Genomic DNA, 103,711 nt, shown 5'->3' with positions numbered 1-103,711 from the left:
CCGAAATCCTGTGCCCTCTGTTGTTGCATCTGTTAAGTTCTCATGGAGACCAGCTGGAACCCAAAGGGACGTGGAAGGGGAATAAACTGAGAGATACGGAGATTGAGAGTTTCTTAGGAGAGTTTTCTCGGATAAGAGGCCTTCAGCATCTTAAAACTCCACGCTACTCCAGTCCCAGTCATGCGCAAAGGCTGCTTCCCCATAGGCGCGAGGGTTCTTTTCGCAAACCTCCTGAACATTCAGCCAAACTCCCACCGACATTTGTTTGAATGGAACAATGTTTGAATTGACAGCAACGCAGGGCTGCTCCCAAACAGCCTCCGAGATTTGCGAGGCCTGGGCCTTGCACATGCGCACGGAGCACCCTGGGGGCCACTGGGTCTTCCAGCGCACGCGCATGGACCTTGCAGTCCGAGGCGCGCATGCGCACTTGTGTCTAGCGGTTTCGCTTGCTTGGTAACCCGGAGGGAAAGATTGGAAACCGCGGAGTTTCCTCTGGGAGGCCGCGGCCAGCCGGGGCTGACTTGCTATGTTGGGCTCCGGGGGCCGTTAAAAGGCGAGAGAGACATGAGGTGTCTCTGAAGCCCTGTCGCCTGGGCCATGAAGAAGATTTTTAGCAAGAAGGGCGAATCGCCCTTGGGCTCCTTCGCGCGGCGGCGGAGGAGCAGCGCGGGCGGCGGGGGCGAGCTCGGGGAGGGCGCCTACTCGCAGCCTGGCTACCACGTCCGAGACCGAGATCTCGGCAAGATTCACAAAGCTGCCAGCGCGGGTAATGTGGCGAAAGTGCAGCAGATCCTTTTGCTCAGGAAGAATGGCTTGAACGATAGAGACAAGATGAACAGGTAATAGTCGCAAGCCTGGACTGAATGCCACGGGGGTAGGCGGGCAGGAAGAGGGGCCTCGTTTGTGGAAGCCACCTGGGGCCTGGATCAGCCTCCCACGGGCTTCGCAGCCCCTGGGACGGTGACCACCTTGCGGGTCTCCAGCTCCCAGGCCGCCTTTCTGAGCAGAAAAAAAAAAAAACCAGAACTCTAGCTGGTTTCCGATCCCCCCGAAATCCCCTTAGAACTTAAGTGACAATTTTAAAGTGAGTTAACGAACAAAAGCACGTACAGCGTTTTATTTTTAATGTACACATTTAAGACATAATGTCATATACTTTATGGAAAGGTGCATAATGAGATAAGCAGTTTCCATAATATAGCAACTTCTGGGTTAAAAATTATTTCTATAAAATCTTTTATTTGTCAGGCGCGGTGGCTCGCGCCTGTAATCACAGCACTTTGGGAGGCTGAGGCGGGAGGATTGCTTGAGGCCAGGAGTTCAAGGCCAGCCTGGGCATTATAGCGAGGCCCTCCCTCACCCCCCGCCCATCTCTAATAGTCTCAGTTACTTGGAAGGCTGAGGCAGGGGCATCACTTGAGCCCAGGAGTTCTAGGCTGCAGTGAGGTATGTGAGTGACAACAGAGCAAGACCCTATCTTTCAAAAAGAAAAAGAAATAAAATGCCTTTAGGAAACAGACATGTAATTTGTTTTTGTTGGCATTGCTTAAGCAATCCATAGAATGGATTTTATGAATAAATGTCAGTGCATGATAATATGTGACCATTGAAAGTGGCAGTGGAGGCCAGGCGTGGTGGCTCACGCCTGTAAACCCAGCACTTTGGGAGACCAAGGCAGGCGGATATCCTGAGATCAGAAGTTCAAGACCAGCTTAGGCAACATGGTGAAACCCCGTCTCTGCTAAAAATACAAAAATTAGCCAGGCGTGGTGGCGGGAGCCTATAATCCCAGCTACTCAGAAGACTGAGGCAGGAGAATCGCTTGAACCTGGGAGGCAGAGGTTGCAGTGAGCCAAGATCATGCCACTGCACTCCATCCAGCCTGGGCAACAAGAGCAAAACTCCATCTCAAAAAAAAAAAAAAAAAATGAAAAGAAAGTGGCAATAGATACAGAAGTATATTGGCATGTGAGGATACACTTTGGTATCTCAAGTGAGAAAAAAATCAGTTTGATTGTACAATATCAGTTTGATATGTATATACAGACTGGTCTTGTGTTAGCTGAAAATATGTACAAAACGTGGCAAAATTTGTTATTTCTGGGCATTTGTATAATAAGTCAAACTCCTTTTTCTTTATGATTTCTGCAATGAGTATGTATAAAAGTTCTACTGAGAATTTGTTGATGAAGTAATCCTTGGGAAAAGAGCAGGAATATGAATCTTGCACACATAAAAATAATTCCCCCCCCCCTTTTTTTTGGTGGATTGCTGTCGTCTGACAACTTTTATCCTTTTCAGAAGTAAAGGGGATCTTGGCACGGTGGCTCATGACTGGAATCCCAGCACTTTGGGAGGCCCAGGCAGGAGGATTGCTTGACCCAGGAGTTCGAAACTAGCCTGGGCAACATAGCAAGACCCTGTCTCTATTAAAAATGTAAGGTAAATCTGATCTTTTTTCTTGCCACCAAAAAATAAGAAGATAAAAAGTAAAAAGAAAAGAAAAAGGGTATCTTTCTATCTGTATTTATAGATTTTATGTATGTATTTTACCATATACGTTTTTATTATAGATTTATTATATATGCAAACAGGTACAATCATTTTATTTTAGTTGTGTCCTCATGACAATAAAAATACCGAATATAAATGATAATTAGGCCAGATTCAATGGCTTACGCCTGTAATTCCAGCACTTTGGGAGGCTGAAGAGGGCGGATCACTTGAGTCCAGGAGTTGGAGACCAGCCTGGCCAACATGGTGAAACCCTTCTGTACTAAAAGTACAAATATTAGCCAGGTGCGGTGGTACGCACCTGTAGTCTCAGCTACTTGAGAGACTGAGGCAGGCAGTAGAATAGGGTGAACCTGGGAGGCGGAGGGTACAGTGAGCCGAGATTGCACTCTGCAATCCACCCTAGGCGACAGAGCGAGACTGCATCTCAAAAAATAAATAAATAAATAAATATTATTGCAAAAGAATAAAAGAATTGCTCTACTTTATAAGAATTTTATTTAAAAATATTGAACTCCCTAACGATTTTTCCATTCTTTCAATCCATTTATTCATCAAACATAACCTGAATACCTGTTATGTAGCAGACATAGTCTACTATCTCTCTTTTTTTTTTTTTTTTTTTTTTGAGACAGAGTCTCCCTCTGTCACCGAGGCTGGAGTGCAATGGCCAGATCTCAGCTCACTGCAACCTCTGCCTCCCGGGTTCAAACGATTCTCCTGCCTCAGTCTCCCAAGTAGCTGGGATGGCTAAATTTTTTTTTTTTTTTTTGTATTTTTAGTAGAGACAGGGTTTCACCGTGTTAGCCAGGATGGTCTCGATCTCCTGACCTCGTGATCTACCCGCCTCGGCCTCCCAAAGTGCTGAGATTACAGGTGTGGGCCACCGCGCCTGGCCTATTTTGTTGTTGTGTTTTGTTTTTGTTGTTGAGATGGAGTCTCGCTTCTTCGCCCAGGCTGGAGTGCAATGGTGTGATCTCGGCTCAGTGCAACTTCCACCTCCTGGATTCAAGCAGTTCTCCTACCTCAGCCTCCCCAGTAGCTGGGATTACAGGCACGTGCCACCATGCCTGGCTAATTTTTATATTTTTAGTAGAGATGAGGTTCTGCCATGTTGGCCAGGCTAGTCTTGAACTCCTGACCTCAAGTGATCTGCCTGCCTTGGCCTCCCAAAGTGTTGGGATTACAGGCATGAGCCACCGCACCCAGCAACATAGTCTACTTTAATCTCTCAGGACCTTTCCATCCTTAAAACCTTTATGTTTACATACCTGCCCAGCCTGAGCAAGTTGAGAGATTTAAAATTAGACTATTAGGGCGATCTCAGTTGAAACTTTTCCTCCCTCCTCTTATTTATTTATTTTTTTGAGAAGAAATCATGCTCTGACACCCAGGCTGGAGTAAAGTGGTGTGATCTTGGCTCACTGCAACTTCACCACCGGGATTCAAGTGATTCTTCTACCTCAGCCCCCCGAATAGCTGGGATTACAGGCACGTGCCACCATGTCCGGCTAATTTTTGTATTTTTAGCAGAGATGGGGTTTTACCATGTTGGTCAGGCTGATCTTGAACTCCTGACCTCAAGTGATCTGCCTGCCTCGTCCTCCCAAAGTGTTGGGATTACAGGCGTGAGCCACTGCGCCCAGCCCCTCTTTTTTTTTTTTTAATTTTTTTTTTTTTTTTTTTTTTTTTTTTTTTTTTTGAGACGGAGTCTCGCTCTGTCGCCCAGACTGGAGTGCAGTGGCGCGATCTCGGCTCACTGCAAGCTCCGCCTCCCGGGTTCACGCCATTCTCCTGCCTCAGCCTCCGGAGTAGCTGGGACTACAGGCGCCCGCCACCACGCCCGGCTAATTTCTTTTTGTATTTTTAGTAGAGACGGGGTTTCACCGTGTTAGCCAGGATGGTCTCGATCTCCTGACCTCGTGATCCGCCCGCCTCGGCCTCCCAAAGTGCTGGGATTACAGGCTTGAGCCACCGCGCCCGGCTTCAGCCCCTCTTTTTAAACAAAAGTGTTTCTGAAGGTAGGAAATTATAAGAGATAACCTTTAACTGTCCTTTTGAAAATGTATGTCTTAAACACTAATATTAGTCATTGGAAATACCTGCATATATTCTATAAATCTAAATATTCAATAAAATGAGCCAACCTATTCATTTGAATCCTGAGTTTCTTTGTGTTGAAGTTTCTTGAAAACACAGTAAGAATTACTTTGTTTTAAAAGTTTGTTTTTCAATTTTAAAAATGCTTCCAATTATAGTTGTAATAAATCATGAATTGCAAGTGGCATTCCAATGTCAGAGATGTTGAAATGTGAGAAAATGAGCCTCGTAGAATCACTGAAATACAGTGTTATCTCTAATTTTATTTATTTATTTTTTTTGTAGACAGGGTCTCTCTCTGTTGCCCAGGCTAGATTATAGTGGCATGATCACAGCTCACTGCAGCCTCAACCTCCTGGGCTCAAGCGATTCTTTGGCCTTAACCTCCTGAGTAGCTGGGACCACAGGTGTGGACCATCATGCCTGGCTACTTTTTAAATTTTTTTGTAGAGATGGGGTCTCACTGTGTTGCCCAGGCTGGTCTCAAACTCTTGGACTCAAGCAGTCATCCTACCTCAGCCTCCCAAAGTTCTGGGATTCAGGCATGAGCCACCATGCCTGGCCTTATCTCTGGTCTTTTTTTTTTTTTTTTTTTTTTTTTTTTTTTTTTTTGAGACGGAGTCTTGCTCTGTCACCCAGGCTGGAGTGCAGTGGCCGGATCTCAGCTCACTGCAAGCTCCTCCTCTCGGGTTCACGCCATTCTCCTGCCTCAGCCTCCCGAGTAGCTGGGACTACAGGCACCCGCCACTTCGCCCGGCTAGTTTTTTGTATTTTTTAGTAGAGACGGGGTTTCACCGTATTAGCCAGGATGGTCTCGATCTCCCGACCTCATGATCCGCCCGTCTCGGCCTCCCAAAGTGCTGGGATTACAGGCTTGAGCCACCGCGCCCGGCCATCTCTGGTCTTTAAAACATACTGTCAACTAGGTATAATTGTATCATTTCATTTAATTAAACATTTTTGTCAAACAGTAGTAATGGTAATTATATCTAAGAATTATTGAGCTCTTATTTGTGCTAGGAACTGTTCTAAACATTTTGCATAGATTCTCATTTAAGCATCCCAGTGGTGTCCTATGAGATAGCTACTATTTTGATCCCCATTTTATTGATGAGGAAACTGAGGCACTTACTAAGCCGTAATGAGTAAATGACAGAGCTTAAAGTAGGATTCAACCCCAAGTTGAACTGAATCCAAAGGTCAAGCCTTTTCTATTCAAATAGGTTGCTCTTTCATTAATGTGGTGAGTAGTAATAGCTAATCAGTATTGTACTTTTTTCAGAAGAAAATTAAATACTTGTTTTGAAGGCAGAGGATTAACATATGTATTAGTCTGTTCTCATGCTGCTAATAAAGCCAAACCCTTTATTATATGGGTAATTTATGAAGGAAAGAGGTTTAATTAACTCACAGTTCAACCTGGTTGGGGAGGCCTCAGGAAACTACGATCATGGTGGAAGGAGAAGCAAACATGTCCTTAACATGGTGTCAGCAAGGAGAAGTGCCAAGCAGAAGGGGGAAAAGCCCCTTATGAAACCGTCAAATATTGTGAAACCTCACTATCACAAGAGCAGCAGCATAGGGGAACCACCCCCACATGATTCAGTTACCTCCCACTGAGTCCCCCTCACCACACGTAGGGATCATGGGAACTGCAGTTTAGGATTTGGTTGGGGACACAGCCAAACCGTATCAACATGCTATTTAATGTTTATAGTTTTATGAATCATTGTGTGTTTTGAGACAGTGCACTACAGTTTATAAAAAGTCCTGTTGCTCTCCTAGGACGGCTCTACATTTGGCCTGTGCCAATGGTCATCCAGAAGTAGTAACTCTCCTGGTGGACAGAAAATGCCAGCTCAATGTCTGTGACAACGAAAACAGGACAGCTCTGATGAAGGTATATAGGAGCCAGCTCTTTCAGCATGAGATGGATTTGACTTAAATACATAGAATGAAAATGAATTTATCTCATTAAAATATAACTAATTGGTGAAACCTGTGGTGTGTTTACTTTGCATTCCTAGAATTTATGATCTGTTTCTTGGTCTAATACTGGCAGGCTGTACAATGCCAGGAAGAGGAATGTGCAACTATTCTACTAGAACATGGTGCTGATCCAAATCTTGCCGATGTCCATGGCAACACTGCTCTCCACTATGCTATCTATAATGAGGACATACCAGTAGCAACAAAGCTGCTTTTGTATGATGCAAATATTGAAGCAAAAAACAAGGTATAGATCAACCAACTTTATTTTTACAATATTTGAAATGCATTTGTTTCAACAGCAACATATGTAAGGGTTAGTTTTCCATATTTGGAAGCGCAAGCATTCCCTGAGTGAAAGTATTTTAAAATAACTTGTCTAAGATTTTACTTTAAATGTTTATACTTATTAGGCAGTGCACCTTTTTTTATGTATTTATTGTAAATACTTGTGAAAACACAACTTGTTACAGGCAAATCTTACTTTTTTTTTTTTTTTTTTTTTTTTTGAGACAGAGTCTTACTCTGTCTCCCAGGCTGAAGTGCAGAGGCACGATCTCGGCTCATTGCAACCTCTGCCTCTGCCTCTGCCTCTGCCTCCTGGGTTCAAGCAATTCTCCTGCCTCAGCCTCCTGAGTAGCTGGGATTACAGGCACCCACCACCATGCCCGGCTAATTTTTGTATTTTTAGTAGAGATGGGGTTTTGCCATGTTGGCCAGGCTGGTCTCGAACTCCTGACCTCAGGTCATCCGCCCACCTCAACCTCCCAAACTGCTGGTATTACAGGCATAAGCCACTGTGCCCAGCCTAGAAGCTCTTGGTTTTGATGGGAAACAATACAATAAATACAATATGCCATGCCAAATGGTGTGATAGAAGCAAATATTCTTGAAACCGGTAAACGTTTGAAGTGAGTTTTGGAGATGACTGGAGTTCATGTGGTGAGGCAGAGGAGGGGTGTTTCAAGGGAAGCAAGTGTTTTTTTATTTGTTTTCTGTTTTATATGTTTCAATTCATAGGATCTGACATAGGGTTTTCAGTTCAGCCAAGAAATATGTCATTTTATGCATTTTAAATTGTTTTTGCTGTCTCACAGGATGACCTCACACCACTTCTAGTTGCAGTAAATGGAAAAAAGCAGCAAATGGTGGAATTTTTAATAAAGAAAAAAGCAAATGTAAATGCAGTGGATAAGTTGGAAAGGTACAGTAGCTGGTTTTGTTTTGTTTTTTTAAACCTGTGTGTTTAGAAGGTTTTTTAGATCTGCGTTTTGCATGTTACAGATTTTTTAAACCTGCTGGTTGTTCTTGAGGGGCAACAGTGATTCTGTTGCTGTTTCTCACTCAAGTCAGAAATATTAATAAGAAGATTAACACAATTATGGGGATATAGTGACAAATAGCAACACAAATCAGGTAGAAAAGCAGTTGCTTGGAGTGGGCAATATAAAAGACTATACAGTAGGATTCCTCTTCTCATAATATTGACTGATGTTTGTTATTTGTAAACCCATGTTTTTGGCCATGTGATCTGTTAGCTAATGAGGTTTCTTACCAGTTCTATAAGTTTTATAAAATGTAGACTTTAACTTTTAGTTTACTTTGTTTTTTTTTGTTTGACATCTAGTCTCCCTGTGTCACCCAGGCTGGAGCGCAGTGGCGCAATCTAGGCTCACTGCAACCTCCGCCTCCCAGGTTCAAGTGAGTCTCATGTCCCAACCTCCTGAGTAGCTGGGATTACAGGCATGCACCACCGCGCCTGGCTAATTTTCGTATTTTTTTTTTTTTTCAGTTGAGACAGGGTTTCACGATGTTGGTCAGGCTGGTTTCGAACTCCTGACCTCGTGATCCGCCCGCCTTGGCCTCCCAAAGTGTTGGGATTACAGGTGTAAGCTACTGCGCCCGGCAACTTTTTAACTCAATATTGAACTTCTTAACCCTTTTATGGTGATGTTCTAACCTCTGTTTATGCGCTTTTCCTTCAGAAATGCTGTATTAAACATCAATAGCAGTTTGAAATCATTTTTTTGGGTGCCTCTTGGCTTTAAGTTGCTGTGTTCTTTGAAGAATACTTAGGTTATCCCTAGGTGACTATTGATTGCTATTACCAGATACTGTAGTTTCATTATTTTTTTCCTTTTCTATTTTTAGTATATTTTGATGTTTTTATTTTTAATTGGTATGGGCAAAGGGAAGAAAGACAGTTTTAATTGGATAAACTTTTCCTTTAAGACAAGCTATAGATGGGTGATAAAGAGAAAAGAGGCTTTAAATTCACACAAGAGTGGATTTCATTCCTTGCTCTCCCACTTGTTAAGTGTGTAAGCTTGGGGAACTTACTTATCACCAAATGTTTTCTGATATGAAAAGGGGGATACTAAATATATCTCAAGGTGGTTGTATTTAAGTAAGATTATATAACATTTAATTCGGTGCCTAGCCCACGCTTATTGGCATCATTAGCTGAAACTACTGTGACTCCTATTATTACCATTATTGTTATTATTATTTGAGACAAGGTCTGGCTCTGTCACCGAGGCTGGAGTGCAGTGGTGCCATCTTGGCTCACTACAATGTCCGCCTCTCAGGCTCAAGCAATCCTCCTGCCTCAGTCTCCCGACTAGCTGGGACTATAGGCATGTGCCACCACACCCAGCTAAGTTTTGTATTTTTTGTAGAGATGGGATTTCGCCATATTACCCAGGCTGGCCTCGAACTCCTGGGCTGTAGAGATCTACCCATCTCGGCCTCCCGAAGTGCTTGGATGAGCTGCCGCACCTGGCCACCATTATTAGTAATATTGTTTTAAGCCTGCGGGTGGCTCTTACCTGACCCTTAGCTGACTTGCAATTGTAATATATTATATCAGACTAGAGAAGAAATGGAGAATTCTTCATTTAAATCTTTGCCTACTTTAGATAAGTAAACTCAGCATAGGCTTTTGCCATCAAAGGACTTCTATATAATACCCCAGTGAGACTAGAGGCCTCTTTTTTGTCCCTTCCTTTTAGCCTTGGTGGTAATTTACAAAGATGAGCATGCAAGATGCTTATGTCTGTTAGTAGATGTAGTTAATTCTACACAGACAGGCAAGATACTAAATTGGTAAAGTATATCAAATTATCTGTGTACGTAACTTTGTTAAAGTTCCTGGGATGAAATTATATCTCTTATTTTATTTATTTTTATTTATCTTTTCTGCCCTTGCTGTGATCAGTTAGTTCAGTAATAAGGGACAATTCTGTTATCTAGTTTAATGAGATGCTATATTTATAAGTGAATTCAGTTACAAATTATGAAATTTACTCAGATTGGAAACCACAAAGAATAGAATAACTAATAACCAAAATTAGGACTTAGTAATATTTTCTGAAAGTGGCAACATTTGAATATTAGAACCCTTGGAGAAATGTTTAATCGGGTTTTGTTTGGGATTCCAAAATAGTTTTAGCAAGAAGATTCAGGAACAAATTATTCCATTTCTTTACTATTTCTCTGAGCATTTAAAAAGTGTTACCTTGTTAAATCTTTATAACCGTAGTGAAATAAGGCAGTAAAATCCTTATTTTTTAGAAGATGTTGAGCCTAAGAGAAACATCTTGTCCAAAAACAAATAGCTGTTGGTTACAGAGCTAGGACTTCTTCTGGGTTCAGAACACTTTCCATTATGTCAAGCTAACTCTAGTTAATTTGCTGAGCTATACTGCCCTTACTTCATAACTATTTTACCTTACTGTTTTTCTTCTTTAATTTGAAGCTTAATAAGAAGTTTGGGCCAGGTACAGTGGCTCACACCTGTAATCCCAGCACTTTGGGAGGCCGAGGCAGGCGAATCACGAGGTCAGGAGTTCAAGACTAGCCTGTCTAACATGGTGAAACCCTGTCTCTACTAAAAATACAAAAAATTAGCTGAAATTAGTGAGGGGCGCCTGTAATCCCAGCTACTCGGGAGGCTGAGGCAGGAGAATCACTTGAACCTGGGAGGCGGAGGTTGCAGTAAGCCGAGATCATACCACTGCATTCCCGCCTGAGCAACAGAGTAAGACTCTGTCTCAAAAAAAAAAAAAAAGAAAGTTTGTAGAGCTCACATATTTGAAGTGTATGTGATAATTAAAGTTCTACTATTAGCTCTGATGTTGGCTGAAATACTCTAAGATTTTGAGATATTTGGTAAATATTTTTTTGTATCCGTATTAAAATAATTTTATATATTACATTTTTCTATACATAGCAGTCACCAACTAATTCCAGAGTATAAAGAAGAAAGGATACCTAAAAATTCTTCTCAAAATAGTAATTCAGGTAAGACTTCCGATAGTGGATTACTCTTGGTAAATACCATGGATAAAAAAGTAGAAGTAAGGAAGTGTTGATCACAGAAAAGCAGTTAAAAAAATCAGTGTATAAAGTGCATGTGTATTTTTTCTTAATTTCTCTTGGTAATTTAGAATTCAGAATTATTTAAGAAGTTACTTGTAGTTATTTATTATGTCAAATGGTACTATCTGAAAAAAATTCATTTACTTAGTTATCATCCCTAAATTCCTATATGAAATTTTTGTATAAATAGGAAAAAAGGTTTTTAAGTTAGTATGTTGTGTATTTCCTTTATAATCACATTATAATGAACTAGACTTGTAAAAAAAGGATATTCTATTTAATTTTTATAATAAATGATTTGTGTTTATTAAATGAATATTAATTACAGTTGACCCTTGAGCAATGTGCATGTTAGGACTGGTAATCCCTGTGCAGCTGAAAATCTGCATTAACTTTCGACTCCCCCAAAACTTAACTACTAATTGCCTACTGTTGACTGCAAGCCTTATGATAATATAGTCAATTAACATGTATTACATATACATATTATATAATGTATTATAGTAAAGTAAGCTACAAGAAAGAAATTATGATTAAGAAAATCATTAAAGAAGAAAAAATGTATTTACTACTCATTGAGTGGAAGCTGATTATCATAGAGATCTTCATCCTGCTTGTCAACATGTTGAGTAGACTGAGAAGTAGGAGGAAGAGGAGAGGTTGGTCCTGCTGTCTTGGGGTGGCAGAGGTGAAGAAGTCCATATATAGGTGGACTTGTGCAGTTCAAACCTGTATTGTTCAAGTGTCATTACATAGTGATTTGTGTCACTAAAAATTAACTATCTTTAAAAGTGGGAACTCAACAGTATCTTTCTGGTACCATAAACAAATGGCAGTAAGAACTGCAGAACTTAGCCAGTGTGCACCAATACCAATAGGAAATTATTTTTTAAAGATACTGAATACAGAAGTCAGAAAAGCAATTCCTTGTTGAGAAGCACAAGTCATATTACTTATTCTTAAACCAACAAAATCTCATTATTACTGATTTTATTCAACCTAAGTTGAAATAGGATGCTTCTGGCCAGGTGCGATGGCTCACACCTATAATCCCAGCACTTTCAGAGGCCTAGGCAGGCGGATTATGAGGTCAGGAGTTCAAGACCAGCCTGGCCAATATGGTGAAACCTTGTCTCTACTAAAAATACAAAACTTAGCTGGGTGTGGTGACACGCATCTGTAATCCCAGCTACTCAGGAGGCAGAGGCAGGAGAATGGCTTGAACCAGGAGGCAGAGGTTGCAGTGAGCCAAGATTGTGTCACTGCACTCCAGCCTGGGTGACAGAATGAGACTCCATCTCAAAAAAAAAAAAAAAAAAAAAAGGTGTGTTCTTCTGTCTGCTGGATAATTGTGATGATAACAGTAATTTTATTAGAATAAAACACTCCATTATCATTAGCTAAAAGATTATCATGATGAATATTCAAATATCTCAACTCTGGGCTCAATGAATTATAATGGAAGTACAAAAATATCCAATGGGAGACTCTAAAAAAAAAAAAAGTACAGAAAGGTTGTTTTTTTTTTTCCCAAGATGGAGTTTCACTCTTGTTGCCCAGGCTGGAGTGCAATGGTGCGATCTCGGCTCACTGCAGCCTCCGCCTCCCAGGTTCAAGCGGTTCTCCTGCCTCAGCCTCAGCCTCCCGAGTAGCCGAGATTACAGGCACCTGCCACCACGACCGGCCAATTTTTGTATTTTTAGTAGAGACGCAGATTCACCATGTTGGTCTCGAACTCCTGACCTTAGGTGATCTGCCCACCTTGGCCTCCCAAAGTGTTAGGGTTACAGGCTTGAGACACTGTGCCCAGTCAGAAATGTTTCACCATGACAAAAATGCTACTATGCTACCTGGATGTGACATTGAATGCACTGTATAATCTGAACTGCATGAAGACACATTTAATTTAGTACATATTTATCAAATAACTTTTATAGGTTAGGTTTTGCAAGTTGCAAGAAACATGACTATGGAACAGATATAGTTTTGGTCTTTAAAGTTTTCATAATAGAATGGAGCTGTTCTATTTCATTTGTGGTTTTTCAATGAAAACGTAACTGATTTCTATAATTGTTTACTTAGCAAATAACTGTCAAGTATCTTTTAGGTACTAAGCATTTTTCTAGTGTTACACAATGCAAACATTTTATTTCTTTTCTTTGCTCTTGTTGCCCAGGCTGGAGTGCAGTGGTGTGATCTTGGCTTGGCTCACTGCAACCTCCGCCTCCCAGGTTCAAGCGATTCTCCTCCCTCAGCCTCTCAGGTAGCTGGGATTACAGGCATGTACCACCACACCCGGCTACTTTTGTATTTTTAGTAGAGATGGGGTTTCACCAAGTTGGTCAGGCTGGTCTCGAACTCCTGATCTCAGGTGATCCACCCATCTTGGCCTCCCAAAATGCTGGGATTACAGGTGTAAGCCACCATGCCCAGCTTCCTTTTTTTTTTTTTTCAAATCCACATCAGCTAACCACAAAATACAAACATTTAAAAAATAGAGTCAGGTGCTTATTATGATCATTGTAATTTTTATTGTTTACTACTTTATTCAGTGCTTTTTGTGTGCCAGATGCCCTCTGGGAGCTTCTAATTATCATTTATTCTGTATTTATTATGTATTATTATGTGCCAGACACTTTATAGTAAAGAATTAAAGTTTTAAAACAGTGGGTGGGATATAAGGTAAGCATGCAGAGTGAGTAGAAGTTTGCCAGGTACAAAGTCAGAAGAATGATCCTTAACAGAAGGAACAACTGACAAGATTCCATGCTTGGCAGAAGGAACAGCAAATCTAAAGCTAAGACACTTGAGTGAACTTCACAAGGGTTTATGGGTGTTCAGTTTTGCTAGTGCAAAAAGTGTAATATGGAAGTGGTTGGGAATGTGGTGAATACCTAGCTAAGGCAAACTTATGAAAGACTTTTTTAATAGTTCAGCGTAGATCTTAGCCTGTAGGCCATGGGAAATTTATCAGTTAAAATGCTTTTGGCTGCAAATAATGGGTGACCTAACTAGAAGTGCTAAAATAATAAGAACCATAGTTGTTTTGGTGGTTCAATGATGTCATTGGACGCCACTTGTTGTCCCTCTTTTAGCTATGCCCTTGGCAGTGTTTTTGTTCATATCTCCCTTCATGGTTGGCTAAGAAGCAGCAGCTCCAAACATCATGTTCTCACAAAAGTATAGATCTAACAGCTAGAAGTACTGCTTTTCTTTGTTTTTTTTGTTTTTTTTTTTGTTTTTTAAGACGGAGTCTTGCTCTGTCACCCAGGCTGGAGTGCAGTGGTACGATCTCAGCTCACTGAAAGCTCCACCTCCCGGGTTCACGTCATTCTCCTGCTTCAGCTTCCCGAGTAACTGGGACCACAGGCGCCCACCACCTCGCCTGGCTAGTTTTTTGTACTTTTTAGTAGAGACGGGGTTTCACCGTGTTAGCTAGGATGGTCTCGATCTCCTGACCTCGTGATCCGCCCATCTCGGCCTCCCAAAGTGCAGGGATTACAGGCTTGAGCCACCGCGCCTGGCCCACGTTTCTTTTAAATAGGAAGAAAACTTAGAAGCTTGCAGTGGACTTCCTATTTTATTATTATTTTTTTCAAGACAGGGTCTCACTCTGTCTCCCAGGCTGGAGTATAGTGGTGCAATCACAGCTCACTGCAGCCTTGACTACCGGGTTCAGGTGATCCTCCCACCTCAGCCTCCTGGATACCTGGGACTGTGGGTGCGCACCATCACACCTGGCTGATTTTTTATAGAGACGTTTCATCACATTGCCCAGACTTGTGTCAAACTCAAGAGCTCAAGCCATCTGCCTGCTTTAGTCTCCCCAAGTGCTGGGATTATAGGCACGAGCCACCATTCCCGGCCTCATCACATTTTATTAGCTGGTTACATCACATGCTCATTTTTAAACCAGTCACTGGGAAAGCAAATGTAATTACTGTGATTTGCTTAAAATAATAATTTCTCTTTTGGAGCTGGGGAGGGTATTGGGATGCTAAATATCCAAGTAGACTTGTGTTTTTCCAGCACAAAAGATTAAAGAATTGGATAGGGAGTCAGCAATGTTCGCTGCGGGGATTCATTGGAGAATTTTAAGCATGGGAGTCACAAGATTAGATCTGAGTATTAGGGCATTCTGGCTATGGTGTAAAGCAGAGATTGGCAGCTTTTCTGTAAAGGGCCAGTTGAAAAATATTTTAGGCCATGTAGTCTTTTTTTTTTTTTTTTTTTTTTGAGACAGAGTCTCACTCTGTCGCCCAGGCTGGAGTGCAGTGGCCAGATCTTGGCTCATTGCAAGCTCTGCCTCCCGGGTTTACGCCATTCTCCTGCCTCAGCCTCCCGAGTAGCTGGGACTACAGGTGCCCGCCACCTCGCCTGGCTAGTTTTTTTTTTTGTATTTTTTAGTAGAGACGGGGTTTCACTGTGTTAGCCAGAATGGTCTCGATCTGACCTCGTGATCTGCCCGCCTCGGCCTCCCAAAGTGCTAGGATTACAGGCTTCAGCCACCGTGCCCGGCCTTTTTTTTTTTTTTTTTTTTTTAAGTTGGAGTTTCACTCTTGTTGCCCAGGCTGGAGTGCAATGGCGTGATCTTGGCTCGCTGCAACCTCCGCTTTCTGGGTTCAAGCGATTCTCCTGCCTCAGCCTCCTGAGTAGCTGGGATTACAGGTGCATTCCACCATGCCTAGCTAATTTTTGTATTTTTAGTAGAGGTGGGTTTTCTCCATGTTGGTCAGGCTGGTTTTGAACTCCTGGCCTCATGATCTGCCTGCCTCGGCCTCCCAAAGTGCTGGGATTACAGGTGTGAGCCACTGCGCCCGGCCTAGGCCATGTAGTCTGTCATAGCTATGCAACCCTGCCATTGTAAGGTGAAAGCAGTCATAGATTATATGTAAGTTAATAACATGACTGTGCTTTAGTAAACCTTTATTTACAAAACCATATGGCTGGCTGGAATTGGCTTGTGGCCTCTAGTTTGCTGGTCCCTCATATATACAGGACAGATGGAAGGTACGCACGTAAAGAGATTGGGAAACAAAGGAAGCTTTTGCAGCAGTCAGTCATAGTTTCCTTGTCACTAATCCTTGGACTGGTATTCATCCATTATGAGGTTTTCACCATCCATGGTGAAATACATACAGTTAGGAAGCTCAGTTTATTTATTTTATTTTGTTTATTCTTTTAGAGATGAGGTCTCACTATGTTAGGCCAGGCCGGTCTCAAACTCCTGGCCTCAAGTGATCCTCCTGCCTTGGCCTCCCAAAGTGCTGGGATTATATGCATGAGGCACCATACCTGGCCGGTTTATTCATTTTAAAATGTTGGTCTTTTTCTTCATGTTATGACTTTTTAATTAGTTTTGCTTAGATTTTTTTTTTTTTCATTTAAGAAATAACATTTAAAGTGCATGGGTTTTTTTTTTTTTTTCTTTGTGAAAGCCATCAGTTCGGAGTCCATGTTTAACTAGGAAATATAAACATATTAAGTAAATAACACATTAAGTAAATGTGTTTATATTTCCAGGGGTAGTGGAAATGTAAGGCAGAGGCAGAAAAGCGGTACAGTTAAAAGGATTTAGTGATTATTGAGTGTAAAAAGTTAGGGGGCAGGGAGGAATCTCAGGTGATTCGTAGGTTTCCAGGTTGTGCACAAGCATTTAAACTGGACACCAGAAGTAGGAAATTGTCAGGTGAGTAGAGAAGACTGGCAGGTCTTCAGGGAAGATTAACTTTTTTCTATAATGTGAGTTTAATGGAATATTTATGTAGGATAGTAATTATAGTCTCCAGATATGGTCCCAGAGGGATACTTTGTAACAAAGCATCAGTCTTATGCTTTAAATTATATATATTTTTCTATTGTTGATTTAAAATGTGTTTTACTTTTCTCTTTAATAGTGGATGAGAGCTCTGAAGACTCCTTAAGCAGGTAGTATTTTACAGATTTTTAAAAATACATTTAAAGGAATACAGGAAAAGAAACTGTTGAGTGCTCTACTCTGGACTAGATACCATATTATGTGCTTCTCCATATAGTCATCCCAACAGCTTTGCAAAGTATCTGTGCTATTATAACCCAACTGTGTGGTTCAGAGAGGTTGATTAATTGGCCCATGACATCACAGTTAGCAAGCAACCGACCCATGATTTGACTCAGCCTGCTTGGCTCCCAAATCCTTTCTCTTGCCCCTCAACATAGATTGATAGAGACCTGTGCAGCACCGGATCAAGGTACAGGTCCAAATCAGATCAATTCAGAGACCTTCATTTAGTTATGTGTTAACTCTCAGAGTTTTTCTTAGGAGCCTGGTTAATCCAACAATTTGTCCTAATATGTTTGATAATTGCAGTGGTAACTACTTTGATTTTATCATCAAATGTTTTAGGCCATATCTCACTTAGCTGTGGCCACAGGGCCATACATTTTACATAAGCAGACCACGCAAGTCCTAGGAAGGAATTATTTTACTGTAAGTGAGGGCTATCTACCTGTAGACCATATTGTGTTAATTGTATTTAGCATGTAGTTAGACGATATTTCAGATTTATTTCTCTACCTACTGACTTCACAGTTTGGTTTTCCCTTTAGGCTAGTACTCCAGCTCCATCTGAGTTGCTAGAAAAGATATGATTTTGTTTCTCTCTCTCTTTTTTTTTAAATAACTGCATAGGGCGAGGCGCGGTGGCTCATGCCTGTAATCCCAGCACTTTGGGAGGCTGAGGCAGGCAGATCACGAGGTCAGGAGTTTGAGACCAGCCTGGCTAACATGGTGAAACCCTGTCTCTACTAAAAATACAAAAAAATTAGCCGGGCGTGGTGGCACGTGCCTGTTGTCCCAGCTACTCAGGAGGCTGAGACAGGAGAACTGCTTGAACCTGGGACGCAGAGGTTACAGTGAGCCAAGATTGTACCACTGCACTTCAGCCTTGGTGACCGCGCGGGACTGCATCTCAAAAAAACGAAAAAAAAAAATCAAAAAAAAAAAAAAAAATGCATAGTATTCTATGGTATATTTATACCACATATTCTTTATCCAGCCAACTGGGTTCTATTATTTTTTTCCATTTCTGCCAACTGTATTCCCCATTTTCCTATCAACAGAATCAAAGCACCTAGAATTTCAAGATTTTAAGGAATCAGACTAATCAGAATGTTTTGTAGTACTTCAGTCTGTGTTTAACATTTTGGTCAAATGGTTCCGATGGAGAACCTGAAACTCAGATTGAGGGGATTTATTTGGATATGATATTCGAACTCATTTCAGAGCCTAGTACTCTTCCTTCTTTATCATCCTACAGGTTAATATTTTAATAACAGAAAGGGTGAGTGGATCTAGTGAACATAGTGCAAGAGGAAAGAATGAAATTAGAGGGAGGCCAAGTTTGAAGAGAAACAATACTGGGTTGGATAGGAACAGGGCTTTTGGAAAAGAGATCAGAATATTGGGGTTTCTGACAAGTTCGATAATGATAAATTATAGGAATGAAGGATACAGGATGTTGGGAATTATCTAGAAAGGCATATTAAAATAGGGGGTTCAGGGGAGTCCTGAACAGGTTGTTGCTTTTCTTATATAATTGGAAGAACCAACAAACTCTCAGGGTTTCTACTGAAAAATGTTAAAATAATATGAGCCACTGGGAAGAGTCTCTACAGCCAATAGGAATGTGCTGTGACTACTTCTGCCTCAACTTATAGAGCGATGGCTTTGAGCCCCTCAAGTACTTTGGAGCTGGAGGCTGCTGAACTACGTAGATCTGTGGCCCAGGGCAGGTGTCCCCTCACCTCTGCCTCTTTTCCCAATTCTCTGATGTCCTTCTCATGGACATGTAGGGTAGGGCAGGAGTAAGATTGGCTGGCAAGTCAGTCACAGAGTTACCCAACTCACAGAGTTGGGTAGTTGGTAACATGCCTGTGCTGGTGGCAGATGACGGAGACTCCATTTAGCTTGTTTTCCAGGAGCGGAGAAATAGAGAGCTCCTACTCTTGGGCATTTGAGACCATCCTTTCAGGAATTTGTGCTTTCATAGGCTGAAGACTTAAAGGTTGGAGATGCTATGGAGCCCTGCAAAAGAGGGATCTGTAAGTGGGAGCTCATAGGAAGGAAGGTGTTTAGATAGTACTTAGGGAAATACAGGTACAACTACCAGGACTCTTTCTCCAGCAGTCTTTCTCTTTGGGTATCTGAGTGCCTATAAATATTTTTAAGGGCTTGCTAGTTTAAGGCAGGACCTCTATAGGGAAAATAATTGGATTTTATAACCTTTACTGTTCTGGTATTTCTGGTGTGAGTAGTCCCAACAACAGCATATACATTTGTGTTTTGACTTTTGCCCATCTAGCTTTCAAACATTTCAGACATTGCAGGGGACTCCCTATACTGTTTTAGGGTGAAGGGAAACAGTGAGGCCTTAAGTGGTTTTCATGTTGAAGAACCAAGACTGCCATTTTTGAGTGACACAGATTAGTCTTTGAACTGGAGATAGATATGTGGAGAAGGGACAGTGTATCTTTCTACCTTGTTTTATTTATTTATTTTATTATTATTATTATTATTGTTTTTTTTTTTTTTTTTTTTTGAGACAAAGTCTTGCACTGTTGCCCAGGCTGGAGTGCAACGGCATGATCTCAGCTCACTGCAACCTCCACTTCCCGGGTTCACACAATTCTCCTGCCTCTGCCTCCCAAGTAGCTGCGACCACAGGTGCACACCACCAAACCTAGCTAATTCTTTGTATTTTTAGTAGAGATGGGGTTTCACTATCTTGGCCAGACTGGCCTTGAACTCCTGACCTCATGATCTGCCCGCCTTGGCCTCCCAAAGTGCTGAGATTATACGGATGAGCCACTGCGCCCAGCCTATTTATTTATTTTTATTTTTTGAGACAGTGTGTCACCCAGGCTGGAGTGCAGTGGCATGATCTTGGCTCACTGCAATCTCTGCCTCCCAGGTTAAAGCGATTCTCTTGCCCCAGCCTCCTTAGTAGCTGGGATTACAGACATGTGCCACCAGGCCTGGTTAATTTTTGTATTTTAGTAGAGACAGGGTTTTGCCATGTTGGCCAGGCTGGTCTCAAATTCCTGGGCTCCAGTTATCTGCCTGCCTCCACCTCCCAAAGTTCTGGGATTACAGGCACAAGCCACTGCATCTGGTCTCCACTTGTTTTAGATTATCAGATTTGTGCTGGTTCAGGTAACCAAAGTTAAATCAGCTATTAATTGGATTATCAGTTCAACCTTCAGGACAATTTGTGAAGACAAAGTATTCCCAGGCTCTGCCAATGTCTTGGCTGTCACTATTAGTTATAGAACTAAGGTTGAGTCTTTTTTTTTTTTTTTTTTTTTTTTGAGACGGAGTCTCGCTCTGTCACCCAGGCTGGAGTGCAGTGGCGCGATTTCGGCTCACTGCAAGCTCCGCCTCCCGGGTTCATGCCATTCTCCTGCCTCAGCCTCCCGAGTAGCTGGGACTACAGGCGCCGCCACCAAGCCCGGCTAGTTTTTCGTATTTTTTAGTAGAGACGGGGTTTCACCGTGTTAGCCAGGATGGTCTTGATCTCCTGACCTCGTGATCCGCCCGTCTCGGCCTCCCAAAGTGCTGGGATTACAGGGTTGAGCCACCGCGCCTGGCCTGGTTGAGTCTTTACTGAATGTTTTATAGTTTCAGAGAGGTAGAGGTAGCAATAGGTAACTAAAATAGTTTTCAAAAACAAGGTCAAATTTTAATTAGATCAAGAAGCATCATTTAATATACAGACAATTGACCTTTCACCAAGGTTTTGTTTTTTTGGAGGGGGCATCCAGATTGAAAACTGTAAGCTGTTTTTTGTTTTGTTTTGTTTTTAAAGAAATGAATTCACTCATTTTTATATATTTTTGTTCTAAAGGCTTTCTGGCAAACCAGGTGTTGATGATTCATGGCCTACCTCAGATGATGAAGACCTCAATTTTGATACCAAGGTAAAGTGCTCTCTCATGAACTTAATTTTCTTACGCTGAATCTAGTTTCGTATAGTATTCTCTTAAAATTTAGCAGTGGTCTACTTATTATTGTTTTCTGTTTGTAATGGAAAGGTGGTCAGAGGAAGCCATTTTATAGAAATATGGCCAGTTGAATTCTTTTTTTTTTTTTTTTTTTTACTTTGGTAAATAACAAAGGATTGATAAATAATTTGAGGGAGTGGGGATTGCAAAAAAAGAATATTCTGGAAAATACATAGTGACAGGAAAATTATATTGGGAAAAGTTTTCCTATAATAGAGGAAATATGAAATTTGGTCAAAGTTTATATGGATAAGCATTCCTACTATGATTTTAAAATCTTTTTCCATTTTTCTGTCTCTGTAGTAAGAATGTTACAGCTTTCAGGAAGTATTAGATAATCATTTTTAATTGGATGACTTAAAATTAAACTCTTCACTACAGAAGTATTTTTTTAAAAACTGGTTGTAAATACTGATCAGTATTATCAGGGGTATTCTATGAACAAAAGCCTGTGTTACAGGTGTGTGTTTCTCCATGTGCCTTATTATACTTAAAGCTTTTCCTTTTCTTCCTTGACTTAAGCTCACACTTGATTGATAGTCATGCCTCTATTTTTTTTCTCCCTACACTTTCATCTTTTAAAAATGATTTATCTCAGCCTAAATGTTTCCTTACAGAATACGTTTCTTCAGTGTCTGTTTTTTCAGTCCATGTTTGTCTCCATTTGCAGCATATTTAGGTGCAGCTTTCTATTTAGTAGTTATGTGTGGCTTTTGTTCAGCAATCATCGCCCCACAAGGATTATTTTTGTTTTTTCCTCTCTTTCTTGTAAGGAGCTGAATTTATACAATCATTTATTTTTAGCTTTTTGACAGAATAGAAGCAGCCTATACTATTTGCAATGCCAACCCACTTAAATAAGATACACTAAGAATAAAATGCTCACAGTTTTTATCACAAGAGGTAATTCATGCAAATATAAATCATGCATACACATTTCAGAAAATAATATGTAATTAATTTAAATGTCTTAATGTTTGACTTTTATACTATTCTACCTAGGAATAAATTTTCATTCTAGGCTACTGTGGTTAAGAAAATAATCGAATAGATATCATAGTATTTATAAAATAATCAACTAGGGGTAAGGGGAGTAACCTTTGCAGGATATCTGTATCATCTCTCATAATCCTTACCCCATGAGAAGATGTAGTAAATGGCAGAACTGAGGTTTAAATCTACATCTGAGTGACTCCAAAATCTGTGTTCTTTGTGTTAGATCATGTAGTAATTTGTCACTGTCTATTACAGTTATTTGATCAAATTTGATACTTATTATTTTTAAAGCTTGTTATTCTTATTTTTGTTTTCTAGAATGTCCCAAAACCAAGCTTAGCAAAGCTAATGACTGCTTCTCAGCAATCCAGGAAAAATTGTAAGCTGTTTGAAAACTGATTATTCTTGTGTTATTCACTGATTCTTAATTACAAATATTTTCATTTACTCTTTATTTTGTTTTTACTGTAGTAGAAGCAACATATGGCATTGTGAGAACAGGAAGCAGAACTTTGTTTGAGGATAGAGATTCTGATAGTCAAGATGAAGTTGTGGTTGAAAGCCTTCCTACAACATCAGTCAAAGCCCAGGGCTTTTCTCATCCTACCTGTCAATCACCTGACCCCCTTCCAAAACCTTCCCACAAGTCGTTAGCAAACCCTGGTCTTATAAAGGTAAGTTTTTTTAAAAAAACTTTTTTCGCGTACCCTTCCCCTGCCCCCACAATCTTCATAATGATGTGTCTATTGAGATGATCATACGGTTTTTGTTTCTAATTCTGTGTATATGATGAATCACATTTATTGACTTGCATATGTTGAACCATCCCTGCATCCTTGAAATGAAACCCACTTAATCATGGTGAATTATTACTTTGTGATGTGCTGTTGGATTCGGTTTGCTAGTATTTTCTTGAGGAATTTTGTATCTATATTCATCAGAGATATTGGTCTGCAGTTTTCTTTTTTTTTGTTGTGTCCTTTTCTGGCTTTGGTATAGTGTGACACTGGCTTCATAGAATGAGTTAGGGAGGATTCCCCCCTTCTCAATCTTTTGGAATAGTTTCAGTAGAATTGTTACCAGTTCTCTTTTGAATGTCTGGTAGAATTTAGCTATGAATCCGTGTGGCCCTGAGCTTTTTTCTTGTTGGCAGTTTTAAAATTACTGATTCAGTCTCACGCTTATTACTGGTCTGTTCAGGATTTCTGTTTCTTCCTGATTCAAGCTAGAGGAGTTATATGTTTCCAGGAATGTAGCTGTTTCCTCTAGATTTTCTAGTTTGTGTGCATAGAGGTGTTTATAGTAGTCTTGAATGATCTTTTGTATTTCTGTGGTATCAGTTGTAATGTCTCCACATTCATTCCTACTTGAGCTTATTTGTATCATCTCTCTTTTCTTATTGTAGCTAGTGATCTATCAACTGTGTTACCTTTTAAAAAAAATCGTCTTGCACGGTGGCTCACTCCTGTAATCCCAGCACTTTGGGAGGCCTAGGCGGGCAGATCACCTGAGGTCAGGAGTTCGAGACCAGCCTGGCCCACATGGTAAAACTCTGTCTTTACTAAAAATACAAAAAAAATTAGCTGAGCGTGGTCTTGGGTGCCTGTAATCCCAGCTTCTTGGGAGGCTGAGGCAGGAGAATCACTTGAACCCAGGAGGTGGCGGTTGTAGTGAGCCAAGATCGTGCCATTGTACTCCAGCCTGGGTGACAAGAGTGAAACTCTGTCTAAAAAAAAAACCAAACAAACGAAAAACAAACTTTTTGTTTCATTGATCTTTTGTATTGTGTTTTTGGTTATAAATACATTTAGCTCTGCTCTGATCTTTGTTATTTCATTTCTTCTGCTAGCTTTGGGTTTGGTTTGTCCTTGTTTCTCTAATTTCCTAAGGTGTGATGTTAGTACTGATTGGCTATAACAGGTTTTGATAATTTGTAGCACTGTTACTTATTTCAAAACATTTTAAAATTTCCTTCTTGATTTTATTACTAACTCCGAAATCAGGAGCAGATCATTAAATGAAATGGAAATTACCATATGTTTGTATAATTTTGAGAGTTCCTTTTGGAATTGATTTCTATGTATTCTGCTGTGGTCTGAGAAGATACTTCATATGATTTCAGTTTTTTAAAAGTTATTAAGACTTATTGTATGGCCTGTCATATGGTCTGTCTTGGAGAACGTTCCATGTGCTTATTAAAAGAATGTATATTCTGCAGTTCTCAGGTAGAATGTTTGGTAAATATCTGTTAGATTCATTTGTTCTTGAGTGCAGTTTAAGTCCAGTATTTTTTTGTTGGCTTTCTGCCTTGATGACCTGTCTAGTGCTGTCAGTGGAGTGTTGAAGTCCTGTACTGTTATTGTGTTGCTATATCTTTTCTTAGGTTTTCTTAGGTCTAGTAGTAATAGTTTTATGAATCTGGGAGCTCTGAAGATAGGTGCGTATATATTTAGAATTTTTAGATCTTATTGAATCGATCCTTTCATCGTTATATATGTGACCATTTTTATTTATTTTTACTGTCGTTGCTTTAAACTCTGTTTTATCTGATATAGGAATAGTTTCTCCTGCTCACTTTTGGTTTCTCTTTGTGTGAAATATCTGTTTCCACCCCTTTATCTTGAGAGTACAGGAATCCTTACATGATAGGTGTGTCTCCTGAAAACAGTAGAGAAATTTGGTTTGTGATTTTTAAAAATCCATTCTGCCAACCTGCATCTTTTAAGTGGAGCATTTAGACCATTTACATTCAAAGGTAATTTGAGATGTGAGGTGCTATTCCAGTCATTGTGTTGATTGTTATTTAGTGACTTTGTTTCCTCTATTATGTTTTGTTTTATAAACCTTGTGAATTGTATGCTTTCAGAAATTTCTAATCTGTTTTGTATCAACCTTTTATTTCAATATTGAGAACTTTTATATCTATTTCTTGTAGGGCTTGTCTAGTATTGACAGATTCCCTCAGCATTTGCTTCTTCAAGAAAGACTTTATTTTTCCTTCATTTATGAAACTTAGTTTTGTTTGATACACAATTCTTGGCTGACAATTTTTTTCCTATTTAAGGAGGCTGTAGATAGGACTGCATTCCCTCCTGGCTTGTGAAGGTTTCTGCTGAGAAGTCTGCTGTCAGTCTGATAGGTTTTCCTTTACAGGTTATTTTTAAAAATTATTTTTTTTAAATTTAATTTTATTCTTTTTATTTTTGTCTGATTGGATTAATTTGAAAGCCTTGTCTTCAAACTTTAAAGTTCTTACTTCTATTTGGCATAGCCTACTGTTAAAACTTCCCACTACTTTTTTTTTCCCCCTTGAGACAGAGTCTCTCTCTGTCACCCAGGCTGGAGTAGCATGATCTCAGCTCACTGCAACCTCCACCCACTGGATTCAAGCACTTCTCCTGCTTCAGCTTCCCTAGTAGCTGGGATTATAGGTATCCACTACCACGCCCGGCTAATTTTTGTGTTTTTAGTAGAGGCAGGGTTTTGCCATGTTGGCCAGGGTGGTCTCAAACTCCTGACCTCAAGCGATCCACCCACCTTGGTCTCCCAAATGCTGGGATTACAGGCGTGAGTCACCACACCCGGCCCCCCACTACATTTTGTAGTTTCTTAAATGTGTCTTTCATTTCCGGAAGTTCTGATTGTTTTTTCTTTAAAATATCTTTCTCTTTGGAAAATTTTTCATTAAGATCCTGAATTGTTTTTAAAAATTTCTTTATGTTGGTTTTTACCTTTCCTTTATATATTCTTGAGTAATAGTCAATCTTTTGAATTCTTTATCTGGTATTTCAAAGATTTCATCTTGTTTTGGATCAATTGCTGGAGAGTTAGTGTGATCTTTTAGGGGGATTATAGAATGCTGTTTTTTTATATTGCCAGAATTATTTTTCTGGTTCCTTCTAATTTGGGTGGAATATTTCTTCTAATTATTTTTGAATTTACTTTTGATTTGACTGGGTTTTTTTTAATTTACTTTTCCCCCTTTGAGGATGTGACTTTAATGTCTATAATTTGTTGTCACCTAGTTTCAGCTCTGGGTGCTTTCAGTAGTGAAGACCTTGTAGTAGTGAGTTCCTTGGTTACAGAGAATCTTTGTGTGATGATTTTCTCAGATGTTGGTAGTAATAGCGATGTACTGGGTGTGTGAGCAGGTTCACTGTTTCCTGTGGGACTGGAGTGGCAGAAGTCTCACAAATCTTATCTCATTCTCCAGTGTTGTGCACTTAAAAATTCAGCTGCCTATTCTGTTTCCTAAAACATTTTTTTCCCAGTATTTTATTTACTGGATCGAACATTTCAGGCCTCAGACTGAAGGTACTCATGGGTAAAAACTGGTTGTAGCTAAAGCAGGTGGATAAATGCAGTACCCCAAGGGTGACCTTGACAGAGGTGACTGGGGGAGCTCTCAGTGATATGCACTAAGGTGTTTTCAGGGGGAAGGGAGGGAGCCACCACAGCTCCCCTTCCAGGCCAGCAGGAAAGCAGTCTGCCTCCCAGTCACACTCCTGACCTGGTGTTCCAGCTAGTCAGATCAGATAGGACCTTTTTTTAATCTGCAGGAATACTGGTGTTCCATGTAGAGAGGGATTGTGATCCTCATGCAAGCCTGAACATGGAGGGCACTCCTGTGGGATGCAGTCACCCTGAAGTGCTTCAGGAAGGCTGTCTACAGATGCACCCACGTCATGCTCTCATGGGAAAAGCCCCAGCTGTGTCTGCAGTGGTGGGCGAGAGGGAGAAGTTCTCTTCTCCAAGACTCTTCACATGCCCCAGGGCTACCTGTTAAGGGAAAGCCCTAGATTTTCTCCACTGAGGCCAGCACTGCACCTGTCGCTCTGCTGAAAAAAACTTCCCCCAAGCAGAAGGCCTGCAGTCTGGTTTCTTTTTTTCCCTCGGGGTGCCCTCTCAATGTGGTGCATTCCTTCCCCTGGGAGTAGCAGCCCTTGAGGACCTGGCTGCTGTGACTCCTGCTGCTCCTCTGGTTCTAGCCACCCAGTGGGCTGCCATACTCCAGGGTGGTGCTGGGGAATGTCTGCAAGGGATCCAGTGAGATGACCTGTCCTCGAGTCTCCCAGCAGTGGGTACCAGCACCTGCTCCGATAGGGTGGGAAGGGGAATGACGTAGACCCTGTGAGATTTCCTTCATTACAAATAGCCTTCGTGTGTTTTCTCAAATGCCAGCTGTAGTATTAATGTGCTGGGCTCATAGACAGACGCAGGACCTCCTGGTTAGCCAGAATGGTGCAGGCCGTGGTGATAACTGAGGATGCACAGACGTTTCCTACTTCCTTGGTACTGTGACATTGTGCTTGCAGATGCTGTGCTGGTTGACTTTTAGCCAGGAGGTGGCGCTTGCAAAAGAGCGCCAGTTGCGGAGGTAGTGGTAGGATTTGTTTGCCTTAGGTTACCCAAGGGAAATACTCTGGAGTCTCAGACAATGGTTGGGGCCATCAAGCTCTCAGAAGTCCCTGTCCGTTGTGTTATGTTAGCATGGCAGGTGGAGGGGCAAAGCCGGGTCGGGGCTGGGTGAGGCCAGTCCACACTCTGGCTCCCCACATGTGGGCCCTCTGATCCACTGGGGATCAGAGGGCAGTTCCCTGGCTGCTAGAGTAATGTTCCAGGGAGGAGCTCAGCTGCCGCTGCTGCACAAAAGAATCCACAGAAGGAGCCGGGGGTGTCAGGCAGCAGTAAGTCTCACTCAGCTCTCATGGGCTTGGCAAGGCAGGTCTCATACCTATAGGGTTCTGCTAGCAGCAGCTAGTTGGGTTCCAGTCAGCCTGTGCTTGGAACTCAAAATTGCCCCAGGCCATAAGCCTCCCTGAGGTACAGGAACCTTACTTTCAAGCCACGCCCCTCCTGATCCGCCTGTGGAACAAGGGGCATCCAGCTCCTGCAGCCTGGACTGTAGCACACTGCTTGTTCACCCCGTGGTTCTGGCCAACGGGGTCATCCCCACTCAAGATAATATGGCAGCTTTCATTGGGGAGCTCCTCTCCACCTGTGACGGCAGCCTGCGTTAGCTGACTGACTTCTGGGAGGATGCCTGTGAGGTAGGGTCAGGAATGGTTTCCCTCTGTCCCTGCTAGAGTCAGGGAATGCATGCAAAGTGTGTGGGGATGCCACTCCTCTCGTGCGCTCCCCACTGCTCACTCAGCTCCAGCGCGTGGGGAGTTAGGGCTTCCCTGTGACCTGGATTGCCGGGCTTCCCAGTGGAAGTGTGTGTCCTAGAGACCGTCTCTCCCGTTCACACTCTGGAGACTCACGATTTTCTACCTGGTTCATTGTGTACATTGCTGCCTGCCTGTTCTTTCACAGGGTCTCTGGTTTCTTTAAATTTTTCTGTTAAGGTCCTGTGTTGCTTCTTGGAAAAAAGTTTGCAGCGCAAATCCCTCCACACTATTTTGTCTTTCCAGATGGGAGAGGCTTGGTCACAGTGCCTCCCATCTGTCATCTTGGGAAAAAAATTAGAGAAAATTAATTTTAGTATAAGCATTCTTAGAGAAATGAATGTATCAATTATTTATTTCTGCAGATACTCTGATTTATCTTGTGCTAATAATTAATATCTGTGTGTAATGGACATATATGCACACACCAAATGAAAGCGATCAAAATTTGTTATTGCTTTCTAAAATAAACTGCGTATTATAGAATCATAAGGAAGGAAAGATTGTCAAGGGGGTTTACAAAATTATCTCTGGGCTGGGCGTGGTGGCTCACACCTGTAATCCCAGCACTTTGGGAGGCCAAGACGGGCAGATCATGAGGTTAGGAGTTGGAGACCAGCCTGGCCAACATGGTGAAACCCTGTCTCTTCTGAAGATACAAAAAATTAGCTGGGTGTGGTGGCGCATGCCTATAATCCCAGCTACTGGGAGCTGAGCCAGGAGAATTGCTTGAACCCGGGAGGTGGAGGTTGCAGTGAGGCTAGGTCACGCCATTGCACTCCATTCTGGGCAACAGGGCGAGACTCTGTCTCAAAAAAAAAAAATTCTGGAAGATGATTTTTCACTTTTAAAAGTATCTACAGCAATGAGGATATTTTATATTCTCATCAGGAAGCTTTGTTAACTTTAGTATTCATAGTTGTTAAACCTTGCTCATAAATTCATTCATCTCTAAAACTCAGAATCCTGTTGACTTGATTTTTTAGTCCTTTTCTCTATGTGAATACTGGTCTTGCTTGATAATCATAGATATATTTGAAGACTATTTGAAATCTTCAACTTGGATAGTCATAGCTTTCTTTTCTTTTCTTTTCTTTTCTTTTTTGAGACGGAGTCTTGCTCTGTTACCCAGGCTGGAGTACAGTGGCAGGATCTCAGCTCACTGCAACCTCTGCTTCCTGGGTTCAAGCAGTTCTTGTGCCTCAGCCTTCTGAGTAGCTGGGACTACAAGTGTGCACCACCACACGTGGATAATTTTTATATTTTTAGTAGAGATGGGGTTTTGCTATGTTGGCTGGTCTTGAACACCTGGCCTCAAGTGATCTACCCACCTCAGCCTCCCAAAGTGCTGGGATTACAGGTGTGAACCGCCACGCCCGGCCTTTTTTGTTTTGTTTTGTTTTGTTTTGTTTTTAAATACGGAGTCTCTGTTACCCAGGCTGGAGTGCAGTGGCATGATCAAGGCTCACTGAAGCTTAAATCTTCTGGATCTGGCTTCAGCCTCCCAAGCAGCTGGGACCATGCGCATGCACCATCATGCCCAGCTATTTATTTTTTTTTGTAGAGATGGGGTCTGGCTATATTATCTAGGCCGATTTTGAACTCCTGGGCTTAAGTGATCCTCCCACCTTGGCCTCCCAAAGTGCTAAGATTGCAGGTGGGGCCCACCGCACCCATCCTCAAATGTTGAAATATGTAATTGAAACCTTAAATCCCGTGTTTTTTTTTCCCTCTTTGTCTTTTCATTTTCAAAATTTCAGAGTTCTGTGTAGGTTCATATTATTTAACACTACCAGTTTAGTGTATTTTACAAATATGTATATACTTAATTCCTATGCTTTTCCTGAGGTCATCTACTTCTACTCTAAATGTATTTATCCAAATCTGTCTTCTAAATCCCCTGGGTAGGCTGGGTCCAGTGGTTCATGCCTATAATTCCAGCACTTGGGAAGGCGAAGACTGGCGGATCACTTGAGCTCAGGAGTTGGTGACCAGCCTGGGCAACACGGTGAAACCTTGTCTCTGAAAAAAAACCACCAAAAACCTAAGTTCCCCGGGTGCCTCAAATTTTATAGTAATATGTCCCAAACTGAAGACATTGTTCCTGACTCTTTCCTGACTCTTTGTAATTTACTCTGTCCTCTGGTTTCCTCATCCCAGTAAATAACACCTAGGAAGTAGCACTGAAACATAGAAATCTTGCACTCCAGTTTTCCCTCAAATTACGAATCCAGTCACTCACCAAGTTCTTTATTTTCTACCTGCTTATCCTTTCTCATAACTTTTTTTTTTTTTTTTTTGAGACGACGTCTCTCTCTGTTGCCCAAGCTGGAGTGCAATGGCATGACCTCTGCTCACCGCAAGCTCTGCCTCCCGGGTTTAAGCAGTTCTCCTGCATCAGCCTCCCAAGTAGCCGGGATTACAGGCATGTGCCACCACACCCAACTAATTTTTGTATTTTTAGTAGAGACGGGGTTTCACCATGTTGAACAGGCTGGTCTTGAACTCCTGACCTCATGATCTGCGCACTTCTCGGCCTCCCAAAGTGCCGGGATTATAGGTGTGAGCCACCACGCTGCGCCCGGCCTCATTTCTCATATCTTATTATTGCAAATCACTTTTTTTTTTTTTTTTCTTTTTAGGATGTCCAAAGAAAATGTGACAGTTCACTTTCTGACCTGTAATTTTGGAATAATCTTTTCTATTTTTGTGCTGACCACTCCCCCCACCCCCATGTCTATCTGTCTTTACATTGCTGCCAGGGTGACCTTTCTGAAATGTATTTGTGATGCTCTAACTCACCTGCTTACTGACTAGATCCCCAGTACATGAAAGGGAAAGTTCACATTCTAACCTAAATCAGGTCCTTGGTGGTTTGGCCTGATTTTCCTGTTTTATCTCTTCATCCTATTCCCTCTGACTGTGTTCCAGTTTTACCACATTACTTTGGTACCCTCATTTGTCATGTTGTTTCATGCCTCATCTTTTTGTTTATGGTGCCCTTTCTAGAAACCTTTTACATTCCCACTCTGCATGTATTACTCCATTGTCACACTGCTAAAAAGAAATACCCCAGACTGGGTAATGTATAACAGAAAGAGGTTTAATTGACTCACAGTTCCACATGGCTGGGGAGGCCTCAGGAAACTTACAATCATGGCAGAAGGCAAAAGGGAAGCAGGCACCTTCTTCACAAGGCCGTAGGAGAGTGAATTAATGCAGGAGGAACTACCAAACACTTGTAAAACCATCAGATTTCATGAGAACTCACTATCATGAGAGCAGCATGGTGGAAACCACCTCATGATCCAGTTATCTCCTCTGGTCTGTCCCTTGACACATGAAGATTGCAATTCGAGATGAGATTTGGGTGGGGACACAGAGCCAAACCATATCACTGCACTGGGTCTGCCTCATAGTATGGCCCTATCTTTGCATCATTTCCTGAGCTTCCCAGGTGGAACGGACTGTTCTCTTTTGTGCCCTTACTGTCCTTTATTCACTTCAGTTGTAGAACTAGTGAATTATACTTTTCTGTTCTTATTTGTTTTTATTTATCTCTACCCACACTTGATGAATATAGGACAGAGTCTGTCTTCTGTTTATATTTTTAGTTTTTCCCAGGATAGTACCTATGATGTGATAGACACATAAGTGTTTATTGTCTTACTGACTGGTATAGTTTGGATGTATGTCCTGCCCCAAATCTCATATTGAAATGTAATCCCCAATGTTGGAGGTGGGACCTGGTAGGAGGTGATTGGATCATAGGGTCAGATTTCTAGTGAATGGTTTAGCACCATCCCCGTTGGTCTTGTCCTTGAGATAGCAAGTGAGTTCTCTTGGGATCTGCTTCTTTAAAAGTGTGCAGCACCTCCCCACCTTGCTCTCTTGCCCTGGCTCTGCCATGTGAGACATCTGCTCCCTCTTTGCCTTCTGCCATGATTATAAGCTTCCTGAGGCCTCCCCAGAAGCAGAAGCTGCTATGCCTCCTATACAGCCTGCAGAACCATGAGCCAATGAAACCTCTTTTCTTCATAAATTACCCAGTCAGGTGTTTCTTTAAAAAAAAAAAAAAAAACTGTGACCCCATCTTGGATGACCAGGTATTTCTTTATGGTAGTGCAAGAACAGACTAATACAGTGTCTGATTGAATAAGTGAATAAATACAGTGTTTTCTGAATTTTTTTTTTTTAATAGGAAGGACCAACAAAGCCAGCCGTTGGAAAAAAAGAAAATGGTATTGATATTATTGAAAGTGCACCACTAGAGCAAACAAACAGTGACAATTTGACTTATGTTGATGAAGTGCACAAAAATAATAGAAGTGGTAAGTTAGTGGATATCTCTGAATATTTTTCTATCCTTAAATTCTATTCTGAGGGCCAGATGTGGTGGCTCACACCTGTAATCCTAGCACTTTGGGAGGCTGAAGTGGGCGGATCACCTGAGGTCAGGAGTTAGAGACCAGCCTAGCCAACATGGTGAAACCCTGTCTCTACTAAAATACAAACATTGACCTGTGGACGCCGCCGAAGAAGCATCGTTAAAGTCTTTTTTCTCCCTGCCATCATGTCTAAATCAGAGTCTCCTAAAGAGCCCGAACAGCTGAGGAAGCTCTTCATTGGAGGGTTGAGCTTTGAAATAACCGGTGAGAGCCTGAGGAGCCATTCTGAGCAATGGAGAATGCTCATGGACTGTGTGGTAATGAGAGATCCAAACACCAAGCACTCCAGGGGCTTTGAGTTTGTCACATGTGCCATTGTGGAGGAGATGGATGCAGCCATAAATGCAAGGCCACACAAGGTAGATGGAAGAGTTGTGGAACCAAAGAGAGCTGTCTCAAGAGAAGATTCTCAAAGACCAGGTGCCCACTTAGCTGTGAAAAAGATATTTGTTGGTGGCATTAAAGAAGACACTGAAGAACATCACCTAAGAGATAATTTTGAACAGTATGGGAAAATGGAAGTGATTGAAATCATGACTGACCGAGGCAGTGGCAAGAAAAGGGGCTTTGCCTTTGTAACCTTTGACGACCATGACTCCGTGGATAAGATTGTCATTCGGAAATACCATACTGTGAATGGCCACAACTGTGAAGTTAGGAAAGCCCTGTCAAAGCAAGAGATGGCTAGTGCTTCATCCAGCCATAGAGGTCGAAGTGGTTCTGGAAACTTTGGTGGTGGTCATGGAGGTGGTTTCGGTGGGAATGACAACTTCGGTTGTGAAGGAAACTTCAGTGGTCATGGTGGCTTTGGTGGCAGCCATGGTGATGGTGGATATGGTGGCAGTGGGGATGGCTATAATGGATTTGGTAATGATGGAAGCAATTTTGGAGGTGGTGAAAGCTACAATGATTTTGGCAATTACAACAGTTAGTCTTCAAATTTTGGACCCATGAAGGGAGGAAATTTTGGAGGCAAAAGCTCTGGCCCCTATGGTGGTGGAGGCCAATACTTTGCAAAACCACGAAACCAAGGTGGCTATGGCGGTTCCAGCAGCAGCAGTAGCTTTGGCAATGGGAGAAGATTTTAATTAGGAAACAAAGCTTAGCAGGAGAGGAGAGCCAGAGAAGTGACAGGGAAGCTACAGGTTGCAACAGGTTTGTGAACTCAGCCAAGCACAGTGGTGGCAGGGCCTAGCTGCTACAAAGAAGACATGTTTTAGACAAATACTCATGTGTATGGGCAAAAAATCGAGGACTGTATTTGTGACTAATTGTATAACAGGTTATTTTAGTTTCTGTTCTGTGGAAAGTGTAAAGCATTCCAACAAAGGGTTTTAATGTAGATTTTGTTTTTTTTGCACCCATGCTATTATAGTCTGATCATGATGCTGAATAAATGTCTTTTTTAAAATGTGCTGTGTGAAGTTAGTCTACTCTGAAGCTATCTTGGTAAATTTCCCCAACAATGTGAAGTTAGAATTCCTTCAGGGTGATGCCAGGTTCTATTTGGAATTTATATACAACCAGCTTGGATGGAGAAGCCATTGTCTTCGGAAACCTTGGTATAGTTGAACTGATAGTTACTGTTGTGACCTGAAGTTCACCATTAAAAGGGATTACCCAAGCAAAATCATGGAATTATTGGTTATAAAAGTGATTGTTGGCACATTCTATGCAATATATCTAAATTGAATAATGGTACCAGATAAAATTACAGATGGGAGTTAAGCTTGTGTATCATCCATTATCATGTGTAATTAATAAACAATTCTCTTGAAAAAAAAAATACAAACATTAGCTGGGTGTGGTGGTGCATTCCTATAATCCCAGGTACCTGGGAGGCTGAGGCAAAGAATTGCTTGAACCCAGGAGATGGAAGTTGCAGTGGGCTGAGATTGTGCCACTGCACTCCAGCCTGGGTAACAGAGTGAGACTCTGTCTCAAAAACAAACAAACAAACAAAAACCCTCTATTCTAAGACAACCAATTAACATATGCAGACCCAAGTATTATATTCATTTTAAAAATATTTTCCTTTTGCTGTCTTTCTTCATATTACCAATTTTTTCCTGAGACTGCATCAACCTTGTAAAATTCTTTTTTTGCTATTATTTTTATTTTATTGAAATATTCATGAATGGAGATAGACTTGTATATGTATTTAATTTTTTTATATTTTTTATTTTTGTAGATATATGTATTTAAAATTTACAATAGTAAATGTTCTCATGCATATATATGTGTATCACATTTGATAGATATGATGTCCGCATTAGGATTAGGACAAGAGGAAGATATAGAATCACCTTGGGATTCTGAGGTACTGTCTATGGTTGTTACTGTTATTTTAAAATATAAGCATTGAGTGATGTTTAAAACTAAAGCGATGCCCTGACTTGACTTTTTTACCTCTGCATACGTCCATAAGGAACTACTTTCTTATATTTTTCAGTGTATAATTAATAAAGTATGTGCTAAGTATATTATTGCTACATAGAATAATTCTGCTAATTTGCAGGATTCATTTAAGAATCTAGTGTAGGATAGTGCAAAAAATAAAATAAAATAAGAACAAAAAAGGCTTAGAAGTCACAAGGAATTAGTATGGGTTCTGAAGTTAAGTTTATCTAAAAACTAAAGAATTATTTCAAGTCAGCTGGGCGAGGTGGCTCACGCCTGTAATCCAAGCACTTTGGGAGGCCGAGGCGGGCGGATCATGAGGTCAGGAGATGGAGATCATCCTGGCCAACATGGTAAAACCCCGTCTCTACAAAAATACAAAAAATTAGCTGGGTGTGGTGGCGTGTGCCTGTAGTCACTATTCGGGAGGCTGGGGCAGGGGAATCGCTTGAACCTGGGAGGCAGAGGTTGTAGTGAGCTGAGATCGCGCCACTGCACTCCATCCTGGCAACAGAGCAAGACTCCGCCTCAAAAAAAAGAATTATTTCAGGTTAACCTATGGCCATGTATATGATTCTGTGTTACGTATGGATGAGTAAAAGTCCTAATGAGATTCAGAGAGAAACAGTTTGGAATGTAGTTTTTTTTCTTGACAACTTAGAACTTGAAAAGATAATGTCTGGGACTTTAAAGTATTAATATATATTTGTATAGATCTGCAGGGAACTTTCAGGAGAAGGAAGAATATGGAGAATAATAACGATTTGGTTGAGTGGTATTGTAATAAGTACAAATGATTTTCAAAATCATTTCCAGTGACTTAATAAATATTCAGGGTACTTTTTGTAAATGTGAAGGCAGTAGTGTCAAGAAAAGAATGGGAAAGTTGGAATAGAAATGTGGATTTCTAATTTGGGGTATAAGTTTCACTAGACAGTTACTGGAGATATCTTATAGGAATATAGTGAGTTGACACTTGAGACCTTCCCAATGAGATTTTAAATGTTTGAGCTTGAATAAATTGAGTACCAACCACGTGCTAGACTATTAGACACTGCATGTACAAGGTGAGGGCTTATGCTCTAGTAGTGGGAACTGAAAAACAAGTAAATCACAAACACTTATAAGTCACTATAAGTGCTTCATGTGAAGAAAACAGAGAGTATTAGGTTAAAGAAAATTGAGGGAGTTTGTAGTTAGGATGGGAATCGGAGTGGGAGTGAAATTCTGTAGTCAGAGAAGATCTTTCTGAGTGTGACCTTAGAGTGCCAACCAAAGGAAGAGAAGGAGCACCCATCAGAAAGGCTAGGAGGAGGGCATTCTGGGCAGAGGACACAATCATCAGATCTGTTCATCATTTTACTCTTAACATCTTAGAATGACCAAGAAGCAGGAAGCCGGATAACCATCATCATCATCATTTTTATTATTATAGTGCATAGAAAAGAAAATGTGCAAATAAATGCCTGGCACATTTCACATGCTTAATACATAAATGTTCTTACTCTTCTGTTTTTATAAAGGCTTGCTATACTTCTTTGAAATTATTTCTTAATTGGGAAAGAGTTTATATTCTGTATCTTACATTTCCTTGCTTTTCTTTAGACATAACATAAAGCAAAGTTTTTCTTACTGCTTTGTCATTTTAGTCAACCATTTTCCTATCAGTAAAAGTTTTATCAAAAAGTATTTAGATTTTTCTAAGCCATTGTTTACTTAAATGAAGCAGCTTCTGCAGTGTTCTGTTTATACTTAACAGGACATACTCCAGTTTCTTATCATGCCACATATCTTAACACTAAAAATTTCTATAATTAGAAATATTTTAAATATTTAATGCTGTACTATAGGGAGTGTATTCTATTTTTTAAAATACACTTTTTTTTCCCTCTTAATCAGGCAGCCCCCAAACCAGAATAGGTTCAGAGAAGCTCCCCTCTTATTTTTGGTGAGGAATACAAAGTAGAGTTAGGTCTTTTGATATTAATTCCTCATTGAACTGTGCACATAAGTGAATATTTTGTCTGTTAATATGTGTCCTTAGGCCTTCTGTGTTTGGTTTGCAGAGTCAGTAGTCATCTGAAGATGAAAGATAAGCTTAATCTAGTGAGCATATGTGAGGTTCTTTATTGAAATGTTTTGGTTTTCAATACATACTTATCTTATTTTTAAGCCTAATTGCTTTTAAAATAGGAAATTCATATTATATTTGAAAGTGATTAGAAAATCTTTAGCAATTCATTCTTTTTGTAAAATTGAAACTCATTATTGATATTAATTTTAACAGAGTATCTCTGAGAATTTTCCACAGAAGTATGTTGATCCTTTAGCTGGGGCTGCATATCAAAAAGAAAAAAATATAGGAAATGAACAAGCAGAAGGTAAGAGCTATATTTTATTTTAAAAAAGCCATTGGACAGAGTGTTTATTTAAAAACATGACCGTTGCTATATTCTAATAGCCAAAGAAAATCACCTATTAAATACATAGTAAGAATAAAAAGAGGTGAAATTGTGATAAGTTATATATCTTATGTGTCAGCAACAGATTAAATTGCTAGTGCCAGTAAGGGAACTGAATTATTAGATCCATTTCAAAATACATTAAGACCTGAGGGAGCCAGGAAATAAGGAAGAGGAGAGGAGTAAAAGAGGACATGAGAATGAGGAAGGCAGAGAATACAGGGAGCGAATGAAGGACAAAGAAGCAAGTGTATGTAATGGAGAGTGGCAAAATAAAATAATTCTAGGGCCAGGCGCGGTGGCTCACGCCTTTAATCCCAGCACTTTGGGAGGCCAAAGCAGGCAGATCACTTGAGGTCAGGAGTTCGAGACCAGCCTGGTCAACATGGTGAAACCCTAGCTCTACTAAAAATACAAAAATTAGCTGAGTATGGTGGCAAGCACCTGTAATTCCAGCTACTTGGGAGGCTGAGGCAAGAGATTTGTTTGAACCTGGGAGGTGGAGGTGACAGTGAGCTGAGATCGTGTCACTGCACTGCAGCCTGGGCGGCAGAGCAAGACTTCATCTCAAAAATATAAAAATTTAAAAATAAAATAATTCTTTAGAAAATGGAAAAGCAGGGTATTAGAAAGGTAGGAAGAGTTTAAAATGAGCTTCAAGTACCAAAACTTGTTGGAGAAGTAGACCAAAATTTACCCACTCTTCCTATCCTCCTCACTGTTGGGAAGGCAAGGATGGAAGTACTGGACCATCTATGGCACGTTTCATTTGCCATAGATGAATACAGGCATATGTGGTCAGCCATACATATCAATAATTTAATGTCATAGAAAATGTTACATCAGGCTGAGCATGATGGCTTACACCTGTAATCCCAGCACTTTGGAAGGTAGATCACCTGAGGTCAGGAGTTTGAGACCAGCCTGGCCAAAATGGTGAAACCCTGTCTCTACTAAAAATACAAACATTAGCCAGGCACGGTGGTGCGTGCCTGTAATCCTAGCTACTTGGGAGGCTCAGGTAGGAGAATCACTTGAACCTGGAGATGGAAGTTGCAGTGAGCCAAGATTGCACCACTGCACTCCAGCCTGGACAACAGAGCGAGATTCTGTCTCTCAAAAAAAAAAAAAGAAAGAAAGAAAGAAAATGTTACTTCATAGGATAGTATCTCAAAGGCCAAAAGAAGAGAACTGGAAAGAAGAGAGTAGGGTTGGTTATGGGGAGCTCAAGGAAGACATACTCTGATAAAAAGCCCACTAGCAACTTCGTGACTTGTAATACAGTTTCAGTTTCGGGGACATAGTAGGGAGGAACTTGATGCCAGATTCCAAAAGGGCAATCTAACATAAAAGAATGTGGAAGCACACTAAGTATGGACCAGAGCTTCTTAAAATTTAGTAAATCAGCTGGGAATCTTGTTAAAAATGTACATTTTGATTCAGCAGGCCTGGAGTTCTGTATTTCTAATAAGTTCCCACATAATGCTGATGCTTCTGGTCCTTGGACCACACTCTGAGTAACAAGAGTGTAGGCTTCCTTTTTGAGACATCTGAAAGAAGAGTTGTTCGACAACAATTCGAGGCATAACAGGATCAAGATAAAGCATTATTTTTCTTTTATTTCTGAGCATGTTTCTAGCCAGAGGAGAAGGAACAAAGAGATGGAGGAATAGAAATTGTAGATATAAGATAACTATTGTTAAATGAAGAGGAAAGAAGTGCTGAGAATATTCCATAAAAAGGATGTAGAATGGGAAGAATCAAGACCACAGATCTAGAGATTACTTTTGCAAAGGAAGAGATTGTGAATGGAGAAAGAGAGGAAAGAAAGAAGTTAGTTGAGTCATTTTGGAGTTACTGATGAGGAAACAAGAGAACTCATTTCCAGATGGATTCAGTATATTTACACTCAAACAGACGATTAGATCATTTCTGCTCCAGAGATTATTACAAGCAGGAGGGCATGCTAGAATGGGGGTAAACTACAGTGATTCATATCTCCTCTCTGTAACTATCAGACATCGAACAGATATGTTGCTTTGGATAGATCGTGGTGGTTCGCCTGTCACTCAGCACTTTGGGAGGCCAAGGTGGGTGGGTTGCTGGAGCCCAGGAGTTTGAGACCAGCCTGGGCAATATGGCGAGACTACATCTCTACAAAAACATACAAAAATTAGGCATGGTGGTGCATGGGCCTGTAGTTCGGCTATTCAGGAGGCTAAGGCAGGAGGATTGCTTGAGCCTGTGAGGTTGAGGTTGTAGGGAGCAATGACCCGTGATTGTGCCACTGTACTACAGTCTGGGTGACAGAGTGAGACTCTATCAAAAAAAAAAAAAAAAAAAGGATACATGTTACATTGGTATTAGTTAATCAGATGAGTTTTATTTGAATACAGAAGCACTGGCTTTTTTCTTAAAGAAAGTTGCTTTTTGGTAATGATAGCTGTTTCCTAAAATCCTTTAGAGGCTAACATGATATTTTAGAAATGAAAAAATTACAGTTAATTCCTTGAATACTAAAATTGTTGTTTTCAATAAACACTGCATTGATTTAAAAAACTGCACTAATTTTGAAATATAAAATGTTATTAATATCTAATTCTGTGGCAATTAAATTTTTTCCTTTTGATAAATATTTCAATATTAAAAGCTTATTATGTGTTATTCCTTAGATATGTTTTATATACCTTCTTGCATGAGTGGATCAAGAAACTTTAAGATGGCTAAACTAGAGGATACAAGAAATGTAGGCATGCCAGTAGCCCACATGGGTATGGAAAAAAATGAGTATTTTTGTTAACTGTTACTCTACAAGTGTATATCCAAGCTGATCAATTCAGAACATTTTCTCTGATGAGAAATGAGTTATATATCCAAATCAAGTGGCATCACAGCTGTGTGCTTCCTAAATTACAGGACAAGTTGAAGAACATGATAAATACTTGTAGTGTAATGGTATAAATGATTCTGATGTGTTGCATTAAAGATATGCTGTCTCATTTTACCATCAGCCTTGACATTTCTCCTCTCAGGGTCATGATTTGCTCCTCTAATTAAAGATTACCTTTCTCTGCATTGACGAGCATGCTCACGTTGGTATATGCGCACCTTTCTATTTTAGTTATAGTCACTTGGAACATAATCTTACATTCAAATCATAACTGCATGTTTTATTAAACCTGTGTTCCTGTTTTTTTCTCCAGTATACTTCTGTCATGTTGCTGTCCTAACCAAAATAAAAAACATCCCAACAATTAACATAATCATTTTCAAACCAAGCATGATGATTCAGGTCATACTAACACTGCATGAATTTATAATTTGCTTTGTCATATTTACATGTAATTGATTATATGTCCCTTTTGCTTTTTAGAGTCTCCTGAAAGATATCTTCACTTGAAGGTAATAAGTTTTGTATTTTTATCTTGAATTATTAAGTGCATATTGTATAAAGTATACATTATCTATTAATCATTTTGTTTCAAAACCCATTCAGCCTGCCATTGAAATGAAAGATTCTGTTCCAAATAAAGCAGGAGGAATGAAGGATGTACAAACATCCAAAGCAGGTAAATGCTACAATACGTATTTAACTCTGGAAGGAAGTACATTAAAATTTTTGAAATATTTGAAATGCTCACAGTTTTCTTATTCCTAATTCTTTTTTTTCCCCAAATTTGATGGGAGGATTTTTTTAAAAATTTTTAAAAATTAAGACTGAGTCTCACTTTGTCACCCAGACTGGAATGCAGTGGCATGATCTCAGCTCAGTGCAACCTCCGCCTCCCAGGTTCAAGTGATTCTCCTGCCTCAGCCTCCTGAAAAATAACTGGGATTACAGGTGTGCATCACCATGCCTGGCAAATTTTTCTATTTTTAGTAGTGACAGGGTTTCACCACGTTGGCCAGACTGGTCTCAAACTCCTGACCTCAGGTGATCCACCCGCCTCAGCCTCCCAAAGTTCTGGGATTACAGGCATGAGCCACTGTGCCCGGCATTTTTTTTTTTTTTTTTTTTTTTTTTTGATACAGAGTCTCACTCTGTTGCCCAGGCTTAGTGCAGTGGTATGATCTTGGTTCACTGCAGCCTCCGCCTCCTGGGTTCCAGCAATTCTCCTGCCTCAGGCTTCCTGGTAGCTGGGATTACAGGCACACACCTCCATGCCCGGCTAATTTTTGTATTTTTTAGAGACAGGGCTTTACCATGTTGGCCAGGCTGGTCTCGAACTCCTGATCTCAGGAGTTCTCCTCCCACCTTAGCCTCCCATAGTGCTAGGTTTACAGGCTTAAGCCACCATGCCCGGGCAGTAATTTTTAATTACTATGTGGTAGACATAGTCTTTTAAAACAGCAATTCTGAAACTTTTTGGCTTTAGGGTCCTTTTATACTATTAAAAATTACTGCATAGAGGTAACCAACACGCTGAATTAGTTAGTCCCATTCCCATGCTCTTTTAAAACATTTTACTGTATATGTATACGTCTATAAATAATACATAGAATTTGTTTTCATGTCCTAAAATTGTGTATAAATGGTTGTACACTGTACATATCATTCTTCAACTTTCTTTTGTTTGTCTAGCATTATATTTTTCAAATCTACCCATATCAACACAAGTAGTTCTGGTTCAAGCTCTTTATACTATTCCATTTTATCACTGTACATTTAATTAAACTCTCTTCATTCGGATAAACAATAATTAAATAAACATAAAAATCAGGCCAGTCGTGGTGACTCACGCCTGTAATCCCAGCACTTTGGGAAGGCCGAGGTGGGTGGATCACGAGGTCAGAAGATTGAGACCATCCTGGCTAACATTGTGAAACTCCGTCTTTACCAAAAATCCAAAAAATTAGTCAGGCATGGTGGTGGGAGTTACTTGGGAGGCTGAGGCAGGAGAATGGCATGAACCCGGAGGCGGAGTTTGCAGTGAGCCAAGATTGTGCCACTGCACTCCAGCCTGGGTGACAGAGCGAGATGACGTCTCAAAACAAACAAACAAACAAAAAACCATAAAAATTATTGTGGGCCAGGCGCGGTGCCTCACGCCTATAATCCCAGCACTTTAGGAGGCTGAGGCAGGCAGATCATGCAGTCAGGAGATCAAGACCATCCTGGCCAACATGGTGAAACCCTATCTCTACTAAAAAATACAAAAATTAGCTGGGTGTGGTGGCACATGCCTGTAATCCCAGCTACTCGGGAGGCTGAGGCAGGAGAATTGCTTGAACCAGGGAGTCAGAGGTTGCAGTGAGCCGAGATGGCACCACTGGACTTCAGCCTGGTGACAGAGTGAGACTGGTCTGAAAAAAAAAATAAATCATTGTGGATTTCATTTTTGAAATGAAAATCATGCTTACCAATGAGGAGAAAAGTGATCTTTGTTTAAGTGGTTTTTAGCTGTTGATAAGTACTATATTAGAAATTAAAACTGAAAAATATAAAATACATGCATGTACCGCCATGCATTTGAATAGGCTTTAGAGCTATGACCCATGAACCATTAGCCTGTGATGTTATGATACATCCTAGCTTCGAAAAAGTCTACTGTACACTTCTCAGAAAATTAGAGTGAAAATGTCAAATATATTATGCATTATGCAACCTCTTGTACCCTTGAATAGATATTGAATTCTAGGGATTCTTAGATCAAAATACAGAACCACAGTTTTAAACCATATGTATGGTTTGTAGATGTCAAATGGTAAATGGTCCTTTGATGAGGAAATGGCCTTTAAAGTTTCACTTTTGTGGTTTTTACTTTTTTCTTTTGCTTGTCTTAAAAAGTTTAAATCCAACAATTTTGTTTATAAAGAAAAAAGGAAAACATTGTTGTTGTATATTCACTTCTTGTTTCATGGCACCGTGTACTCTCTGGATCAAGTGTGAACCTAGATTTATTTTCAGGTGGGAACAATTAGGTCACTTAAAGACATCATTTTTTCTTTCTTTTTTTTTTTGTTTGAGACGGAGTCTCGCTCTGTCGCCAGGCTGGAGTGCAGTGGCACAATCTCGGCTCACTGCAACCTCTGCCTCTTGGGTTCAAGCGATTCTACTGCCTCAGCCTCCCAAGTGGCTGGGACTACAGGCGTGTGCCAACACACCCAGCTAATTTTTGTATTTTTAGGAGAGATGGGGTTTTGCCATGTTGGCCAGGATGGTCTCAATCTCTTGACCTCGTGATCCGCCTGCCTTGGCCTCCCAAAGTGCTGGGATTACAGGCGTGAGCCTCCACGCCCGGCCAAGTCCATCATTTTGTCTATAAATTTCTGATGTTTATCCAAGGTTAAACAGTAAATTCTGAAGATACTGGTGCATTGAGGAAAGAGCATTTCATTGTAATAAGTTTTTATTTGAAGTTTATTTATTAAATGTTTTTGTCTTCAGAACACACCCCCCCCCACACACACACACACACAAATACTTCTATCCGTATTTAAACCTAAAACGGTTAGACATAAAGTTTGTTCATAAAAAAATTCATATCCCTGAAGAATCTTTAATTATTAATAAATCTCTTACGGAGAACAAAATAGTTAACAGAGGTTGCTGAGTGAATCAAAGTAAATAAGTAATACTAAAATATGAAAACAGAAAAAAATCTGAGAGATGACAGTCAATTAAACTTCTGTGAGCAAGTGGCAAGTAAAGGACATGTAAAATACAGGTCACCATGGAGGAGTAGTGTGTTTGTAGGATAGAGGTTGACATAGGACTGCTTCTATGAAGAAAGTTAGTCCGATTTATATTATTTACATTCTAATAAGTAAAAACTTTATTTTCAGAGTTTTCAGATTGGGACTTTACTACCTTGACCCTCAGTAATAAGACTTGCCAAAGACCTAGGAATTTGAAAATCAGTGATAAATATCTATCTGCATCACAGTCAGTGACCAAAAATCAGTCAGCATCCACAGAACTGGAAGAAATAGCTAAAGAAATGATTACTATTGGAGCTGAGTTTCTATTAGAGAATGATACTCTCCATGACCTGTGTGAATCACAGCTACCAGCAAACAAAAAGCAAAGAAGGTAACACAGAAGCACAGAGAATTCAGTCCTAGAGTACTTGGCTTCATAATATCATAGTTATGACTTTTATTTTTTATTTTATGTTTTGAGACGGAATTTTGCTCTTGTTGCCCAAGCTGGAGTGCAATGGCATGATCTCAGCTCACTGCAACCTCTGCCTCCCGGGTTCAAGTGATTCTCCTTCCTCAGCCTCCCGAGCAGCTGGGATTACAGGCACGCACCATCATGCCTGGCTAATTTTGTATTTTTAGTACAGACAGGGTTTCACCATGTTGGTCAGGCTGGTCTTGAACTCCTGACCTCAGGTAATCCACCCACCTCAGCCTCCCAAGTTGTGGGGATTTCAGGCGTGAGCCACCTTGCCCAGCCTAGTTATAACTTAAAAATAAATTATTTTTGGCTGGGTCATGCCTGTAATTCCAGCACTTTGGAAGGCCAAAGTGGCTGGATCACCTGAGGTCAGGAGTTCAAGACCAGCCTGGTCCACATGGTGAAACCCCATCTCTACTGAAAATATGAAAATTAGCTGGGCGTGGTGGAGGGCGCCTGTAATCCCAGCTGCTCAAGAGGCTGAGGCAGGAGAATCACTTGAGCCCAGGAGGCGGAGCTTGCAGTGAGCCAAGATCACACCATTGCACTCCAACCTGGGCGACAGAGCAAGACTCCATCTCAAAAAAAAAAAAAAAAGAAGGAAAAGAATCATTTTTAGCAAAAGTACTTTGTGTTTACTCTCCTTATATAACCTACAACCAAACAAAATACCTTTTAGCAGGGCATTTGTATTCTTCCTCTAATCAAAACAATCTATGAACAACAAAGAGAATTAGGAGAGAGAGTAATTTTGTTTAGGCTAATATGAAACATAAACTTGAGAGTCAGGACCAGGATTATATTTAGAGTTTTGGGACTGGATGGGAAACTAGGTAGAGATTAAATATTGCCTACTCAAGCACAATGTGGTTTTTTTTGTTTTTGTTTTTGTTTTTTGAGACGGAGTCTTGCTCTGTCGCCCAGGCTGGAATGCAGTGGCCGGATCTCAGCTCACTGCAAGCTCCGCCTCCCGGGTTCACGCCATTCTCCTGCCTCAGCCTCCCAAGTAGCTGGGACTACAGGCGCCCGCCACCTCGTCCGGCTAATTTTTTTTGTATTTTTTTTAGTAGAGACGGGGTTTCACCGTGTTAGCCAGAATGGTCTCGATCTCCTGACCTCGTGATCCGCCCGTCTCAGCCTCCCAAAGTGCTGGGATTACAGGCTTGAGCCACCGCGCCCGGCCGCACAATGTGGTTTTTATGCTTTATTTTTACAGCTCTGAATTCACAAGTATTAGTTATAACTACATGTAATGTAACAAAGAAGCACCATCCAAATCAAATATTATTTCTTACAATTTCTATGGCTTTAGATATTATAGAATGGACTGCCCCAGTATTAGTGGGAATCGTTGAGAATTTCTCTATAGTGTATCCCCAGCTGTGTACCCATAGTCTGTCACCTTATTTTAATGAATAGTTGTTCACTAGTAATATTTGTTTTAAGGAGTGCTCTATCATTTAAAAAAGATATATGAAGTTCAATTTTACTAATAATACTTTTAGGACACCCAGTCTATTGATTAATTGCATCTAATGTGTTTTACTTTATGTACCAGTTTAACTCAGTGCCCTTAATCATATGATCTGGTCTACAGTAATAAATTATATAATTTTTTTATCCCAATAGTTTTGTTTTCTTTTCTCCCTTGTAAAATTAACGTATTTTACAGAAGATGATCAGCTGTCTCCTAGAGTAGTGACTGCAAGCTATAAATCCAGAGTTACTTACCTATACACTATATATGCTTGTTTGCTCTTATTTCTTCATGAGCTTGGTAGATCCAAGAAGCAGGACTTTTAAAACAAAATAACTAAATGAAATCCCTCAACACAGGAAGACATGAAACAGAAAAAGCGTGAAGTAAACAACTTAAACAGTGCCTGTAGATTGTTTCACTTCTCATTTAATACCTTTTATAAAGTAATGAAGAGTCTAGTTCTCCAGGGACCCAGATATATACATGTATCCATTTAATAAAAATTCACTCTATATTGGGTACTGATATTCTATATCCTAAATATTTTTGGAAACATTCCCTCAGTTTAGGCCTACAGTATTCTTGTTTTGCAATATTTTCTAATTCAGTTCCCTTTATTTATTCATATGCCCTTGAAATTCATCCTCCCATCAGTATTTAGGGTGATCTGTCTCCAATGCAAAACAGGACCTTGAGTCCCTCTTGAAAACATAAATGTTCAAACATCTTAAGATTACATATAAGGCTTTCATCATCTGACTTCTGCTTAACTCTCCATCTTTAGCCCTTTCCCCTTTCTGCCCTTTTCTCTGGGATTACTCAACTGCTGTTGATGCTCTCCTCGGGTGCTTGTATTTTAGACAAATACGCTATCTGAGGCTTCTTTCCCTCTCTTGTTGCTGCCTTGCATGCTGTTACCCTTTCCTGCCCTTTACCCCTTTTAGTCTGGCTAACCTCACTTTTTAAGTCTCAACTCAGGCATGATCTCTAGAAAAGCCATCTTTGACACCTTTTATTTACTTTCTTTTTTTTTTTTTTTTTTTTTTGTGGTGGAGTCTCACTGGAGTACAGCAGCATGATCTTGGCTCTCCGCAAACCTCCGCCTCCCAGGTTCAAGCGATTTTCCTAACTCAGCCTTCCAAGTAGCTGGGATCACAGGCACCCATCGCCAAGCCCAGCCCATTTTTGTATTTTTAGTAGACAGGGCGTTTCATCATGTTGGCCAGGCTGGTCTGGAACTCCTGGCCTCAAGTGATCCACCCACCTTGGCCTCCCAGAGTGCTGGGATTACAGATGTGAGCCATCCGTGCTGTTCTTATTTACATTCTTTAAACCCCAGTGTTTAGCACTTAGCAGGAACTCAGTAAATAATTGTCAAGTAAAATAGATAAAGACTGTTTATACAAAGATAACTTGAAAGATTGTCCCCTACCGTCTGGGGAGCAAGGGCATAAACATATAAATAAAAAATTTACAGTTCAGATGGAAGAGATACAGTACAAAGATAAGGTACTAAGGTAGCCCCAAGGAAGGAGACACCTGTTTATCAGGGGGAAGATAGCTCTAATCAAGGAAGACTTCACATAACTCTCTTAGTCTTAAAAGATGAAAAGAAATTTGTCAAAATAGAAAACGTTTCAGATGTAAGGAGCGTGATGTACAATGATAAAGATGTAAAAAGTAACAGTAATTTTGGAACTCATTAATAATGAACAACACTCTTTGTGCCTTGTTGAAAAGATACCGTTATAGAGAACATTTACAGTGTTACTTTATATATTCCTACTGTATCATAAAATTTTGTTTTGTTTCTGACAGTTTAGCTCATTTACGTTGGGTGAATGAATCTGTGAGTGAATCTTTAAGACCTTTGTATGGGTTGAACCTATTGTGTAGTGTTAGTAGTCTCCCCAAGTGGTTTGTTGAAGTTTTGGATAATAGTTGAAGTTTTAATTAGATACTTCATTAAGCTGATACTTAGAAGTATCTTACTGAGAAGTAAATGTTCCACTAAAGATTAGGCTTCATTCAAACTTTTTGTGATTGCGCCACTGTACTCCAGCTAGGGTGACAGAGTAAGGCCCTGTCTCAAAAACAAATAGAAGAAAACCCTCTCAATTTATAAAATAAAAATAAATGTTATTTTCTATTTCTATAAAGACTATACCTTTTACCTAACTGTTCTAAGTAGTTCGTTTAACTAAATATTTGGATTTTTTTCAGCTGAACGTGACTTAGAAGTGGCATCAGAAGAAGAGCAAGAAAGGGAAGAAAGTGAAAATAACCAGCCACAGGTATTATATATATTGTTTTAAATTTCTGTTTTAATTTTGTTTTCTTTGCTTTAATGATATAACATCGTTCAAATAAAATTACCTTTCAGACTAGCCTTTTAGAATCAATAGATCATTATTTAATATTTAGTATTAAAAACATTTAGGCTAGTTAAAATATTCTTAGTTAAAATATCGTAACCTATAGCTAATCTTTTGTTTTTGTCATAGTTAATCTTTACGCTTGGAATTGAAGCCAGAAATTTCCTGAATGTTGTTTCCTCTTTCATTTTTATAACTTCCTTACATGATAAAGATGGTAACATCAAATATTGAATCATATTATTAAACAATAGAAATTATGAACATTTTAACACTGATGGCCACTGAGTTGAATTCATCTTAAAGGAGTAATCATTCCCAGTGGTTCAGGATTTACATTCTTATATTCCTGGTCACTAATTCCAAGGTTAAAGATTTATTCTGCCTTGTGATCTCTATCAACTTCAGTGTCTACATTCAGAGAAAGAATGAGGTCAGAAAATCAACCCAGTTATTAAGAAAATCATTCCTTTCAGAATGGGATCTTTCCACTGTTAGGATATAAACCATAACTTTCTGATTATTTCAGTCTAGGAAATCAGTAAATATTACAGAATTTTTTTATCCACTATTAATGAACCTTAGAATATATAAGAATTGGACTTAAGCTGATAGCCTATACAGATGCATAACACCATATTATGGTATATAATTTCAATCAAAATGTAAAGATTTGCTTTTCTTTCTGATTGTTGTTTATTTTGGCTCCAAATAGGCTCCAAATAATTTAAAGTTTCCCTACTCTCCAGTTATAAATCTTTGGAAAAAGTACTTAAATGTATTGTAGGGGCTCAGTATTTGAGATATGGTAAGGTAAAATCTTTTTAAGTGAAGATGCCTTTGTAATGCTACAGATCATCTGCTAATTTATTTTTGGTGGATTTAACACGTAATGAATTAAGTTTAATCCAAAGGAACAGTGAAACACTTAACTTTGCTAGTTCATGCTTTTCTTCTATTTTAGGCTAAGACAAATTAGTTTTTACTTCTTAGTTACTATTCCAGTGATTTGGGAGTAACTAAACGTAGATTAAGTTTAACAGTTAAATTTTAATTATTTCCTAATTGTTCTTTGTCCGTACTTGATTACTCAAGGATAAAGTTATTTTAAAAACATGCACCCTGACAGAAAAGACGTCTGAAAAACAAAACAAGCAAATTAATCTTTCACTTTCACGTCTGCAAAAAATGTCTCAAGAACCAGAACTGAATAAGGAGTGTGATAGAGAGGATGTATCTGTATATTCAGGACTTCCTGGTGTGCAAAACGGTGAAGAAATGTCAACCAAACAAGGCAAATTAGAGTGGAAAAATAACTTGAAACTCATCACAAATGAGTTAAAGCAGAGCTGTGGTGAAACTTGTGAAAAATACAAAATTACTGCTTATCCTGGGGAAGAGCCACTACATGATAACTCTAAAGGAGGTGCAAACTTAAAGGAAGTACCCTCTTCTTTGACAAATAATATAGTTGATTGTGATGGAAAAGATTCTCCTGTCTCTGTACTATACCAGGCATTGCCTGAACAAAAAGAACCCAGTCTCGAAAATGGCTTTTCATCTCCTTCATACTCTGGGTCCCCAGACTATGTCTGCCAGTCATATTCTAAGACTTATTTAAATGAAAATAAATTAGGCCATGGAAATGTTAACAAACCAGACACTGAGCATGTTTTTAACACAGATGAGAATTTTTATAATGATAGAGAAAATAAAAAAGTAAGGAACCCAGAAGTAGTTACAGGTGAAATGAAAGAAGAATTTGATATGCAAATGACAAAAAATATGAACCAAAGTACCACTAATTGGAAATTAGACATCAGACGTGTGCCTCAGTCTAGTGATCCAAAAAGACCTTTTGATTTGATCTGCTCCAAAGAAATGAAGCATATGATTCAAATAAAAAGGCACAGGATTTCTGCTGGTACAGACGCTTATAAGAAAACAAAACCAATACAGAACTTGTTCCAGAAGCCATTATATGATCATTGCAGTGCTCATAACTATAAAAGCATGGAACCTGAATTAGAAAATGTGAGGTCTTCTCTACCACATAGTGAGAGAACATCAAAAGTATCTCTAAAAGAAGAATTACAGCAAGATATGCAAAGGTTTAAAAATGAGATAGGCATGTTAAAAGTAGAGTTCCAGACTTTGGAGAAAGAAAAAGTCCAACTTCAGAAAGAGGTAGAGGTTTGCTTGCTGCTACTCTTTGTTTTTTCTCTATCAATTATTTGATCCATTCTGATTTTCTGCTTATGAAGAGCTCAAGTATAAAATGGTGTTACCTAAATATGTAATTGTGTGTAGAAATAGATTATTTCTTCTAAGTAACAGGAGTTAAGGAAAATGTTCTCAAAATCTTTGTTCCTTAATCAACTTAAGAAGTCTATGAATCTTCGCTCTTCTAAGTGACATATGGACTGGGAAACTAATTTAGCCATATACCATGTGACCTTGTGAACCAGTTTAAGTGTAAAGGAAATTGCTTTATGAAAGGTAATAAGTGCTAGGGTTTTTTTCCCTATTGACTTAAAAATTAATTCCTTTTATTTAAACAACAACATGGCAATACAGTGGGAAAGAAGCAGTGACTAAAAGAGATATAAAAATGTTTCTAGCCCTGAGTATTGTAACAAATATTCCCAGCCAAAGGGATCTTTTTAATGCGAGCTTATCTGTTTGACTCAAGCTGTTGGAGTTTATAATTCCATTCTGATCACTTTAAAGATTTTTGACAACAAATACATACACTTTTACATGTTTCTTAAATCACCAGTCAAACATTTCTGTAGAACCAGACCTTTACATTACGTTGTTTAATAAAATATGATAAGTTTGGGCATGTATACCATATAAGTAGCATAAATCCTCAGCCAGCAATTTAGTATTTAACTCCAAAGTAGAAAGCTGAGTTCTGTACATTGAGTTTTAAAGATAAACAATAATCTGCAGATATTCTTTTTTTTCTTTCTTTATTTCTTTTTTTTTTTTTTTTTTTGAGACAGAATATCACTCTATTGCCCAGACTGGAGTGCAATGGCATGATCTTGGCTCACTGCAACCTCCGCCTCCCGAGTTCAAGCCATTCTCCTGCCTCAGCCTCCTGAGTAGCTGAGATTACAGGCGTGCACCACCACACCCGGCTAAGTTTTGTATTTTAGTAGAGACCGGGTTTCACCATGTTGGCCAGGCTGGTCTTAAACTCCTGACCTCATGATCTGCCTTCCTTGGCCTCCCAAAGTGCTGGGATTACAGCGTGAGCCACATTCTTCTTTAAAAGTAAAAGTAGATGAGGTTACCCACACCCTGCTATGGCTTTAAATTACTTTGCCAGTGTCACGCTTTTAATTCATCTGATTAATTTGATGAATTTATCTGGTAATTTATCTGATTCAGCATTATGGAGTTATATCATCTCTTTTGGTGCCATAAAATGCTAGATAATGCCACTTTAGGAGCTCTGGATGGATCATTTAATCTTTCTTGTTTTACTCCCATTATCAGTAGATAATGGGGCTAACTTAGATAATTAATACTTATACTGTGTATCCTCCAACTATAAAATTTTATGGTTATTGAATGTGAAATTTGGGAAGCATCTCATTCTCCAGAATTCCACACCAGCAACTCAGCACTTTCACTCTGTTCCTTATGTTGTGGCAAACTTTGGTTTCTGTGTTTCAGTGAGCACCTTCGCCTTGTTGATATCCCAGGATCCAAATGAAAAAAAGACACTGGGGAAAAGAATAGCTTAGTGCAGAAAGGGGAAAGATTCCTTTCTCTTCCTAGAGCAATGTCACATCCTCTACATCTGGCTGCATAGTGTAAAATCCAGGTGGTAAAGGCAGAAGAAGATGCATCTTGTGTCTTTGTCTTTTTATTTCTCTGTTTCTGCCAGTAAAATGGAGTGAAAATTCATAGTAGATAGTGAAGATTGGATGGGAATAAAAGCACAAAATTAAGAAGAGTCCTTGAAATTTTGGAAAATTCTGTTTTACCCAAACAGAAATGAAGCAGACTTTACAAAAATTTCATTAATAAAATTATAATAATAGCTGATAATTATATAACAATTATATATACAATGATCCCATTAAAGTAAGCAGGAAATGTTTTTATTGGCTAAAGTTACCATAGTTAAACTGAGACAAATGATAAACTCAGTGAAAACAGAGAAATTCTTTTTGTTGAATAAAGTAATAGCAATTCCTTAGTATCAAACTTTCATCGAAGGTTGAAGAAGAAAGGAAAAAACACAGAAATAGTGAAATGGAAGTATCAGCAAACATACATGATGGTGCTACTGATAATGATGAAGATGATGGATTAATTCAAGAAAGAAGGAGTGGAGAAACTGATCATCAGCAATTTCCCAGGAAGGAAAATAAAGAGTATGCTAGGTAAGCCGATAGCATATTTAACAGCAGATAATTGTTATTGTGCTATAAAACTAATTCTAATTTGGACTAATATTCATGATTAATGAATATTATACTTTTATTATACAAGGGATATGCAACCTTGTCTTGTAATTAGAAAAAGGCAAATTAACAAACAATGAGATACCAGTTGTTTCAGTCATATTGATATTTTATTTAAAAAATAATACCCAGTGATGGCAAATGCGAGAAAAAAGGCATTCTCGTACACTGTTGGTAAATGAAATTGTAAATCCTTTCTGAGGGATAATTTAGTATGTATTAGAATTTCAAATATTTCCTATCTTTAACCTAACAGCTTCACTTCTGGGACTAGATTCTACAGGAAAATATGACTTATGTAAAAATGTACACACACAAGGACATTTATTATATATTATGTATAGTATACAGTAAGCCTATATGTAATATATATAACATGTTAAAGATAAATAATATGTATTTTAAGGATATTTATATAAAACACATTACATATATACATATGTATGTTAAGGATATTTATTATAGTATCCCAAATGTTGGGCTCTCAAATTAATCTGAATTACAATCTGTGAATTCACCAGTGTTTGAGAAAGCCCTGCACAGAGGCATCTGTAGTCCATGTAAACATTTCAGTATATTGGGTATTTTTAGGGGCTCACGCTCAACTCTTAACACAGTGGGAAATTTCAGTCTCTGTAAATTATGTAGGTATAGATAGTGATATCCTTGTGCATGTTTTTAGACCATCAAAAAGTAGTTATGACTGGGCGCGGTGGCTCATGCCTGTAATCCCAGCACTTTGGGAGGCTGAGGCAGGTGGATCACTTGAGGTCAGAGTTCCGGACGAGCCTGGAAAACATGGTAAAACCCCATCTCTACTAAAAATACAAAATTAGGCAGGCGTGGTGGCAGGCGCCTGTAAACCCAACTACTGGGGAAGCTGAGGCAGGAGAATCGCTTGAACCTGGGAGGCAGAAGTTGCAGTGAGCCAAGATTGTGCCACTGTACTCCAAACTGGACTCCATCTTTTGGAGACTCCATCTCCAAAAGTAATAATAATAATACTTACAGATTTTCTGGTGGTAAATTTAACTAGGCTAAAAGTCTATAAAAGTTACCAAATTCTTTTCTTTTCTTTTTTTGAGATGGAGTTTTGCTCTTGTTGCCCAGGCTGGAGTACAGTGGCGCGATCTCAGCTCACTACAACCTCTGTCTCCCGTGCTCAAGCAATTCACCTGCCTCAGCCACCCAAGCAGCTGGGATTACAGGCCCGTGCCATCACACCAGACTAATTTTTTTGTATTTTTAGTAGAGATGGGGTTTCACCATCTTGGCCAGCTGGTCTTGAACTCCTGACCTCGTGATTCACCCGCCTCAGCCTCCCAAAGTGCTGGGATTACAGGCATGAGCCTCCGTGCCCCACCCATTATTTTATTTTCAAACAAAATCATAACTAATCAGAATATTGCTATTTTGGAGCTGCATATAATGACATACAGGTATTCTAAAAGTAAGGGTTTTTTCCCCCATCCAGATATTTTCCTGATTTCTTCTTTCATGTTATATGTGTATCATTCTATTTTTAAAACTTTGTTTAAAAAAAAACTTCATTTAAGTGAAACGTTATATTTAAAAACAAAACCAAAAATATAGCCCAAATCTAATTGCTACTTCCATGTCTAAAGATCATTGCTTGTGAGCTCTAGCCTTTTACTGTAGCATTCAAGTTTAGTGTAGCATTCACCTCTCTCTAGTTTCTTTTTTTTCTTTCAAGTTCCTAGGAAACATCTAGACGCTGTGGGCCTAATCTCTGCTCACCTTCTATCTCTAAGTAGAATGGTTTTCTCTCACTTTTTTGTCTTGTGAACTCCTCTATTTTGTCTCTTCTGTTTTAAAATTGTCCTTATGCTTAGATGTACCTTTTCATATATTAGTTCTTACATATCACATTTTATCATAATGGTATGATAAAATTATGGTTTTTGAAGCAGGGGATATACATTTCCTCTTATGTTGTTAGTAATTTGTGTTTTTTCAATTAGTGAATGAATTGAGGTGGAGGAAATGTTGGAATTTTATAAAAATTTTTTGTTTGTCAGAATTATTAGAAAACATTGGCTTTTTAATGGATTTTAAAATTTTTTTTATTCTTTTTTGTTCGTTAACTCTCTTTCTGCATTTTGTTTCTTTTTTTCTTTTTTCTTATGTAACTGTCACTTCCCATGGATTTTTTAAAGTAGTGGTCCTGCCTTGCAAATGAAGGCAGTAAAGAGAACCTCGAAAGAATCTGTGAATTCACCAGTGTTTGAGAAACCCGGTTTACTAACTGGTGGCCTGCTACAAGTGGATGATGACAGCAGTTTAAGTGAAATAGATGAGGACGAAGAAAGGTAAAATCTGTGATTTCTTTATTTCTCTATGGAGGAAGGTTAGTAATAATTTTTTTTCTGAAAATAGAATGATGTAGTCTCCCAAAGCTAGAGAATATCGACTGTTTCCATGCTGCCGAAAGATTAAGATGAGGACAACTTTGACAAGCAGCAGTTTCAATAAATGGTCACCATGGAGCCCTGACTGTAGTGGATGGGCTTTGACAGTGTTTGAGAGAACTTGGATTGAGAGGCAGTAGGTAAACGGGTGGTAACTGAAGAAGAATGTGGGATTCAAGGGAGCCTTCTTTCTTTTTTATTTTAAAACGTAAGCTTTTAGAGTATATTTACATGCTTTTGGGAGTGACCCAGTAGAGAAGGAAATGCTTATGAAATTTAGTTTTGTTTGCATGTCTAAGCCTCAAAAAGCTTGATCCTTTATCTTTTAAAGATTTATAATAAACTAACTGTTCTTAGAACTTCTATTTATGTAGTTTTTTGCTGTATAAAAAGAGATTGTTCATTTAGAATTGTTTCAGAAATGGAATATTCTTATATAATTGAATGTGTTGATGACGATCTAAAAGTTAAACTATCGTATATGGATTTTTAAAAATTATCTAATAATAAACATGCAAACCATGTAGGTCATACTGAATTGAATTTAAATAATTCTTGGTAATTGAAGATATCAGAGTACTTTTGACAATAGCATCATGAACAGCTATGATTTTGTAAGATCAGGTGTATTAACTTAATAGTTGTTTAGATTCTGGGGAGAAGGGGAGGATTTTGTTTATGTACCGTAGAAAATTAAACCATTGACAATCTATCACAGACTTATTTTTAGGTTATAAAGTTCTAAAATATTAAAAACCATGTTGCCTTATGCTAATAGTGTCATTGACATATATTGTATGCTCAATAAGGATTTTTTTTCTTTTCTTTTTTTTTTTTTTGTCAGAGTCTTGTTCTGTTGCCCAGGCTGGAGTACAGTGACATGATCTCAGCTCACTGCAACCTCCGTCTCTTGGGTTCAAGCAATTCTCATGCCTCAGCCTCCCAAGTAGCTGGGACTACAGGTGCACACCACCATGCCTGGCTATTTTTTGTATTTTTAGTAGAGACAGGATTTTGCCATGTTGGCCAGGCTGGTCTTGAACTCCTGACCTCAAGTGATCTGCCCACCTTGGCCTCCCAAAGTGCTGGGATTACAGGCGTGAGGCACCATGCCCAGCTTCAGTAAGGATTTTTGAATGCATGAATAAAGAGTTGAGTAGATGAATGAATGAACGTTGATGAATTTCTTTAGAAAAAATAAATGTTGAGCTTATTGAAAGTAGGTTTCCAAATTGGCTAGATATAAGGTCTTTTTATTTTAAAAATATTTACAAGATTAAAAAATTATTATTTATAATTATAACCAGAAATAGAATGAAAATATAGATTCATCTGCTATCATATCACTTAAAACACTTGAAAATAAATATTACTTTCACAGCACAGCAAAATATGTTTCAGAGCTAGAATTTTTGGGTTTGAATTTTGGGTCTGCTACTGACCAGCAATATGTGCTTGGGCAAATTACTTGGCTTTTCTGTGCCTAGTTTCTTCCTTTATAAAATATCTAATATTTTATCAACCTCACAGAATTATTGTTAGGATTAAAATGAGTTTAACGTACAGTGCTTAGAATAATGCATAGTACCTGCATTGTAACTCCTGAAAAAAGCTAATATCGTCATTCAAAAAGGGTTTCCCTCGTGTAAGGGTGTTAAGTAATACATTCCAAATAGGTTTTAGTGCCAGTAAAAGCTCGTTTTTATTGAAAAGGTCAATACCAAAAAAAACCTGGTATATTTCTTTCTATTGAGTAACGCAAGTAACACTGTGTTTTCCTTTTGCTTTGACTGTCAGGAAGCTTGATCTAAATTTGTTTGTTATGATATTAGTATATTTTTGTTGTCCCTTACTTTTACTTTTTCTGTTTATGGTTCAATACCCCTTGTAGAAAATTATTATCTTTTATATTACCTGTAAAAAATATTCCTGTGAACTTTATGAATAGGGTAAATAAATTACAAATGCAGAGCTTTTATTTAAAAAAACAATAATTTTAGATATTCCTTACATTTTACATATTTACTATTTGCCTGAAAGGTTTTTTTTTTTTTTTTTTTTAGGCCTAGTAAGAAAACATCTAATGAAAAGAACAAGGTACTGTAAAAAATAAATTATCAAAATTATTGTTTAAAAAAATTATTATAAAAGATAAAGTGGGCTGGGACAGTGGCTCACACCTTAATCCCAGCACTTTGGAAGGCTAAAGCAGGAGGATTGCTTGACTCCAGGAATTTGAGACCAGCCTAGGTAACATAGTGAGAGCCTTGTCTTTACAAAAATTAAGAAAAAATTAACCAGGCATGGTGAGCATGCCTGTAGTCCCAGCTCCTTGGGAGGCTGAGGTGAGAGGATTGGTTGAGCCCAGGAATTTGAAGCTGCAGTGAGCTATGATCACGATGCTACACTCCAGCCTGGGTGATAGAACAAGACCCGATGTCAAAAAAAAAAAAAAAAAAAAGAAATGAAAAAAAAAACAGAGAATCTTTTGTTGTAAAGACATTTACTTTGAAAAACTGATTAAGAAGCACTAGCCGTTGATAATATATCCTTTTAACTAAAATCAGTTCTTTTAAAGAAATACCTGTGTTTTTGCTCATATAGAAAGATGGATAATTACCACTTCTGTATGTGCTATAAATATTTGGGGGACATTTTGAAACAGTGTTATTTATTTCAACCCCATAGGTCAAAAACCAAATACAGTCTATGGATGATGTTGATGACTTAACTCAGTCATCTGAAACAGCCTCAGAGGATTGTGAGCTGCCCCGCTCTAGTTACAAGAATTTTATGTTGCTCATTGAACAACTTGGAATGGAGTGTAAAGGTAGGCCCATTGCAGAAATTTAAGGCCTTTTTATGTATCCCACTGTAATGTATGCAAAGTAATAAAGTGAAATGTATGCACACTTAGCATACATTATGCTGTGTTTAATTGGTGGCTACAGTGCTGCCACTGTGCAAAGCTGAAGAGATCTTTATATAATATATTCTTGATATTATTCCTTTGTTAGCTATGTTTTTTGCAGAGATTTTTTTCTCCCAGTTTGTGGCTTGACTTTTCATTCTCTCTTTTTTTTTTTAATTTTATTTTTTAATTGTTTTGTTGACTTTTCATTCTCTTAATGGTATCTTTTGAAGAGAAGAAGTTTTTAATTTTGATTAAGTCCAATTTATCTGTTTAATTATGGATTTTGCTTTTTGTATCGCATTTAAGAAGTCTTTGCTTAACACAGGGTCACAAAGATTTCCTCCTATGCTTTTTTTCTAGAAGTTTTATAGCTTTAGGTCTTTCTTTGGACAAAATCTCACTCTGTCACTCAGGCTGGAGTGCACTGTAACTGCAACCTCCACCTCCCAGGTTCAAGCGATTTTTGTGTCTCAGCCTCCTGAGTAACTGGGATTATAGGCGTGTGCCACCGTACCCAGGTTTTTTTGTTTGTTTTGGGGTTTTTTTTGTGTTTTTTTGTTTGTTTATTGTGTTTGTTTATTTTCTTGTTTTTTGGGATGGAGTCTCGCTCTGTCTCCCAGGCTGGAGTGCAGTGGCGCGATCTCGGCTCACTGCAAGCTCTGCCTCCTGGGTTCACTTTATTCTGCTGCCTCAGCCTCCCAAGTAGCTGGAACTACAGGCGCCCGCCACCAGGCCTGGCAAATTTTTTGTATTTTTAGTAGAGACGGGGTTTCACCATGTTAGCCAGGATGTTCTTGATTTCCTGACCTTGTGATCTGCCCGCCTTGGTCTCCCAAAGTGCTGGGATTACAGGCGTGAGCCACCCACTGTGCCCTGCCGGCTTTTTTGTATTTTTAATAGAGGCGGGATTTCATCATGTTGGCCACGCTAGTGTCAAATTCCCGACCTCAAGTGATCCGCCCACCTTGGCCTCCCAGAGTGCTGGGATTACGGGCATGAGCCACCGTGTCCAGCCAGTTCTGGGTCTTATATTTAGGTCTGTGATCCATTTTGAGTTCCTATTTTTGTATGGATTGAAGTATGGATTCAAGTTCATCTTTCTGGATATGGACATGCAATTGTTTCAGCATCATACGTCAGAAAGGCTAGCCTTTTCCTACTGCATTTGCCATTGTGCCTTTGTCAAAAATAAGTTGACTGCATACATGTGGGTCTACTTCTCAACTCTATTGTGTTCCATTGATCTACAGATGCTCCTGAGTTTTATCTCAGGTTTTTGGTTTTTTGTTTTTTGGCTTATAAGCTATGACTCTTTGTTTTGCTATCTTAGTGGTTGCTTTAGGATTTATAGTATATGACTTGAACTTATCACAGTCTACCTTCATATAATATCATACCACATCATATATGTATAATTTTGTTATAGTTCTGGTATACAGTATAATTATAATAGTAGGCTTTCATTTTTTTCTCTCCTAGCCATATCCTTTCTGAATCTGTGGGATTATAGTTAATTTATTAAGTCTAGGAAGTTTTGGCCAATTTTTCTTCACTTTTTTTTTTTCTGTCTCTCTTCCTCCCTCTTTGGGGGCTTATATATTAGCTGCTTGGATTTTTTTCCATAGTTCATTGGTGTCTCAAAGTTATGAATCTTTTCTTTTGTGATGGTTCATCTGTGTTTATTTCCATCTAATTTAGTTTTCATCTTTGACATTGTAATTTGCATCTCTACAAGTGCAATCTGGTTTTTTAAAAAATATCTTCCATGCCTCCACTTGTCTTCTTGAGCTTTATTTTGGGGTACAGTTGAATTCCATATAAACAGCTTGACTTTTTCCTATCTTGCTTCTATGATTTGGGCTAATTCCCCACTCCTGAGGCAATACCTTTCTGATTATTCATTGTCTTGAGAAGTATGAGTTTTTCCAGCCTGACTGTGGGAATGAATACCCTTCTTGGTGCTGTGGAAGCACCAGGCAGGATTTCCTCTCTTTTTTTAGGTGGTTTTTTCTTTGGTTTCAGGTAGTTTCCTGGCATACATGCACTGTTTATTACACTGCTCAATACCCAAGAGGGGATCTCTGGAGATCTCCAGGGTTCTTTCTCTGTATCTCTCATTCCTCTCTAGTGTCCTGTGATCTCTGTCTACTTTGCGTTTACCAGACTCTCAGCTTCATCACTTCAACTCAGGGAGTTTGCTGGACTTTATGTCAGTTTTTCCTCCCCACGTCATGGCCTGGAAACTCTGAAGGCCGGGCTCTGGGCATTCATAAGACCATAAGACTTACTTCCTTTGTTTCTTTTCTTTTCTTTCTTTTTTTTTTTTTTTGAGACAGAGTCTCACTCTGTCGCCCAGGCTGGATTACAGTGGTGCAATCTCAGCTCACTGCAACCTCCGCCTCCTGGGTTCAAGCAGTTCTCCTGCCTTAGCCTCCCAAGTAGCTGTGATTACAGGCACCCGCCACCACGCCCTGCTAATTTTTGTATTTTTAGTAGAGACAGGGTTTCACTATGTTGGCTAGACTGGTCTCGAACCCCTAGCCTCAGGTGATCTGCTCACCTCACCTCCTAAAGTGCTGGGATTACAGGTGTGACCCACCGTGCCCAGCCACTTCTTTTGTTTCTTGTCTGTCAAGGATCATTGTGTTCATTGCCTGAGTCCACTGTCTTGAAACTCATTGTTTCATGTATTTTGTCTGTTTTGTCTTTGGTCATTTCAGGAAAGAAGGAAAGTTAGTACTTGAAGCAGACTGCACTAGAGGCTCAGCACATACCACAGACTGGCTAGATGCTTTTCTTCCCCCTTTGCTGAACTGCTGCCTTCTCGTCCTTCATTTCTCATTGTAGCCACCTCTCCTTCAGGGAAATCTTACCTGGGCCCAGTATAGATCAAATTATCTTTTGTGGTCATAGAACTCTTGCTTCCTTACAGCATCTATCTGAATTCATAATTGTGACTTTTTTTGTCTTTCTTAACTATACTTTAAGCTAAGCAAGTGCAGAGGTCTTGTCTGTTATATCTGCAGAGCTTAGTTTAATGTCTTCCACATTATAGGCCCTCAGTATATAATTGGTCAGTGTCTTAATGAGTTACAGTGTATAGTGTGTTATATGCGAAAAGTACTCATATATTTCTGTCTTGTTTTCTCCCTGATACAGATTCTGTTAGCCTATTGAAAATCCAGGATGCAGCTCTTTCGTGTGAAAGATTATTAGAACTTAAAAAAAATCACTGTGAACTACTTACAGTAAAAATTAAAAAAATGGAAGATAAGGTTAATGTACTACAAAAGGAGCTATCTGAAACAAAAGAAATAAAATCACAGTTAGAGCATCAAAAAGTTGAATGGGAACGAGAACTGTGCTCTTTGAGGTATGATAGCCTAGTTTTAAAGAAATGTTTAACTATTTGTACTAAAGATATATAGAATTCTTGTAATTGCTGACTTACCTTCTGGGGCTTAGCAGGGAAGAAAGCTTAGTCTTGTGGAGTGTGAAATTCTTGGAAATAATATAACTAGTTCTTAACTATGAACATCTACTAAATATATATTCTTTTAAATCACTTTAATGGCTATGTAGAAGTTTGTCATACAGAAGTCTCGTTATTTATTTAATAGAATAAGTTTTGGGTTTACAATTTTTTTGTATTATAGTTAATGCTGGAAGGAATACCTTTTTATAAATCTTTTTCTATATTTCTAATTATTTACTTTGAATAAATTCTTCAATATAGAATTGTTTATAGGAATTTTTTTTAAAAAGGCCTTTGATCCAGATTTTTAAATTGTTCTCAAGAAAGTTTATGTTAATTTACGTTTCAATTAATAGAGAATGAAATGCCCATTTTTTCAACCTAAATTTTTTTTTTTTTTTGAAATGGAGTCTTGCTGTGTTGCCCAGGCTGGAGTGCAGTGGCGTGATTTCGGCTCACTGCAACATCTGCCTCACGGGTTCTCTTGCCTCAGCCTCCTGAGTAGCTGGGATTACAGGCGCATGCCACCACACCTGGCTAATTTTTTATATCTTTAATAGAGATGTGGTTTCACCCTGTTGGCCAGGCTGGTCTCGAACTCCTGACCTCAAGTAATGTGCCCTCCTCAGCCTCCCAAAGTGATAAGATTACAGGCATGAACCACTGGCACCCGGCCAAAAAGATAATTTTCAACTTGCATCTTTATTGGATCATTTCCAATATCCTTTTCCATAATATTTACCAGAAGTACTTGTAACAGAAACCTACCAGTTAACAGAATGTTCTTTCATCACTGCCTTTCAAGTATATATGTCCTTTGGAAAAGACTGAAGTGAGAAATTAAAAATCGGAGAACTAGAAAGGAAAGATATTCAAGAACACAGAAATTGTATTAGGGTGATAAACCAACATATGAAGCAGCAGATCACACAATGAACTTTTTATTTTGTAACAATACAGATTTTAAGATAAGCATCTTTAACTGCAGATTTAGCTTAAACCAAGAAGAAGAGAAGAGAAGAAATGCTGATATGTTGTATGAAAAAATTAGGGAACAGTTAAGAAGGAAAGAAGAGCAATATAGGAAAGAAGTTGAAGTGAAACAACAGCTTGAACTGAGTCTCCAAACACTGGAGATGGAATTGAGGACTGTAAAAAGTAATTTGAATCAGGTAAATTAATTTTGGATAAAAATTTCATATTTTTAACTTTATTTCATCACTATTACTTATGCTTTTGATTTCATATATATTATCTAGGTTTAAAACAAAAATGTTATCTCATCTTAAGCTGACCTATGACCTTTATAACTAAAATTATTCATGATAAATCTTGGCACCTAATAGATGCTCAGACTCTGTTTTCTGAATGAAGGAATGGAGGATAAGTTGAGTTTAATCACTAACATAAATGTTAATTTAGGCATTTAATGTTAAAATACAGGCTAAATATCTCTAAAATTATGATGAAACTAGTAAAATGTTTGACATTTTATTTCACAATTCTTTATTTGCCTGTATTTAAGAACCGTTTTTGCTCTTTGATGAATTTAGCTGACATTTATATGATTAAAATTTGAGTAATTCTTGAGTAATAAAGGTTCTTGCATTTTAATATGCTATTTCCTTTTTTTTTTTTTTTTTTTTTTTTTTTGAGATGGAGTCTCTCTCTGTCGCCCAGGCTGGAGTGCAGTAGCTGGATCTCAGCTCACTGCAAGTTCTGCCTCCCGGGTTTACGCCATTCTCCTGCCTCAGCCTCCCGAGTAGCTGGGACTATAGGCGCCCGCCACCTCGCCCGGCTAGTTTTTTGTATTTTTTGATAGATACGGGGTTTCACCGGGTTAGCCAGGGTGGTCTCCATCTGACCTTGTGATCCACCCGTCTTGGCCTCCCAAAGTGCTGGGATTACAGGCTTGAGCCACCACGCCCGGCCGCTATTTCCTTTTTATAAGTTTTTTTTGTTTTAAAATTCTGCTCTTGATTAACCTTTTAGACTTTTAAAAAATGCTAATAGACCCAAAACTTATTATATCTCTAGGTCATACAAGAGCGAAATGACACTCAGAGGCAACTTTCTCGAGAACAGAATGCCAGAATGTTACAAGATGGAATTCTGACCAGTCACCTTTCCAAACAAAAGGAGATTGAAATGACTCAAAGGAAAATGAATTCTGAGGTATTTCTATTTCCTTTAGTCATTTTCAAATATGTGTATATATGTATTTGTGTGTGTATATGTATTTGTATGTGTATATATTTTAAAAACCAACTATATATGCATCTTGGAAAGTATTGAGGATTTTTAAGCCATATATGTACATCTTGGGGGTGGTGGTAGCGTTTTTGGTCCATTGGATAAAGTGATGTTCTTAATTCAGCTCCACTTGTCTGCAGCAGTCAAGTAACAACATTCAGAATGGCCTCATCCAAAGGAGAAGCTTTTAATATCTTCCATAGGAATTGATGGTCTTTCCACAATCTCAAAACCCTTGCTACTAACAATAAATGCTTGAGTTTTTGGAAGTGATTTCATCACCTTGATATATTAATGGAGAGGTTAGTTTATTACTTCCACCCACAGGAAGGGAGGAAAAGTACAGCCAGTTCAGTGACCATATTTTGGATATTAATCTTCTCACTTTTGAGAAGAGTAATAGTGTGCTCTAAGTAGTATCTTATTTTGGTACAAAGAGCTTTTGAAACAATGATATGCCATGATATATACTTAGTGATAATTTAGTAATAAGTATTTTGTTCCTAGTAAAACAGTTCAGCATATTTCTCCCTGTTTCACATTATTACAGTTTCAAACATTATGAAGAGGAAACGAAAGTTATTGCGACAACAAATCATCTCATGATTTTCTAAGAGGAGCTCTACAGATTTTGTCCTATTTACCATTAGTGTTGTGAAATAAAAGTCTTCTTTTGTATTTAAATATTTATACCACAGAAATAACTGATTTAGTGAAAGAAGATTACAAATAGAGTCAGAAGCCCCAGGGAAAATCATACAGCTGCTTATATTTTTTTTAACTTTTCCTTTTCAAAATTGTGATACTAAATGAGTCCATTGATACAGTAGAAGTGCTTAGTACAATGCCTAGATTTATTATTCATCAATAAACTTAATTGTTATAACTGACTATAAAGATGTGAGAAAAGTAGAATATAGAATATTCTCAGAAAAAAGAAACCTGAAAAACTGCGGGAAATTTCGTCTGTCCAGATATATGCAGAGCCAAGGCTCTTACTATGGGTTGGTGTATGGGTTAGATATCAGAATATAAACCCAATTTTTTAATGTGATCAAATTATTAATCTTTTATGCTTTTGAATTTGTTGTACTTCAGGGAAAGGCCTTTCCAATTCTGAGATTCTTAAAAATTTTCTAGTGATTTCTGTTTTACTTTCATGGATTAATTGTCTTCAAATAAATTTTTGAACTTTGGGGAGTTAATGCTCTATAAGGTTTGAGTTTTGATCCAACTTTTTTTTTCAATTGGATATACACTTGTTGCAACCCTTTATTGTAAAATGTACAGCTTATTCTTTAATTTCAAAGGAAATCATGATATGTCATTTTCTTGGGTGCTAACTCAAAGTTTCCTTTGTTTTACTTAGACTTCTCATAGTCATGAAGAAGAAAAAGACCTACTGCATAAAAATAGCGTGTTGCAGGAAGAAATTGCTATGCTAAGACTAGAAATAGACACGATAAAAAATCAAAACCAGGAAAAAGAAAAGAAATGTTTTGAGGACCTTGAAATTGTAAAAGAAAAGAATGAAGACCTTCAGAAGACTATAAAGCAGAATGAGGAAACATTAACACAAACAATATCCCAGTATAATGGACGGCTTAGTGTTCTGACAGCTGAGAATACAATGCTAAATTCTAAACTGGAGAGTGAAAAACAAAGCAAGGAAAGACTAGAAGCAGAAGTTGAATCATACCGTTCGAGATTGGCTGCTGCTATACATGATCGTGATCAAAGTGAGACATCAAAAAGAGACCTAGAACTTGCTTTCCAGAGAGCAAGAGATGAGTGGTCTCGTTTACAGGACAAAATGAATTTTGATGCGTCTCACCTAAAAGATAACAATGAGATTCTTTCTCAACAACTATTTAAAACTGAAAGTAAACTCAATAGCCTAGAAATTGAGCTCCATCACACAAGAGACACCCTCAGAGAAAAGACTTTGGGTTTAGAACGGGTACAAAAGGACCTAAGCCAAACCCAGTGTCAAATGAAGGAAATGGAACAAAAGTATCAAAATGAACAAGTTAAAGTGAATAAATACATTGGAAAGCAGGAGTCTGTAGAGGAGAGATTGTCTCAACTACAAAGTGAGAATATGCTGCTTCGACAACAACTGGATGATGCCCACAACAAGGCTGACAATAAAGAGAAGACAGTGATTAATATTCAAGACCAGTTTCATGCTATTGTGCAAAAACTTCAAGCTGAGAGCGAAAAGCAAAGTCTTCTGCTAGAAGAAAGAAATAAGGAGTTAATCAGTGAATGTAATCACTTAAAAGAAAGACAGTATCAATATGAAAATGAAAAGGCAGAAAGAGAAGTAAGTATCAAGAAAGATAAATATTTTTCAAACCTCCCGAAAGAAAATTTAAAATAATATACGGTTATGTAGTTAACTATAAAAATAAATAGATAAGCTTATTTACGCTATCAGTTTAGAAACATCCCTTGTTTTCAGCAAATAAAAGAGCTGAGAGGTGCTTTACTTTGAGTAAAGACATTGTATCATCTATGAAATTTTGAGTTTTAAGTTACGAGCTGTTAATAGACTAGTATGAATAGTAAACTAATGTGAATAATGTAGTCTTTTACTGCTGAAGATAAAATTTTAATGTCTTTATGTTGCCACATCTTAAGAACATTTCCATTTATCTGCCACCATGAAACAGATAAATGGAAATGCTCATACCTGAAATGAGTATTTTGAAATTAAGATTCAATTAAGCGTGTTATTTTGACAGTTAATTCCAGATTTCCCAGATAAACTGAAGTATATTGCTATATCTCTTAATACTTTTCTGTCAGTAGCTTTTTATATATTTCAGTTGATGTAATTTTATTTTTATTCTTGTCAATTTGAATTGTCTAAAAAATCAGTAACAAAAATGTCTTATCAGGTTGTTGTGAGACAACTTCAACAAGAACTGGCTGATACCCTAAAAAAACAATCTATGTCAGAGGCTTCCCTGGAGGTTACATCACGTTATCGTATTAATTTAGAGGATGAGACACAGGATTTAAAGAAGAAATTAGGTCAAATCAGAAATCAAGTATGTATGAAATTTAACATGTCAACAGTTAATCTATAACTGGTTAAATATATAGTGTTTTATCATACTAATTTAGTAGGTAACCTTCTTTTGTATTTTCGTTATAATTAATTTAAATTTTATTAACTTTTTTTTTTTCTTTGAGATGGAGTCTCGCTTTATCGCCCAGGCTGGAGCATGGTGGCACGGTGGCACAATGTCGGTTCACTGCAAGCCCCACTTCCCAGGTTCACACCACTCTCCTGCCTCAGCCCCCCGAGTAGCTGGGACTACAGGCGCCCGCCACCTCGCCTGGCTAATTTTTTTTTTTTTTTTTTTTTTTTTTTAGTAGAGACGAGGTTTGACCGTGTTAGCCAGGATGATCTCCATCTGCTGACCTCGTGATCCACCCGCCTCAGCCTTCCAGTGTGCTGGGATTACAGGCGTGAGCCACCGCACCTGGCCTAAATTTTATTATCTTTATAATACACTTGCTGCTTTTTTTTTTTTTTTTTTGAGACAGTTTCACTCTGTTGCCCAGGCTAGAATACAGTGGCACTGTCTCAGCTCACTGCAACCTCCACCTCCCGGGCTCAAGTGATTCTCCTGCCTCAGCCTCCTGAGTAGCTGGCATTACAGGTGTGTGCCAGCATGCCCAGCTAATTTTTTTTTTTTTTTTTTTTTTTTTTTTTTTTTTTTTTTTTTTTTGCGACAGAGTCTCACTCTGTAGCCCAGGCTGGAGTGCAGTGGCATGATCTTGGCTCATTGCAACCTCCGCCTCCTGGGTTCAAGCGATTCTCCTGCCTCAGCCTCCCGAGTAGCTGGGATTATAGGTGCCCACCACTAGGCCTGGCTAATTTTTGTATTTACAATAGAGATAGGGTTTTGCGATGTTGGCCAGGTTGGTCTCAAACTCCTAACCTCAGGTGATCCACCCTCCTTGGCCTCCCAAAGTGCTGGGATTACAGGAGTGAGCCACCACGCCTGGCCTAATTTTTGTATTTTTAATAGAGACACGGTTTCACCATGTTGGCCAGGCTGGTCTCGAATTCCTGACCACACGTGTTCCACCTGCCTGAGCCTCCCAAGTGCTGGGATTACAGATGTGAGCCACCGCACCTATCTTGTTTATTAAACTCTGACTTTCATTCTGCCATTTTTTCTTATAATTACACATTAAAAAAAATAATATTTACCCTTATGAAAGTTGAGAATTATACATCATTCCTCATGGAAGTTGAGAGAGTTTTTTTCCTGTTAAACAGTATTTTATAGTGATTTTTCTATTGTCATGGTGAAGCAAACCAGATTAAGTTAGGGGATAATGTTTAATGGAATGTTCCAGAAAATTGTCTTATTTCTTATTTTCACTTTTGTGAATGGATACAGAATCTGTGTTGATTTATTTTATGGATTTCAAATTAATTTGTACAGAAAGGCCATTAACTTTTCTCCAAAATACAAATATTTTAGGTTAATTTATAAACTATTTAAAATAGGCATTTCCTTCATTTTCCTTTCATTTAAAATATATTATAAAAACATAGAGGTATTTAGATTATGTATAGTATGTATATCTAAAGTAGAGAATTAAGAAAATTATCTAGATCCCTCTTGGATTTTTAAAAAACAACATTGAGATATAATTTGCATACCATACAGTTCACTCATTTAAGGTGTAAAATTCAGTCTTTTAGATTATTTACAGAGTTGTGTAACCATCACCACAGTCAATTTTAGAACATTGTTATCACTCTGAAAAGAAACCCCACATCCCTTAGCCATCACTACCATCCCCGTCCGTGTCCCTCCACCTTCTCCAGTCCTAGGCAATCACCATCTACTTTTTGTCTCCTTAAATTTGTCTGTTCTGAACATTTCATATAAATAGAGTCATACAATATGCAGTCTTTTATGAGTGGCTTCTTTTACTTAGCATGTTTCTGGGGTTCATCTGTGTTGTAGCACATATCAGTACTTCATTTCTTTTTGTTGTCGAATAATATTCTATTGTATGGCTATACCAGTTATCCATTCATCAGTGGATGGGCCTCTAGTTTGCACTTTTTGGCTACTGTAAATAATGCTGCGATGAACATTCATTTATAAGACATGTTTTTATTCTCCTGCCACTGGATTTTATCCTCAGGGTTAATCGGGCTGCTTTCACCATCTCCCTGCTTTACTTCTGCTGTTCTTCCTGTCTTTGCAGTTTGTATTCGTCTAGCCTCATTCCTTCAGACCTGGCACAGAATTCCCCCTCCTTTGGGAAGCTTTCTCTGACTATTCTGGATCTCATTGACCTCACATTTTAGCATTTTTTATCTAGTCTGTGTAGAACAATTTGCCGTTAATTTAACTTCAATTTTATTTTTTTCATGAGAGAGAAACTCATCTAATTATAAATTTGCCTACGAGGTGAATAATATCTGATATGCCTGTCACATATCCTTGTATAAATTGAAAATATTTTAGCTTAGCAATTGTTAGGTTAAAATTACTTTATATTATACTAAGAATTTCTTTTTTGAGACATTGATATAATAAAGCTTTTATTCTATTTTTATTATTTTATTTTTTTACAAGCCCATGACTAACATAGGTGGTTATTCTAAATATATTTTAAGTAATTAAATATAACTGGAAACCACTTAATCTAATAAAGGAAAGTTATTCAATCAAATGCTCATGTTTTTCTCACTATAAAAAAAATCTAAATTTACATTTCTTTATTATGTAGCCAGAGCTGGGATTCATAGATTCATACCACTTTACCACCCAAAGAGCTCTGGCTGCAGCTTTTCTGATATGCCATGTGACATAACCTTAGCCTTAAGCTCATCAGAGTGCTTGCTAAAGCAGCTCAGCACAGATACTTGTTGGGAATGACTTGATTTAGGAACCTTGTTTTGCAGTAGAGTCCAGTGTTTTTAGTCCAGTGCCCTGATGGCCATGTAAGTTATGTACTACTCATTCCAGGAGGTGCTGTTTACATTGTGGTCATCGCCCACTGAGGAGAGCAGAGACAAAGTAATCTATAATTGTTTAAAGCACTGTTGGCTAGTGGAATTGGCGAAAGTTCTGTGAAGCACTAGGGGTGTATTCTGGGCCTCATGCTCCTCATTTGCTTTCACTTCCAGTGGTGTGAAGAATGATTCAGTGTAGCTATAGGAGACCACTTCCATTGGCATGCCAGCTGCCTAAAATATACAATTTTATTAGAACACAAAATACAGTAAAAATCACAAAAACAGCAAATATCATATATAGCTCACTATATGCCATGTACTCATCTAAGTACTTTATGTGCATATTCTTTGACTGAATCATCTTACCATCCTAGTGAAATAGATACTATTACTGTCACCATTTCTATTTTACCGATGAAGAAACTGAGACACTGAGCATTAATTTGCTCAAGGTCACACAGCTGGTAACTGGTGGAGCTGGGATTCCCACCCAGCTATTCCAGCTTCTGTGTGGATACTGCCTCTCAATTTCATGAAACATCTAGTTGTCAACTAACATGTCATCATGTTAATTTTTATAATCACTGGTATCGCCATGGTCATTCACATCTATAAATATTAAAATTCTAGTTGACGTGGTGGTGCTTGGAATGCAAAAATATAGATGCTTACTGTAAGGTAATTTCCTGTCTTTCTCCATTTTACCAAGTTTGTAAATTTGAGTATTTATCTGATAAAATATAGTTTGAAAACAAGAATAATGTGTTTTAGTTGTAGAATGCAGGTTGCTAAACTTTTCTGTAAAGTGCCAGATAGTATTATTTTAGACTTTGGGAGCCATGGATACCTGCTGCAGCAAATCAGCTCTACAGCCACAGCACAAAAGCAGCCATAAACTACGCGTATTAAAGGAGTGTGACTGTGTTCCAATACAGTTTAGTTACAAAAAGAGGTGGTGGGCAGATTTTAGTAGATTATTATTTAGTAGATTATTTTACTAGATTATTAGTAAAGTGGTTTTTTTTTTTTTATTCTTTGTTTTAGTTGCAAGAAGCACAGGATCGACATACAGAAGCTGTCAGATGTGCTGAGAAGATGCAAGATCACAAGCAAAAGTAAAATTTAAAGCAGCACACAGAAAAACATGATTATTTATAGAGCAAATAAGCAGTTATTTATAGAGCAAATAAGCAGTGTAGTATGAGAATTATATCAGCTATGATCATAGGTACATCTGTGTGAAGTCAAGGAAAAATTTCAGCATTAAGCAATTTTGAAATGCACTTTTTAAATATTATCCTAGAATTTTGTGCATTATCCACAAACCACAACTAGAAAAATGATAGTTGCCGAATCACCTACTTTTGAAATCTTTAAGCATTTATGTAATTATGCCTTCAGGTATTTGCTAAGAAATTACACAGTATTTTAAAAATTTATCTGTGAGAATAATTATTCTAAAATATACATTGCAGGCTTGAAAAAGATAATGCCAAGTTAAAAGTTACAATCAAAAAGCAAATGGACAAAATTGAGGAGCTTCAGAAAAACCTGTTAAATGCAAATTTGGTAAGTCAACCTCTTAATTTCTGTCATAGTGAAAAGGAATTTTATTGCTTTAGTAAGAGAAGTGGAGTATCCCTTATTTAAAGTACTTGAGACTAGAAGTATTTCACATTTTGGATTTTTTTTTTATTTTGGAATATTTGTACGTACATAATGAGATATCTTGGAGACAGGACCCAAATCTAAACATGAAATTCATTTGTGTTTCATATATACCTTATATATGTAGCCTGAAGTTAATTTTATGTAATATTTTTAAAATAATGTTATGCATGAAACAAAGTTTTGACCATGTTTTCACTGTGATATGTCACATGAGGTTAGGTATGGAATTTTCCATTTGTGGCATCCCGTCCACACTCAAGAGTTTCAGAGTTTGGGACATTTTGAATTTCAAATTTTCAGATGTTCCTCAACTGATAGATGGGGTTACATCCTCATAAACACATTATAAGTTGAAAATATTATAAGATGAAATTTAATACACCTACCAAACATGATAGCTTAGCCTTAAACCTGCTCTGAACACGTACATTAGCCTACAGTTTGACAAAATCATCTAATACACAGTCTATCTTATAATAAAGTATTGAATATCTCATATACCACATATTGCTAGCCAGGGAAAAGACCAAAATTCAAAATTTGAAGTTTGTTGAAATTGTGATGGTTTCACACCATTGTAAAGTCAAAATATATTAATAAGTTGACCCCTGGTAAGTCAATCCAAATTGTAGTGGTTTCACATGCTCTTATAGTCGAAAAACCATAAGTTGGACTGTTGTAAGTTGGGGACTATCTGTATGTAAGAATATTTTAGATAATATGATAATCTTCATTGATGAAAGTATTTATTGTATTCATGGTAATACTGCTTGCTACTAGTAGTACAAGTCTTAACGTTATAGAAGTTGGCTGAATTCATAACATGAATGAATTTGGTAGTAAGATTTTTAATATAAAAGATTGTGATAGCCTAAAAACAGTGTTTTTTATGTACATTTTGTTTGTTCATTCATCCATTGATGGACATTTGGATTATTTCTGTCTTTTGCTTATTGTGAATAATGCTGCTATGGACATTGGTGTACAATTGTGAGTCCCTGCTAATGCTTATAATGTCTTTTGAAATTTTAAGAAATTTGAGTAATGATTTTATCTACAATTTGAATTTCTTTTATAATCTAAATTTGTATTCCTCATCAAGAATGGATACTAGGTCATTATACAAGCATTTTTTCCCCACAGTAATGTGTTTTTCTCTTTGGATTTTAAAAAAGAGAAACCTGTGAAAAAGTAGAAATGGCTGCTCCAACAGGACGTCACAGAATAACACAGTGCTCCTAGCACTGCAGATTCAGAAACTTTTTTTCCCATTTATCTGTGTTCATCAATCTTTCAAAACCTTAACAGTCCCTGCCGGGCGCAGTGGCTCATGCTTGTAATTCCAGCACTTTGGGAGGCTGAGACAGGGTGAATCACCTGAGGTTAGGAGTTTGAGATCAGCCTGGCCAACATGGCAAAACCCTATCTCTACTGTAAATGCAAATATTTGCCATATTCCTTACTCATGCCAGGCATGGTGGCAGGTGCCTGTAATCCCAGCTACTCGGGAGGCTGAGGCAGGAGAATTGCTTGAACCCAGGAGGTGGAGGTTACAGTGAGCCGAGATTGCACCATTGCGCTCCAGCCTGGGTGACAGAGCGAGACTCCGTCTCAAAAAAAAAAAAAAAAAAACACCTAAAAAAACCAAAACAGTCTAGTCTCAGAAAAGTTGGCTGTGTAATCCACAATACCAATTTATTGATGTACCAATTTAATGATGTATTTATTGATGTTCTGCTTGATGTTTAACAAGCAGAACAGGATTCTCTGGTCATTCATGCTTTCCTGTGTAGAAATGAAGATCAGAAGGTTGCATTGTGAATACTAAAGTGGAGCAATGAGGTTGATGCTTCTACTAATGAGTTTCTTGAAGTCACAATAGGAAGATTTATGCGACTCTCGTATACAGATATATCTATCAGAAGAAACATCGACAAGTTTTTTTTCTAGATTTCATGTGTTAGTCCTACTTTATTGGCATCCTTTTCACACAAGTGACATGGCAATATATTGATATGAAGTCTCCTGTGAATGAGAGTATGGGGGGACATCCCCTTATATGGGTGTCGTCCATGAATATATCAATGTCTCAGAAATGGAAAATTTAGTAAAAGTACTCAAAACCTGCTAAGCGTATTCAAAAATAATGCAGGATTTTCTGTAGATTCCCATAGAAATGAGTAAGGAATATGGCATATTATTAGTACACTTTGAAGTGTACACTGTGAATCAGAAATTTAATAGAGACAGCTTTCATCCAACTCATCAATAGCCCCTAACTTTTCCAGAAGGTTCTCATCTCATGTCTTTATGGAAAAGGGAATTATTCAAAAGAAAGCAGAGGCAAACAATCAATAATCTGTCCCTTGTGGAAAAGTTTTGCATTATAAAAGAAAAACAAAGACAAAGTATGCTGGTCGACATCCTAAGGGTGAGTGTGCCCACCCAAGATGAGAAAATAACACTATACTCAAAATAACACCAGTAAGAATCAACATAAAATGTACAAAATTAGCTATCTACAAAAGGAATCTGCACCAAGTGATGGTTTATGGGTGTGTGGTTGAGAATATTAATTGTTTATGGAAGTGAACTAGAAGGAAGAGACCTCAGGAAAGAGGTGTGGGATGGAAATCTAGATGAGGGAATCTGGGATGAAGCCTTGAGATTTAAGGAGCTCTTAGAGAATTTAGAAGAGAAATGGAAGAGGACAGAACTCAGCATGAGGGGTGGCTGCATTTAGAAATGAAGTGGGGTCAGAGTAGTCTGGGAGAGGGTATGGTCACTGTTAGTAGTTGCTACTGAGAAGCAAAGCAGATTAAAGATTAAAAAATAGGGCCTTGATGATTTTCAGAATTTTAAAATGAGAATTATAAGATTGAAAATTAGATTTTAGTATAAAAGAAGACAAGTGATGAAAAAGTAGGTCTCTAGATGAGACCATGTATTAAAAAATATTAGAGTCTGGCGAGCACTGTGGCTGACACCTGTAATCCCAGTGCTTTAGGAGACTGAGGCAGGAGGATTGCTTCAGACTAGGAATTGAGACCAGCCTGGGCAGCATAGCAAGACTCTGTCTCTAAAAAATATAAAATAAATTAGCCAGTGTGGTGGTGCACGCCTGTTCTCCTAGCTGCTGAGGAGGCTGAGGTGGGAGGATTGCTTGAGCCCTGGAGTTCGAGGCTGCAGTGAACTATGATTGCACCATTGCACTACAGCTTGGTTGACAGAGTGAGACCCTATTACAAACAAACAAACAAAAAGGAAAGTCCTGTGGAAAAATGGGATGATTAAAAATGCCACAAGAATTAGGCAAAAGTTATGTTTTTGTTTATTATGGAGAAGACAAACTTTATTTAAAGAGAAATGGTTAATAGAAAAGGAAAAATTGAAACTCATGGAAGAATGTTTATAAAGAATGAGAGATAACTCATCTTGAAGTCAGGTGAATATAAAAAATGTAATGGGAACCAGATGAAGGTTTTCTAAAAATTTTCTTTTTTTTTTTTTTTTTTTTTTTTGAGACGGAGTCTGGCTCTGTCGCCCAGGCTGGAGTGCAGTGGCGGGATCTCAGCTCACTGCAAGCTCCGCCTCCCGGGTTCACGCCATTCTCCGGCCTCAGCCTCCCGAGTAGCTGGGACTACAGGCGCCCGCCACCTCGCCCGGCTAGTTTTTTGTATTTCTTAATAGAGACGGGGTTTTACCGTGTTAGCCAGAATGGTTTCGATCTCCTGACCTCGTGATCCGCCCGTCTCGGCCTCCCAAAGTGCTGGGATTACAGGCTTGAGCCACCGCGCCCGGCCTAAAAATTTTCTTAGTAAGATTTGATTTAACAAAAACTGGAATATCTTGAACTATTGATGACAATGTTTCTAGAGCAACTTTAGAAACAAGAACGTACATCTAAAATAACTTTTAAAAAAATTTCATTAACACTTAGTATTTTATGTGTAAAAACTTCTATTTTTAACAAATAAATTTTGGTAATTTAAGTTCCAGAAAAGAAATATGAGCTGTTTTAAGAAAAGTCGTTTTTGAAATCTGTTCTTATTGGTATCAGGTTTATAAACTGACAAAACAGTTTATAAACTGTGTTTTATAAACCTCCCTAAACATATGTTACTCATGAACTCATGAGAAATAATAGTTTTAAGAACAAAAGTGTTTCTAGAGTTTTAAAAATAATTGAAAATATTTTGTTTCAAAGTCTGAAGATGAAAAGGAACAATTAAAGAAACTTATGGAATTAAAACAGTCTCTGGAATGTAATTTGGATCAGGAAATGAAGAAAAATGTTGAATTAGAAAGAGAGATAACTGGGTAAGATTTTAGTATTTCAGATCATTTTAACCATTTAATTGATTTAACTATAATTTTACTTTATTCAAAACTAGATACAAATGCATTTAATATCTACTTTTTCTTAATGAAATTATTCTCTTTTAAAATTGTTTTAGAAAGTTGCAGCACAATCTGAAACTTTTTGAATGCCTAAATATTACACTTATTCTTCAGTGATTTTGAAAACAGTAACAATGCCTTTGGCATATAATGTTAACTTCTCTCTTCATCTTTTACTTCGAACTTTTATTTCTGAAGATATTTTCATTCTCTTTGGTAATCTTTCTCTCTTTGGTAGTGTCCAAAGATATTCAGATCTTTTAATATCTGAAAACCTATCTGTATCACATCAAAAATTATCTTGATTTAGCTTATGCTTTCTTTCTGCCTCTTTTGTGTGTGTGTGTAGTTATAAAATATATCATGGAAATTTACTCATGGAAATTTCGCATGGATAGCTCCCATGTTTACCTGAGGTATACATGTTATTAAATTTCTGTTTGTTTTAAAACACATATGCCTCATACATATACAAATCTATGTATGATTTAAGAGTAAAATGAACAATCGTGTTTTTACTATCCAGATTTAAAAATGGAATGTTACCCGTTGTCTTGGAAGCCTCAACAAGGCTGCTTTTCTATTTATTTGCTGAGTACTTACGTTTGTTCAATTCTAATTACTATTTTTCTCTCATTGTCTTTCTCTGACATGGTTTTGCATCCCTTTTACTTTGTTAGCATTGTGCTGGTAAAGATTTCTAGATCTCTTCTGACATGCTCTCTCTGCTCATTTCCTTTCTTCTAAAACTCTGTTTCCTTTTCCCCTTAACTCAGACATCCAAGATGTTTTCTTTCCTGTCTCTTGTCTACTTTGAATGATCTTGATGTTTTTTATTTGTACTTTCTTTTTTTTGTACTTTTATTCTTATAAACTGTGGTCAGTGGATATCAAATGTATTTTTATGTCTTTTCCAACCATTTATGTATAAGTATGTATATGCTTTGCTTTTCTTTTTTCGGGAGTCTCTCTGTTGCCCAGGCTGGAGTGCAGTGGTGCAGTCGCAGCTCACTGCAACCTCCACCTCCTGGGTTCAAGCAATTCTCCTGGCTCAGCCTCTTGAGTAGCTGGGATTGTAGACATGCAACACCAAGCACAGCTAATTTTTGTATTTTCAGTAGAGACGAGGTTTCACCATCTTGGCCAGGATGGTCTTGAACTCCTGAGCTCAAGTGATCCGCCTGGCACGGCATCCCAAAGTGCTGGGATTTTAGGCATGAACCACTGAGTTCAGCCTAACTATGTTTTTCCTCTTCACCTTGGACGCTGATCTCTGGGTTATAGCTAATATTTGATGACAGGTTAATGTTTTATATTAACATTAAAATGGATAGGAATAATTTACAAAAACTTGATGTGATTACAGTATTAACTCTTAATCTGCCATATATGTCATATAATTTTTCTTCACATTATTTACCTAAGATTATAATTTCATTAGAGTGTTTTCAAACTATGTCAGATTGAAATAAACGAGAGAATCATGATTTATACATTTCTGTCTCTTATATGCTAAAACATATCTGTTTAAATAATTATTAAATGTTTGCCTTTTTAAAACTTGAGTTACTCATTTTGTACCTTTCTGCAGATTTAAGAACCTCTTAAAAATGACAAGAAAGAAGTTAAATGAATATGAAAATGGAGAACTTAGTTTTCATGGAGATTTAAAATCTAGTCAATTTGAAATGGATATTCAGATTAATAAGCTAAAACATAAGGTAATTTTTAATAAGTTTTGGGACCAAAAAAATCACTTAATTTTGGGAAATATAGACTTCTCAATACTTTGAACAGTGAAATAAAGATTTTTTTTTTTAACTTTAGGGACTTGATACTAATAAAGAAACCTTTTTTTTTTTTTTTTAAGTTCAGGGGTACATGGGCAGGTTTGTTATATAGTTAAACTTTTGTTTCGGGAGTTTGTTGTATAGATTATTTTGTCGCCCAGGTATTAAGCCTAGTGCCCATTAGTTATTTTTCCTGATTCCTCTCCCTTCTCTCATCCTCCATCCTCTAGGAGGCCCCAGTGTCTGTTGTTCCCCTCCATGTATCCATGTGTTCTAATCATTTAGCTCCCACTTAGTAGTGAGAACTTGCAATATTTGGTTTTCTCTTCCTGTGTTAGTTTACTAAGGATAATGGCTTCTAGCTCTGGACATAGGAACAGGCAAAGATTTCATGGCCAAGACACCAAAAGCAATTGCAACAGAAGTAAAAATTGACAGAATCTAATTAAACTAAAGAGCTTCTACAGAGCAAAGGTAGTATCAGCAGAGTAAACAGACAACCTACAGAATGGGAGAAAATTTTTGCAAACTATGCATCTGACAGAGGTCTTATATCCGGCATCTGTAATGAACGTACACAAATTTACAAGGAAAAAACAACCCCATTAAAAAGTGGGCAAAGGACATGAATAGACACTTCTCAAAAGAAGACATACATGCAGCCAAACAAACATGATAAAAAGCTCAACGTCATTGATCATTAGAGAAATGCAAATCAAAACCTCAACAAGATACCATCTCATACTTGCCAGGAAGGCTATTATTTAAAAAAGTCAAAAAAATAAACTATTCATCTGACAAGGGACTAATATCCAGAATATACAAGGAACTCAACTCGACAGCAAAAAGAATAAATAATCTAATTCAAAAGTAGGCCAAAAATCTGAAACAGACATTTCTCATAAGAAGACACACGAATGGCCAAAAGGTATATGGAAAAAATACTCAACATCACTAATCATCAGGGAAGTGCACATCAAAACCACCAAGTGATACGATCTTATTCCAGTTAGAATCGCTACTATCAAAAGACAAAAAATAACGAATGCTAGCAGGGCTGCAGAGAACAGGGAACTCTTAGACATTGTTGGTGGGAATGTAAAGTAGTACAGCCATTATAAAAAATGTGGAGTTTTTTCAAAAAACTAAAAATAAAGCTGCCATATGATGTAGTCATTCTACTATCAGGTATTTATCCAGGAAAAAGGAAATCAGCATATCAGAGGGATATCTGCATTCCCATGTTGATTGCAGTACTAATCACAGTAGCTAAGATGTGGAATCAACCTAAATGTCCATAGACAATGGAAAAGAAAAATATGGTGTATACAGATACGTAAAGATGAAAACAACAGACACTGAGGTTTCCAAGAATGCAGAATCTGCACCAAGAAGTGTGTTCAGAATCTGGGTGACAGGATCAATAGAAGTCCAAACCTCGGCATCTTGCAGCGTAGTAACAAGCCTGCATGTGTACCCTTTCAATCTAAAAATGGAAATTTTTTTTTTTTTAAATGAAAAGATTTGGAGGCTGGGCACGGTGGCTCATACCTGTAATTCCAGCACTTTGGAAGTAAGGTGGGCCACTCACCTGAAGTCACAAGTTCGAGACAAGCTTTGACAAAATGGCAAAACCACGTCTCTACCAAAAATACAAAAAAATTAGCTGGGCGTAGTGGCATACGCCTGTAGTCCCAGCTACTTGGGAGACTGAAGCAGGAGAATTGCTTGAACCCAAGAGGCGGAGGTTACAGTGAGCCAAGATTGCGCCATTGCACACCAGCCTGGGCGACAAGAGTGAAAATCTGTCTCAAAAAACAAAAAAAACAAAACAAAAAAAAGATGTAGTGTATATACACAATGGAATACTATTCAGCCATAAAAGAAATGAATGAAATCATGTCAGTAACATCATGTTAAGTGAAATAAGTCAGGCAAGGAAGATAAATATCTGAGTTTCTCACTCATAAGCAAGTGCTAAAAAGAAAACTGAGCTCATGGAAGTAGAGAGTAGAACTGTGAGTATTAGAGGCTGGGAAAAGCAGGAGGGAGGAGAGGTGGGCAAAGGGGTGGGGAAGGGAGGAGGTGTTGGGTGATGGCTACCAAATTAGAGCTAGCTAGGAGGAATGCGTTCTGGTGTTCTATAGCACCACAGGGCAAATACAGTTAAATGTATTTATTGTGTTTTTTCAAAAAGCTAAAAAGTATTTTGAATGTTCACAAGACAAAGAAATGATAAATGTTTGAAGTGATAGATATACTAGTCCGCTTATACATTGTATACATCTATTAAAATATCTCTGTAGCCATAAATACATATAATGTTATGTGTCAACTAAAAAGGAAAAAATATTCATCCCATGATAAACCAGAACATGGGCCAACCTCAGTGACTCATTTCTAATGAATAGAATGTGGTAAAGGTGACAACATGTGACTTAGGCATTAGGTTAGAAGAGGCTTCCTATCTCAGATTCCTTGCCCTTGGAACCAAGCCCGATCTTGGGAGGAAGCTCGAGACCCAAAGGCAGCCTTGGAGTTCCAGTCCCCCAGGCTTTGAGCTGTGTCCAGGGAACCTGAGGGGAACAGAGACAAGCTGTCCTAGCCGAGATTTTCCCAAACCACAGGTTCCTGAACAGAATAAACGTTTTAATCCATAAATTTTGGGTACTTTGTTAGGAAGCAATAAGCAGAAAAAAAATGTATGTTACAAAAATAGACAATAAGAAACATAATAACTTACACAGAAGAAATTAGTCTCATTTAAAGTAGAATCTAATAAATGTTGAGATTAATTTATTTATGGCAAATAGTGTTAAGCAGATAACCAGGAGAAAGACATAAGAGCTATCGAGAAAGTTTTTTCTCCAGATGGAACTCAGAATTAAAGATCTGGAATCAGAACTCTCCAAAATAAAAATTTCTCAAGAAGATTTTAGTAAAACTAAACTGGAAAAATATAAGCAACTCTATCTAGAAGAATTAAAACTTCTAGATAGAGGGGGACTGGAATCTTCTGGTTTGTGCACTAATGTGTCTGGTTGCTGATGGTGGCCGTTGGCTGGAACTTTGGTTGGGGCAGGCACCCCGAGCACCCACGCTGGAATAGTTTGTAAATAGCTTCTTCCATTCTATAGCTTGTCTCTTCACTCGTAATTATTTCCTTTGCTGTGCAGAAGCTTTTCAGTTTAATATTGTCTCATTTGTCTATTTTTGGTTTTTTGGCTATGCTTTTGAAAAATAGCCATAAAATCTTTGCCTAGACCAGTGTCCTGAAGCAATTATCCCTCTCTCTTCTTCTAGTAGTTTTATGGTTTCAAGGTCTTACTTTTTTACGTCTGAAATCCATTTTGAGTTTATTTTAGTATATGGTGTTCGATAAGGGCCTAGTTTCATTCTTCTGCATGTGGATATACGGTTTTCCCAGCACCATTTGTTGAAGAGGATGTCCTTTCCCCAATGTATGTTCTTAGCACCTTTGTTTAAAATCAGTTGGCTGTAAATATATGAATTTATTTCTAGGTTCCTTATTCTGTGGCCTTAACACCAATAATTATTACCCCTTGGAATGCAAGCCAAATTAGCATAAAACATTTGCAGCTCAGGAAAAGGCTTATGGCATTAGAATCTATATTACAGGATTCATTAATTACACTCTTATTCTGGGAGCCATTTTTTTATGAGGCCTAAATAACTCTAGGAGTTCCCTGAAACTTCTTTAGAAATTATAGGGCATGTTTATGGGGGAAGCAGTAAGAGACTTTCTGCTACCCCTTAGAGCCATGTAAGGAGGAAAGACACGAAACAATCATAGAAAAATACAAGTTGAAGATCAAGTGCAAATGTTGTGTGGCCAAGATGCTGGAAATAAGGAATATATTTTTGTGACTCCTGGTGGCTTTGACTTTGTTTATTTTCTGAGTAATTTAAGGGTTCACATTTGAAGAATCTTTTGTGTTTCAGGTGACATTTTATTGCAGTTGAATTTATTTCAGAATTTGTTCTTGGTTTTATGTTAGGCTGTTCTCAGGCTGCTTCCTTCATTATCACACTATATTATTGTCTTCTTTCAGATTGATGATCTTACAGCAGACCTGGAGACTGCAGGTTCAAAATGTCTACATCTGGATACAAAGAATCAAGTTCTTCAACAGGAGTTGTTATCTATGAAAACAATACAAAAGAAATGTGAAAAACTGCAGAAGAATAAAAAGAAGTTGGAACAAGAAGTGGTCAACCTGAGAAGTCATATAGAAAGGAATATGGTAGAACTTGGTCAAGTCAAACAGTATAAACAGGAGATTGAAGAAAGAGCAAGACAGGAAATAGTAGAAAAATTAAAAGAAGTCAATCTATTTTTACAGGTTAGTTTATGTGTAGTGTGCCTTCATTCATTTCACTGCAAATTGTATTTTGGATAAATACATTATATGTGTTTCCTCTACATCCCTTATAGCAATTTGTTCTATAGATTTCTAGAAAGATGATGGCATCTGTTTCTCCCTTTAGATATTTGAGTTTCCATCATTATTATAACTTAATTGATGATTTAGAATAATGATTTTCATTAGAGAATTATTAAGACCAGTTGGCATAAAACAAAATCATCAGGAAAACAAAATATTGTGATTTAGAAATTATACCGTATTCTTGAATTGTTCTTAAATTACATTGTTCACTTTTTTAAATTTTTAATTAATTTTATTATTCTTTAAATTATCAGAGTTCATGAGTACTAATGAAACAATGATTCAAATGTTTATACCTCAGCCTCCTGGATAGCTGGGACTACAGGTGCATATCACGATGCCTAGCTAAATTTTTAATTCTTATAAAAACAGAGTCTCGCTTTGTTACCCAGACTGGTCTCGAACTCTTGGCTTCAGGTGATCCTCCTGCTTAGGTCTCCCAAAGTGCTGAGATTACAGGCATGAGCCACCAAACCTGGCTGATAAATACTTTAAACTTAAGCTTGTTTTTTCACATATTTAAAATTACTCTCTGAATCACTAACTCAAAAGTAAAGGAAAAAAAAGACACAATGATTACCCAGGTTATATATAAATTAAATTTTATTGAGGTATAATGTACAAATAAACACAACCATTTTAACAGTTTGACCCAAGTATATACTTGAATAACCACCCTCTCAACAGAGAACATTTCCAGAAAGTTCTCTCTTGCCCTTTTGTAGTTAATTCCCCCTACTTCATCCCAGGAAACCACTGGGACTTTAAGACAACTTGTGTTGTTTTTGCCTTTAAAAAAAAAAAAAAAGAAAGCTGGGCACGGTGGCTCATGCCTGTAATCCCAGCACTTTGGGAAGCCGAGGTGGGCGGATCACGAGGTCAGGAGTTCGAGACCAGCCTGGCCAACATAGTGGAAACCCATATCTATTAAATTTTTTAAAAAAGTAATTAGCCAGGCGTGGTGGTGCATGCCTGTATTCCCAGTTACTTGGGAGACTGAGGCAGGAGAATTGCTTGAATCTGGGCGGCAGAGGTTGCAGTGAGGCGAGATGGTGAGAGCTAGACTCCATCTCAAATACAAAACAAAACAAACAAATTAGGCTGGGCATGGTAGCTCGCACCTGTAATCCTGGCACTTTGAGGGCTGAGGCGGGAGAACCGCTTGAGCCCAGGAGTTCAAGACCAACCTGGGCAACAAAGTGAGACCCTGTCTCTACAGAAAATTTAAAAAAATAATTAACCAGGTGTGGTGGTGCATGGCTGTAGTCCCAGGTACTTGGGAGGCTGAGGTGAGAGGATCATTTAAGCCCAGGAGTTTTCAAGGCTGCAGTGAGCTATGGTTGTACCACTGAACTGAACCATAGGCAACAGACTGAGACCCTGTCTCTAAAATAAACAAAGCCAAAGAAATGTCTTTCCTCTCTTACCCACATGGGTATATGAGTGCGTGAGTGTGTGTGTGTCTGAGTGAGTGATAAAAATCTACTTCCTTAATAACATGAGTTTGTGTGTCTATGAGTCATTAAAACTCAATAATTTAACCAATTTGTTTTAGTTGGGATAAAGAGCGATTGAGAACTGTGCAGGACCCCTGTGCTTATGAGAGAGGATGGAGGGTGCAAACTGGTAGAAAGCATTTGAAGATTAACAGAGAGCAAATCTGGGCCACTGGAAAATATGTAGCCGTTGTGAGAATAGAAAGTCTTCGCTACTCATTCTCAGCTTTTTCCCTTCCCTCAGGCTCCTGAGAGATAGGAGTCTTGGAACACAATCTACAAGGCCAAGGTGGTGGTATCCATGATAACACAGGTTTCTTCACATGGTATTTACGATAGTCTTACAAAGCTCTACGTGTTAGCTCTTAGCATGGAATGAGAATAGGGAGAAATCTTAGTGATAAGCCAGTATAGGTTCTCATTTTACAGATGAAGAGACCTAGGGAAAGGTTAAACAGCAGGCCCCAAGCCATAGAGCTAGTCAGGCTCAGGATCACACTCCACGTTCCTTTACTTGTAGTCCAGGTGATTCCATTACCTTATGCTCCAGCAGGTAGAATTACTGTAAGAGATCCAAGACCTTGGGCTTTTTTCTCAACATGTATTGATGTGCACAGCATTTATTCCTAAGAAGCTCTAAGTTCCTATATCTTCCATACAGATGATTGCTTTAATTTACTTTGCCAAGTATATTCATAATATGGAATATCACATCAAAATTTTTAAGCATATTCAAGTCTCCCATGAATATATTTTAACACAAAAATAATTTTTATACGATTTTCATTCGAAAATACCTACACATTTGTAGTCATTTTCTTTCTTAAGTTTTCCTTATGTTACCAGTTATTTTTTATTTTCCATATAACATCGTTAGACATCTGGGTTGCCAGTCAGCCTTTATTGTTTTGATTACTTCATCAAAGATGAAAATGCTTCTCTAGTAGAAACTCACTTTCATTTCTTTGGAAGGTGTATTTGGATTCCCGTTTCAGTTAGAGCCCTGGAGTGTCCTCTTATCTCTTTGACCAATGCTTGTTGACACAGAAATCTTTCTCTTTTGGAGTTTGGGTTAAAAACAAAACAGCCCTTAGACACCGAGTAGGTGGCCATGGTCTTACTCAGGTTATATATTTTTAATATATTTTAAAAACACATGCTTTTAATTTGTTTTAGGCACAAGCAGCATCTCAAGAAAACTTAGAGCAGTTAAGAGAGAATAATTTTGCTTCAATGAAAAGTCAGATGGAACTCAGAATTAAAGATCTGGAATCTGAACTCTCCAAAATAAAAACTTCTCAAGAAGACTTTAATAAAACCGAACTGGAAAAATATAAGCAACTCTATCTAGACGAATTAAAAGTTAGAAAGTCCTTGTCAAATAAACTAAACAAGTAAGTCAAAATATAGAATAGGAAATAAATTAAGCTCATTCATTTGCCTTGAAAGCATAATTCTTAGTGAGATAGGTTCATGAGATTAATGGGAAGTGAAAGCTAACTAGGTAATATAATTTTGGAAAATGTTAGTAAATTAACTTACCTTTAAAATGTGAGTCCAGGACAGTTTATGTCTTTCCTCGTTTTTTTTTTTTTTTTTTTTTTTTATGGCTTTTCCGTTAATATTCTTATGTAGTTAACTAGATCTATGTCTTTCAGCTATGTGCTTTTGAAACTCTGTTAATTTAGACATTGACATTGTCATCAAATTGTTTATCAGCATTGCTATAAATGTAATTATTAATGAGTTGGGCTGTTTTTTGGAAAATTACAACTTAAACCAGAAGGGTCAAGTATCACTACTACTCTGCACATTCTGGCACTCCATAAATGAACTTTCCTTGATTGTGATATCTGGTGTTATCACTAGAGGGCGCTGTGAGACAAACTATCCTGTGTAGTTTTTCTACTACTTAAAGGTATGCTAGTGAAATATGATTAACGTAGGGATGAAGGGAAGTATAATTCATAAAGTGGTTAAAAATAACACCTTGGTCGGCCTGAGGGAGAGTGTGTGTGGAAAACAGGTCAGGCCCCACCTCTGATGCCTTGGGAACAATGTTAGGAGCTAACTGCCTTTGAGGCTCTTTAGTTCTTTTTGATCACCAACTCAGCTATCTTCTTTTCCCCTAGAATTTTTTGCTCTGAATTATTCCTTGGTGCCAGATGCCTAATATTTTTCCAGATAATGGGTGAAATAAATGTAAAAGGGTGTTGAAAGCAAATGCTTGCACATGTCTTGAGGATTTTTTTTTTTTAATCTCTAAACTGGTTTACTAAATACAAGTATTTTTAGCTGGGCTTTTTCCTTTGTTCTTAGTTCTGTTAATTGTATGTATCAAAATGATGTTTTTGATATGTTTGTACATAGTGAAATGGTTATTGTAGTCAAGCAAATTAACATATTTATCATCTCACATATTTACTCTTTAAAGACAAGTATTTCTAATGACATCCTCAGGAATCTTACCTGTGGAGCGTTCCAGAAGGCAGCCATACATCATTGGTAGCCATTCATCATTGGTAGCCATTCTCTTCCCTTCCCTACTTTGCTTGAATTACTTGTTTGTTGGAAACTACCCTAGAAATATATGCACTTCTTTAGAACAGTCTAAAAATTATAATTGCATACAGTAGGCATGCTCTGACACGTTTTTCAGTATTAAAATACTGGTCAGTGGGAAATTTCATTTACTCTTATGGTAACTTTTTTAAAAATGCAAGTCTCCTAGGAATCATTTAGGGGAAAGTAAAATATTAAGCATGTGTCTTCTGCAATCTTCACAGAACTAATGAGAGGCTAGCAGAGGTCAGCACCAAACTTCTTGTGGAAAAACAGCAGAGCAGATCTTTGTTCACCACTCTCACTACCAGGCCAGTCATGGAGCCACCTTGTGTTGGAAATCTTAATAACAGTTTAGATCACAACAGAAAACTTATTCCAAGAGAAAACTTAGTGATCTCTTCCTCAAATCCACGGACTTCAAATAATAGCGTGGAGAACTACTTGAGCAAGGTTAGTTATGTTGTCTTTTTTCCTTCAGGTTTCAAATTTCTCATATAAGAATTCTTTTTTTGTTTGTGTTTTTGAGACAGGGTTTTACTCTGTTGTCCAGGCTGGAGTGCAGTGGTGCCATCTTGGCTCACTGCAACCTCTGCCTCCAGGTTCAAGCGCCTCTTGTGTCTCGGCCTCCCAGGTAGCTGGGACTACAGGTGTGTGCCACCACACCCAGCTAATTTGTATATTTTTAGTAGAGACTGGGTTTCACATATTGCCGGGCTGGTCTCAAACTTGTGGTCTCAAATGATCTGCCTGCCCCAACCTTCCGAAGTGCTGGGATTACAGGTGTGAGCCACTGTGCCTAGCCTCAAATTTCTGGTATAATTCTTATTTTTAATTTGGTGAAATACTGAGTTGTTTAATTGACTTATGCTTGATAAGTAAGGGTCATAATTATCTGTGCTAATAAAGTGAGGAAATTTTAGTTTTGTTTTTTTTAAAGTCCCTAGAGCTCTCACTTTCAAGAGATACCATTTGTTAACTTTATTCAATAAATGTAACTAAATTGTCACATTTTAAATTTCTTTAAAAGCTGAATTTATTAGAAATGGAATATGACTGCCTATTACCTGATAGTAAAAGGTATACGTTGAGATACTTTGGCTTTCTTTCTAATGGATTTGAGTTTGGCTGTGGTTGATGGCACTTTGATGGTTTTCTGGCACCATCTCAAGTGTTCCACCCTTAATCATAAGTGAACGATTGGCATCCAGACACTTAACCACATATGGACATTATTATTTAAAGAACTCCAAGATAAATACTTTTTGTGAATTAAACCTCTAACACTGATTAATTTGTATTTTTAAGTTTTGTCATTTTGTTACATAGGATTACATCCTTAGTTGCTATTGTTACAGCATTTTTCTCCCAATTTTTGTAAAATGTGTCTATTACTGGGCAATTGCACAGCAGTTTTTAAATAGTTAACAAATATGTGAATTTAAAAAATGCACTTGTGCCATTATTTGAATGATTGATGACTAAGACGGCAATGATATCAAGAGTGTTTAGTAAGTATGATCAAACAGAATTATTTTCTTCCCACCCAGAATTTCATGTAAAGCCTCACAGGGTCCCCATCTTTACAGTTGCAAGATCCTAGCTAGCCAATATTATGTTCATCATTTTGTTAGCTTAGTTTTGTCTTGCTTTTCTAGGACAATAGAAAACCCATTGAAAAGGAACCTTCCAATCCAACCTTATGATTTCACTCATAGTATGACTCCATTTCTGGGGATCTCAAAATGAATTCAACAATTACAAGTTATAACAATTGTAGACTTGGTAGGGAAAAAAAAAATAATTCAACTATGCTTGATCCAGTTTAAGATACTTGTCTAACTTTTGACCATTTTTGACCAGGGGGACAAATTACAAAAGCTGGTTGCAGTGGTGAACACCTGTAGTCCCAGCTACTTGGGAGGCTGGGGCAGGAGGATTGCTTGAGCCCGAGAGTTTGAGGTCGTAGTGTGTTTTTATTGCACCTGTGTGCAATAGTGTGTGTGTGTGTGTGTTTTGTTTTTTGTTTTTTGTTTTTTTTTTTTTTTGAGATGGAGTCTTGCAGGCTGGAGTGCAGTGGCCAGATCTCAGCTCACTGCAAGCTCCACCTCCCGGGTTCACGCCATTCTCCTGCCTCAGCCTCCCACCACCTCAGACGCCCACCACCTCGCCCGGCTAGTTTTTTGTATTTTTTAGCAGAGACGGGGTTTCACTGTGTTAGCCAGGATGGTCTCGATCTCCTGACCTCGTGATCCGCCCGTCTCGGCCTCCCAAAGTGCTGGGATTAATAGTGTCTTTTTATAGCCGCCACACACTCCAGCCTGGGCAACATAGCAAGACCCTGTCTCTTAAAAAAATTACAAGATGCATAAAACATTTGTTTGAACAAAAATAAATAAATAACTAGTTCTTGTTGTGTATCATTAAAATATTCATTTTAATCAGTACACATTAGCTTAAGATTTAATGGTATTTTCATGATCTTAATGCAGAGAAAAATAGTGTAGACTCATGTTAAATGAGACCTCAATGTGGTTTCTTTACCAGGCCTCATGTCCTAACGAATCATAGAAGAGCAAGCCTGAGGTTTTTTAGACAGCACTGCAGCCAAGTGGCTAACAAGAAACAAATTAAATTATTGTTTTAATATATAAATTACAAGATCCTAGCCAGCTAATATTTTTTTCATCATTTTGTTAGCTTAGTTTTGTCTTGTTGTTTTTTTTTTGACAATGAGATGATCATGGTCTAAGTGCTTCAGGGTCATGAAATTGTCCTACTGGGTACAAAAAGAAAATGAATGTCAAATACTTTTGTAGGCCAGATGCTCATGCCTATAATCCCAACACTTTGGGAAGCCAAAGCAGGAAGATCGCTTGAGCTCAGGAGTTCAAGACCAGCCTGGGAAACATAGTGAGACATAGTGAGACTTCATTTCTGCAAAAAATTTAAAAAATTAGCTGGGCATGGTGATGCACGCTTGTAGTCCCAGCTTCTCGGGAGGCTGAGGCAGGAGAATCACTTGAGCCCAGGAGGTCAAGGCTGCAGTGAGCTATGATCGTGCTTCTGTACTTTATCCTGGATGACAGTGAGACCCTATCTCAAAAAAACCAAAACAATAACAAAAAACCTTCTGTAACTTATTAAGCATGATGCAAATATAAAATTTTTTCATTAGTTCCTACCAGAAAACTCAGGTAACAGCATTTTATAAGATGATGAAAGAGTGTATAAATACATAACGTAAGGGAAGATTTTTGAGGAAATATTTTTTCTTGATTTTTTGGGGGGACAAGGGGGTGTTTATTTGTACTATTTCTGGATAAGCTGAAAAATATTCCATTGGTATACATGGTTTCTTTGTGGGGCACTGGTTTGCCAAACCATGTTAGACTTAAAAGAGATTAAAAAGAAGTATTCTATCAAGTCAAGTGTGACTTTCATACCTTAAAAAATTTTTTTTAAAGAATAGAACTTTTAAAAAATGGCATGAAACTATATTCCATAAAACAGATAGAAGTAGAGCTCTCCGGCTAAAGGAGGGTTAGGAGCTCTGAAGTTGTGACTTCCTTATCCCTTAATCCTACAATATCCTCTGTAGATCCTTAGATTTCTGCAGGACAGTTTGAAAACTACCAGTTATGAAAGAATCCAATTAGCCAAAATTTGTTGGTACATTATTCTTCTATAATTTTATCCTATTCTTAAAAAAGTATACATGAAGTTGCAGATGTGCTCCCTTTATTAATGTTGGACTTCAAGCTACCTCCACCATCTGAAGCATAATCCTCACCTGGAAGTAAACAGAAAGTCCATAGAGAAAGGAGGAGCATTTTTTTTTTTTTTTTTTTGAGATGGAGTCTCGCTCTGTCGCCCAGGCTGGAGTGCAGTGGCCGGATCTCAGCTCACTGCAAGCTCCGCCTCCTGGGTTTATGCCATTCTCCTGCCTCAGCTTCCCGAGTAGCTGGAACTACAGGCGCCCGCCACCTCGCCCGGCTAGTTTTTTGTATTTTTTTGGTAGAGACGGGGATTCACCGTGTTAGCCAGGCTGGTCTCGATCTCCTGACCTCGTGATCCGCCCGTCTCAGCCTCCCAAAGTGCTGGGATTACAGGCGTGAGCCACCGCACCTGGCCAGGAGGAGCATTTTTATAAAACATAGTTTATTTATTTTACTCTATAATAGCTTTTGATTTTGTATTATGCATTAAATTATTAGCATAAGAGATTAGTAATTTATTAAGCTTTTTAATTTCCTCTAGCAGTGTTCAGTTTCTCCTAAACTATTGCTCTATCCATTTCAAAAACCATTGATGGCACCTTGTCTACCTCAATAGGACAGTTATTAATGTCACCAATACATTTTTATCTCCTTTTTTCTTCCGTACTCTGTATCAGGCACTGTGTTAAGTTATTTAACTGGAGACAATAATTCTAAATTTGTATTAAGGGAAATATGAGGAAAATGTGTGATTTAAATGTGTGATTTAATGATAAAGTAGGAACGAAAGGAACTTTTTCAAAGTCATTTAATATTTGCCAGTTTTCACTTTGAATATAGGTAAAACCTTCCCAGTTTCCCATCAGCCAGGACAAAACCAGACTTGTCAACACACATGACCCTTTTCCTAAGCTTTTGAGTGTCCCTCCCAGAGCCGCTCCCTCCTGGGTTCTGGGTCTGCCACTTTTCCCTTTGAGCCTTTATGTCTGACCTGGTGTCCTTTTCTCAAAAGTAGTTGCCCTCAGTTGTCATTTATGTGGTAAAATACTCACCACACTCGGCGTGGTGGCCCATGCCTGTAATCCCAGCACTTTGGAAGGCCCAGGTGGGTGGATCACGAGGTCAGGAGTTCAAGACCAGCCTGTCCAATATGGTGAAACCTCGTCTCTACAAAAAAATACAAAAATTAGCTGGGCGTGGTAGTGCATGCCTGTAGTCCCAGCTACTCAGGAAGCTGAGGCAGGAGAATTGCTTGAACCTGGGAGGCGGAGGTTTCAGTGAGCTGAGATTGCAGCAGTGCACTCCAGCCTGGGCAACAGAGTGAGGGGGGAAAAATAATCTCTACTTAAATTTGTTACACAAGAAGTATTCTCTGTCTAGACAGTTAAGATTTCTTCAGTATTAGAGTAAGCAATTTGCTAAGAGTATTTCATTTTTATCTAAGCAAAATATACATATTGTGAAAGTATTTGTAAATAGGGTATAAAGAAATAAAATTTATTACACGTAGGAAATAAATATTTAGGAGAAGCGAGAAACTACATTACATTAGTAGTTCCTTAATATAAGTCATGTAAAAATGTATATTTATGTCATGTTTATTAATGAATAGCAATATAAGATTTGTTCAATAAAGGCTTCTCCTTTTATTTGGTATTGAGTTATTACTTTTACAGGACCTGTCTGCTAATGCTGTTGTCACATTATTCAGTTTATAAGGCCTGTCTGTAATGTTACTGTCAGAAATATATGGAAAACAGTCTTACAAAAAATTGGGAAACCTGTTAGTCAAAAAATTTTATCTTCATGCCTAACATTTTTAAAAGCATTGGATATCATATTATCATTATCACCACAAAGTGCCTGTTATGCTCACTATATAGTGTGCTGTTTCAGACCGCGTTCTGGGTATTTAGAGAGAGAATACCTTTTATAAAAAAGATTTAAATAAGAGCACTCTAAATGGGCCACTTGCAATATAGTTTGAAATATTCCCACACATTTCATAGTTAAGTATATAAATAAAATTAGATGTTTAAAAAATTGGTACTAATTTTTGAAATCAAAATTACAATTAAAGAGCTATACGTATTGTTTTTGTTTATAATTTTACCAAGTTGTGGATCAAAGAAACTAAACTGGAAAACTAGCTTTAACTTATATTTATCACTTTTTGAGCAAATTTTCTGAAATCTTTGTGTTTACATGAATAAAGAAATGTTACTTATAATATATAGGTAGGATAATACTTATTTTCACTTACTTTTTTGCCAGTAGAATTTTCACATGACATTATGATAGTATCACTTTCTTCATGTATATATTGATGATTTTGTACCAAAAAATAGCATAGAACATACTTTAAAATTTTAATTTTCTAAAAGTAGACAATAGAAAGTGTTTTATTTGTTTTTGTTTTTGTTTTTTTTTTTTTGAGATGGAGTCTCGCTCTGTTGCCCAGGCTGGAGTGCAGTGGTGCAATCTCGGCTCACTGCAACCTCCACCTCCTGGGTTCAAGCAATTCTCCTGCCTCAGCCTCCCGAGTAGCTGGGACTACAGGTGCACAGCACCATACCTGGCTAATTTGTTTTGTATTTTAGTAGAGATGGAATTTCACTATGTTGCCCAGGCTGGTCTCGAACTTCTGAGCTCAGACAATCTGCCTGCCTTGGCCTCCCAAAGTGCTAGGATTATAGATTTGAGCCACTGTGCCCCACCAGAAAGTTTATTTTAAGGAAAAATCCATTAAAGTGAAAAAACTGATTAAGCTTTATAAAGGTCAGAGTTTTGCTAAGAATTTCAAAGTAATGCATTCATTGCAAACTATGACTTCAGTTGTTTAACCTTGTACTAAAAAGAGAAAATATCACCTTTCTGACATTATGTATATGTAATAGACCAATATTAATTGTACTTTTTATCAGATTAAACAACATTACACATTTTTAAAATCTAAACTTAAAACAAGTAGGAATTTTATTTATGTGATTATTTTTATATTTAAGCAATCAAGTGTAGTCTTTAAGAGTATTACAGGCCACGTTTTGTAAGTGATACATCATTCCCATGATAATGTCTCTTGTGTAACTTAAACAGTATAAATAACATTTGACTTATTTCAGATGCAGCAGGAGTTAGAAAATAATATAACTAGAGAACTCGAAGAAGGTATGTTGCCAAACTTCATGAATTAAATTTAGATTGATTAATTGATTTCTGAAATAAACTGTAAATGGTGAGTGGGATCCCTTTCCATTGTTTGGCTAATAGATACTACATTAAATGTTCTTTCTTACACACATCTAATGAAAGATGTGAAAACATAAATATTCATAGTGGAGAGTATACTTCCTTTGTCTCATTAATTCATCATGTTCCATAGCTTTAAAAAAATCTCAAGAAGTCTTTGCAGCTCTTTTTTTTTCGGCTCTACACTTTCTTCACTTCTGCCATTCCCATAGAACTGTAGCCAGCATGCAGAAATTATTCTTAGAAAACAAAGGCATCATCAACTTCTCAGGGGTATGGTGGTGGTTTAAGGCCCAAAGACCCCAGACTTACCTAGTAATACCTAGTCTGGAATTACAGTTCATAAGCAGTCACTTGACAGGTGACATTTTAAATCTCCAGTCATTTACTTTGTCATTGGTTTCCCTTTGCCCTCAGGAGAAGCTCCAAGTTCCTTAGCGTGGAATAAAAACACCCACATCAATGTGGTCCTTGTCATGTCATTCAGCCTTATTTCTCACCCCTTACTGTTCTCCGGGCCCCTTTGCTCTGGCATCCAGCCACCCTAGACCACGTGGAATTCCACAGGGAGCTTCCTCAGCTCCAGCTCTTGGCATTTGCGTCTTCCTTCTGTCTGGCATGTTTTCCTTGTCCTTCAGGTATCAGTCTGCACATTGCCTCCATCAAAAAGCCTACGTTATTGACTCAGACCTGGGATAGGTGTCCGTTCTGTGTGTTCCAGTAGTGTCCTGTCTTATACCTCTCATGGTATCTGTGACTCTGTATGGAAATTGTATGTTTGTCTGTTTTTTCAGATTATAGCATATGTTTGTTAGAGATGGATCATATCATCTTCATCTTGTAATTCCAGTGCTTACTTTGCTCATGGTTGTTGAATAAATGAATGAAGAGAAGCTCTGATATTTAACCACAAGGATAAATTAATTCAATGTGCAACCACAGGCAAATTATATTTAATAGTAATCTTGTATAATAGTTGTGCATAGATATATTTCTTTATTAAAACTGACAAAATTCTCAACTCTTTTACTGACTTTCACTTAGTTAACTTTGAAATCTTTTAGGTAAAGAATATAATTCTTTCTTTTTCATTTTAGCTGCTGCTGAATTGGAATCTGGATCAATAGCTTCTCCTCTAGGATCTACTGATGAGTCAAATCTAAATCAAGATCTGGTTTGGAAAGCATCAAGAGAATATGTACAGGTTTTAAAGAAAAATTATATGATCTGAAAGATAAAATTTTATTACTGGGCTGTTTATGTGACATTTTAATTGTTTCTCATTAAATATTAATATATGACATGTAAAAGTCTTTATTAAAGGAAAATATTTTTGTATCATATGTGTCAGATCAAAATTTGTATAGTATTTTAAACAATGTTACTTGGCTTCTTTAACTTTTAAGTGGATTTTGCCAGTGAAAACCAGGAATGTTGAGTTTTACATACTCAAAGTGCCCAAATGTCAGCTGTTTAAACAGCCAAACCACAAAGTTGTCATTAATACTTTAGTGCAGTTAATTGATGACTTATTTGTATTTTGTAATTTTTATCACTATATGTAGTGGTAGAGTTGGACTTAGATGTCATTTTGTTGTGGAGGAACTATGGTCATTGTTCATGTTTGGATGTATTAACAATCGTTACAGTGCCATCAAATATACACAATTTTAAGCACTGATTTATATAGCTCTTCTCAGGGAGAAATAAGATTTGCCTAATTCACCTTTTCTGTTTGTTTATTTATTTCTAATTAACCTTTTGGAAATAGTCTTCAATTTAGAGAAAATTTCCAAATTTTAATACAAAGACTTTCCCCTCTGAACCATTTGAGAGTAAATTACTGACATTATGCCATCACTTTATGCCTGATTACTTTAGTGGGCATTCCTACAAGTCAGGACATTCTATGTAACTACAGTGCAAACATTGCAATCAGAAAGTCAACATTAATACATTCTAGTTTGTTACTTCTCTGTAATGTCCTTTATAACAAAAGGATCCCATTCCAATCCACGGCTTGTATTTAGTTGTTGTATCTCTTAGATTCTTTCAGTCTGGAACAGTTCGTCAGTCTTTCCTTGACCTTCATGACCTTGAGTATTTTGAAGAGTAAAGTCCAGTAATATAGAATGTCCCTCAATTGGGTTTCATGGTGATTAGATTTAGATTACATGATTTTTTGGCAGGAGTATCACAGAAGTGACCCAGTGATCTCATTGCATCTTACCTGTGACCCTACAGTTTTGATTTGCCCTGTTACTGGCAATGTTAGCATTGATCACTAACAGTGGTATCTGCTGAATTTCTCCTCTGTAATGTTATTTTTTCACCTTGTGGTTAATTAGTATTTTATGGGGAGGTAATTTGAGACTATGTACATATCTCTGTTCCTCATCAAACCCTCAATTTATTCATTTACTTCTATCAATATGGGTTCATGGTTTATTTTATTCAATGGGTTATCATTCATTAATATCATTATTAAAATTTGTTTTTCTTTTAAGAAATACTCTATTTTGACAATTTCAGACTTACAGAAAAATTGTAAGAGGTAGTACAAATAATTTTTGGATATTATTCCCTAAATGTTAACATTTTACTACATTTACTTCATCCTTTCTCCCCCTTTTCCTCCTCTCTCTCCAGATAAATATGAATATAGGTGCTTATGACAGATATTTTTTCTGAACTGTTTGTAGGTTGCAGACATGACGCCTCTTTATTTCTAAATAATGCATATTTCCTAAACACAAGGAATTACCTTACATAAGTGTAGTTTAATGGTCAAAATCAGGATATTAACATTGGCTCAATGTTAATATCTAATCTATAGACCTCATGCAGATTTTGCCAGTTGTCTCCAAAATATCCTTGATAGCCGAGGAAAATTCAAGATGGGGGATTTTCACCAGGTGTGCTGTGTTGGTCCAATTGTCCCGTTTCTCTAGTCTTCTTTAATCTGGGACAGTTGCATGACAATCAAATTTATGTTTTTGGAGAGTATAGATCAGCTGTTTTGTAGGCTTTCTCTCCATTTTGGTTTGTACGATGTTTTCTCATGATTAGCTTCAGGTTGTGCCATTTGGGCAGGGCTTTCACGCAGGCTGAGTTCTCTGCAGTGCAGCATCTGGAGGCATCTGCTCTCAACTTGCTTCCATTACTGGCCAATGTTGACTTTGATTATTTGGTTTGTTCAGATAATCGAAGTCCACATCCTGCCATGTTTGTCCATGGTAAAGCTACTATATACTTTGTATTTAATAAGTATCTTGTATAAAGATACTTTGAGGTTTTGTAAATATCTGGCTACTACTCAGAACTTCAGCCATGAGATCAAGCCTTTCATTGGTGATTTGTGCTTGAATCAGTTATTATGATGGTTACCAAATGATGATGTTCTTATTCCTTTATCCCTTCTATATTGATAAATACAACAAAACCAGTGAACAAATAGGGGGAGAGGGGAAATCTTACTAATTTGGTGTTCAGATGCCCCTGGATTTGGCCAACAGTAGCCATTTCAAGCCGACTTTGTGTCCTTCTGAACCTGTCCCCCTTCATCCTGAATATATATTAAGTACTTACTTCATGCTGTCGATAGGCTTTGGAATCTGACTTTAAGTGAAATGACATATAACAGAACCAATTTTGCCATAGGCTAAATGATACAAATAAAACATACATATCGTTGACATATCGTTGGTCACAAAAACATCACTAAACTTGTAAGTGAAGACCCCAAAACATGAATACTAAACATTGAAGTAAATGTGAGCTCTACGTATATTTAGGAAAGATTAATTTAAAAAATTAAGATACTACCCAATTTTGGGTGCATCAGTGAGTGATAGTGGTTGTAGTGGTGGTGCTGTGTTAAATCAAGGAATAAATGATGCAAAGTGAAAAAATTGTCAGGAGCACCTGCTGCCCTCATGCAGCTACCTGAACACTATTTTTGTGTCCAAAAATAGTCACAAATACGGCAGGCTCATGGAGCACTTTCATACCACATAATTGTATACCGCAGCATTTGTATTATGACCATAGACCCTACAACATTTTATTTTATAGTAATTTGCATTCATTTGTTCTTCTTAACCTGCTTATTCCAGTTCAGGGTCACACATTGTCGGAGCCTCTCCTGCACTTAGGGGTGCAGGGTGGGAACCAGCTCTGGACAGGACACATCCCATTGCAGGGCCACTCACATACACCCGCCCTCACTCTAACTGGGACCATGTCATGACATCAGCACATCACATGACCTAACATGCCCAGCTTTGGGATGTAGGAGGAAACCAGAATACCTGGAGGAAACCCACACAGACAAGGGGAGAATGTGCAACCTCCACATAGATGGGAGCCCAGTTGGGAATTCTTTTTCTCATCAGTGTGACAATGAAATGATGTTGTTCAAGAATCTGCTATATTTACTGATTTGTTCAATCCCCGTGTGTGTAACCAATCTCTTGTGTCCCAGCCCCTAAGCAACTGTGCTCCCCAGTCCCCCTTGGACTCCAGCACCCTTCATCAGGTTGCCTCCACCGCTTTTCCTCCCAAGCTGATGCTGTCTTCACTCCATCCTTTCCCAGACACCCTGTGCCAGGCCACCCTCTTAGGTAGATGCTTCCACCTCAAATGCTGTAAACCCATGTGGGACTATCCCTTCCCCCGTGTGGTTGCCTCCTGACTCTGTCTTTGATACCTCATTCTATTCCATCTACCTTTCAGGGGTGCCCTTACTTGACCTCCAACCCTGTAGAGGGTGACACTCCTGACATAGGAGATAGAAATTATTTAGGCAGATAGCAAGGGTAAAAGAGTCCTTGGCAGAATTTCTCTTTTAACAAAAAGCAGGTCCCAAATCATTTCTAACAAGGAGCAGCCTGAAAAATCGAGCTGCTGACATAGATAAGCAAGCTGGAAGCTTGCATGGGTGAATGCTGGCAATTGTGCCAATAGAAAAGGGCTACCTGAGGGCGACGTACTTTCAGTATGAAGACTCCATCTTCCCTTTTCTTTGTACAGTAAAGGAACAGGCAACATGGTGCTGGCCAGGCAGAGAACTCATCTGCATAATAAAAGATTAGGGTGGGGGCGGCCAGATTTTCATGCACTATGCAAATGGCACACCTAGCCCTAACCAGTTTTTTGCACCTTATGCAAACGGCACACCTGGTCTGACCAATCTTTTGTGCCCTGTGTAAATCAGACACCACTGCCTTAAGCTCATCTATAAAACCGTGTGCATTTTGCCACAGACTGGAAGACCCGCCCGGGACCCTCTCTCTGCAGGGGAGAGCTTTTCTCTTTCTCTCACCTATCAAACCTCTGCTCTTAACCTCACCCCTGTGTGTCCACATCCTTGATTTCCCTGGCGTGAGACAATGAACCTCAGATATTACTCCAACAGTAATGCTGCTTCACTCCCACACTTAGGCCGTTCTCATTTTATCCAGACTCCAGCCCCTCACTCTGGGCCACCACAACTGTGTTTTTGTTTCCAGACTTAGTCCCTATACTTTTGAACTGAAATGTTCAGGAAGAAAAAGGAGAATAGGACTCCACATACCATTTATAATCAACATGCTGAGCTCTACAAAGCAAGCATTTTTTATTGGAATTGCATTGAGTCTATAATTTGGGGACAAAAGACATTTAGAATATTGAGTTATTCTGTCTTTATTTTTTCTTTTCTTTTTTTTTTTTTTTTTTTTTTTTTTTTTTTTTTTGAGACGGAGCCTTACTCTTTTGCCCAGGCTGGAGTGCAGTGGCGCAATCTCGGCTCACTGCAAGCTCTGCCTCCTGGGTTCACGCCATTCTCCCGCCTCAGCCTCCCGAGTATCTGGGACTACAGGTGCCCACCACCATGCCCGGCTAATTTTGTTTTTGTATTTTTAGTAGAGACGAGGTTTCACCATGTTAGCCAGGATGGTCTCCATCTGCTGACCTCATGATCCACCCGCCTCGGCCTCCAAGAGTGCTGGGATTACAGGCATGAGCCACTGCGCCCGGCCTATTCTGTCTTGTTAACTTACAGAGATCTTGCATATATACATTTTTAGATTTATTCCCAGTTATTTGATACTTTTGATTCTATTCTTACATTTTATTTCCTGTTTCTTATAGAAGTAAAATCAGTATTTTATGTATTAAACTTGGATTCAGCTATCTTGATAAATTCATATTTTCTATTTGAGTATTTTATCTGTAGAATCTTGGATTTCCCGTATACACACAAAAATATCTGTAATAGTGACAGTATTGTATCCTTTCCAATTCCTGGAGTTTTTGTTTTTCTTTCCTACTACAAGAATGAGGTTGAATAAAAGGGTTGAAACAGTAGGCATCCATATTTTGTTGAAATTACAAAGGGGAAGCAATATTTTTCAATAAGTATGTAGATGGCAGGCTTTTGTTTTTATAATGAATATTCTTCATTATTGTATAGGTTTCCTATTGCTGCATAATAGGCCATCACAAACTTAGCATCTTAAAATCACACACACTTATTATCTCACGGTTTGGGTGGGTCAGGAGTTCAGGCATGGTCTATCTGGGTCCTCTGCCCAGGTTCTCACAAGGCAGTTGTAAGATCTGAGGTTTATTTTGCTGTAAACTTTTTTCCTTGGGCCGGGCGCGGTGGCTCACGCCTGTAATCCCAGCACTTTGGGAGGCCGAGGCGGGCGGATCACAAGGTCAGGAGATCGAGACCACGGTGAAACCCCGCCTCTACTAAAAATACAAAAAATTAGCTGGGCGCGGTTGTGGGCGCCTGTAGTCCCAGCTACTCAGGAGGCTGAGGCAGGAGAATGGCGTGAACCCGGGAGGCGGAGCTTGCAGTGAGCCGAGAGCGCGCCACTGCACTCCAGCCTGGGCGACAGAGCAAGACTCCGTCTCAAAAAAAAAAAAAAAAAAAAAAAAACTTTTTTCCTTGGAGTTTCAGCTGGTTTCCATCAAGGAAGCTGAGCTTGTCTGCTTCTGTGTGGGTGGAGCGTGGTCTTCAATCTGGGCCCCATTGCTAGGTAAGGAGCTGAGTTGGGAGTTTGTCTTGCAAATTATAATGACTGAAAGTTTTAGCAACCAGCTGGTCTTAATTTCAACTTACAATTGGAGTTCTCAGAAATTGTGTAATTTGTGTGATCATTGTTTTGCTTAGCTGTTTTTGTTTGTTTGTTTCTATCTTCTTGGGATTTTGGTGGTGGTGGTGGTGGTGGTTTTGGTATGTTTTGGTCTCAAACCTGTCAGATTTGATGAATTCTAAACCCCTCTAGCCTATGAGCGTGGAATTTTCACTCCAAAGGAAAAAAGAGCACCATGCTTTTCTCAGCCTTTCAGGGCATTCTCAGGTGACTGAGAATCATGTGAGGGTGTCTGGGAGGAATGCCTCCTAAGAGCGGCAGTGGCTCCAATGAGGTTTCTCCCTCAGGAGAACATAATTAGGGCCTATTCTCACCTGGCAGGTGCATATAAGGAGTTGACCCCTCCCACATCTTAAGCCCCTGACACATTGTGCCAGGTAGTTGTGACACAGGTGGACCAAACCAGTTCAGAGAGTAATTGCCCTGGAAAGCTAGGTCCGCAGGCAGCACACTTTGAGTCTCACACATTCACCGACTTAATAATATCTGAAGGAGAACTCTAAACTATGGAAAATTAGGCCTCTGCATTGGCTAAAATCCCAGCAGCTGTGCAACAAAAAGTTACAACCTTAGAAACTCTGGCTGGGTATTTGCAAAATGCTTTTGGCGAATTGTCATGCAAATATTTGGTCAAATGGACAACTATAACCAAAGCAGACTCTTAAGTTACAATCGCCGAGATGGGGATCTTCTGAGATGCCCAAATTAGTGCATCTGTGAACTAGAATAGAAAAGGCACGCACAAAAACTAAACAGCCAGAATGGGAGAGCTGCTTTCAGTGATATCTGGAGAGGAGCAAAATGGGGGAAGATTGCCTCATCTCCTTACAGAAGACCAAGAAGCAACTTAGAGATGCTGAGAACCCTCTAGTGCTTTATCTCAAAGAAATCTTCAGAATCATTTACTTCCCTCTTGGTGCCTTCCCCACCTCCAAGTATACCCCTACTTTACCCCAACCTCTTTGAGTTTCCTGAACCAGATCTGTTCCCTCCTCATGCATGCTCCAGTCTACCATCTTCCCCTCCTTGACTGCTACTCACTCAACAGAAGGCAGCAGGGGGTCTAACTTCCAAGACTCTACCTCCTGCTGATTCTCTGACAGCCCCAGTGTCACCCTCTCATCTGGAAGATGGGAAAAGGGGGACCCTATAGGGACATCTCTCATGATTGCCCTGTTTTGAAAACAACCAATAACAGATAGAGGAACCACAGCATTTGCCTATCAATTCTGGTCAGAGGCTCTACGAGGCACAGTTACAGAATTTCCTGACCTCCATAAAGATCCAACTGGGTTTGCCCATGAATTTGAGCTCATTATCAGAACTATGACCCGGGTCGTTCAGACCTTTACCAACTGGTACACATGCTTGTTTCAGATGCTAAAGCTAAGGAATGGCTAGAAAAAACATAGAGATCAGACCCTTTAGCAGACTTGATCCTCAAAGGCCCAATAGAATGACAACAATCAACCCCCACAAGTCCAGAAGACAGGCCCAAAGATGTCTGGGAGTGAGCGCCTGCTCTGCTAAATATCATTCCCTCAGTGTTCCAAAGGGTTGTGGATTGAATAAAATCTGGCAGTGCCACCAGAACCCAAAAGAATCAGATCATTTTACATGTTTTAGTAAAACTTGCAATGGTATTGCAAGATGTCAGCTGATTGCTTTGAAAACACTAAAAATGATACGTTATTAAATGCAAACTTTTAAAACAGACCAGATGATGATTTAGCCACCCTTGTAAATTGGGTTATGGCTGGGACTAACAAACTGGTTACCTTAGCTGAGAAGTTATCCTGTGCTATAGACTGCCCAAGTTATGCATCTACAGTTAAAGCAATTTGTTGGGGTGATCAGACCCAACACCAGGCCATGGGGACTACAAAGTCCAGTAGAGTCAAAGGAATGAGAAAAGACAAGAGAGAAAGTGGGACCAGGGGGCCAACGCTAGTATGGATGCTGCGAAGGCCCCAAGATCTGGGAGACCATGCTATTTATTGGTGATCAAACAAAGAAACAGGTGGTAAGGATGGGGTTGAAAGGAAGCAGTGCATCAAGCGAATGAGCCACAGCTGTGGCGGTTTAGCATTTTTTTCTGAAACATACCGCTACTTGAGACAATGGGAGTGCCAGAAGCAAGGAGCCAGCAAGTCCAGACACATTCCAAAGGCCACGAGGGGTGTTAGACCCTGGACCCTGGACATGTTCCAAGCCCTGTCTCAGCTTCTTTCCCAACACTCAGCTCTTCTCCCAACACAATTAACTTCTCAAACCTCTCAGTCACAGAAAAATGTTCAACCGCCCCAGTGTGAGGACTCTTCCCTCAGCCTGTTACTAATGTAAAAGACTGGGACACTTGAAAAGGGACTGCTTTAGGCTGAAATGGAAGCCACAGCAGGAGGATACAACTCAGGAAGACCAGGGGTGCTCTGAGGAAGTTAAAGTGTTTCACCTCTCCCAGTATTCTACCTTGACAAACAATTAGGAGAGATTAATCATCAACCATCCTTATTTGACACAGGAACACCCATATCTGTTATAAATCCCACCTTGTTTAGAAACCTCATTCCTCGGAGTAATGAAAGGATTATCTTCGTGGGTGTATCTAGAAAAACTACTTCATGTTTTAAATCAAAACCTCTAACTTTACAGTTTTGTCAGGTTTGGTACCCCACCAACTGAGGGCCCTAAATATGACCCACTCAGTCTGTCCCACGTGTTCCTAATATGCCCTGAGATCCCTTTCAATCTTTTGGGCCATGATCTCCTCAACATTCATAATGACCATATATATATATATATATATATATATTTTTTTTTTTTTTTTATCAAAAGGTGAAATTTTTTTGGAATATGAGCCAGGAGACAAAACAAAAACAACCCAAAACAAACAAAACAAATTAGAGAAACATCCTGACAATGTACCATAATTTAGTACTAGTAATGGTAAAACATCATCTTGTGTCTGGGAAATGAACTAAAGACGGAAAGGGAAATGTTAGCAGAGAAGAGAGAAAAGTGTAACAAAAGGCAGAGAACTGTAAAACTCCTTTTAGCCTCCCCAGTTTTCAAATTACCCCAGAAGTGGAGCATTTGGTTAAGGCCATCCTCTCCCACTTATGGTCCCAGTCAAATACAGACACGGGAAAAATATTCCTAAAGATACTGCTCC

At 38.4% G+C, this 103,711-nt stretch overlaps 2 protein-coding genes across 20 annotated transcripts; both read left to right on the top strand.

Moving 5' to 3' along the window:
* Positions 1–434: 434 nt before the first annotated feature.
* On the top strand, positions 435–94,730 carry ANKRD26 (ankyrin repeat domain containing 26). 19 transcript variants are annotated; one of them, XM_065520434.2, is made up of 36 exons: positions 435–842; positions 2,305–2,445; positions 6,403–6,517; positions 6,680–6,853; positions 7,704–7,810; positions 10,838–10,908; positions 16,884–16,914; positions 20,871–20,943; positions 22,342–22,402; positions 22,495–22,697; positions 32,392–32,521; positions 34,897–34,958; positions 37,326–37,419; positions 40,173–40,271; positions 40,874–40,902; positions 40,997–41,069; positions 48,327–48,397; positions 49,574–50,665; positions 52,715–52,881; positions 55,140–55,292; positions 57,455–57,488; positions 58,080–58,221; positions 61,465–61,678; positions 62,769–62,952; positions 63,818–63,955; positions 65,403–66,359; positions 66,937–67,089; positions 71,082–71,152; positions 71,513–71,606; positions 75,916–76,028; positions 77,701–77,830; positions 81,973–82,263; positions 85,041–85,258; positions 86,651–86,879; positions 93,268–93,313; positions 94,492–94,730. In XM_065520434.2, the coding sequence occupies exons 3-36, from the start codon at positions 6,512–6,514 to the stop codon at positions 94,623–94,625; spliced, it is 5,844 nt and encodes a 1,947-aa protein (XP_065376506.1). In that variant the 5' UTR covers positions 435–842; positions 2,305–2,445; positions 6,403–6,511; the 3' UTR covers positions 94,626–94,730. The 19 variants fall into 19 exon arrangements, 17 of the variants coding, with proteins under 17 accessions (XP_065376506.1, XP_015311158.3, XP_015311157.3 ...); XM_015455672.4 differs by lacking the exon at positions 2,305–2,445 and having other exon boundaries at positions 55,143–55,292; XM_015455671.4 differs by lacking the exon at positions 2,305–2,445.
* Positions 32,621–34,424, top strand: LOC102136413 (heterogeneous nuclear ribonucleoprotein A1-like 2). Its single transcript, XM_065520437.2, has one exon. The coding sequence runs from the start codon at positions 32,764–32,766 to the stop codon at positions 33,568–33,570; it is 807 nt and encodes a 268-aa protein (XP_065376509.1). The 5' UTR covers positions 32,621–32,763; the 3' UTR covers positions 33,571–34,424.
* Positions 94,731–103,711: the final 8,981 nt, after the last annotated feature.

The sequence above is a fragment of the Macaca fascicularis genome, chromosome 9 (genome assembly GCF_037993035.2).
Source record: "Macaca fascicularis isolate 582-1 chromosome 9, T2T-MFA8v1.1".
NCBI lineage: Eukaryota > Metazoa > Chordata > Mammalia > Primates > Cercopithecidae > Macaca > Macaca fascicularis.
Note: the sequence above shows the minus strand (reverse complement) of the source record. Positions and strands in the feature narration are given on the sequence as shown.

What these genes read in the sequence shown, in the direction of transcription:
- ANKRD26 (XM_015455671.4), top strand. Translation starts at nt 601, where the DNA reads ATGAAGAAGATTTTTAGCAAGAAGGGCGAATCGCCCTTGGGCTCCTTC. An exon ending in CAAACCCTGGTCTTATAAAG is followed by an intron (nt 22,698 to 32,391) that starts GTAAGTTTTTTT and finishes TTTTTTTAATAG; the next exon opens with GAAGGACCAACAAAGCCAGC. An exon ending in ATGAAAAGGCAGAAAGAGAA is followed by an intron (nt 66,360 to 66,936) that starts GTAAGTATCAAG and finishes ATGTCTTATCAG; the next exon opens with GTTGTTGTGAGACAACTTCA.
- LOC102136413 (XM_065520437.2), top strand. Translation starts at nt 32,764, where the DNA reads ATGTCTAAATCAGAGTCTCCTAAAGAGCCCGAACAGCTGAGGAAGCTC.